The 120,128-nt window shown below is 41.0% G+C and overlaps 4 protein-coding genes across 8 annotated transcripts; 1 reads left to right on the top strand and 3 right to left on the bottom strand.

The window, feature by feature from the left end:
* Nucleotides 1-22,200: 22,200 nt before the first annotated feature.
* On the bottom strand, nt 22,201-29,454 carry Psma4 (proteasome subunit alpha 4). 2 transcript variants are annotated; one of them, XM_006511198.4, is made up of 10 exons: nt 29,332-29,454; nt 28,807-28,891; nt 28,127-28,153; nt 27,852-27,894; nt 27,394-27,556; nt 25,495-25,572; nt 25,266-25,354; nt 23,848-23,978; nt 23,301-23,424; nt 22,201-22,600 (listed from the first exon to the last, which is right to left on the bottom strand). In XM_006511198.4, the coding sequence occupies exons 3-10, from the start codon at nt 28,127-28,129 to the stop codon at nt 22,446-22,448; spliced, it is 786 nt and encodes a 261-aa protein (XP_006511261.1). In that variant the 5' UTR covers nt 28,130-28,153; nt 28,807-28,891; nt 29,332-29,454; the 3' UTR covers nt 22,201-22,445. The 2 variants fall into 2 exon arrangements, with proteins under 2 accessions (XP_006511261.1, NP_036096.1); NM_011966.3 differs by lacking the exon at nt 28,807-28,891 and having other exon boundaries at nt 22,205-22,600; nt 29,332-29,376.
* AY074887 (cDNA sequence AY074887) lies at nt 29,281-29,991 on the top strand. Its single transcript, NM_145229.2, has one exon. The coding sequence runs from the start codon at nt 29,396-29,398 to the stop codon at nt 29,792-29,794; it is 399 nt and encodes a 132-aa protein (NP_660264.1). The 5' UTR covers nt 29,281-29,395; the 3' UTR covers nt 29,795-29,991.
* A 319-nt stretch (nt 29,992-30,310) lies between these two features.
* On the bottom strand, nt 30,311-62,945 carry Hykk (hydroxylysine kinase 1). The gene is made up of 5 exons (NM_177351.4): nt 62,377-62,945; nt 59,411-59,761; nt 57,901-58,040; nt 42,913-43,096; nt 30,311-34,169 (listed from the first exon to the last, which is right to left on the bottom strand). The coding sequence occupies exons 2-5, from the start codon at nt 59,754-59,756 to the stop codon at nt 33,709-33,711; spliced, it is 1,131 nt and encodes a 376-aa protein (NP_796325.2). The 5' UTR covers nt 59,757-59,761; nt 62,377-62,945; the 3' UTR covers nt 30,311-33,708.
* Nucleotides 62,946-67,700: 4,755 nt separating this feature from the next.
* On the bottom strand, nt 67,701-117,577 carry Ireb2 (iron responsive element binding protein 2). 4 transcript variants are annotated; one of them, NM_022655.3, is made up of 22 exons: nt 116,339-116,480; nt 114,839-114,928; nt 98,717-98,882; nt 97,779-97,916; nt 96,120-96,338; nt 94,291-94,360; nt 93,562-93,745; nt 92,828-92,967; nt 89,061-89,232; nt 87,663-87,760; nt 84,740-84,856; nt 83,636-83,795; nt 82,613-82,748; nt 80,763-80,847; nt 80,129-80,285; nt 79,663-79,787; nt 76,240-76,344; nt 75,998-76,140; nt 73,519-73,666; nt 73,312-73,434; nt 71,308-71,493; nt 67,701-70,604 (listed from the first exon to the last, which is right to left on the bottom strand). In NM_022655.3, the coding sequence occupies exons 1-22, from the start codon at nt 116,355-116,357 to the stop codon at nt 70,494-70,496; spliced, it is 2,892 nt and encodes a 963-aa protein (NP_073146.2). In that variant the 5' UTR covers nt 116,358-116,480; the 3' UTR covers nt 67,701-70,493. The 4 variants fall into 4 exon arrangements, with proteins under 4 accessions (NP_073146.2, XP_017168988.1, XP_017168989.1 ...); XM_017313499.1 differs by lacking the exons at nt 96,120-96,338; nt 114,839-114,928; nt 116,339-116,480 and having other exon boundaries at nt 67,705-70,604; nt 98,717-98,826; XM_017313500.1 differs by lacking the exons at nt 67,701-70,604; nt 71,308-71,493; nt 73,312-73,434; nt 73,519-73,666 and having other exon boundaries at nt 76,008-76,140; nt 76,223-76,344; nt 116,339-116,534.
* Between the last annotated feature and the right edge of the window lie 2,551 nt (nt 117,578-120,128).

Raw genomic sequence — 120,128 nt, 5'->3', positions numbered from 1 at the left:
TTAATGGTTGTTAGCTCAGCCACCGTGAGCATAATTAGAACTTGGACTGCTCCGGAGTGTTAATCTACAGTCACAAGAGGACAGTTACCTACATCATCTCTGCAACACCATTGCCAGTTAAGCCAAAGGCGTGGCCTGGGATGTCTTGGGCACTTTCCAACCCAGGTAAATCATCTCAGTACACAATGCGTCCCTCTTGGATGCTTTCCCCTCTAGGATAATGTGCTAATCTTTCACATTTGCCAGCTGTGTGTCCGTCCCTAAATCCTTGGCAGGCATCTCCACATTGCTAGGACACACTAACTGACCAATCAACAATGAAGGCTGTTGAGCAGCCACTGCCAAAATTCTCCTGACATAGCATCTACCCACTAAATGTCTAACACTGAGCTAAAGGAACTATCATGCAGTTCGTTTTTTGTCTTGTATTGCTTTTGCTTTGATTTATGTTTATATCTGTGTGCCAGTATTTGTCTGTGCATAGGGGACCCAGAAGAGGCCAGGGTTGGGACCTTTGGAGCTGCAGTTACAGGTAGCTGTGAGCTGGGAATGGGCTTTAGTGCTTGGAATTGAACTGTAGTCCTCCAGAAGAACAGAAGTATTCTTAAGACCTGAGCTTGGAGCCCAGAGCCCTTGTAAAAAGCTGCATATGGCTGCATAAGCCCTCCTAGAACTGTGTGGGGTTGAGTCAGGAGAACTGCTGAGGCTCTCTGGCCTCTGGCCCTAACTCTAAGTTCAGCAAGAGACTCTATCTCAAAGGTAACACAGCAGGACACCTGATATCCTTCTTTGGCCTCCTAACTCTCAAGCATTTGAATACATACTCACGTGCATATACCCACGCTCCAGAAAAGAAATAAAATAGAATTTAATAGTAATCTTACTGACCTGGCTACATATGTGAGATGTAATATGTATTTTAAATATACAAGTTAATTTATTCTCCAGCAGCAACACTAGGAAAGTACTTATATTGCCCCCATTTTGTCTTAACTTCCCCCTCCATCCCCTTGTGTGCTCCTCCCTTTCAGAAGCCCGTTGGCTTCAGTAATCTTTTCCTTCTTCCTATGTAGACCTACATGCTGGGCAAAGCAGTGCAAGACTGTAACCTCAGCACTCAGGAGAGGCTGAGGCAAAGGCATCATGAGTTCCACACAAGCTTATGTTGCACAAGGAGACACACACACACACACACACACACACACACACACACACACACCAGATCAATAGATCCAGTCTTATACTCAGATGTTGGTTGTACCTCTAGGCTCTGGTGAGCCTGGCAATGAACTTGAAACCATTAACATTAAACATCACTTACTATATCCCAAAGTATTCCTTCCTGTTAAACTTCCCATCACTATTGAACAAATTATTCACACTCGGAATCTGGAAACCACCCCTGGCCCCCATCCTACCCCCGCCCCCAGCTCACTTACTGAGTTCTTCTCATCCTTAAGTGCAGATGGCAGCACGAGGAACATCTGAGAAACTGAATCTTACATTCTTTCTGTGACTTTTTCAAAAAGTGCCATTGCCTTCGGTAATTCTGTACCACCACCTCACCTGTTCTTAGGTCTAGCCACACTGGCTCCTTCACTCTCCAGAGCAAGCAATCTGGTCCTATCAGGGGACTTTCACACATGCCCATTAACTCTATCTGGACCTTTCTTCCCTTCACTCTTCCTGTTCCCTGCTTTGCCTACCTCCTAGTGCAGTTTCAGCCCTGGCATTATCTGCCACTCCTTGAAAGACAAGGCAACCTCGTCAGTCTTCATCATGATCCCATTTCCCATCCTTCACTACTGTGTGAGTCAGGCTGCCATCCTTGGGGGTGGGGAGGAAAAGAAAGAAAGGAAGGAAGGAAGGAAGGAAGGAAGGAGGGAGGGAGGGAGGGAGGGAGGGAGGGAGGGAGGGAGAGAGAGAGAGAGAGAGAGAGAGAGAGAGAGAGAGAGAGAGAGAGAGAAAGGTGTCTTAGTGAGGGTTTTACTGCTGTGAACAGACACCATGACCAAGACAACTCTTATAAGGACAACATTTAATTGAGGCTGGCTTACAGGTTCAGAGGTTCAGTCCATTATCATCAAGGCAGGAGCATGACAGGGTCTAGGCAGACATGGCACTAGAGGAACTGAGAGGTCTACATCTTGATCTGAAGTTAACCAGAAGACTGTCTCCCATGTGGCTAGGAGGAGGGTCTCAAAGCCCACCCCCACAGTGACTGCAATAAGGCAATACCTCCTAATAGTGCCAGTCCCTGGGCCAAGCATATTCAAACCACCACAGAAGGAAAGCCAGCTTTGGCTCAAGGATCTCAAAGGCTTTTATCTTGGTCATTTGGCCTCGATGCTTCAGGTCTGTGGCAGAGTAGCACACCATGATCGGAGCAGATAGTGGGAGAAAGCTGCTGAGCTCATGGTGACTGCAAGCAAACAGAAAGAGAGGAAGGGGCCAGGATCCCAAAAGAAATGCCCTCAATTGCTTAGTTCCTTTAATTAGGCTACCTGCCCCTCCCCCCCCCCAAAGTTCCATACCTCCCAAGAACACCATCAGGTAGAGATCAAGATGTCAACATAAGAGTCTTTGATGGACATTTAGGATCCAAACCCTAGCAATCTTGTTTGTTACAATTTGTAATTCTCTCTAGAAGCGGAGAGTCTGATTTCCCCTGATTTCTCCTGATAGGCAGCAGCTGTGCCTGGCTTATTCCCTTGTATATTGAGCACATGCTAGATGCTCCAAATGTTTATTCGATGAATAAATGAATGCTAATTTGTTAATTCACTATTCAGAGCTGGTGAACTAGAATGTAGTAGCAATTCTGATCCAGGTGACCTGACTTCCAAAGCTTTACAGTTTTGTTAAACGTATAGCTCTCCCCTTAAGTCCTGTTAGCATAGTCCTTTAACATAGTCCCTTAAACCATGCTCCATGGGAAGGAAAGTTTGAAGAGTATTCAGTACAGCACCCAAAGGCTCAATAGATAGTAGCTATAATTATTTATGTGACAATTATTTTCAGACATGTTTTATACTTACCAAACCCCTAAGCAAAGGGAATTTGGTACTTTGGAGTTAACACATGGCATGTGAAAAGAGAATTAAGAGGCTTAAAAAATTAATACAACAAGACAAAAATAAACATTGTCATCTGCTGCTGGTATGACCTAAGGAGTTGTCTTTTCTATTGATGCTGCTGTTGGCTTCTCCTCCCAGGAACCGGGTCATCTGAGCTAAATTCAGAGCTGAGCAGTGTTCTCAAACCTTCCATTCATTGCTTTCATTACAGCTTGGTGATAAATTTTGCTGTGAGCCTTTAAAATGAAAGCCAAGCTGAAAAGTTAATTAAAGATAAAAATGGATTCTGTCAACTTTATTGCTGAAAGTAAATGAGTTGTCACAGATTAGAGGAAGGAAATCAAGAACTGATAGGATATTAAACTTCAACCCCTCAAAACAGATGCTGTAAGAAGCGAAGGTCCCTTTCAAGGGTTATTACGATCAAAATACAAGATTGCAAACATAGATTCATGTAGAGCGCTTGGTTATTCTATATTTATGCTTGGTACATGTGTGTGTTCACACAGCACATATGGAATTCAGAGGACAACTTAGGGAAGTCAGTCCTCTCTTTCCAATACATGGGTCCCAGGGATCAAACTTATACTTTTATTAGATTGCAATAGCTGTATTCATGTTTAACTAAACACGATCTATACATATGTAATATATTCATATAATAAATATACATTTAAATTAAGTAACTTCATTTAAATATACATTTACATATAAACCATACATGAAACTAAGCTATCCTAATAGAATAATCACATAGTGCAACATGCCAGAGATTTGACTGCTAGTAGAAGAACAACAGTTAACAAGCAAATTATAATTCACTTATAAAATAGAAAATTATAATGTATCCAGAACAAACATCAGCTCTTATTTAAAATGAAGACACTGGGGTAGGGGGATGGTGAAGTGGGTAAAGTATCTACTGTGTAAGTTTGAGGAACTGAGTTCAGATTTCCTGCACCCACAGAAGATGCTGTGCTGGGCGGATAGGGACAGGCAGATCTCTGGGGCTTACTAGACAGTTTAACCAAAATGTAGAGCTTGAGACCGTGAGAGACTATATCTCAAAAAAGAGACTGGAGAGAGATGGAGGAAAGCCTCCTGATTGGAATCTCTGCTCCCATTGTATAGTGAGCATACCTGCACACAGATGGTTACACACATATCACACACACACACACACACACTGAGTAAAGATATTATTCCCACATTAGGAGGGTACAATGTAATATTCCAATCTCCCCAAAGTGTTAAAATCCTTTACATTGGAAGTGATAAATCATGTTATGAAAGATTTTTTTTTCTTTAAGACAAATCTGGATTTCTGGAGATAAAGTCACTCAGCAGATCTGCAATCACAGGTATGCACTGCTTAACCACAGAGACTTCACAGAAACGGGCTGCCAGGTGATTTCCTTACTGTGTGAACACCATGGAGTGTCCTTTCACAAACAAAGGCAGCCATGACACCATTAAGAGATATCTTCTTGAGAAATTAATCTGCCATACATGGAGTCCCTTGTTAACTAGGACATTGCTTTATTCAGGGCAGGAATTGTTTACTATACAAGAGCTCAACACTTACGATTAGTAAAGATAATTTATTATGAATTAAAAGCTATGATTCTCCATCAATAATACTATTACAAACTTAAACAAAGATATTAAGCCATTGTTATCATCTGTATAAGATGCAATTGCAAACATTCAATCCTGTGCAAAAGATAGAATTTAGATATTCTTTCCAAATGTAAACCCTATCCACTCCATCTTTCTCTTCTAGATAGGGTATTTATCTATGGTTACTCCTACATACATGAAAAGTGAATCAAAAGTAGCTATTCTACCACAGGTGTGGCCACAGATGTTCTGAGTGTCTGCAGTTGCTCGCCAGAACCGCCATTTCAGAATGTCACTCATTGAACCAGGCATGGTAATGCATGCCCGTAATCATAACACATGGTAGGCAAGAGGATCAGGAGCTCAACGTCATCCACAGATGCTTTAAGGCTAGCCTGGGCTACATGAGACCCTGTCCACAATAAAAGACAACCTACAAGATGGCTCAGTGGGTAAGAGCACAAGCCTGGAAGCCTGAGTTTGACCCCTGGAGCCACACCCACATGGAAGCAGAAGGAGAGATCTGCCTCCACAACACTCTGCTCTAACCTCCGCAGGCACATTAGCACAGCAACCTCCCAACACTAGTAAATATAACAATAATAAATAAAAATTGTAAGCGAATTTACTTGAGTGCCAGTTTACTTGTCATCAGACTATCTCCACATTGATGTAGGTGTTTATTTGCTTGTTGTTTTAATATTTATGTTTGTTATGTGTATGTAGGAGTGTGGGTTCTCTCTTCTCTTCTCTTCTCTTCTCTTCTCTTCTCTTCTCTTTTCTTCTCTCTCTCCTCCCTCCCTCCCTCCAACTTGTTTTGAGCTGAGTCTCTTCTTTCTGCTCTGCTGCCTGATTCTCCTGCTTCCATCTCCTGTTTGCATAGGAGTTGTTGGATTTTGGTTGTATACCACCGAAACAGGCTTTTTGTGTGAGCTTGGGGGCTTGGACTCAGCATGTGGTTGGCCCTTTATTTTGCTAATCTATCTCCCTGTCCCTAAAATCTGATCTTCAAAAGGCCACAGAATCCATTTGCATATGTCATGAGCAAACTATCTGTATCAGTTAATGTCCAAGTTTGCTCTTCAGACAAAGGGCAACTGCAGGAAAGATTCTGTTAGGTCCAGAATGACCAGGGAAGCATGGCTGCATGCAGCCCCAGGGCAGCAAGACCCTGTCCTCTGATCTTTGCTGCCTCCCGTTTCAGCAGATCAGGAGACAGAGAGATGAATGTTGGCCCTCATCTGGCTCTCTCCTTTTCTCCATTTTTTTTTTTTTTTTTTTTTTTTTTTTTTTTTGGTTCTGGCTTCCAGTCCCTGGAATGGTGCCAGCCACATTCAGGGTGAGTCTTCCCTCCGAAGTTACCGAAGTTAAACTTTCTGGAAATGCTCTCACAGATGTTCTCAGAGATGTCTCCCAGGAGACTATAAGTCTGGGCAGGCTGATAATGAAGAGTTAACATCACACCATGCGCTGATACTTCCAGGAAAGTCAAAATACAACACCACCCAAAGGTTTGCTTCCTCAACAAGCTCTGAACCCTTTCCTCTCATCCACTTTTCTAATTGATTTAGCCAGGGTTCCCTTCCTCATCCAGCTTCATTTCCTGTTGAATGGTAATTAACATCAGAAAGCAAAAGCTCCCTCGGAAGGTTAGCGTAAGGAATGGCATTAATCATGCCGGAGAATTGATTATCTTTAATCTGATTCAGCCACCTGATCCAAGGATCTTAAAATTGAAAATCATTTGGTTCCTAGTCCCACAGCTGCCTCTTGAAGACAGGCTCTTTTCTTGGTCTTCTAATAACAAACCCAATTAATTTGAGGTATTTGCCATTATTTTTGGAAAACTAAAAATTTCTTGAAGTCACTTATATGGAGAAAGCTAATTTAATTTTTGCTTTTATTTGGTCTTCTCTGTTGGCGAAGCAGGGTCAAAATCACTTCACACACACAGAGACAATTTATTTCTATCTGTTTATATATCTACCCACCTAGCTATCTTTCCAATACTCTGTGGGATAATAGATTGGAAAATATAGATCTTTCTTGGAGTATTAGGGACTCTGAAGCTATTGCTTTGCTGTCAGACTTGAGTCTGAATCTTCATTCTCTCACTCTCTAGCTGCTCACTCACTCAATAAACATTGGAGGATAAACTGTATGACAAATTCTACGGAGGACACAAACACAAAACAGAGATTACAATAAAAAAATGCCTTTCTGACAAGGCTAGAGCTGGAGATGGAGGAATTGCTGGCATACAGAATCCAGATGGAGCGAAGGAAGAAACTTGATATGAGGGAGGCATAGGGAGGAATCCTGTGATACATGATTGCAGGTTCCAGTCGGAATGAACTCTAGTCTGAGGACAACTGTGAACAGGGAATGGTTGAGGTTTAAATGGAAGACTGTATAATTTGGAGGCTGGTCCTTGGTACGTATCTTGTTCCTGTAACAAAATATCTGATCAAAGCAACTCAGGGAAGGAAGGACATAAGGAAGAAATGAAGGAAGCCACGGTAAGCAGCAGTAGTGTGAGGCCCCCTAGTTACGTTGGGCCCACAGTCCTGAAGCATTTTCCTCTGCATTCAGTCCAGAACCCAAGCCAATGTAATGGTACGACCACATTTACACTGGGTTTTCCTACCTCAATTAAGCTATTAATCCCCTATGGACATTACCCAAGATTTGTTTCCATAGTGACTCTAAAGCCCATCAAGATGACAAGATAAATCATCACACCCTTTTTAAGTGAAATACAACAATACAAATACAAAACTTCTTGTGAAATTGGATACTTATGTAAGATAAAAAGAACCCAACAAATCAGGAAACCTTAGTATGCTGGTTTTGTTTTATTTTTATAAAGACAGGGTCTCACCATGTAGCCGTGGCTGTTCTGGAACTCATTATATAGACCAGGCTAGCCTTGAACTCAGAGATTTGACAGCATCTATTTCCAAAATGCTAATATTAAAGGTGTGTGCCACCATGCCCAGCAAAGAAAAAAAAAATAGAGACTTTTAAAATACTGACAAACATCATAATATCCAGGAAATTAGGGTTTGACTAATGGCCTGAAACACCATATCGTTCTTGTCCCTACATTTCTTGGCATCGATAAGAATAGAATCCTTGGCTTATAATTTTGCCCACCTGCCACAGACTAGGTTCCAACTCCATTCATGTCCAGCTTTGTTCTCTTTCACCATTTGTAAATGTCCAGTGATAGGGCCCAGAGATGGTGTGCTTGTGGTAACATAGCTTTCTATATATATACTTATGGTTGCGTGTTTAGTATGTGTGCACAGCTTCCTTTTAATGTGTGTGTGTACATGTATGTGTGTGTGTGCATGTGAGCACATGTGTAGCAGTCAGAGAACAGCTTTGTAGAATCTCTTCTCTTCTTCTAGCTTTACGCCAGTTCCATGGACCCCGGTCATCAGGCTTGTCTGACAATTGCTTTTGTCCACTGAGCTGTTTAGCTGCTTCCAAGACACAAGATCAGTCCTTGCATCTTCTTGATATGGTCACTAAGAGTTTGAGGGAGGTTGGTGTCTTGGGAGCCAACCTTACATGGAGATGGGTAATAACCTTACCATGAAATCAGCTCTGAATAAATATAACATTTCACCATGGCCACTCCAGGGTTTTCCTAATGAAGAACTTTCCTAAAGAAGTGTATAGATAGTGCACTTATTAATTATAGTTAAAACATTTATTGTGGTGGGGGGCTGAAGAAATGATGGATCAGTGGATGACTTCATAATGCTCTTGAAGAAAACCAAAGTTTAGTTCCCAGCACCATTGTTGGGTGGTTCACAGCTGCCTATAACTCCAGTAGATCTGACTCCCTCTTCTGGACTCCACAGGCATCTGAACTCTCATAATCACATACTCTCATATACCCCTAGATATAAAATTAAAAATAAAATTAAATCGCTGAGCAGTAGTGGCGCACTCTGGAGGCAGAGGCAGGTGGATCACTCTGAGTTCGAGGGCAGCCTGGTCTACAGAGTTAGATTCAGGGAATCCAAGGCTACAAAAAGGCTTTAAACCCTAAGGGAATAAATAAACAAGCATCTAAAAGAAGATTTTATTTTATTTTTAAGAGCTAAGGGCTCACTCTCTTGTCCAGGTTGGTCATGGATTTCTGGGCTCAAGAGAACCTCCAGCTTTATAGTTTGGACTGGCATTCATCACCACACTAGGCTCAAAGGACTTCCAAAAATTTCATGACAAGCACGTGAGCAAGGAATACACTTAGTATTCTCAGAGTGATCCACCTGCCTCTACCTCCAGAGTGCGCCACTACTGCTCAGAGATTTAATTTTATTTTTAATTTTATATCTAGGGGGTATATGAGAGTATGTGATTATGAGAGTTCAGATGCCTGTGGAGTCCAGAAGAGGGAGTCAGATCTACTGGAGTTAGAGGCAGCTGTGAACCACCCAACAATGGTGCTGGGAACTAAACTTTGGTTTTCTTCAAGAGCATTATGAAGTCATCCACTGATCCATCATTTCTTCAGCCCCCCACCACAATAAATGTTTTAACTATAATTAATATGTGCACTATCCATACACTTCTTTAGGAAAGTTCTTCATTAGGAAGACCCTGGAGTGGCCATGGTGAAATGTTATATTTATTCAGAGCTGATTTCATGGTGAGGTTATTACCATGAACTTAGTGTTCTTTCCAGGCTGTGGAAAAGGCTGAGTTTGAAGCTTTGGCTTCGTTATCACAGTAAATGTGAGCAGTTTACTAATGGAAAGCCAGTGTAGCAGTTAAGACATATTTCTATGTTCTGCTTTATGTTTTAAGACCGTTGTTCTAGCAGTTAAAGCATGGGGTGTAGAATAAGTATGACACTGAGGGACAACAGTGATAGCTCACACTAAAACAGTGTCCCAGGAGCTGCAAGACTCGGCATAAGTCACTCAAGTCTTTCTGGTCTTTGGTTTTTTTTTGTTTTGTTTTTCTCAACTGCGTAGTAGAACTGTATGCACACACTGTGTGCTCAGCAGGCTGTCAGTAGCTGAACACCGGAATTTTAATTCCTCGTTTCCAAGCCCGTGTGAGAATGAGCACTAAGGGTTTTGAAATGATTGACACATGCTGTTTCCTCAGCAAACATGACACATGGCAGCTTGCTGTGTGGAGAAATGGGGCTCCCAAAAGAAGCAAAGAAAGAGCAGGAAGTGTAGCCGGCGTTTGCTACTTCCTTCTCTCTCTCTCTCTCTCTCTCTCTCTCTCTCTCTCTCTTCTTTTTCCCCTCTCCACCCCTTTTCTCCCACCCTTTCAATCCCCTAACACTAGATAGGTGAGAAAAAGGGATAGAAAGGAAAGGAGGTGACGTTATCATTAGACTGCTTCCTACTGATTAGGGCCATAGAGTTCCTTGATCTTTGCAGTCAGGATATCTAGTTTCTTCTTTTTCTTTCTTCTTTGCCCACAACTATTTAACAAACTGCAATCAATAGCAACCAACCAACAACCCACCCACCCACCAACAGCCCTTTCCCCCCCCCCCCCACATCAACTAACCAATAAAACCTTACCTCACCTCTCCAGGCCCTAGCATTTATATACCCTCTGAAGAGTTCCCACAATTCTAAACGTTACACAACTGCAACAACTATCAGCAGCTGACAAAATCACACTCCGACCAGAGCACTAGGCAAATCATAGACAGCTGCTGTGGACAATCTGAAACAGCCCCATATCCCACACCTGGGATTAGGATGAAAACATATCTTATAATAGTCCTGTGTTTTTTAAAGAGACCAAAACTCCAAATTTGTCACTACAAGTAAGTCCTTTAAATTCACCTTCACAACTAACTTTAAGGTCAGGTATCATGGCACACACACACACACACACACACACACACACACACACACACACACACATCTTTAACCCTAGCACTCTAGAGGCAGAGTTCAAGGCTACTTTGGTCTACATAATGAGTTCCAGGCCAGCCAGGGTTACATAGTAAAACACTGCCTGTCTCAAAAAAAAAAGAACTGTATTTTAAATGGTTTGTCACAATTAGCTGAAGGTTACCAGTATACTTATTTGGCATGGAAAGAAACTGGGTCACTGGAATAAATTAACAGTGGGTATCGTTAGGCAAGATGTCATCTGTGACTCAAATTTTACTTGTTTGTGTATTCTCTAAAACAATCATGTCTGTGGTTGACATCAGAAAAAAAGTAATTCTATTCTTCAAGCCTTAGGAGACATATTTCCTTGAATTCTCCCAGCTCTCTGACTCTGCAATTTTCAGAGAATATCATTACATAAGGTTCTGCCACTTAACTACACCTCCAGCTATGCAAGGTTCTTAGGTGTAGAATCAAAGACTTGGCTTCTCCAGGTGCCATGTATACAGGAACTTGGAGAAAGGAAAGGATTCCTCCTTCCAGTGTGAAAAGAAGTGAGAACCCCTTCCAGATCTGAGAACTACTTCAGAAACTGACAAAAATCTTAGACACTCAAATTACCACCCGTTCCCCAAGTTTATTGGGCTATGTTAGAAACAATTGAGGAACACAAACTCAGTTTATAAACTATAAGCCTAATATGAATGTAGGGTAGATTTATAAAAGAACAAGACAGACTGGACATAGTGATGCACACCTTTAATACCAGCACTTGGGAGACAAGGCCAGCCTGGTCTACATAATGAGTTCCAAGACAGCCAGGGCCATATAGAAAGAAGAGACTCTGTTTCAAACAAACAAGCAAACACTTTAGGATGGGCTTGTGAGATGGTGTAGTGGTGAAGATGCCTTTACTGGGCCTGATGACCTGAGTCAAGTCTCTGGGATTCACATGGCAGGAGAAGAGTGTCCCACAAGTTGTCCTCTGAGCTCCACATGTTCACTGTGACACATGCACATGTGCCAAACACTTGCAACATAAATTAAAATGTAATGAAAATATTATTAGTATTAATACATGATAGGCATTTTCTCTCCCTTGGTGACAGATATGGGGCAGATTCGACCAGATTAAAAGTAGATAAAGGTGGGGCTGGAGAGATGGCTCAGTAGTTAAGAGCACTGATTGTTCTTCCAGAGGTGCTGAGTTCAATTTCCAGCAACCACATGGTAACTCATAACCATCTGTAATGGGATTCGATGCACTCTTCTGGTGTGTCTGAAGACAACAATAAAGGCAGGTTTATTAGGAGGCAGCTCTTGCGTGGGTTCACCAATCTCACAGTGAAGGTCAGTGGAGTCACACATCCAGGCTAAAGAAGGGGGTTTTATAGAGCTTGGATGAGGAGTGATGACGTGCCAGCTAGGAGCTGGGATGGTGCCCATACATGGTCCAAAACTGAACCCCTGCACAGGCACTCTTGAGTGGGTTGTGGGAAACGGGGAGACAAGGAGTGATAACATGTTAGCATGGAGTTTTCTGAGGGGGGTGAAAAATTCTCTGTCTGGGAGAGGTTGGGGAAAGGAGGGCAGACAGGGTTTGCCAGCTGGTGCAGGGGATGAGCAGGGCAGGGTGTGACTCCCAGGAATACCGAGATGTGACTCCAAGGAATATTCTCCTAAAAAAATAAAATACATGTCTACATGAAAACTTGGACGTGACTCCATTTATATGAACTATCTGGAACAGGCACATTTGTAGAGACACACAGTAGGTTAGCATTTGCTCTGAGTGGGCAGGGGCTTGGATGTTGGCTACAATGTTTCTTTCTGCAGTGAGAAAAGCATTCTGCAGTTGACTATGGCAAAAGTGATTGAGATGTGCACTTTTAAAAGTCAGGATTTCCTGTATCCAATGGCCTTGAACTCATTATATGATGCAAAGTAACCAAGAGCTTCTGGTTTCTCCCTCTCTACCTCCCGAATGCTGGAATTACAGTTGTGTGCATTACTCTCTGTGCTATTCAGTGCTGGGATCAAACCCAGCCTTTTGTTCTCGCTTAGCAAACCACCTGAGCTATATTCCCTAGCCAAAGTGTACAGTTAGATATGTTTTACATTTGTCCATTTGTATGCACGTGCATACACCGCATTTGGAGGTCAGAATAGAACTTGTGAATATCAGTTCTCTGCTTCCACTACGCAGGACCCAGGGGTTAAGCAGGTGGTCAGGTCAGGCTTGAGAGCAAATGTCTTTACACACTGAGTCACTTCACCAGTTCATAACATATAATTCAAAATATACGATTATAACCAGATGTGGTGGGGAACACCTTTAATCCTAGCACCTGGGAAGCAAAGGCAGGTGGATCTCTGTGAGCTGTAAGCCTATCTGATCTATATAGTGAGTTTCAGAACCAGGGATATATATAGAGATTCCCTCTCTCAACACATACACACACACACACACACACACACACACACACACACACACACACACACACACACACACGCGTTTTTTGCAGAGGACCTGGATTCATCAGCAACCATATGGTGACTCACAATCCATTGTAATTCCAGTTCCAAGGGATCCAACACCTTCTTCTGACCTCCTAGGGCACCAGGCACACACATGATCCTTATACATACAAGCAGGCAAAGTATCAATAAAATAAATCATAAACAAAAATGTGATTGTCACATATGTATATGCAAGCAACTCCAATTAAACCATGTGTCTTAGGGTTTATTGTTGTGAATAGACAGCATGATCAAGGCAACTCTTACAATGGATAGCATCTAATTGGGGCTGGCTTACAGGTTCTGAGGTTCAGCCCATTATCATCATATGTGGCAACATCAAGACAGATATGGCACTGGAGGAGCTGAGAGTTCTACATCTTCATCCAAAGGAAGCCTGTCTTCCAGGCAGCTAGGAGGAGGCCCACCCCAAAAGTGACACACTTCCTCCAACAAGACCACACCTACTGCAAAAGGCCACACCTAGTGCAAAAGGCCACACCTCCTAATAGTGCCACTCTCTGGGCCAAGTATATTCAAACCACCACACCGAGTCTTAGTTTCTTTTCTATTGCTGTTAGAATATTGTAACTAAAGCAGCTCATAAAAGAAAGCATTTAGTTGGACTTATGTTTTCACAGTGTTAGAGTCCATGATGACAGAGCAAAGTCATGGCAGCAGGAACAGCTGAGCGCTCACATCTTGATCTGCAAGCTGTAGTCAAGAGAGCACACTTGAAGGAGCAAGTCTTTTGAAACCTCAAACCCACTCACTCTCAGTGACATACCTCCTAAAGACCACACCTTCTACTCTTTCCCAAGACATTCCTTCAACTATTCAAACACATGAGCCTATGAGCTGTTTTCATTCAAACCATCCTGTTACATACCCTGGTCCCCACAGGCTCATGCCCATATCATAATGCAAAATGCACTTAGCTCAACTTCAAAAGTACTTATATTCTGTCATAGTCTCAAGCTTTTTAAAGTCCAAAGTCTATTCTGAGACTCAAGGCAACCTCTTAACTGTAAATCACTGTAAAATTAATGGCAGATGACATACTGACAACATACTGGCATAGAACATATATTACCATTCCAAAAGGGGAGAATTGGGACATAGTGAGGAAATGCTGGACCAAATTAAGAGCAAAACCCAGCAAGGCAAACTCCAAAGATGCAGTTCCATATCTGATGTCAAAGAGCGTACATGCCTCTTTCCCTCTGGCTTTGCTCCAGCAATATACTTCCCTCTTCTGGGCTGGTTCAACTCTGTGCAGCTCTCCTTGGTAGGCATCTCACAGCTCTGGCATCTCCAATATCCTGGGGTCTCCAAAGCAATCCAGCTCCACTCAATGGCCTCTCAGAGCCTCTTGACCGTACCATACATTGCTTGGTGGCCTCAGCATCTCTCCTTAACTAAGAAGGAAGACTCCACAACCCCTTCACTCATGTATCCTGCATAACTCCAAAGCCACAGGGCTGACATTGCTAAGTTTGGCTACCAACTTTGGATGAATCTTGACGCTCTTAAATCACATCTGTAGCAGCTTTGATTTGCCTTTACTTTTTAGGAGCTGGAAATTCCTTACACCTTTCATGAATTGGAAGCTTAGCTGGGTGGGGTCTTGCCCTGAGGACATCCCAGTCTCAGTCCACTGTGGATCTGGCCACTCCTTGATCTCCTTATCTTTTGCAGCATAAACCTTGACTCCAATAGCAAGTTTTCCTGGTGTTCTTTAACTTCAATTGCACGTTGTGTATTTATTTTTGCCCCACTTGCTCTCTTTCATTGTAGACATGCATAAGAGTGATCACTAATAACCACACAACAGAGTCAATATTAGTCTGTATTGAAAACCCCTCTGCCAAAGAAATTAGTCTATTACTTTTCAATCTGCCTCAGGCAGATTCTTAGGGTAAGGAAAGAAACTACCCACATTCCTTGTTAAAATACCACAAGAATGAACTCTAGCCCAATTGCTATTATTGTTCCTGCCTTAGGGTTTTACTGCTGTGAACAGACACCATGACCAAGGCAACTCTTATAAGGACAATATTTAATTGGGGCTGCTTACAGGTTCAGAGGTTCAGTCTATTATCATCAAAACGGGAGCATGACAGCATCCAGGCAGGCATAGTGTAGGAGGAGCTGAGAGTTCCACATCTTCACCTGAATGTTGCTAGTGGAAGACTGACTTCCAGGCAGCTAGGATGAGGGTCTTAAAGCCCATGCCCACAGTAACACACCTATTCCACCAAGGCCACACCTTCAAATAGTGTCACTGCCTGGGCCAAGCATATTCAAACCATGACAGTTGCCCTCTGAAACTTCTCTTGAACTGGGCCCCCACAGTCCACATTGCTCTCGGCAACACTGTCTTCCAAGCTCCTATTAGGATGGCCCATTGAGCTCCGCTTAACGTTGAACTGCTTTCCTAGTCCAAAGTTCCAACGTCTTCCATGCTCCTCCAAAAAGCCAGAATGGTCAGGCTGTGAAGCAATAGCCCAGTCCCTGGTAGCAGCTTCTGTCATAGTTACTAATCTGTTGCGGTGAAGACACTACGACCAAAGCAGCTTAAGAAGTATTTAATTTGAGTCTTATGGTTTCAGAGGGTTAGAGTCCATGACAGAGCAAAGGCATGGTGCCAGGAACAGCTAAGTGCTCACATCTCGCTCTGCAAGCATGAGGCATAGAGAGCACACTAGCAATGGAGCAACTCTGTTAAACCTCAAAGCCCACCCCCAATGACACACCTCTTCCAACAAGTCCACACCTCCTAATCCTTCCCAAACAATGCCACCAATTGAGGACCAAGTATTCAAACATATGAGCCTATGTGGAGTCTGGGGGGGGGGGGGCATTCTCATTCAAACCACCACAAACCGAGTGTGTCATTCACACAAAAGACACATGAAAGTAGAAAGAGGACTTCTTAGGGGAAAGACAGCATCAGGGGAAGAGGGAAAAGAGGGCAATGATGTGAAAAGGAGTAAAATTCATTATATACACATGTGCCAGCTGATCTTAGGTCAACTTGGTACAAGCTGAAGTCATCTGAGATGAGGGGACCTCAATTAAGAAAATGCCTCCATTAGGTCAGACTGTAGGCAAAACTGTAGGGCATTTTCTTAATTTGTGAGTGATAGGAGAGGCCCAGCCCACTATGGGTGGTGCCATCCCTGGGCTGGTGGTCCTGGATTCTATAAGGAACAAGGTTGAGCAAGACAGGAAGAACAAGCCAGTGAGCAGCACACTGCCATGGCTTCTCCATCAGCTCCTGCCTCCAAGTTCCTGCCCTGTTTCAGTTCCTGTCCTGACTTCCTTTGATGATGAACAGGAATATGGAAGTGCAAGTCAAATAAACCCTTTCCTCCCTAGCTTGCTCTTTTTGTCATGAGTTTCACTACAGCAATAGAAACCCTAAGACTACATGTATGAAACTGTCAAAAGACAATTTTTTAAATTAATTATTTTTATTTCATACACATTGGTATTTTGCCTGCATGTCTGTGTGAGCGTGTTGAATCCCCTAAAACTGAAGTTAGAAACAGCTGTGATCTGCCATGTAGACACTGGGAATCCAATCCAGGTCCTCTGGAAGAGCAGCCAATGATCTTAACTACTGAGCCATCTCCCCAGGCACCAATATAGATAGGTAGGTAGGTAGGTAGATAGATAGATAGATGATAGATAGATAGATAGATAGATAGATAGATAGATAGATAGATAGATAGATAGAAAGATAGATAAAATCTTCGAATGATTGACAGTTTTGCTTACACAAGCAAACAAAAACCACTTCGGTACATCAACATATAAAATTAAAATGCAGGCTGAGTTGTATCATGGGTGTTCCATACTTTTTGGCTAATATCCACTTATCAGGAGATACCATGCATGCCCCTTTGAGTCTAGGTTACCTTGCTCAGGATGATATTTCTAATTTGGCTGCAAATTTCATGATGTCCTCATTCTTAATAGCTGAATAGTATTCCATTTTGTAAATGAACTGTATTTTCTGTATCCATTCTTCAGCTGAGGAACATCTGTGTTGTTTCCAGCTTCTGGCTATTATGAATAAGGCTGCTATGAACATAGTGGAGCCCGTGTCCTTGTGGTATGGTGGAGCATCTTTTGGGTATATGCCCAGGAGTGGTATAGCTGGGTTTTCAGGTAGAACTATTTCTAATTTTCTGAGGAACCTCCAGATTGATTTCCAGAGTGGTTGTACTAATTTGCAATCCCACTAGCAGTAGAAGAGTCTTCCTCTTTCTCCACATCCTCATCAGTGTGTCATCACCTGAGTTTTCGATCTTAGCCATTCTGATTGGTATAAAGTGAAATCTCAGGATCTTTTTGATTTGAGTTTCCCTAATGACCAAGGATGTTAAACAATTCTTTAAGTGCTTCTTGGCCACTCAAGATTCCTCTGTTGAGAATTCTCTGTTTAGCTCTGTATCCCATTTTTTAATTGGGTTTGGTTTTTTTGAAGTCTAACTTCTTGAGTTCTTTATATATTTTTGTATATTAGCTCTCTATTGGAAGTAGGGTTAGTGGAGGACTTTTCCCAATCTGTAGGTTGTCATTTTGTCCTACTGACAGTGTCCTTTGCCTTACAGAAGCTTTTCTGTTTCATGAGGTCCTATTTGTCAGTTGTTGATCTTAGAGCCTGAACCAATGTTATGTTCAGGAAAATTTCCCCTGTGCCAATGTGTTTGAGGCTATCTCCCATGATACAATTCACAGACCATATGAAGTTTAACAAGAAGAAAGGCCTAAGTGAGGATGCTTCAATCCCACTTAGAAGAGGGAACAAAATAATCATGGGAGACAGAGGGAGGGAGGGAGGAACCTGGGTGGGAGAGTGGGGGGACAGAATCAGGTATGGGGGGATGATAGGAGAGAAGCCTAGAGGGCCAAGAGAATGAATGGAAATATGCAGCGACAGAGAGTAGGAGGCAGGGGGAACCTCTAGAAAGTCCCAGAGACCTGGGATGTGAGATGCTCCCAGGACTCAGTGGGGATAATCTTAGCTGAAATGCCTAACCATGGGGAGAAGGAACCTGAAGAGACCATCTCCAGTAGATAGATAGGGCACCCCCAGTAAAGGGATGGGGCCATCCACCTACCTTCAAAATTTTGACCCAGAATTGTTTCTGTCTAAAGGAAATGCAGGGACAAAAATGGAGCAGAGACTGAAGGAAAGGACATCCAGTGGGTGGGGAGAGAGAGAGATTGGAAAGAAAATTTGAAAACTCCCCTTGGTCTGGAGAGATGATGGCCGAGTGGTTAAGACCGATTGTTGCTCTTGCAGAGGACCCAGGTTTTGTTCCCAGCACCCACATGGGTGGCTTATAGCCCACAGTTCCAGGAGATCCTGGTTTCCATGACCACAGCACACAAGTGGTTCATATACATACATTCAGGCACGTATCCACGTAAAATAATATATAAATATTAAAAGAAAAAACTCACACTGAGGAAAAAGTAAGCCATTAAACATGTACATTTCCAGTTAACTTTTGGTAATGGGGTATACGTGGATGAGTAATAGGCCGGCAGTTCTATTACGAGTTCTTCAGTCTCGGGAATCTCTCTCTCTCTCTCTCCCTCCCTTCCTCCCTCCCTCCCTCCCTCCCTCCCTCCCTCCCGCTCTCTCTCCATCTTTCTCTCTTTCTCTTCTGCTAAAACAAATGCTCTGGAACTTTCAAAGTGCTAGACTGTGGAGGTTCCAGAGACTCATTTCCGATTAAGAAAAACACCCGATGAAAGCGTGCACAGGAGCACATAATTTGCCACCACACTACTATTTTTAAAAGCATGATCTGAAGCTCTCGAAAGTGAAAGAAAAACTTTTGATTTTAAAGTTTGACTCAGAAATGTAAGCCAGAGCTCTCTTAATTGTTCCTGTCAGAGGTTGCAAAGGTGGGGGTGCCCTGTGAGAACCATCTAGTTCTGCCCAGATGAGAGAATTCAATGACTGCTATTGGTGAAGGGTGCCTGTTAGGATAAGGGCAGCTAAGGCTACAATTGGGATGCATCAGGCAACATCCTAGAACCAGAAAGCCCTGCGACAGGGATAAAAATATGCCACAGAGCAGCTGAAAGAACGTTGGATTCTAGGCTAGCTGATCCCAAAGCAGGATAAAGCGACTGGCCATTACAGGGTAGCCGTGGCTGCCCCCACAACCTTTAACCTCCCAGTGTAAAGGCCGAAAGTATGCTAGTTCCTAGTGTGGTAGTGAGGTACCCGGGGTTCTCTTATCTGCTAGTCTCTGAGGTGTCCTTGCTCTGGGGTGTGAAAGGGACTGTCAGGACATGGAAAACCTACTAGCTCTACTAACCTAAGTGGAAAAGGGTTTTTCAGAATTTTGCACAGCATATCAAGAAGGGACATTGTTTATCCATGTATCAGTGTTTATTACCTTGAATGTGCCAGTTCCTGTATTGGAACTAGGTTGCAGCTACTGAAAGAGAACAAAGTCCTTTCTCTGGAACCGTCGTCCAGGAGATGGACAGAATGACAGCCAGTGAGGCGTGTTATGGAGAAAATCAGCAGGGCAAGGAGCCTAGAGAGCGCACAGCAGATTGTTCTTCTATAGGAGCCAAATGAGAAAACATTCAATCAAAAGAGAGACAGATACCCAGGAGAAGGGCACTTCTGAGGCAGAGAAACTGGCAAGTATATGAACGAGAGATGAGGGATTGATGGGTCCAAGGATGGCTAGATGGTGAAGAGGGGGCACAGGTAGAAAAGGCAGCTGAAAGCCGGAGTATAGGGTGCTGCCCTAGGCTAGTGTGAAGAACTGGACTTTACAGAGGCAGGTGCCTATGGAGAAAGAAAATCAGTCCAGGGCCACTGATGTCCAAGTGAGAGATCTTGGTATAACCATCCAGACCAGTCCTGATCCCTACAGGGGTAACTGGCTAGCCTCTGGGCATAAGCTGGAGATATGGCAAGGTAATATATGGATTCACTTCTCTACTCATGTTACTATTGAGTGTAACAAGACTGAAACAGGATCATTTAAGGATGTATAGTCAATTCTAGTAAGATTCGGGGCTTGTCTACCCACAACCATGTACTTGTGATGCCAGAATTATTACTCAATGTGTGATGGCTAGTTTACGTCAACTTGACACAAGATAATCATTTGAAAGGGGGAAACCCCAATAGAGAAGAGAAAATGCTACCATAAGATCAGGCTGTAGGAAGCCTGTTGGGCATTTTCGTAGTGATTGACATGGGAGGGACTAACCTATTGAGGGTGGTGGTGCCCTGGACCGGTGTGGCCCTGGGTTCTGTAAGAGAATCAGGCTGAGAAAAGCACGGAGAACAAGCCTGTAAGCAGCACTCCTCCATGGCCTCTGCAGCATCAGCTCCTGCCTCTGAGTTCCTGCCCTAATTTCCCTCAGTGATGGACTGTTACCTGAAAGTGTAAGCTGAAGTAAGCAAACCCTTTCCTCCACAAGCTGCTTTCGGTCACGGTATCTTATCATCAAAATAGAAAGCTAAGACAGTGCTTTCTTTCACTGTTCTCCGCTTGTTGAGTGCTCTGAGGCTTATCTTCCTAGGTAAGGGCTAGCAAGGTGACCCTTGACCTTCTTGAGCCAGCTCTCATTCTGAGCATACCACCTATCTTGCATCTTCGTTTTCATGCACAAGTGCTGTTGCTGAATTTCAGTTGGAAAAAAAAATGATCTTCAGGCATAGTGTTTGCTAGTCACTATTCCTAAGCATAGGAAAGCTATGATGTGTCTTGAGAAAGAAATGTACCCCTAATGCCGTTGGTTGGAGCTGCTACAACTGTGTACACTGCACACACCTGCTGTTATCTCAGGACTTAAAAACTGAAGCAGGATTGTGAGCTCCAGGCTAGCCTGGGCTACACAGAAAAGCTCTTAGAAAACAAAACAAGCAACAAAGGATGTCTTTTTAAGCAGAAACATGCATAAAACAGGTATGAACAGATGAACACACTATATATATTTGATTTTTGCTAAAAGGCCCCAAAGTGAGAATAAGCTGTATAAAACAACACAGCAAATATTTCAGATAAGTCACTAAGACCACTCGGAGGCTTGACAGACATCAGCTAAAGAAACTGGCTCTTATCCCTCTACCATGGAATAAAAGCCACACCAATGTCTGGGTCCCCTGCCAAATACTGAGCTAATGGTATGGACCTAGCTTTGAGCCCAAGTTTGAAAAGCTGTCAGGTGACTCTAATGTGTAAAACTTACCTCTAAAACTTTAGCAAGCATAAGAATCCCAATCTACAGCTTGTTAAAGCAGGGTGGGGATACATCTTTATGCCCAAGATGCTCAGTCCAGCGCCCTGGGGTGGAGGTGGGTGTCAGATCATGAACAACAGGTAAGGCTGGGCTTCAACTGCAGACAGTAGGTCTGGGGTGTGATGCCCCGGCTTCTATTCCTCTAATGACTGATGGTGGTCCACAAACCACATTCTAACAACTGCACTCCATTACTTCTGTCAAGTCACAGAACCCCAAGCAGACAGGTTGAGCACTAGGGCTCCCTTCAGCCTCACTGGAGTTGCCCTTCCAACTTCTCCTCCAGTATGATCTTCTATGAAGCTGCAGCTCCTAACTGTGGGTAGCCCCAGTCTCGGGACTCAGCATTCTTCACACACACACACACACACACACACACACACACACACACACACACACACACACACAGTGCACGCACACCCCCAATTCTGTGAAATTGGGGTATTTCAAGTATAAGCCACAGCATATATACCTCACAAGAAGGCAGCAATGGTCACCCTAGCAACCCTGGTACCTTTTGTTCACTGCTATTTAACTATTTATGTTGACTGCTATTTAACTATTTATGTCTGTGTGTGTGTGTGTGTGTGTGTGTGTACATACAACTGCAGATGCCAGGGGCACTGCCACCCCTAGGAGACCAAGCTGTGGCTGTGACCCACCCAATATGGGCACTGGAAACTGAACTCAGACAGATCCTCTGTAAGAGCAGTGCACTCTTAATTACTGAGCCACTTCTCCAGCCCCAGCCGTGGCATCTTCTCAACAATTGTTGCCACAGAGAAAGTATCCTTTCACCATAACCAATCTTTCCAAGTTTTATTCCAAAAATTATGTGTTGAGATTAAGATGTTTATAAAGATGTCCATCATTACAATAAAGCATCCAACTGGACAGACATGGACCCAATTCAGTATGTAATGTCCTATTTCCCCGATGGCCAAGGTAAGGAAGATAATACAAGAAAACACTTCCGGGGTGGAAGGCCAGGACAGCTCCTAAGTGAATTGGTGCCTCTAAGGAGTTATAAAATCCGTGATTCTGTCTATTTATCCTTTTCTCTCTGTTCTTTTTCTTTCTTCTCCCGCTCAGCCTTAGCTTCTTCCTCTTCATGTTTTTTGATCAACTGTTCCACTTCCTTTTGCTTGAGGACTCTGATCACCGTCTTCCCACTCTCTCTTGTTAGTGTGGCGATTTCCACTAAAACACAAACATACATTTGTATCAGAGGCAGGACTCAGCGCATGTCACCATGGCTTATGCTGTTCTCTCTCCCTGAGTCTTGCTCTCCTATGTTTTATACTTTATGATGTACCCACATTTTTATGGGAACACAACACCTTTGATCTTGTGATGCCCTGATGTTTACCTAGAGGTCTTTTCTTCACCCAACAGCCTTCTTAGCAAACATTTATGTCTCTCTGATATCTGGCTGGCAGTTGTTACCCACACAAGTTAACCAGAAGAACAAGACAGAATCCTAAACAAAGCAACACTTCTTTATGGACTTTTCTCATTTCTTTTTTTAAAAAAAAATGACCTAAAAAGCAGCTTCCATCAGGCATGGTGGTACACACCCGGGATCCCAGTATCTGGGAGGAACAAGCAGGGGAAGGGCAATGCTAGTTTGAGGCCAGCTTTGGTCTAACACTGAGTTCAAGGCCAGCTGCGGACACAGGATCTCCAAACCAGGAGTTACAGTCAGGCTCAAGTCCTTAAGCCTGCCCTATATTGCAGAACTGTGGCTTTTCAGTTCATCAAGACTCATCTTACTCAAGACATGGGGTCCTTAGTGTCCCCTAAGTGGCAGCTTCAATGAACTAAAACACATTAAAAACCTAAGGCTGTGGCTATTCAATAAAATCCTCAGTTTAGACAAAGCAGGAGGACACAGGATTACCTTTTTCAGCTGACAGTTTACTAACATCCATTGTCTTATTTAGCACCTTAACAGCCAGAGCAAGCGCTGACTTCAGAGTCATTTCGCCTTCTTTGTAGTCTTGTTTCAACATTGACACAGCCGCCTGAAAACAAAACATCAACAGAGTTTCCTTCCAATCTGCGCATGGTGGGGAGGGCACAGGATGGTTAGAAGAACTAAGGCCTGAATTCATGCTGACACTGAAGAAGTATAGCCCACTGCTGACAGCAGGGGAAGGCGGCATGAACAGGGCAGGGACAGGACCTTTAAATGAGGCCCTGGCCTCAAGAGACTTGTCTTTAAGAGTTCTACTACTTATAAGGGAAAACTAGCCCTTAGCTACAGATAGCTTCAACAAACTATCAAGATGTAGCACTACAAACAGGCATTCCCTTCACACTGAAGAAGTTATGAAGCTGTTAAATCCTATGGTAGATACTCTAACACACACACACACACATCACTATTTAACATTACTGTCCTCTTAGCCTTTCACTACATTTTACAGTGGCACGAAAATACTCACAGCACTGTTGTTCCCAATGCATGTGGCTTTCCATCCCCCATAGTTTCCACTTGGGTCACTCTGATAGAGCTGAAAGCCATAGTGCTTATCCCAGCCAATATACAGCAAAGAAACACCAAAGGGACGTTTGCCTTTAACAAAGAAAAAGAATCAATAATTTCAATTTTAAACCCAACAATCTCAATTTAGAGCTGTCAGTGGACGTGGCCCAAGCCTCTGAGAAGTGAAGCACGCATAACTGGTTTGTATTCTGGCCACCACAGATAAGCTCAGTCACAAATGCCAACTCTGTCTCTAGGAGCTGGGCTGAGGCTGGGGTGGATATGTGGATACAGAAGGCCAGTGCTGAGCTTCATTAATATGGAAGAAGAGTCTGTTTCCAGGCTTGAGTATCTGTGGATGAAGCTGCCAACTGACACGTGGAAGCAGATTTGCCCCTGAAGCAGGCACGATCTGCACCCAGTGTGCAGGAGGCTGTGGCGGGACTGCAGGGAGCACCAGAGGAGTTCAGGCTAAACTGTGAATGTTACAAACAAGTGTGGAGAGTAAGAGACTTCAGGGTGCTCCGCTCACGGGACATCCAGAGCACTCCTCCAACACCCAAGGATCATGGAAGAAGAAGAAGGGACAGAGAGACTGGAAGAGCCAGAGGTGCTGCTGGGTGACAAGGAAAGTGTTATCCAAATACAACTGAGCCGCCATGCACATGAGCTCACAGCAGCTGTGACAACATCCACAAGAACAGCGGCAGACCAACTCTCAGCCCCGAGGGGAGGGCGCATGAGGCCCCTCCTCCAGCTCAGAGTGTCCAGCAACTGGGGGCTGCTGGGAGGGGAAGGCAGTTTCTTTATGGGTGTGACCCTTGGTAATGTGACAGTGCTCTAGGGAACCTGAACTGAAGGAGTTAAAAGGGGACAGGGGAAGGGAGGGAAAGAACAGGAAGCTGAGTGGGCTGAGAGGTGGGGGACAGATAGGGAAGGAAATGGTGGGTGAATATTATCAAAATTCATTGCAGGAAATTTGCAAAAAACAAAAATATTTTTAAAACAATGTGTTTTAAAGCTAGGTGGTGGTGGCACATGCCCTTAAGCCCAGCACTTGAGATGCAGAGGCAGGTGGATCTCTGTAAGTTTGAGGTCAGCCTGGGGTATAGAGCAAGTTCCAAGACAGCCAGGGCTACACAAAGAAACCCTGTCTTGATAAAGAAAGAAAGGAAGGAAGAAAGAAAGAGAGAGAGAGAGAGAGAGAAAGAGAGAGAGAGAGAGAGAGAAAGAAAATGTTTAAAAAATCTAAAACCAAAATAAATCCAACAACAAAAACAACCTTAACAAACCTTAAAGCAGAACAAAACAAAGTAAAAAGTTTATTCTTCATAAAATGTTTTCAGTTTTCAGAAAATTTCCAAAAAAATTCAGTACCTCCAAACTGTGTGTACGCCTGTTTGATATCACACAGTGCTGTAACCAACTGCTCACAGGGAATTGGCTCCTGATACTGTAATAAGTACCTAAAGTAAAGAGATTGACATATTAAACAGGCTTCTCTAAAATATATACAATGCAAGAAGATGCTCTCTGTAGAGAATATATATGAAAGAAAAAGCTTTCCTTGGAGACATGCTGAGTGCTACACGATTTCCGTCCTTACCGTTGAGCAATGAGCCTTAGCTCGTTAGTCAGAACGTTAGCATCAGATGTTATGCCTGCCACGCTGCAAGCCATGTCCCTAGAAGGAGAAAAAAAAGTCACTATAAGAAGGGAAGATGCTTGTCAGAGAATTTCTAAGTGATATAAAACACCTAGATCTATTAGGGATTCAACAGCTTTGCGATGAAAATAGCATCTTCTTAGGAGATGTTTACCTAGTGTCATTCAGCATAAATGATAAACAAATGCAGCCTGAACTAAAACAGATGTATTGATTACTGCTCTCTGGAAACAGCAAGAGAAGGAACACCAAGTACAGAAGCCAGACCACTCCCACACGTTAGGGTCTAACTTGCCATGCCTGGCCTGACAGGTGTAGGGGTGAGGGTGGTAAGTTCAAAAATTGCCTAGGCACGTACCCGCTTTCTGCCTGTTCCCCAAAGCCTTCCCTGGCTCTCTAGAGTGTAGATATCTGCACTGACTATGCCTAAACAAGCCAATAAGTCGCTGGGTAGAGACTAATGTGACTAGGGAAGACGGTACTATGTGAGGGGAGTACCAAAGGCCCATGCAGGAAGTGCACTTCTGAGGGCTAATGAACACAGAACCCAACTGCCTTCTAAATACCTACACTTTTACTCCCAGACAGAAGTGGATCCCCTCTTTAATCAGAGAAGCCTCAATTTACAATGGATGCTATAGTGCAGACTCATAGCTTCCCATAACACAGGAAATAAATGAGAGTGTGAGACAGTCCTAAGGATGTCACTCAGACCAACCACTCCCTCTCTAAGGTCTGTGAACGTTGTGGGAAAGGGGCTGCCAACTACTTAAGAGAGGAGACAGAGTAAGGGCAGCAAAGCACGTTCTCTAGATCTGACAAGTGAAGTCACAAGCTTACAACTAGTTTGGGCGCGGACAAGACCAGCCCTGTCAATAATTAGCCAAGAGTAGCTCATAGGACCCTACCCCTTATATAGGATCTATTGGTTACTGGTAGATTCTGGGCAAGACTCACTGTTCTCGGCTATATGTACACACTGCTGAGCCCACCAGACTCCAGCAAGCAGCTCTCACACAGATGGCCCTGGTAATGCCAGTGAATCAAAACAGACAGACATAAATATTTGTGGGGAGAAGGGTGGGAGATGGGAAGGTAAGAATAGGTTGTGAGAGTGGTCAGTGTGCTTGGTAAACACATCCAAAGCTGTAATACATAAACAAATAATTAACTAGGCCCCAGTGCCAAGTCTTCAGCCGGCCTACCACTGATGGCAAAGTCTCTATATAGCACAGCCAGTCTTCCACCAACAACCAAATCCCACAGCCAGCTCCAAGTACTCAAACTGGACAGAATCAGACTGCACCCTGTGGCTGAACTGTGTCAGACCTCCACGAGCCTTGTTCTTTGGTAAAGAGTCAGGATAACTGTACAGAATTCCTGCGTGCCATTCTGAAGGGCATCCTGAGGCCCTGCTTTACACGGTGGCACTGTGTTAGTTTATTTCACTATTTTGTTTCATTTGATTCCCATAACCACTCTGATCCTCAAGAAGTTAGATAATAGGTGTAGCACCTTGTATCCATGGACTTTAGATTTTAAACCAAACCTGTGTGGCCAGAAAATACATACATACTTTTATCACTGCACAGTGCTATTTTGCACCAAGTGTTTATCTTTGCATTTCAAGTGAATTATACACATAATGAACTGAGATATAATGGGCTGCAAGGAGATGTCAAGCAAAATAAAGCAAATACACAGATTTTTACAAGAAAAATAATAAAACTGCTCATTTCAGTTCTATCACTTCACATAGAAGATCCCTCCTTAAATATGCAAATCCTGAGTACGCTGTCAAGTGCAATAGTTCAAGCTCTTCCCCATGATCGCACTTACTCATTAAGTTTATAAATTTTCTCAGAAAAGAAGACTTCATCAAGAAGCTTGTGGATGTTGCGCCTCTCCGCTGCAAGCAAAACTCCATCATTGGCTAAAATCCCCAAACAGGTGCCTGCATGTCCAATGGCTTCCATGGCATACTCCACTTGGTATAAGCGACCTACAAAACAGTGAGACACCACGGTTCCTCTCGCTCTTGCACCACTCATCTGAGAGAAATCAGCAATGACACAGGTAGGCTGGCATCAACAGCCCTGCATTTACTCGCCCACAATGCATGGCGTAATGAACCTGGTGACAAGTTATCTCCAAGAACCAAAGGAATGAAGTCAACTCCAAAATGTGTGTAGCTAAACGTCACACTAGACCCCAACACTAAAAATATACTACTTAAAGCAACAACCACAACAAAATGCCCCAACCTTCTTTGGAGCAGGTTAAATCTTCTAATTTACCTTCTGGAGAAAATATTGTGGTCCTGGAGTCATATCTTCGAGACTGCAAAGGAAAAACAGAGATGATGCCTGTTCACTGACATACGCCAACTTCCGGATGTCCATGCATTGGATACAATGACACCCTGGTGCTGAGTTCAGTGGAAAGAAGACGGAAGACCCCATTCAACTCCCTCTACCCCTTTGGTTTCATTTTCTTCCATGTCAGGCTGTGAGCTTCAAACAAGCCATAATGTTCCCAGGCAAAAGTTAAAGGAAACGTGTCATGAACTCACCATGGTTTCTGAACTTTATGTTGATTCCTGTGAAAAGAAAACAGGATCATTAATAACAAAACCCCCACAATTTTAAGAAGTGTCTTCCACTGTTAATACCACTTGATCCACACCATCACTCAGCTAACATGAACTGCACCACCACTGGGACCTATACAGATGCTGGGCCACCACAATAAAGGTAAACCATGGTGTCCTGAAAAGCTCAGAATCTAGCAGCCAGGTATGACAGACAAAGATTATAAAGCAACATGGAAGAGACATTCAGGGTGGGGAGGGAAAGCAGAATCGACAGCAAGTAAGATTTTAGGAAACCAATACAGATAATGAGAGTAAATTAGAGGTGGGAGAGGCAAAGGTAAGTTGAAAAGCCTCAAGTCAAAGAAAAAGAATTGTGAAGGGGTGAAGGAAGGGCATTCCAAGTAGAGCAGGCTGAGAAAGGTTAACAAAGTGGATAATTCACATGGTCCTAAATTTGGGGGTGTAGGGGTTAGGTGGTAAACCTGGTCCTTATTTCCGTTTCTTCGAAAGACAGCAATGGAAACTCTGCCTTAGTAGAAAAATGGCAGTTCAATTCCTATGTTGCCAAATGGGATATAAGGAAGGCATCGTGGCTGGAAAGCTAAGCAGACATTTGAAGGGTCTGCGCGCCCAGATGTTAGAAAACACCTTTATCTTACTTAAGACCGCTTCACCGACGGGCTGGATTCAAGGACCACGGGAAGTGACATTTTAGAAGAGTCGTCAGGCCTAAGGAGAGTTAACCTGCCAGGAGTCGGTTCCAACATGTAGGAGAAACAGAAAGGTGGCCCTGAGCACAGCAGCCAGGAGGCCACGGCGGGTTTCGGATTCGACTGTGAACACAGCTACCTCCACGCCTGGCGCCGGCGCTACAAGACTTGGACTTTCCCCCGCAGCGCCACTTTCCCGAATTGACTCTCTGGGCCGCAGCCGCCCCCACCCCTCGCACCGGCCCGGAGGGTCTCAGAGCCCAGGCGAGCCGTCAAGGCCCCGCGGGGATACCCGACGGCGGCCGGCGGGGACCAGTCCCTGGCAGGCCGGTCACCGAGGAGGCGGGTGCAAAGTCATCGTGCCCACGGCTCCTCGGTGGCGGCCGCGGGCCTGGGCCGTGGTCTCCACGCAGATGGCCCCCGCCCGGGAGACAGACACCTCGACTCCGCGGCCCCTAAAGGACTGAGCCTCACCAGAGGAAGACGGTGAGGGTGCAGATCAGCGCCTCTTTACTCAGCTGGAGAAGAACCAACCCGGATGGCCAAGCATCCGCGGCGAATATGGCTCCCGCGCGTGCGCAGGACTGCGAGGGGGCGGGGCGGGGCGGGAGGACGCGGAAGTTCTCCCAGTGCTGGGGCGGGCTCAGTCTGCCCACGTGGACTGTGCAGAAGCACAACCTCGGCTTTGGCTGCGGTCTGTATTAGAGGAGGACTGGAGGGAGGAGGGAAGCGTCTATACCGTGGAGAGTGGAACCAGATTCCTCCTACGCTTTGCACTCCACTTTCGTTTTCTCTTCTGTACCATTCTAATGGAGGCCAGAGTAGCAACTGTATAGACAAATCAAATCGTTTACTCTTCCAGTCTTGCCCCTTAACAGTTTTTCCTTTGTTCTTCCTCTTAGCCTCATTTTCTCCTTTCTCAGATCCAACTCTTTAATTGGGATAACTTTTGTTCTAAGTTTAAGACTTCTCTTCGCCGGGCAGTGGTGGTGCACGCCTTTAATCCCTGCACTTGGGAGGCTGAGGCAGGCGGATTTCTGAGTTCGAGGCCAGCATGGTCTACAGAGTGAGTTCCAGGACAGCCAGGGGTACACAGAGAAACCCTGTCTCGGACAAAAGAAAAAAAAAAAAAAAAAAAAAAAAAAAAAAAAAAAAACGAAAAAAAGACTTCTCTTCATCCATTTCTCCTTTCCAATCTTACCTAGTTTTTGTGCCTATGTTGGGGGTTGAAGAGCTAGTGGGTTGACTATGTACAGGGCCTTTGTCTTCTGTGTAGGCAAAACGGTTGGATCTGGGTTTCTTAAAGGGGGAAGCTTAGAAATTTAGTTGCATGTAGACGGGACCTGGCCTGTACTCAGGACCTGGTTTGCCCTGTAAATTCCAAGCCAGCCAGGGATATATAGTGAGACTGTTTTAAAAATGAGAGAGAGAGAGAAAAAAAGACCAAAAGGTAAAATATCCATACAATGCAGCATATATTTAATTTCAAACAGAAATTAGCAATATTTGCAATAGGAATTTAGTGGAGAATCTCTCTTAGCAAGAACAATCAAGAGAAACTTGCAGAGTTCCATTGTATAACAGGATAAACACTGATTTGGAATGAGACCCAAGTTCCAGCCCATTTTTCTGGTCCTGATTGGCCAAGTTAAATAAAAACCTCAAATATGAGTATCCTAAGTGTTTCACATGTGAATGATCTCATGTACTGCCCCCATGTGTGTGGGTGTGGGTGTGGGTGTGTAAAAACAAGGAAGGAAAGGCAGCAGGATGGGATTTTGTAGTGATTAGGAACAGGGGTAACAGCCCAAAGACCTAATTCAAGATCTAAGCCTGAGCTCCCTTCTAAAGCAATAAATCAGCTTTTCAAGGCTCTATTTCTTTATTTAAAAATGGAGATTAATCATCAGAATATCTTTGTGATTCTGTTCTGGATTAAATGAGGTAGTGCATGTAAAATAACATTCAATAATCATTGTAGTATAGTATATTCTACTGAAAAACTAATGAAGCAGGAAAGACAAAACCGCTCCAGATTTGTTAACCTAAAATCCTGATTTGTGAAAGCAGCAGGGCTCGATGGCTGACTGTGAGAAGGGCAAGCAGCGTGCCACACCAATATTTTGAGTGTGCGTAACCTGAAATATGATCCATTATTTAGTAACTATTTATTATGCCTCTACTATGTGCCAGAGTCTATGCTAAGAGGCTGCCATAGCCTCTTAAAAAACCCTCACAATTGACTCTCTAAGTACAAACATTATCTTGCTCTAAAAAAAGAAAAGAAAAGAAACGAGAAAGGAAAAGAAAAGGGAGACATGGAGAAGTTAAAAATAAATTGTATAAGTAAATTCAGAGAAATACCTAGTTTGGGAAGTTTAGACAGGTAGATAGGCAGGCAAACATCAGACAAGAGTTATAGTATCAAAGCCTACTCACATAGACGGATAACTACTAACAAGATGTTTAAATAAATGACTAGGGGTCTAGACCTGAGTCATCTTTAGAAAGCATGTGGTTAAACAAAAGAATGCAGTGAGTGGTCTATGCATGCCTACAGTCCCAGCTACTGGGTTGCATGGGCAGGATTATCATGTGAGTCCAGGATAACCATGCGACAGCTTGATTCCAGTATGGACAACACAGTGGAATCCAGTCTCAAAACAGAAAAGAAAAAAAAAAAAATCCCACCCTACAAGAATAAGTAAATAGCCACTTAGACTAGAGAGACATGAAAAGGAGCCAGTAAAGGAAATACTGAGATAAAACTTAAGCCAAGTATGCAATGCAATGATCTGCATTTTTACAGAATCTTATAAAAAGGCAATCATTAGTTATAGAGAACAAAGAACATGTGGGGCCAAACAGAATGGTGTATCACTATAGTCTCTGCATTGGGAGGCTGAACAGGAGGATCTTGGGAGCCACGATGTTTAAGACCAGCCTGAAGAGCATAGTAAGCCCTAACTGCTGAGGCGCCTTGCTGGTGTCCTGGATAATGGCCTTGCCTGGATGCCTACATGTGCTTCAATGCACTTGTGTCTGGAGTTCTGGTTGCAGCTACTCTCCCAAACAAGTTTTTCTCAGGACTCCCTCTTGTGTTTTCCCCGAGGGCTTCACCATATCTTTCTTCTTGCATGCATTCATTTTGTAAATGTGTCCAAAGACTTTTCTGTGGGGAAGGCACTATCAGAGGGACAAGAAGAGACACCCAGATGTAAGTTTTTCATGGCTGTGCCATGTCAATTTACAGGATAGATAACTGTACAACCATCAGCAGGTAAGAGTGAAATGCCACAAAAAAGATAGAATGCCTCACTTCTAGAGAGGTGAGATTAAGAGTCTACAGAATTTGTGATGTGTAAGCTATGTATTTAAGTTTCTCATGGTCTGTGTCATGGTAACTTACAAGATAGATGACTGTACAACAATATGCAGGTAATAGTAAAATGCCAAAAAAAAAAAAGACAGAAAGACCTCACTACCTCACTTCTTGACAGGTGAGATTAAGGAAGAATTCATAGAGTTAGCGATGTATAGGTTAGGTATTTAAAATATGTGGATTATTCAAAATATGTGAATATGTGTGCGGTGGTAGATGCCTTTAATTCCAGCATTTGAGAGGCAGAGGCAATTGGATCTCTATGAATTTGAGAGTTCCAGGGCAGCCAAGAAACCCTGCCTCAAAAACAAACAAACAAACAAACAAAATTAATATAGCTGTACATATGCATTCTTTTCAAAGTTTAAAAATCATTGATCTAAGGACGAGAATCGATCTTCGGAGACTGAAGACAAGTCATGTATCATCATGTGTGTTTCTTGTAAAAGGCAAGCATGACCTGCACAGAGACATGCTTACTTGGGTGGTACTTGTGTGGATTTCCTTGTTTCTGTAGTGCTGAGGTTGAACCCGGGCTTTGCATACTAGGCAAGGGTTCATCATGTAGACTTTCTTAAGAGTAAAAGATGGTCCAAAGATCGCTGTAAAAATTAGATCTTCCTTCACCAATTCCTATTTAGAATGGCTCTGTTTTGTTTTTTTGTTTTGTTTTTCGAGACACGGTTTCTTTGTATAGCCCTGGCTGTCCTGGAACTCACTCTGTAGACCAGGCTGGCCTCGAACTCAGAAATCCGCCTGCCTCTGCCTCTCAAGCGCTGGGATTAAAGGCGTGCGCCACCACTGCCCTGTGAGAATGGATCTGTTTTACCATTTCAGTTTTAACTCTGCACAAAAATCCTTCATAAATTTGTTCTAGGCCAACTGGGTTTTAATTAACACAAGCTTTTCTAAGGTCACTTGTAACGGCTTGTGTTCTCATGCTAATTATGTTACCAAAAATACCTGTTTGCAGTGTCCCACATTTAGGACTAAAGGAAGCCTGTCCCCAGTTAGTTTTTGACTTGTCAATAAAATTACCAGCGGCCAATGACTGGGCAGAGACAGAGGTGGGACTTTTAGGATTCCTGGGAAGAGACAGAGAGAGTAGGAAGAGAAGATTTTGCCACAAGAGGGGCATAGGACCACGCCAGAAAGATACAGAAGGGAAAGACCGCCGACATGTAGGTGCAGGGGGAAAGCTGCCCAGGAGGGCTGCCCAGCCAGGTCCAGGGCACAAAGATAATATATAGATTTTAGTAAGTAATAACTCAGGAATATTGAAGTGGAGTGTGCGTTAACCAAGTGGAGTTAGGGAGTGGCCCGGCAATTGACCTGCTTAGGGCATATTAAAAATAAGGTTGTGCGTGTGTGTCTTTCACTCGGGAATCCAGAACATTGTGGGTGCATAGCGCCGAGCGCATGTGCACCACCGGGGAGTTTTGAGCGATTTAATTTTTTTACCGCGGCAGTCACATGGATATCTCAGATTCATAGGACTTGGCAGTTTCAAACCAGATTTCTTCAACGGCTTTCTGGCCCATGTCGAACAGCTGCTGTAAATGCTTCCATCCGGTTTTGGCTGTAATCATGAGGTACTCTTTGTTCTCTGGGTACAGCTGGCAGGAGTATGCAGCCATGACGAGAGACTGGCTAAAACGACTGCATACAAGTAAAAACAAAGCCTGCCTCTCTACAGCCGTCAGGGGGATCACACTTTCAAACCCTGCGAGGATGTGACCTCCTACTTGTATAGGGTTTGTGCTTTCAATCATCATGTACATGATAACGATTGCCACTTCAAACACATAGTAGCCATAGCTCATGTCACCGAAGTCTAAAATCCCAGACACTTGATGCACACCTTCTCCAGAGGCTGACTTGCTGAGGTCTACTAAAATGTTATGGTCATTAAGATCACCATGATTAATACCTGAAATCAGAAAGATCATGTAAAAAGTTATTTAAAATGCTAACTCATTCTCTTTCTATCTTTCTTTTAAAAGCACAGCCATCTAAATAATTTGATGAACAAGCAGAGATAAAAGAACAAACTATTTTCTGAAAATAAAGCCATTTTCTCTGGGGGGAGACACAGGGTCTTATGTGCATGGCTTCTCTTATAGAGGTAGATAGCTGTTTTCCACAAAAAGCACTTCGGACGGTAGCTGGTGAACAGAGGCTCCAATAATGGACATCCAGTAATGGCAGCGTATAAAACAAACAGAAACAATAAGAATCAAAGCAGTAGGAGTAATTTAAGATCACCTCCCTCCTTGAGCAGAAAAAAGAGCCAAGCCAAAACTGACCCCCACAGTTTCTAGTTTAAAGGCAATAGAACTGACTGCTACAGGGTACAAGATTTCTTATTGTGGAAATGAAACGTTCTGCAACTGGAAATGCAACATTTGCACAGCCATGTAAGAGCATGGAATTATACAAATGAATGGATTGTATCTTCTGTGAATCATATCCCAATAAAGGTGTAAGGAAAGACAAATGGGATGTTTTATCTTCAATATTTAAAAGGCTAACAACATATTGTTTGACAAACAACAAAAATCTCAAAAAACATTTTTCCTTTGCTTTTTGAAACATGTTCTTGCTCTGTATCCCAGCTGGCCTCAAATTCACTGTCTTCCAAGTACTGGGATTGTATTTCATTGTCCCTCAAAATAGGTTTTTATAAAGTCTTCAGACAAACAGCATCTCTTCTCAAACAAACTTTAAATTTGAATATCATGGAAAAAAAGGAATTGGGCATGGTGCATATGCAGGGGTGGATGAGTTCTCTATGAGCTTGAGGCCAGCCCAGTTTATAAAGTGAATTCCAGGCCAGCCAAGGTTACAGAGTGAGACTCTTAACATACACGTGTCCTGCTCGGGGACACACACACACACACACACACACACACACACACACACACAAAAGGATGAAGGAAAACTGAGGAAAACATTTTGGAACAATAATGAGTACAGATCATCACAAATCAAGACATATGCATAATTAATTTTATGTTTGCAGTCCAAATAAAGGCAAAGAATAAAAATCACAAAAATTCATGAATTAAGCACCTATTTCAAGAAGCTTTTAAAAAGCAAACAGAAAACATTTGAAAAAAATAGATATGAGTAATTTAAGATAAGATAAAGAGGGTCTTGAAAAGGTGTTTCCCCAAAGGATGAGCCCGAGAAGCCAGTGGGAAAACATAAGAGGTGCTACTGATCTCCAAACAGAGCAAAAGGACACATATCACTAAAGACCTGATCAGTATGAAAATATGAGTAAAGACAGCTGGAGAGGTGTCTCAGGGCAAGGACACTTGGCTGCTCTTCCAGTGACCCGGCTTCAGTCCCAGCAACCACAAGGTGGCTCACAACTTGTTATAACTCCAGTTCCAGAGGATCCACTACCTTCTTCTAGTCTCTGGCACTACATGAATGGGGTACACAGACATATGTGTAAATAAAACACTCATACATACAAAGTAAAAAAAAAAATTCAAAGAGTAAGTAATAAAAATGATAAAAACAAGTTTTAACATGTATGTTAAGAACTTACAGTTGGGGCTGGAGAGATGGCTCAGTGGTTAAGAGCACTGAATGCTCTTCCAGAGATTCTGAGTCCAATTCCCAGCAACCACATAGTGGCTCACAACCATCTGTGATGAGGTCTGATGCCCTCTTCTGGTGTGTCTGAAGACAGCTATAGTGTACCCATATACATAAAATAAATAAATAAATCTTTTTTAAAAGGAACTTTTTTTGTTTGTTTGTTTGTTTGTTTGTTTGTTTTTGAGACAGGGTTTCTCTGTGTAGCCCTGGCTGTCCTGGAACTCACTTTGTAGACCAGGCTGGCCTTGCCTGCCTTTGCCTCCCAAGTGCTGGGATTAAAGGCGTACGCCACCACCACCCGGCAAAAAAAAAGAAAGAAATTTTAAGTACAAAATTTTAGATAAATTAGATAAATTTCTATAAAATACAATCCATTAAATATGGCAAAAATCTAAATAGTCCTATATATTAAAAAAACTAAACTGCTAATTTAAATAATTTCTGGGGCCTTTTGTTTGAGACAGGGACTCATGTGCTAATCTGGTCTTGAACTATGTACCTGAAGATAAGCCCAAACTTCTGATCCTTCTGTTTGTATCCCCAAGTGCTGGGATTACAGCTGGGTGCCATCATGCTCAGTTTGCTAATTTTAATATCTTCCCTGAAGACAAATACAGTACTAAATTACCTCAGTGGAAAATTCAAAAAAGAAACTATTGTCCTGAAGCTGGGCAGTGGTGGCACACACCTTTAATCTAATCCCAGCACTTGGGAGGCAGAGGCAGGTGGATATGTGAGTTCAAGGGCAGCCTGGTCTACAGAGTGAGTTCCAGGACAGCCAGGGATATACAGAGAAGCCCTGTCTTGAAAAACAAACAAACAAACAAACAAACAAACAAAAACAAACAAAGTATTGTCGTACTTCTAAAATATAAATTTATTTGGTGAATTTCTGTCTGAGTGTGTGTATGCCACACATGAGTAGATGAATACAGAGGCCAGAAGAGGACCATGGCTCTCCTACAGCTCAGGTAAAAAGGGGTTGTGAGCCAGCTAACATGGGTGCTAAGAACTGAACTCAGGTTCACTGGCAGAGCAACAAATGCTCCGAAGAGCTGAGCCATCTTGCCAGCCCCACTCTAATCTCTCAATCACTGAGAAAATAGAAGAACTTCCTAAATGATCTTACAAGTCTAAGCCCATACAAGGCTATTATAAAGGGAAAGCTGTAAGGAAATGGTACTTAGGAATGTAGATGGAAGCCATAATAAAACATTAGTAAACTGATGAAAAAGAGAGGAAAAAACAATACAATGACCACATTGGGTTTAAATTAAGAATGCAATGTTGATTTAAGGTTAAATACAACCAATATAATTTGACATATCTATAGATTTAGGGAGAAAGCAGCATGCATTTTTATATGACTTTTTTTTAATTCCTTTTTTTTTTTTAGATTTATTTATTTATTTATTTATTTATTTATTTATTTATTATATGTAAGTACACTGTAGCTGTCTTCAGACGCACCAGAAGAGGGCATCAGATCTCATTACCGGTGGTTGTGAGCCACCATGTGGTTGCTGGGATTTGAACTTCGGACCTTCAGAAGAGCAGTCAGGTGCTCTTACCCACTGGGCCATCTCACCAGCCCTTTATATGACTTCTTAATGAATACAGGAATACAGGGAAGCTTCCCTAACCTTATAAAAGATGTTAACAACACTAGCAACAGGGCTGGAGAAATGGCTCAGTGGTTAAGAGCACTGACTCCTCTTCCAGAGGTTCTGAGTTCAATTCCCTGAGGACCTGATGCCCTCTTCTGGTGTGTCTAAAGACAGTGATGTACTCACATAAATAAATAAATCTTTAAAACAAACAAAAAATAACAACAAGGTTTAAATATGTTATTAAAAAAAATAACAACAAACTAAAGCAATCACCACAGTTAACAGGTTTTTGTTTGGCTGGGTTTTTTGCTTGTTGTTGTTTTTTAAATTTTGTTTTGTTTTTTGAGACATGGTCTCTTTTGTAATCCTGGGTGTTCTGGAGCTGATTATGTAGACAAAGCTGGCCTCTGCCTCCCAAGTGCTGGGATTAAAGGCATGTGCCACCATGCCTGGCTATTATCACAGTCACTAGTTAAACATTGGCGGTTGGCAAGAAGGCTCAGTGGGTAAAAGTGCTTGCAGTACAAGCCTGATGTCCTGAGTTCTGGCTCCAGAACTCACAAGTGGAAGGACAGACTGAACGCTCAAGAGTTGTCCTTTGGCCTCCACGCAACATACCCCAGCTCATGCATGTCTGCAAACACACGCATAAACATGTGTGCACATACACAATAAATTAAAAAATTCAACATTCAAAGAGTTTTCTGCAGTAAAAATGCAAGTTTACATAATGAGCTAAAACAAATAAAAGGGCTGTCTCACTTGGCCTGGTTTTACATACTTGTAACCCAGAGTTTGGTAGGCTAAAACAAGAGGAATGTGGGTTTGAAACCAGGCTGGTCTATATAGAAAGACTGAACCTGAGTGGGGAAAAAATTCTTCCTTTATAGAACATTTTAGATGATATTGTTGTACACCTATAAGTATCTTGGGATAAATTATTTAAATGATGTGCTTAATATCGAGAGCTTGAGATCGATCAATGGGTTAAAAGCACTTCCTGCTCTTGCATAGTACCTGAGTTTTGTTTGCAGCACCCACAAAGGGTGTGCATTCCAGCTACAGGAGATCTGATACCATCTTATGGCCTCCATGCGTACCTGCATGTGGCATAGACACACACACACACACACACACACACAGACACACACAATTAAATAAAAGTATGGCTGTCCTGAGAGCACAGCATGAAGGTCTGTGTGCCCACAGGTCTTCAGAGAAACCAGAATAAGCATGCAAGATTTTCTTTGCAATGAGAAAAATGTAAAACCTGCTGTTTCATTCAGAAAGTAGAAGTGAAGTGGGAACTGGAAGTGATTAATTGCCTGGTTAATTAATACCTCTTTAAAGACATTTAAAAAACTCAGTGTCTATATGTTTGTCTATCTACATATCTTTATTCCTAAAATGTAACCGAAGACATTGGCTTTGTTCATGAATTAGACTAGTTTTATAAATATAAATATATATCATAATCATTTTCTTCAAATTTATCTACAATTCAATTGAAATCCAAAGTACCAATAAACTTTTTTAAACATATGATTTGGTGATTCTAAAAAGCAAAAATAAAAAGGAAAAAAAAAGAGTACTTAAGATTCTTGTTTGTCTGGGTGATGGTGGTGGTGCATGCCTTTAATCCAACCATTCAGGAGGCAGAGGCAAGCAGATCTCTGTGAGTTCTAGACCAGCCTGGTCTACCAGGCAAGTTCAAGGGCAGCCAGGCCTTTTTTGTTGTTGTTAGTTTTTGTTGCTTTGGGTTTTTTGTTTTTGTTTTGTTTTCAGACAGGATTTCTCTATATAGTACTGGCTGCCCTAGAACTAGCTCTGTAGACCAGGCTGGTCTCTAACCCAAAGATCTGTCTGCCTCTGCCTCCACACTCAACAGTTAAAAAACTCTTACATAAAAGAACAAGAAGGTGAGAAGATCTATTCTATTCTATTCAAAAACTAAAACTGAAGAAATTAAGATTGTGTAGTAATATTTAGGTCACTCACAAGTTCTAATTAGGAATATGCTGGTTTATACTATTTATTTTTTAAAGGAATGGTATGACCATGTGGCATTTTTTGGTTATTGACATGTGAACATAAATGATTGTTACTTCAAAATAGAAGCTTTAAAACCAGTGCAAAGGTACCTGCATATCCATGTTTATTACTGAACTATTCACAATAGTTAGAAAATGGGACCACCCTAGATGTCTATTAACAGATAAATGGATAAAGAAAATGTGGTACACATTCATAAAGAAATTTTATTTGTTCATAAAAAAGTAATCATGATATTTGTTAGGAAATGGATTCATTTAAGATCATTATGTTAAAGTGAAATAACCAGATGCAGAAAGACAAATATTGCATGCTTTCGCTAATATGTGGAGTCTAGACTTAATGTGTTGGTGTGTACTTGTTGTAGGGCATGAATCTAGGAGGAAGCCCAGGAGAGAGAAGAGGTCATAAGAAAGAGGGTTTGTGAAAGGTGGATTATGAGAGATGAAGGGGATCAGGGAGACTGGAGCAAAGACACAAACTAAATTGATATATTATTGTATAGTTGTGGAGATGGACAACAAAATCAGAATAGTAAGATAATCCAAATCATGTTTAATTAATAACAGGTAATACTGCAAAGCTTAGAAGAGGAGAAGGTATCTGCAATTCACGATGGTGAGGAAAATGGCCAGTTATAAGACAAATTCATATTGTATATAAACCCCAATGGATTATAGGTATAATGTAGAAAGCAAAAAAAAAAAAAAGTAAAATATAAGATGACTAAATATGTTTCTGACCATATATTGGAGAACTCATATCCTTCTCCACCAAAACTGAAATATTTGAAACCATTAAAATTGGCCACAGAATGGGAGAAACATTTGCACATATATAACTATTATACAAAGAACTCATCTGGAGTATGTTTAGAATTTTCATCAATCAGCCAATGAGGAAGAAAAACAGGCAAAGACTTGAATAGGCACTTCACAAGAAAGTGACACACACACACACACACACACACACACACTCACACACAGCTTTCAGTGGTGGGACTGGGATACCAACCTTTTCAACCTACAATGTGGGCTGGGGCAATGGAGGCACAAAGCTTGTGGGAGTGGCCAAGAAGTGACTGAGAATTTGAGGCCCATGCCATGAGAAGGAGCCCATGCCTGACAGTGCCTGGATGACCAGGAATCAGAACCAGGACAGCCCAAAGACCAGGGATAGAAAGAAACATGACTCTCATCAACAACAAAAAATTTCTAATGATGTTCTGCTGTATTTATAGATCAGTGCCTAGTCCAATTATGATCAGAGAGGCTGCCTCTAGCCTCTGATGTGTGTGTGTGTGTGTGTGTGTGTGTGTGTGTGTGTGTATGTATGTAAATAGAGAAATATATTTTAAAATTACAATGAGAATAAAATAAGATTGGAAAATTAAATAAAAATAAGATTGGAAAAAGTATAAGCATCCACCTAAGGCAATGGTGAGGTCCTGGCCTGTGCTACCTCCAAGAGCCACGTCTGAGTCCATGACCCTGCAGCAGTGGTGTCCTATGACCAAAGACCAGACAGGCATCTCTGCTGCCTAGGGCCATGTTGGTACCTCTCAACTGGGCATCATGGGAGAGCTAGTCCTGAAGGTGGCCCCTCATCATCAACAGTACTCTGGAGAATAGCCACCACCACCATGTCCTGAACCTCTCTAGCTACAGTAGAGCTAGCCCTGGTTTTGGTAATTGTAGGTGAGTTGGCCCTGAGGTCATGAGAGTGGGAAAGGTGGTCCTTTGAGAGTAGGAGAGCTGGCCCTGCCCCTCACTGGCTGCAGCACTTGGGAGAGCAGACCTTGCACCCTATCTAAGCATCACACTGGAGCTGACGGGGAGGGGGTGGGGGGATATCAGGCAAGCTAGCTTCAAGGGAGTGAGTGTGGGAAAGGTGGCTGGTCCTGTCACTTGTCTGCCATGCAGTGGCATGGACAAGAAAGAGATGCTCCCCACCTAAAGCATGTGGGAGAGTTGGCCCTGTGGCTATGAGAAAGGCAGAGTTGGCCCTTCCCCTTATCAGCTGCAGCGTTCAGGATAGCAGGCCCTGCACCTTACCTGGGCAGCACAGTAGAGCTGGCCCTGGTTGCAGAGGTGGGTTGTGGGTGATCCAGTCCCAAGGGTATAAGAATAAGAGAGCTAGCTCTGCCCCTTGTCTGCTGTGGCATTGGGTAAGTTGGTTTGGGCAATGCTGGAGAGCTTGCCCTGGTGATGTGGGTGGTGGAAGAGTTAGAAGGCTGACCAGCTCAGCTACCACCCAGGTCCATATCTAGGACTTTGAATTGGTCCACCCCAATATCTACCAGTTGATGAACTACTGGAACATGTGAAGGGGTTGATCCTATAATCCCAAAGAAACAGCTTCCCCATGACACAGGGCAACAAGAGGATATCCTTGAAAAGTCCCAGTGAGAATCCAGTACTGATGGTATAGCAGAAGGAAACACCAGTGACTCACTGCAATGAACATTTATAATCAAAGAAGTGTGGACAAAAGGATATGCTGTGGGACACACTTGTGACACACTAAAGCTTTCACAGTGAGATTTTTTTTTTCTTTTGGATGGGGGAGATTGCAAGGGCAGAGAGCAGGTAAAATTGGGGAGATGAATGGTATTGTGGAGCATGATGGGAAATTCGCAAAGAAGCAATAAGAAGTTCAATAATAAAGAAAAGAAAAATGTAAGCATCACAAAGTCCAGATGGACTGGGCGTGGTGGCGCACGCCCTTAATCCCAGCACTTGGGAGGCAGAGACAGGTGGATTTCTGAGTTCGAGGCCAGCCTGGTCTACAAAGTGAGTTCCAGGACAGCCAGGGTTATACAGAGAAACCCTGTCTTGAAAAAAACCAAAAAGAAAAAAACAAACAAACAAAAAACAAAGTTCAGATGGTAACTCAGGGAGAGCGTCTACATGCTGGTGATAGTAGTATGAACTATACAACCTCTTTTGGAAGCTGGCATTATTTGGTCAAGTTGAGATTGATGCAGGAGGGTTTCTGCCAATTCAAGACCAGCCTGGACTATACAGACCTAACAACAATAAAAGTTAACTTCAAATACAGCAAACGTAAGAATAGTAAAGACAAGCCGGGCGGTGGTGGCGCAAGCCTTTAATCCCAGCACTCGGGAGGCAGAGGCAGGCAGATTTCTGAGTTCGAGGCCAGCCTTGTCTACAAAGTGAGTTCCAGGACAGCCAGGGCTACACAGAGAAACCCTGACTCAAAAAAAAAAAAAAAAAAAAAGAATAGTAAAGACATGATTCTTGTAAAAGTGATAGGAACAGAGGAGAACATCTTATAATGTCAGAAAGCTAAGCAGTACCTCCAGGTTTTCCTGACACTATGAAATTTGCCAATTTAAAGATTAAGAAACACACATACGTTGATTGGGAAAATACTCACATTCTCGAAAATGACTTAATTTGGTCATTACTTCTTCCTTGAACATCCGAATGACCTGTTCAACAATCTCCCGGTTTCGACTTTGGCTCAGGGCACCCATGTATTTCTCTAGAAGAGGAACATTTTTCAGATTCCAGATGAAGTTCTCCCGATGAAAAAGACTTAACTTTGGATGATGGAATTCCTAAAGGAAAAGCAGAAAACCAGGATAAAATGTAGCTTAGGCAGTGCTTGCTTAGCATGGACAGTGCCCTATGCTTGATCCCTGCTATGGCAGCATATGCCTGTAATGCCAGCATTTGAGAGGTGGATATAGGTAAATTAGAGGTTCAAAGTCATCCTTGGCTAAATAGTGAGTCTGGGCCTACCTAAAAAACAATGTTACACACACACAGGCACACACACACACAGGCACACACACACCTAAAAAACAATGTTACACACACACAGGCACACACACACCTAAAAAACAATGTTACACACACACAAACATATGCAAGAAAATTTACATATATTACATATATAAGAATTATCATTTGACCTCTACACTTCCATACTTGCACTGTGACATACACCATAACACACACACATACACACACACACACACACACACACACACACACACAGAGAGAGAGAGAGAGAGAGAGAGAGAGAGAGAGAGAGAGAGAGAGAATGAGAATATATTCTTCATACATTTTCACCAGTGCATCTGGTCTGAGGCTTGTCTCTTCTCACTTGGTCCCATTCTGGCCTCCCTAGAGTCCAAGAAGCCTCAATGCCTTGTCGTGAGCCATTTCTCTCCCAGGATGCCCTTTTCCACAGTGATGCTAGACTCTCATTTCCACTCAGCGAAAAAGCCTCTACACATGCCTTATACATTTTCAACCCCCTCTCCAATATCTCACAGCCCTCTCTAAGGAAAGGTACTCATAGGAAGTAAGTATTCATCCCCCCCCCCCCCAGAGATGGCTCTTCCCCTCACTGAGGTAAAAGCTGCCTCTGCACTGGTATCTATGCCACCAGTCCAACTGTGACCCTCTAGGGACATCTGCAACAGGGTATGTATTTCTTCTCTGGGAATCCCCAGGCCTTGAAGCTGCTTTGAACACAGCACACCTCACAAGACTATTTTCAGTCTCCTCCCCTTCTAGTGTGTTAAGTAGAGAGTAAGCACTGACCCACCTGAGCCATGGCTCTGGGGATGGACTGCGATTCAGAGATCATAGTAGAGGGAACTTTCTTATTTCATGCTGTTCAATGGTACTCAAAGTTTTTAAAAATCATATTATATATGTGTACATGTATACACATATACATATAAGCATATACACATATACATGTAAGTTTTATTTTTATTTGATATATATGGGAGTTGGAGGGTATAAGATGCATATTTATGTGAGTGCATGTGTTTATGGATATATATGTATCTATGTGCTTATATGTAGAGGCCACTGGTCAACTTCATGACCATGTCATTCCTCAGGACCCATCCACTTTGTTTTTTAAGATAAAGACTGTCATTTGTCTGGAGTGAGCCAATTAGGCTAAGCCAAAGTTCCCCAAATCCTCCAGTCTCTTCCTCTACAGCCCCAGGATTCTAAGCCTGTGCCTGGTATTTTTATGTGAGTTCTGGGGAGATGACTCAAGTCTTCATGATTCTGCATCAAGTGTGAAGTACCACTTCACTCCTGAACTGTTTCTAGTCTCTACTTTTATTAACTTTAATGGTCTGTAGGGGTGTGTGTGTGTGTGTGCGTGTGTGTGTGTGTGTCTTACATTGATGTGTGCATGAGAAGATGTGAAGGCAGGTGTCCACAGAGACTACAGGCAGTTGTGAACCACCCATATAGGTACTGGAAATTGAACTTGGGTCCCCTAGAAGAACAGTATATCCCCATTAAGGCTTAAGAACTTAGTAAATGGGGCTGGAGAGATGGCTCAGTGGTTAGGAGCACTGACTGCTCTTCTAGAGATCCTGAGTTCAATTCCCAACAACCACGTGGTGGCTCACAACCATCTGTAATGGGAATCTGAAATCCTCTAAAGGTGTGTCTGAAGACAGCGACAGTGTACTCACATACATGAAATAGATAGATAAATCTTAAATAAATAAATAAATAAATAAATAAATAAAAAACTTAGTAAACATTGAGCCATCTCTCCAGGTATTTTTAAAGTAAATATAACAAAGTCAGGTGTATGCTTTTAATCCCAGCACTTGGGAGGCAGAGGCAGGAGGATTTTTGTGTGTTCAAGGACAGCCTGATTTACATAGTAAGTTCAAGGACAGCCAGAGTATGGCCTTGTCTCAAAAAAATCTGCATAAATATAACACTCTTGTTGGGTTTCCAGTTACAGTCTACTCAGATAAGGTTTAGGGTTAGCAGCTACAGTGCTGGCAATGCTGTCCCCCACACCCACAGAATGGCATCTCAGCTCCCAGGGCACCAGTAGAAAGAACACTGGACTGAGTCACACACAGCTCCAACTCCCTCTTCTACTGAAAGACAGGCCATGAACATCTCAGACCTTGGTTTCTCTATCAGGAACATGAAGACATCCGTCACTCATGAACTAAGAGGACATACAGCCCTCACCCATGTTGGTGCTCCATCAATGTTCTGCTTTGAGTTTGTTTGTTTGTTTGTTTGTTTGTTCTGTGGTGCAGAGGATTGAACCCAGGGCCTTCCACATGTGAGGCAAGCAATCTATCTCTGAGTTATGTTCTCAGTCCAAGAGTGTGTTTGAATAGGAATTCTGCACCTTATCGTCCTGATTTTGCTGGCCTTTATTTCCTTTTGGCTCCTTGCAAATAATGGAATTGATGGCAGTTTAACCAGTGGTATTTGGTTCAATCACTTAAGAATGCCTTAGTTCTGGTCTCTGTGATGTCAGAACGCCTAGGCCTGGAAGCTGATGGAATTTTCAGTGCTTAACTGTATCCTCAGCGGTTTGCTCACAGCCTCTAGCACAAGGGCAGAACTGCAACAGCACTTTCCCAGTACTATAGACATTGCGACCCAGAGAACAAACAAAAGCAAGAAATAACATTTTGCTCATATAAAGAAGACAAAAGAATTAGTGGAACAGAGCAGAGAATCTATAAAGAATCCTTAAAAACAGTACCAGGGCTGGAGAGATGGCTCAGTGGTTAAGAGCACTGACTGCTCTTCCAGAGGTCCTGAGTTCAATTCCCAGCAACCACATGGTAGCTCACAACCATCTTTAATGGGATCTGATGCCCTCTTCTTGTGTGTCTGAAATCAGCTGCAGTGTACCTATATAATAAAATAAATCTAAAACAAAAAACAAACAAAAAAAATCCCACAGTACCAAATAGTGGTCAATAAGGACACCATAAAGACACCATGGAAAAGGGTAAAGTTCTTTAATGTAGTTCTGGGGAAACTGGATTTCAACATAAAAAACAATGATATTGGAGATGTTTCTTACCTCAGATACAAAAATCAACCCCCAAAAGACCCAAATGCCATGATCAGAAGTCATAAAACCCCTTGACAATTGCATTGTCAATGATTTCTTGCCTGTCACACCCAATGCAAAAAAAAAAAAAAAAAAAAAAAAACCAGATGAGAGTATATCAAATTGAAAGCTCCTGCACAGAAAACAATGGCACTGGGTCTGGGGGCATGGCTCAGTGAGGTGATACAGGCCTGGACATAGGAGTAAGCCCTGGGGCTTGCTGGCCAGCCACTGAAGACAATTGGAAAGTCTCAGGCTCAGAGAATACCGTGGAGGGCTAGTGAGATGGCTTACCAGGAAAAGACTTTTGTCAAGCCTGATGACTTGAGTGTAATGCCCAGAACTAGTATAGCAGAAGGAGTAAACTGACTCCTGTAAGTTGTTCTTACCTCAGATTTCCACACATACACTGTGGCATGCAAGGACACACACATAATTGCATGGACACACATAGGAGAGATAGATAGATAGACAGATAGATATGAACATTTTTAAATAATAAAAAAGATGGAGAGCAATCAAGGAAGACACTGGTGTCAATCTCTGGCCTTGACATGCACATGCACACATGTCAATGCACACAACATGTACATACATGAACACATTCATACACAAACTCAACAATTTAATCCCAACTGATAGTTTGGGAAGACAATGTGGAGAAATCGCTGGTATGCAAATGTATAAAGAACGAGCAAACCCAATAGCAAGGAAAACAATATAGCTCAGTTTAAAAATGAGCAAAAGACTAAAACTGAGACTTTTCCAAAGATAACACAAAAATATCCAACGGGTACACAGAAGCATGGTCACCTACATCACCCACCAGGGAAATACACAGTGGAAGCACCGTGAGATATCACTTCGCACCTGTGAAGACAGATGCTGTCAGTAATATGAGTAAACTAGCTTCGGGAAGGTATGGAGAAAGAGGACCTGTGTATACTGTTGACAAGAATGTACAGCCGCTATAAAACACAGCATGGAAAATTACTATAAATAAATTATAACCAGAACTACTATGTGACCCTTTAGTTCAGCCTTTTAGGGGCACTTACCTAAGTGGAAGGAAAATATCTGTACTATTATGTTCATTGTAATTAGTCACTAGGTTAAAAGAAAAGAGGGGTGTGTAGGCCAAAGGTTTCACTGTAGCAAATATTTAACAAAAGGCAAATTATTTACAGTCTCTGAAGAGAAATGAGAGTAGCAAAGTAGTAAATATTTAAAACTAACAAGATGAATGATCTAACAGCATGAATACCCCTAAAAGTCCTCTGTCACACTTTTGGTAAATGGGTACAGGAGAAGTTATCAAGGATTAACTGAGTGTCACAGGAAGAGGGGAAGAGGGAACAGTGTGCTCCACCGTCGCAGCTGCTTTACTGTGTATGCATATGTATCTTATAACATGTTGTATACTTTAAATATATCACAATACATTGATTTTTTTATAAATAGTAAAGGAGAAAAATATAAGAGGCACTTATTTTAAAAGTGTATTTAGAAGACATTATGAGGGTATTACACAGACAATCTAGATATAATACAGAGGACTGTAATCACTACAAAGGTTTTTCTGAATAAAATTAATATATGGAAAAAAATCTCCTAAAAGTACACGTATACCAGGTGTACTTTTACTATACATGTAGTCTCAGCACTCAGGAGACAGAGGCAGGAGGACTGTCCTAAGTTTAAAGACAACCCAGTCTTCATAGAGAGTTCCAGGTCAGTCAGAGCTATAAAGCAAGACCCTGCCTCAGGGGCTGGAGAGATGGCTTGGTGGTTAAGAGCACTTGATGCTCTTGTAGAAGAGGGATTCCCAGCATCCAAACCTATTCACAAGCATTCCTAACTCTAGTGCCAGGGGATCTAGCGCCCTCTTTTGGCCTCCTTGGGCACCCAGCACATGCAACACACTTTCCTAGATGCAGGCAAAACATGAATAAATCTTTTCTAGAAATACCCTGTCATAAACCAATAAAAATAAAACAATTACTCAAATTAAAAGTATATTGATATTCTAAATGGGTAGTGTGTGTGTGTGTGTGTGTGTGTGTGTGTGTGTGTGTGTGCGTGTGTGCATATGCATGTTCATGTGTGCATGTATATACCTGGAGGCCAGAGATCAACACTGGGCATCTTCATCAGTTACTCTTCTCTTTATTTTAATTTTTATTTATTTATATTTGTACGTGTGAAAACACGTGTATTGATGTATGTGTGTGTATGTATGTATTCATGAATATGATAGTCAGAGGAGAACTTGTGGGAGTCAATCCTTTTCTTCCACCACGTGGGTCTCAAGCTTGGTGGCAAGAGTCTTCGCTGCTTAACCATTTTCCAGACCCTCCATGTTATTTTTCTGAGATGAGGTCACTCACTGAGCCTGAAGCTTGCCGATTTGGCTAGACCGGCTGGCCAGGAAGCCCCAGGAGTCTCCCGCCTCTGCCTCTCCGGGGCTGGGAGACACTCTGCCATTCTTTTATGTGAGTATTGAAATCCAAATTCATGTTTTTGTGTTTGTGAAAAAAATAACTTTGCAGAGCCATAAACACACTTTTTAATGAAGATCCACAAAAGAATTAGAAAAAGTTCTGACTGAAATGCTTGACATGTTCATCACCCACAGCTATATGCAATACAACTTTTTAAATAGGTGAACAGAGTGCAGTAGAAAGTTCATAAGCATTTATTGAACATCATTTCCAGAGGATGAGAGTACTTGTAACTTCTGATTTTTCTTTGTATTTTTTTTTTAGTTTTTCTTAAATAATGAATAAGTAAAGGGTTTTTAATTAACCAGAAAAAATAGGTTATTACTATTTGGGAGAACAGGGTAAATTAATACTGGGTAGATGGTCACATGGCCTTGACATCTGGCCAAGAGGTGTAACCGACTTGGTTTGCCCAGTTATAAAAGTTAAAATACTGAAGACTATTCAAGTCACTGACATTAAGTAATGAAGACAGACAAGTAAAATGGGTTTGTCCCCACTCACTACCTTGACAGAGGATTCAGTGCAGAGGGAAGACTTGGGAAGAGCCCACTGAGTTCAATGAGTTGAAGAGATAGAGCTGAGAGTCCAGGAAGACCAAGGCGTCTACAGTTTGTAGGACAGACTCCCAGAGATCAGAGCTGCAGAGAGAACACCAAGCCCTCCTTGAGAATTTGATGCATTGGTGTGCACCACACGTGTTAAGTCTGAGGGAAGGAGCATCTGAAAGGGCTGAAAGGGATTGGATTGGGCGCATATGCAAGGCTGGGAACAGTGTCTGTGGCTACTGACCACCCTGGGAAACCTAAGTTTATAGGAGATTGGGCAGAGAACTCAGAGGGGTTTTGCACTACATAATTCTTAAAGTAAACCTAGCTCTGGCCCCACTTATAAGAGGTTAAAAGCAAGACCCAAAAGAGTCAAATGGCTTCCAATCACCCTAACTGCATGTACTGAAAGGACGTTCAGTGAATATCAAGTACAAGAAACACATAGGAGCTAGACATAGGCACACATACCCCAATGGGGAAAAAAGTAAAGTGGCCTACGTGTGTCAACTAAATGGCAAAGCCTCTCCGTTTCTTTGGTTTTTTTTTTTTTTTTTTTTTTTTTTTTGGTTTTTTTGTTTTTGTTTTTGTTTTTTTTGAGTTAGGGTGGTAGAACATAGCTAAAGCTGGGCTTGAATTTTCATCACTCCTCCTGCCTTAGCCTCTTAAGTGCTGGGACTACAGATATATACCACAATGCTTGGTAAACATTGTCAGATTACATAACAAAGAAACGAAAACAAGACCCTAAAAATTCTTCCCATAAGAAACACTTCAGGCATAACAACTCTGCCACATAACACAGCATTCTGTTTTCTCTTCACTGATTTCTAGAAGACTCCAAATAAGTTTGAGATTGAAAGAATTGGCCGCATCTCCTTCTCCTCTCACTCAGTGCTTATTTAATTGCTTCCTGCTTCAGACGAGACTGCTTCACAACAAGCCTAGGTTAGAACTGCACTTGGCTCACTCCTTCCCTGGTTACCAACTTAACACTGAAACAATCACCAAATATAGTCGCATTGCCTTCTAAACCTTGAAACTTTAAAATGTGTTTGTTTGTTTGTTTGTTGTGAGACAGAGCCTAGCTATATAGTCCTGACCCAGAATTCCCTATGTAGACCAGAATGGCTTTGAATTTATGGAAATTTTCTTGCTTCTGCCTCCCAAGGGCTGGGAGTTTAAACATTTCCCTGACTCAAGCCCTTCCTTAATCTGTTTTTACTAGCTATTGATTATCTGACTACTGAATTAGCTTCCGAGATGTTCCACACCTCTCTGGACCCCAGAGTGCTATCATTAGTAGGTTCTGCATAGTAAGAAAACCTTCCCTCCGGGACACCTACTGCCTGAGAGATACGGTTCAGACTCCTTAGCTTTTGAAGAGGGTGGGTCTTACAATGTGATCTAGGCTGGCGCAAACGGATGAGACTCTTGTATCAGTCTCCCAAGTGTTTGGGACAAACCAACTCTTTACTGTCATAGAATGTGTATCTTATAATCTGACTCCACCTTAAATTTTTAATTTTATCTCCTGCCTGCCTCATTTATAGTTCATATATATAGCAGCCACAATGAACTATCCAGAGGTTCTAGAATATTCATCATACTTCATGTGCTCTTTCCTTCACCTGGAATGTCCTTCCTCCTTTTCTTTTTTTTTTTCTTTTCTTTTCCATTTTTTATTAGGTATTTAGCTCATTTACATTTCCAATGCTATACCAAAAGTCCCCCATAGCCACCCACCCCCACTCCCCTACCCACCCACTCCCCCTTTTTGGCCCTGGCGTTCCCCTGTACTGGGGCATATAAAGTTTGTGTGTCCAATGGGCCTCTCTTTCCAGTGATGGCCGACTAGGCCATCTTTTGATACATATGCAGCTAGAGTCAAGAGCTCCGGGGTACTGGTTAGTTCATAATGTTGTTCCACCTATAGGGTTGCAGATCCCTTTAGCTCCTTGGCTACTTTCTCTAGCTCCTCCATTGGGAGCCCTGTGATCCATCCATTAGCTGACTGTGAGCATCCACTTCTGTGTTTGCTAGGCCCCGGCATAGTCTCACAAGAGACAGCTACATCTGGGTCCTTTCGATAAAATCTTGCTAGTGTATGCAATGGTGTCAGCGTTTGGATGCTGATTATGGGGTGGATCCCTGGATATGGCAGTCTCTACATGGTCCATCCTTTCATCTCAGCTCCAAACTTTGTCACTGTAACTCCTTCCAAGGGTGTTTTGTTCCCACTTCTAAGGAGGGGCATAGTGTCCACACTTCAGTCTTCATTTTTCTTGAGTTTCATGTGTTTAGGAAATTGTATCTTATATCTTGGGTATCCTAGGTTTTGGGCTAATATCCACTTATCAGTGAGTACATATTGTGTGAGTTCCTTTGTGAATGTGTTACCTCACTCAGGATGATGCCCTCCAGGTCCATCCATTTGGCTAGGAATTTCATAAATTCATTCTTTTTAATAGCTGAGTAGTACTCCATTGTGTAGATGTACCACATTTTCTGTATCCATTCCTCTGTTGAGGGGCATCTGGGTTCTTTCCAGCTTCTGGCTATTATAAATAAGGCTGCTATGAACATAGTGGAGCATGTGTCCTTCTTACCAGTTGGGGCATCTTCAGGATATATGCCCAGGAGAGGTATTGCTGGATCCTCCGGTAGTACTATGTTCAATTTTCTGAGGAATCGCCAGACTGATTTCCAGAGTGGTTGTACGAGCCTGCAATCCCACCAACAATGGAGGAGCGTTCCTCTTTCTCCACATCCACGCCAGCATCTGCTGTCACCTGAATTTTTGATCTTAGCCATTCTGACTGGTGTGAAGTGGAATCTCAGGGTTGTTTTGATTTGCATTTCCCTGATGATTAAGGATGTTGAACATTTTTTCAGGTGCTTCTCTGCCATTCGGTATTCCTCAGGTGAGAATTCTTTGTTCAGTTCTGAGCCCCATTTTTTAATGGAGTTATTTGATTTTCTGAAGTCCACCTTCTTGAGTTCTTTATATATGTTGGATATTAGTCCCCTATCTGATTTAGGATAGGTAAAGATCCTTTCCCAATCTGTTGGTGGTCTTTTTGTCTTATTGACGGTGTCTTTTGCCTTGCAGAAACTTTGGAGTTTCATTAGGTCCCATTTGTCAATTCTCAATCTTACAGCACAAGCCATTGCTGTTCTGTTCAGGAATTTTTCCCCTGTGCCCATATCTTCAAGGCTTTTCCCCACTTTCTCCTCTATAAGTTACAGTGTCTCTGGTTTTATGTGAAGTTCCTTGATCCACTTAGATTTGACCTTAGTACAAGGAGATAAGTATGGATCGATTCACATTCTTCTACATGATAACAACCAGTTGTGCCAGCACCAATTGTTGAAAATGCTGTCTTTCTTCCACTGGATGGTTTTAGCTCCCTTGTCGAAGATCAAGTGACCATAGGTGTGTGGGTTCATTTCTGGGTCTTCAATTCTATTCCATTGGTCTACTTGTCTGTCTCTATACCAGTACCATGCAGTTTTTATCACAATTGCTCTGTAGTAAAGCTTTAGGTCAGGCATGGTGATTCCACCAGAGGTTCTTTTATCCTTGAGAAGAGTTTTTGCTATCCTAGGTTTTTTGTTATTCCAGATGAATTTGCAAATTGCTCCTTCTAATTCGTTGAAGAATTGAGTTGGAATTTTGATGGGGATTGCATTGAATCTGTAGATTGCTTTTGGCAAGATAGCCATTTTTACAATGTTGATCCTGCCAATCCATGAGCATGGGAGATCTTTCCATCTTCTGAGATCTTCTTTAATTTCTTTCTTCAGAGACTTGAAGTTTTTATCATACAGATCTTTCACTTCCTTAGTTAGAGTCACGCCGAGATATTTTATATTATTTGTGACTATTGAGAAGGGTGTTGTTTCCCTAATTTCTTTCTCAGCCTGTTTATTCTTTGTGTAGAGAAAGGCCATTGACTTGTTTGAGTTAATTTTATATCCAGCTACTTCACCGAAGCTGTTTATCAGGTTTAGGAGTTCTCTGGTGGAATTTTTAGGGTCACTTATATATACTATCATATCATCTGCAAAAAGTGATATTTTGACTTCCTCTTTTCCAATTTGTATCCCCTTGATCTCCTTTTGTTGTCGAATTGCTCTGGCTAATACTTCAAGTACTATGTTGAAAAGGTAGGGAGAAAGTGGGCAGCCTTGTCTAGTCCTTGATTTTAGTGGGATTGCTTCCAGCTTCTCTCCATTTACTTTGATGTTGGCTACTGGTTTGCTGTAGATTGCTTTTATCATGTTTAGGTATGGGCCTTGAATTCCTGATCTTTCCAGAACTTTTATCATGAATGGGTGTTGGATCTTGTCAAATGCTTTTTCTGCATCTAACGTGATGATCATGTGGTTTTTGTCTTTGAGTTTGTTTATATAATGAATTACATTGATGGATTTTCGTATATTAAACCATCCCTGCATCCCTGGAATAAAACCTACTTGGTCAGGATGGATGATTGCTTTAATGTGTTCTTGGATTCGGTTAGCGAGAATTTTATTGAGGATTTTTGCATCGATATTCATAAGAGAAATTGGTCTGAAGTTCTCTATCTTTGTTGGATCTTTCTGTGGTTTAGGTATCAGAGTAATAGTGGCTTCATAAAATGAGTTGGGTAGAGTACCTTCTACTTCTATCTTGTGAAAAAGTTTGTGCAGAACTGGAATTAGATCTTCTTTGAAGGTCTGATAGAACTCTGCACTAAACCCGTCTGGTCCTGGGCTTTTTTTGGCTGGGAGACTATTAATAACTGCTTCTATTTCTTTAGGGGATATGGGACTGTTTAGAAGGTCAACTTGATCCTGATTCAACTTTGGTACCTGGTATCTGTCCAGAAATTTGTCCATTTCGTCCAGGTTTTCCAGTTTTGTTGAGTATAGCCTTTTGTAGAAGGATCTGATGGTGTTTTGGATTTCTTCAGGATCTGTTGTTATGTCTCCCTTTTCAGTACTGATTTTGTTAATTAGGATTTTGTCCCTGTGCCCTCTAGTGAGTCTAGCTAAGGGTTTATCTATCTTGTTGATTTTCTCAAAGAACCAACTCCTCGTTTGGTTAATTCTTTGAATAGTTCTTCTTGTTTCCACTTGGTTGATTTCACCCCTGAGTTTGATTATTTCCTGCCGTCTACTCCTCTTGGGTGAATTTGCTTCCTTTTTTTCTAGAGCTTTTAGATGTGTTGTCAAGCTGCTAGTATGTGCTCTCTCCCGTTTCTTCTTGGAGGCACTCAGAGCTATGAGTTTCCCTCTTAGAAATGCTTTCATTGTGTCCCAAAGGTTTGGGTACGTTGTGGCTTCATTTTCATTAAACTCTAAAAAGTCTTTAATTTCTTTCTTTATTCCTTCCTTGACCAAGGTATCATTGAGAAGAGTGTTGTTCAGTTTCCATGTGAATGTTGGCTTTCTGTTATTTATTTTGTTATTGAAGATCAGCCTTAGTGCATGGTGATCTGATAGGATACATGGGACAATTTCAATATTTTTGAATCTGTTGAGGCCTGTTTTGTGACCTATTATGTGGTCAATTTTGGAGAAGGTACCATGAGGTGCTGAGAAGAAGGTATATCCTTTTGTTTTAGGATAAAATGTTCTGTAGATATCTGTCAGATCCATTTGTTTCATCACTTCTGTTAGTTTCAGTGTGTCCCTGTTTAGTTTCTGTTTCCATGATCTGTCCATTGGTGAAAGTGGTGTGTTGAAGTCTCCCACTATTATTGTGTGAGGTGCAATGTGTGCTTTGAGCTTTACTAAAGTTTCTTTAATGAATGTGGCTGCCCTTGTATTTGGAGCATAGATATTCAGGATTGAGAGTTCCTCTTGGAGGATTTTACCTTTGATGAGTATGAAGTGCCCCTCCTTGTCTTTTTTGATGACTTTGGGTTGGAAGTCAATCTTATCAGATATAGGATGGCTACTCCAGCTTGTTTCTTCATACCATTTGCTTGGAAAATTGTTTTCCAGCCTTTCATTCTGAGGTAGTGTCTATCTTTTTCTCTGAGATGTGTTTCCTGTAAGCAGCAAAATGTTGGGTCTTGTTTGTGTAGCCAGTGTGTTAGTCTATGTCTTTTTATTGGGGAGTTGAGACCATTGATGTTAAGAGATATTAAGGAAAAGTAATTGTTGCTTCCTGTTATTTTTGTTGTTAAAGTTGGCATTCTGTTCTTGTGGCTGTCTTCTTTTAGGTTTGTTGAGGGATTACCTTCTTGTTTTTTCTAGGGCGTTGTTCCCGTTCTTGTATTGGTTTTTTTCTGTTACTATCCTTTGAAGGGCTGGATTCGTGGAGAGATAATGTGTGAATTTGGTTTTGTCGTGGAATACTTTGGTTTCTCCATCTATGGTAATTGAGAGTTTGGCTGGGTATAGTAGCCTGGGCTGGAATTTGTGTTCTCTTAGTGTCTGTATAACATCTGTCCAGGCTCTTCTGGCTTTCATAGTCTCTGGTGAAAAATCTGGTGTAATTCTGATAGGCTTGCCTTTATATGTTACTTGACCTTTTTCCCTTACTGCTTTTAGTATTCTATCTTTATTTAGTGCATTTGTTGTTCTGATTATTATGTGTCGGGAGGAATTTCTTTTCTGGTCCAGTCTATTTGGAGTTCTGTAGGCTTCTTGTATGTTCATAGGCATCTCTTTCTTTAGATTTGGGAAGTTTTCTTCAATAATTTTGTTGAAGATGTTTGCTGGTCCTTTGAGTTGAAAATCTTCATTCTCATCCACTCCTATTATCCGTAGGTTTGGTCTTCTCATTGTGTCCTGGATTTCCTGGATGTTTTGAGTTAGGATCCTTTTGCGTTTTGTATTTTCTTTGATTGTTGTGCCGATGTTCTCTATGGAATCTTCTGCACCTGAGATTCTCTCTTCCATCTCTTGTATTCTGTTGCTGATGCTCAAATCTATGGTTCCAGATTTCTTTCCTAGGGTTTCTATCTCCAGTGTTGCCTCACTTTGAGCTTTCTTTATTGTGTCTACTTCCCTTTTTAGGTCTAGTATGGTTTTGTTCATTTCCATCACCTGTTTGTATGTTTTTTCCTCTTTTTCTGTAAGGACTTCTACCTGTTTGATTGTGTTTTCCTGTTTTTCTTTAAGGACTTGTAACTCTTTAGCAGTGTTCTCCTGTATTTCTTTAAGTGAGTTATTAAAGTCCTTCTTGATGTCCTCTACCATCATCATGAGCTATGCTTTTAAATCTAGGTCTAGGTTTTCGGGTGTGTTGGGGTGCCCTGGACTGGGCGAAGTGGGAGTGCTGGGTTCTGATGATGGTGAGTGGTCTTGGTTCCTGTTAGTAAGATTCCTACGTTTACCTTTCGCCATCTGGTAATCTCTGGAGTTAGTAGTTATAGTTGACTCTGTTTAGAGATTGTTCTTCTGGTGATTCTGTTACTGTCTATCAGCAGACCTGGGAGACAGATTCTCTCCTCTGAGTTTCAGTGCTCAGAGCACTCTCTGCTGGCAAGCTCTCTTACAGGGAAGGTGCGCAGATATCTTGTGTTTGGACCTCCTCCTGGCCGAAGAAGAAGGCCCAAAACAGGACCTTTCTCAGAAGCTGTGTTGCTTTGGCAGTTCCCAGAAGCTGTCAGCTTCTGTGGTGCAGACTCTCACCTGTGCAGACTAAATTCCTAAGTTCCGCGGAGTCCCGGAACCAAGATGGCGACCGCTGCTGCTGAGGCTGAGGCCGCCTCCCGAGCCAGGCGGACACCTGTCCTCTGGTCCAGACGGTGGCCGGCTGTCTGCAGCCCGCAAACGGTGCTGCCTCAGCGGCTCTGTGCTTCCGCCTGTCACAGAAGCTGTCCGGTTCTCTGGCACACCCTCTCACCTGTTCAGACTAATTTCCTAAGTTGGCTTCCTCCTTTTCTTTCTGACCCATGCAATACTAACTTTAGAATCAGCTTGGCGTTACTTTTTAAAAATTGAAAGTCTCCCAATGTGTTCACTGCACAGTGCTAGACATCAAGGGTAAAAGAGGAATAAATACTTTGGGAAGGCAGCATAGTTGGTAGTATGCTTATCTAGCATGTACGAAGCCCAATCCGCAGCACCATATGAACTAGAGGAGGTAGTGAGTGCCTATAATTCAGTACTCAGGAAGTAGAAGCAGGAGGACCAGAAGTTCAAAGTCATCTTTGGCTACCCAGTGAGTTTGAAGCTCCCCCATAGTGTAGGAGACTCTGTCTAAAAGACAATGAATAAACAGAGCATACTGTTTTTGAGAGTCTCATTGCTGCCAGGAGTGGTAGTGCATGCCTTTAATCCCAGCACTTTCAAGGTAGAGGCAGGAAGATATCTGCGAATTCGACATTAGTCTGGTATACATCACCAATTCCAAACCAGCCAGGGCTTTAGTGAGACTCTGTCTCAAAACAAACAAAAACAAAAAAAGATAAACAAACAAAATCCCTTACAAACAAGACCCCAGATCTTACCTCTAGGGCTTTATCCAATTGGGCAGCCAGCCTTCCTATTTCATATAATTGCTGGTGGCTGATGGCAACCTCAGCTATTGGTCTTCCTGGGAGGTAAGTGAGCATTCTTACCAAGTAGCTTTTGACTCCAGATCCACTGTCTAGATGGAAGGGATGATACATCCTGTCAATCATTCTTGAAAAGACAATGAGAGCCGGGCGTGGTGGCGCATGCCTTTAATCCCAGCACTCGGGAGGCAGAGGCAGGCAGATTTCTGAGTTCGAGGTCAGCCTGGTCTACAAAGTGAGCTCCAGGACAGCCAGGGCTATACAGAGAAACCCTGTCTCAAAAAAAAAAAAAAAAAAAAACCAAAAAACCAAAAAACAAAAAGAAAAGACAATGAGAACTTGCAGCCTTGCATACACGTGCTGTGTCCGAGGTCACATGCATAGTAATGACAAACTGGCGTTTTAAATGCTTGATTGCTAGTTTCATGTTCTTTCTATTTCTACTACAAACACAGCAGCCAGTCTAATAAATACAAATACATTCTTGAGGCTGGAGAAGTGAATTTGCCGAGTGCTTGCCTAGCTCGTGCAAGGGCCTGGGTTCAATTCCTAACAACACATATAATCTTTTTGTGTTAAATAAGAATAGAACATGTCCTCCTGGTGTTCACAGGTCCCTTAGTTATTATGTATCAGGACATTTAGAAACATAAAATTTACAGTAGGAATCTTAGAATACCCAAGATACAATTTGCAAAACACAAGAAAATCAAGAAGAAGGAAGACCAAAGCTTGGATACTTCATTCCTCCTTAGAATAGGGAACAAAATACCCATGGAAGGAGTTACAGAGACAAAGATGGGAGCTGAAACGAAAGGATGGACCATCCAAAGACTGCCCCACCCAGGAATCCATCCCATAATCAGCCACCAAATGCAGATACTATTGCATATGCCAGCAAGATTTTGCTGAAAGGACCCTGATATAGCTGTCTCTTGTGAGGCTATGCCAGTGCCTGGCAAATACAGTAGTGGATGCTCATTGTCATCTATTGGCTGGAACACAGGGTCCTCAATGGAGGAGCTAGAGAAAGTACCCAAGGAGCTGTAGGGGTCTGCAACCCTATAGGTGGAACACCAATATGAAGTAACTAGTACCTCCAGAGCTCATGTCTCTAGCTGCATATGTAGCAGAAGATGACCTAGCCGGCCATCATTGGGAAGAGAGGCCCCTTGGTCTTGCAAACTTTATATGCCCCAGTACAGGGGAACGCCAGGGCAGGAAGTGGGAGTGGGTGGGTAGGGGAGCAGGGCGGGGGGAGGGTATAGGGGACTTTCAGGATAGCATTTGAAATGTAAATGAAGAAAATATCTAATAAAAATTTGAAAAAATTTTTACAGTAGATCTCAACTAAAACCATGTTCAAACTATATCTCCACTTTGAGTTATGAACTTGTTTTAGACACTGCGCTTCTACCTGTAGCCAAAATATAGTAATATGAATGTATAGGAAATCTCTTACCAATGGATATGAGAGAGATGGTGTTGTCCCCTTTAGTTCGGCATACGGAGGCTGTTGGGAATCCAGCTGCTCTCAGGAACATGATGACATGGTTCTGCATTTCAATCAGCTCTGGAGTTTGGCTAGACTCCGTATTGCTTATTTTGAGGACATATTCAACTGGGTCATCTGTAGTCTCTTTGCCTCTTGCAATGTGAACACGAAAGTTTTGGTCCTCATAGCTAGGGAGTGGCTGGATCTTGGAAACTTTGAACCCAAATACCGATTCTACCAGTGCAGAGGCTTGTGCCTCAGTAAAAACGGGCTTGGCAGAAGCCTGTGACTGCCAGCCAGCTCCACTTGACATTATGTCTAGGGGAAAAAATAAGAGCCAGGCATATTACAATGACAGTTGTTTGAATGATTATTCTCAGACAGACCATATTTTCCTATATTGAGTCTATGCTTCTTGATTTTTATTTATAAAGTTTAAATGATCAATTAGTGAATAAGGTGAAGAAGCAGATGACCTGGAGCTGGAGAGGTAGATCTGCAGTTAAGAGCACTTGCTGCTCTTGTAGAAGGCCTGAATTTGGTCCCCAGCTTTCACATTGTGTGGCTTACATCGCCTGTAACTCCAGTTCCAGGGGACTCCTCTGTGCCCTTCCCCCAGCCTTGAGCGGGCCAAATAGATCTTAAGTGTTTGCCACAGTTGGACCTCGACCCAGGAGGAGTCTTCTGCCTTGCCCTTGCCGCACCTGCAATTTCCTACAGGAGCAGACTGCCCAGTGAGTTGCTTTGCAACATTCAGCTGAAACAAAGGATGGGGTCTGTGGGCTTTCCCTATATAAATGCATTCTCAAAATTAAACTTTGAGCCTTGAGCAGAAACTTTGTTTTGGCTTCATCCTTCTCTTGCACCCCATTCCTTTCATTTCCATCCCCCCTTGCAGGTAACCCAGTTAATCTATGACCGCTGGACAGCTACACTCTGTGCTACATCTGCAGTTACATGTGCACCATACCCGCACAGAGACATTTAAAAATTAAAATAACCTTTAAAAAATTGATGTTCTGTCAGGGGATAATGGTCCATGCCATTATAATCCCAGCACCTGGAAGGCAGAGGCTGGGAGACTATTTCAAATTCCAGGGCAGCTTGGTCTACCTAGCAAGTTCTAGGCTGGCCAGGCAATATAGAGAGACCTGGTATCAAATAAAACAAACAAAATAGAAGTAGATATGTTAGATGAATAAAAATCCTGGGCCATAAGTTATTTATAAATTTCCCTCACAACTTGAAGGTACAGTTCTATGGACAAACGCGGGTCAGAGAAGCACTTTGTTATATTATCTAATCCAATCTTTTCTCTCGTCTGCCAACTTTACAGAGAAACATAGGTCCAAAGACATTAAGAGATGTGTCCAAAACTAATATTCAGTTCCACTGAGACCTCAGCTCTGAGGGCTTGGAAGATGGCACACTTCGGATGGTGGCCAATGTGTAAGTATGGAAACTGGAGTTTGGAACTATAGCAACCACGGGAATGCCAGGCTTAGCGGCACATGCCTACAATTCCGAGTTGTATTCTTTTATGTTTGTTTTCGGTTTTTGAGTAGCATGGGCTGGACTTAAACGTATTAGATAGCCTTCAATTTCTGATCCTCCTGCCTCTACCTCCCATGTACCACCATGCTTGGCTTATTTGGCGCTAGGGATCAAACTCGGGACCTCGCGCATGTTAGGCAAGGTCTCTACGAAGTAAAACATGTGCCCAACCAAGCTGTTGTATTCTTGACAAACACTTCTCATGTTTACCTTCTGACCACAGTATTTGCTTTCAGAAGCCAATTAAGCCCTTCAGGTGTTGACACTAAACTTATGATCACAAAGACTAAACAGGGCTTCAAAAGAATCTTTGCACCTGAAACTTCTGGAAACTGATACATCCTGTTACACTGCTTTTGGCTCTAAGACTTTACAAGGAATTTTAAACATTCCTTCTGAATATATTTATAGAATAAGGCTAGTGCTCAGGATGTAATGTGAACTGAAACCCTAACTCCAAGATGAAATCCTCTCAGGTCTGAAAGAATTTAAGGGTATTAAAAACAACAGTGAGCTTGATAGGGATTTGACAGGGAGCTGGGTGTGGTAGCTCACATCTGCTATCCTGCCAATCCAGAGACAGGACAATAAGATTGCTGCTAGTTGAAGGTCAGTCCAGACTACCTATTGAGTTCCAAGCTAGCCCCGGCTACTGTGAGAGACTTTGTCTCAAAAAGAAAAAGCTATTAAAATTGAAGACTGTTGAAGGCAATTGGTGAAGGCCAATCTCCAGAAAACATCCCCATGTCCTTAAAGGGGGCTTGTTAATTATCTCTTTGAAGAGTCCTATTTGTTAAAGCAAAGTCCTGTTTACAAAGTACTGTTGGCAGGTCTGGTCACAGGACAACCTGGTACCAAACAGTTACTGAGCTGTGAAAAGTCCTAGCACCAGCTGGGCAGCCAACCTCCGTAACTTTAGCCACACTGCCTCTAAAAGAGTTCAACGAAGAATTTTGAGCCTTTTTGCTGAATATAGAAAGAACTCCACAACCTGAAAAAAAAGGACACACATTGAAACATGCTACTGAAAGCAAATACACATAAAGAAAAAACTTAAAAAATAAAAATAGAACAACAGAGACATCCATTTTCATCAAATGCGCCCCATGTGTGGAGAGAGTGGAGAGCGAATCGAAATCTATATAGATGTTAGTATACTTCTTGTCAACAATATTTAGAGCCGGAAACAAACAAACAAACAAACAAACAAAAACAACCTCAAACAGTAAGGACTTCTAAGCAGGAGGTTTGCACCAGACTCCATAATTTTTCGCTGCATGAGAGGGGAATGGAGAGGGAGTGGATCTTACACTCTGCACTTGGTGAAAAGTACACAAGAATAAAATAATAATAATACATAAACTAGTCTTTCCTCTCACCTTCTCCTAAAGTGTTACAAAGTCTTTGTGACTTCTGCCTTAGCACTTTCTCCACGTCTGTCTTCGACGACCCCTCTGCTGTGAGCTTCCAGGCTTGGGAAGCAGGCAGTGATGTTCCCTGCACTTATTTCGTGAGTTGCCTCCACTCACAGCTCACGGGCTGCAGGAACTCTACACTCCAAGGGCGATTGGAAGCAAGACTCACTTCCAGGGGGTCTTGCTGAGGAGCGAAAGACGCCGATGGGAGGGAGGTGGCCCACAACCCGTTCCCGGCCTGTCTCAGGTCCAGAGGAGCCTTAGGATGGCTTCCACCCCCAAACCATGCAGGCCCGCGGAGGGTGGGACCCTCAAAACTGCGCACTGAAATCTCAGCAGGGCTGGGGCTGGGCAGTGACCTGCCGCGTCAGCACGCAGTGAGTTTGAGGAGCGCAAGGGTTGCAGGAGCCCGCCGCCGCTTCTCGGGGATGTCCCCTCAGAGAGACCCTTGACTCGCTTCAGTCTCTTCCACCTCCTCTCACGCACAGCGACCGGACGTCCTGAGGCCGATTGCTCTCTCCCCTCAGTCAGCTAGTGGTTGCGGTGCAGGAGGTGGGGCCGGACCCGCCGCCGCTGCGAGCCCCGCCTTCCTATTGGCTCCTCCCACATCCCTCCGCCCAGTCAGTACACACTACTGACAGTTCTGGCCCAACCCTCTCCATCCCACCAATAGAGTTCAGAGATCTGGCTTCTGATTGGCTGTCTGGAATCCGACAACCTTGTCAATCTCGGCTCTCTAGTCAAAACTCGTTTCTGATTGGCTCTCAAGTAGCCAATTAGTAGGCCTTGGGGTTTGAGTGGTATCTGTCAATTCTCACCAGGTTGGCTTAGTCCTGGCAGCGACTTGGAGCACAAGTCTGTCAGCAAGCTGCCAGGAGAGATAGCATCTTGCCTTTCTTTCCTCACTCCATCCAGCTCTTTCTAGAAGAGAGTATCCTGAAGGCCATCTTCATAGAGGTTGACTAGAGGTTCATTCTCCCCAGAAAGGAATCCTGGTTCTGAAACTACAAGGATCGGTCCCTCTCTGTGAGGAAATGGGGCTCGCTGTCTTTGTACTAGCATGTCCCAATCTGAAAAGGCTTCATTTATTAAACAGACCTACACTGTCTGTGCTGGCGGGAACTGAAGTCTAAAGGGCATAGACCCTTACTTAACCAGACCGTGCTTACCAACTCCCAGTTCAGGATCTAGGCGGTAGCACCAGTTTTTAAGCGGGGTAACGAAGTACAATAGAGAGAGAGAGAGAAAGAAAGCAGCATCCTCAGGCAGCTTGTAGGGTCTCAAAGCCCATGCCAACAGCGACTCGTTTCCTCCAAGGCCACACCCACTCCAGAAAGGCCACACCTCCAAATAGTGCCACTCCCTGGGTCAAGCATATTCAAACCACCACACTAAGCCACATAGCTGGATGCCTTCCTCCAGCTAAGCAGGACCTTTTTGATAGACCAGAGCACTCCCTGCTGGAAGAGTCCTGTACACCTGTCACTCAGGTTTGCAATTTGCTCTCCTTATGTTATGGTGCTGTATGCATATCTCACTTGTTTTTTCTTGTTCTGGCATACTCATGGGTGCTATCGTTACTCTGATGATGATGATGAATGATTGTTGTTGTTGTTGTTTCCGAGACAGGGTTTCTCTGTATAGCCGTGGCTGTCCTGGAACTCACTTTGTAGACCAGGCTGGACTCGAACTCAGAAATCTGCCTGCCTCTGCCTCCCAAGTGCTGGGATTATTAACTCGGATAGTCTCTCCAATCCCCGTCAACACCTATCGTAATGAGAAATTTCCTTTGCCCCCTTTAGAAATATGTTTATCTGTTTTTCTTTTTCTTTGTGTGGGATGGGGGAAGGTGGGGAGGTTCGAGACAGAATTTCTCTGTGTAGCCCTGGCTGTCCAGGAACTCCATCTGAAGCCCAGGCCAGCCTTGAACACCTGCTTCTGCCTCTGGAGTGCTGGGATTGAAGGCATGCCTCACCATTGCCTAGCACATTTCTTTTCTAATCTTCAAATAGGGACGACCTTTCTGCACTTTCTGATGTTGGCGACTGTGACTTGAGTCTCCTGTAACCATGTTTGCTTTCTGAGGCCTCTCTGCAGTGTCTGAATTCGCTACACCTTCTCTCACTTTCCTACTGCTACTGATCCGTTTTCTTTCTCCTCACGGCCTGGGGAAAAAAAGATGAGAATGAGGATTGAATGCTGAAATTGTGAAAACTGAAGGCACAGGACAACAGACGTCACAATTGCCTTCTTTGGTTTGTACCTGCTTCCATTTCCCTGTACATTCTGCTTGCATGTGTGTGCCCACACATGTATGTGCACACACACTGGTGAAGAGGATTTTCCATCTTTTCCAGTACCTGATCTGTGCTTTTCCCCTTGAGACAGGGCCTCTCATTTGGAGTTAATTTTTTCAGTTGGGTTGGCAGTGAGAAAGCTCCAGTGATCCTTCTGTCCCTGACTCAGCACTGGGGTGGCAGAAATGTACACAGAAATTAATTTGGCTGTTTTTTTCATGGGTTCTTTGGATCTGAACTCAGGTCTTTATGTCTGGGCAGCAAGTACTCTTACCCACTGAGCCATTTCCTCAGACATCCCTGGACACTTTTTGGAACTATATTGCACAGTATAGTGATGGGTGTGTAATGCTAGCACTTAAGAGGTTGAAGCAGAGCAGGGCAGTGGTGGCGCATAACTTTAATCCCAGCACTCGGGTTGAAGCAGAGCAGGGCAGTGGTGGCGCATAACTTTAATCCCAGCACTCGGGAGGCAGAGGCAGAGGCAGAGGCAGAGGCAGAGGCAGAGGCAGAGGCAGAGGCAGAGGCAGAGGCAGAGGCAGAGGCAGAGGCAGAGGCAGAGAGGCAGAGAGGCAGAGGCAGGCAGATTTTTGAGTTTGAGGCCAGCCTGGTCTACAGAGTGAGTTCCAGGACAGCCAGGGATACTCAGAGAAACCCTGTCTCAAAAAAACCAAAAAAAAAAAAAAAAAAAAAAGAGGTTGAAGCAGGATTCTGAGTACATAAGGAAACCCTATCACAAAGGAGAGAAAACAAAAGGCTTTCTGCAACTTGCTATTTTTACTTTAAGTAGACATGTTCCCACTTATCTTCCTACATAAACTTTATACAGGTTAAGTTTTAGGTCTAGACTGTCTGATGTAGACCAGGCTGGACTCATCATCCTATCACCACCTTCAAGTGCTGAGATATGTGTACAACACCTTGCCCAGCTTGTGTACTTCAAATTCTTTAGGATGAACTGTTCTTTGAAGGTTCCTAACGTGTGGTGCCAAACCATTTTTCCCTCTCAACGTTGGATATATATATATATATAAAATGTGAAACAAAAACAATTTGCAGAGATTAAATACACGATCCTGTATTGAGTAGAGCTCAGTGTCAGAGCTCAGTATATACTAACTCCTTGTTCAACCTCAACATAAAATGTGTTCTAGAAAATGTGATCTTGTAGTTTTAAAAAACTATTAAAAATATTTTTGTGTAAGCATGTGTGCATGGGGAGGAACACATGCCACATCATACCTATGTGGTCAGAGACAGCTTTGTGGAGTGAGTTCTTTCCCTGGCCTTTACAGGGCTCTGGAGATAGAAGTTCTATGGCCAGGCTTGTCAAGCAAGCACCCTTTACCCACTGAGCCATCTCACTGGCCCAATCTTAGTTTTGTATTTCCTGTATTGATGTTCAAAGCTTAGTGGCAATACAATGGATAGAATCCAGCTGCTGTATGAGCAGACAATGATAACTGTAAATATCTGCTTTTTAAGTAGTGACCTACATTTCAAGTACTGATGCTGCTGATGGGACATGTTCTGTGAAATGTATCCTTTGGCAATCTCATTGTGCAAATGTCAATGCAAGGAACCAGATATATGTGATGTTACTGACTGAAATGTTTTGTGGGCTGACCATATCATGAACCTCATCTAGCAGTTGTAAGACTAATCCCAACAACTTTCATTACAATAGTTAAGACTAGCCGTAACTTAAAATTAGGAAGCAAAACTGGTACCAAATGATAAATGTACCAAGGCAGCTGTTGGTATGAAGTCTGGACATCTAATCTATCAGGGTGTACCTATGTTACTATTTGCTTTTGTGATATTTTCCTAGAATCTGTGACCTTTTTAGCCTTTGGATGCCAAGTTTTAACAAACTTTAATCACTTAAGTTGCTATTAGTAGTAGAAAAGGGGCTTTTTTTCTTAATAGTAGAAAAGGTGGGGTTTTTTTTGCAACACAGGGATTTGAATATAAGGCCTTGAGCCTGCTCGACATGTAACCTATCAACACCTAACCCTTGGACTATCCTTTCCAATCCTAGGAGCTGGCCATATTTACAAAACTTACTTTAGGAGAGCAAGCGAGCTGTGGTCCTAGCTCCAGGTTGTACATGAATTGAAAAAGCAATCAATGAAATTGCAGCGGAGGAGTGAATCACACCATTAGCAGGACCTATAGTGTGCAGGTTCCAGAACTATCCTGCACCACTATCCTACACCAAGGTCATCTCCTCCTGTAATACACAATTCTTATCACTGAGCTCTCCAATTCTGTCCTAAATGTTAACAATGACCATAACAAAAAGCATAGGGTATGAAGGTGATAACCCATTTCTAGTAGGTCCAATTTATATAGCAAATATGTATTTAAACATGTCACACAAAGAACAGACAGATTAGGGAGAAAGAGAATCAGTGAGTATAAGCTACAAACAGAAGATTTCAGTTTGGGGGAAAAAAATTGAGACAAGGTGTTTACCATAGTAGGCTTGGCTTTAGTTCAGACTGGCTTTCAACTCAGCCAATCCTGCCTCAGCCTCAGCCTCCTAAGCACAGAAATTATAGGTATGCAACACTAAGCCTGGTGAAATCCAGGTTTAAACATTCAAGCTTCGGCATCAGAACGGATCACTGGGTAGGATACTCTGTCACTTTAATGTTAACTTGCCTGACTTGTGTTTGTACAGAAGATCCTGGTTTAGGTCAGATTACTCTTTCCTACTAAACTGACTCTATAACTTGATTATCCATTGTGATACTCCCAGAATTAAATTCATTTACTGTTTAAGTGGACACTAACCATATTTCAGACTTTTATTCTCATTAATCTTAGCATAGAAAGGAACTTAGAGATATAGTGGTGAGATTAACCATCCTGGCTGTTATATTGGGAATGAACAAAATCTGAACATTATAGAATATATTTGATGAGAGATTTCTGGATCCCATTTAAGTTATGCTTTATTCTGAGTGACTATAAAACACAACGAGTCAAATGTGATAATACAATTTTCTTTATTAAAAATAATTTACAGCATCAATAACATATACACAATTTCATAACTGAACTTTACCTCCAATATATTTCTATACAATACTTAACATTATTGAACTTAAAACTGTTATGCTATTTTGTTGGCTTTAAATAACAATGATTTGTAGTTACTTAAGAGATATATAAGGTTTTACAGTCACATATTATGCATAAAATTGATAAAACAAACAAATCAGCACAGTCACCTTGAAAGGGAAAATAACCCACTGGAAAAAAGCCAAAGTTCATTTCCTTCCCCGTTTTTTACTCCCCAAATCAAATACAGTATCATTGTCCAGTACCTTAGCATCTTCTCTCTAGACTCAAAGGTAAAAAGGCTCTGAAAAATGTCAGTTTTTCTCATCATGTCACTTACCATGGAGAAGAGGAAGGAACACTACATTGTTACCAGATAAGCAAATAACTGCTTCTGGCTGAGTTACAGCTTTTAGTACAATCCCTGTGAAAATCCAAGCAGTGTGGTGAAAAGATGCTGTGCCTCTCATCCAAGTATTAACAGAGGTACCTGCCATCTTGGGAACCTTAAAGGAATAACTAACAATGGCAGTTCAGTGGCCGGAGGCCTTTCCTTTCCTTCATTTGTATGAGCAGCACAACTAAGGCACACAACAGCATGGAGCACAACGTTCTTCAGAGATTAAAATGCTGCTGTTGGTAACTGTGCTACATTCAGAATACTGATTTGCTTTTTTTGTGTTCACTTTCTTTCTCCAAATATTGGTAATTTTTAGAAAATAAAAACTGTCAACAAAGAAAGTAACACAATAAAAACAGGTGCCACATTTTTGCATTATTTGGCTGGAGGCAGAATCACAAGATACACACATTGGGACATGTGTTTAATTTCCTTCCCACATTTAAAACCATGCTGATCAAGAGTTTAGTTCACTGTTTCTGGGTGAGAGATTAAGAGAACCTTCACTTTGTTCCTGGAATGCACTTTCTATACCATTACTGTACTGGAAATGTTTGATTAATAATATTTGATTCATAGCGAGTTTACCATTTTTCAGACATTTATGTCCAGACTTGTAGCTCACACTATAGACGGAGTATGCCTTCAAAATATGACAGATTATTTTCCATATATACATCTGGAATTAGCATTTTTTTCAAAGCATGTACCAGTATTTTAATACTCAACTTGTGAATTCTCCATTCCTGATTCAGGCTTCCACAGATTAACACACCTACACAGACAGACACATGGTATCTACCAGAACACAGTATGGTTTCAAAGTAGCAAAGAAAACATTAACTAAAGAGACTAGTTTTGTCAAACTCTAATCCAACTAAGTACATATTTGAAAAATATTCTCAAAAGACTGTACGACTGATCATGTGTGAAGTTCTCAAGTGTTCTTCACTCACTGGTTTGGTAGTCCTTAAGTTTAGCATAAAAGAAGTACTTTTCATTTTGTGCAGTGCATAAGAACAGATCAGATTTAAAAAAAAAATTTTTTTAAAAACCACTACACTTAACTTTTTGCTGCTAAGTTTAACTTAATTTAAAAAAAGAGATATAGGGCTTTCTAAAATTCTTTTCCAACCTTTTAAATTGATGTTAAACATGGACTAAGCATGTGATGTGGTGTAACAGATACAGATGCAACTGCAAACACATGACAGACATGCAAACAGCCGTGACCACCAAGTATCTTTTCTTTATGGTCAATTTTGATTAAAAAAACAAATTATAATGAAATTAACAGTGATGTAGCCCAGATAAAATAAAGACCCAAATAGCAAGAAATCAACTTAAAGGACTGTAAAACTAAAACCCAAAAAACCCTTAAGGGTGCATATCTATAACTTTGGATGGATAATTTATAAATCTAAAGGAAAGCTAGAGTTTGATTCAAATTGTTCCAGCATTCATAAAAGGAGTGTGGAATGTCAGCTTGGTGACACCTAATTGAGGTTACAGGAGTTACAGTATCACGTAAAATGAGCAAAATCTAGTTCAATTAATACACCAGTATTTGGGCTTGCCAGAAGGTCATAGTGAGTGGCAAATTACTAAAAAAATTACAGGGCTGTACCATAGGAAATATATTTTACTAATACATGATACCACATGATCAGCTATATTTTGCAGTCGTTTATCTTCAGACATGGAGTGCATTCTGGCTGGACTGGTCAGAGACTGTGATCTGGGGCAGGTTCTATGCCTTGCAGACATACTGAGACTAAGGCTAAACCTGACTTACTTTACAAACTGGGAATGCCAACTGTGTCCAATTCAATTCTGGAAAGAAAAACACTTTTAAAAAAATTCATTTATAAATCAGGTACCCATTCCCACAATCTTAGGGTCTAGTCTGGATTCTTCTATTTCAACTTGCTATTCTTAAACCAACAAACAGTAGTCCAGTTTTAAAGGTGCAAAACAAAACAAACAGCTTTAGAACGGCTATTCATATGAATCTTCAACACAAGTTCAAATTCTGTCTTTATTTACAAAATGTTCTCATAAAATATACCCCTCATACTTACAGGTCTCTTCCACAACACACTTCACACGTTGATTTTAGCAATGTTAATAGCACCATTCGTGTATTATTTAAAATCAAGATTTCATTTTAGTCACTACATTGATTCATTATCATTTACATCCATGGACGAGATAAGTATACTGAAGTTATCTGCAGTTCCATGGCAATGATTCCTGGGTCCAGCACAGAAGGCTTTGAAGTTACGAGTCATGAAAGATACCACGGTGAGTAGATACTATAAGAATTTTCGAGCCACAAAGTTTAATAAGCCTCCATGTTTGTACAAAGTTATCTCCACGTCATTTGCAAATGATGCAATCACGCTGAACTCTTTTCCAGTGCTTGTCTTAAAGAAACAAAAAGATCTCCTGTGAGTCAGAGCTTAAAGTGTTGTTTGGTTAAGACTGTTGGTATTCAATCACTAACTACCTGATTTCTTGTCACATTTTCCTGATTCTAATTTCCCAAATTTTGATTGTGCAATACACTTCTACTATTTGAAAACTTGAGACCCCCCCCCCCAATGAGATAAGTAGAAAAACAGAAAACCAGCTATTTTGATCTCTAATACTAAACAGCAACTATCAGCCCTGTAAGTCTACACCATGGCTTAGATTATGCTTCCCCGAGGAGGCCACCACTCACTACTTACACTCACAATACAGTAAGTATCTGTTACATACAATGTCTAGTGCTCTTTCTTTTGTTCCCTTAGTTATAAAATCTTACTCCAACCTTGAGTGCTGAACTTTTGTTTTTCTTTGGAATTGATTATTGCCTGGGCCATATTCTGATCAAGACAGAAAGAGCTAAAAACCTGGCACATGTACATAGAGCCTCAATTCTCTGCCAGGCATCTTTTTTATAAAGATTAGTTTCCTCTACTGTCCTCAGACAACATGGGTGTATTAATAACACCAACTAACAGGGAAGAGCTACAGCTTACAGGTGCTGACATTAGCATGCAATTAGAAACAATTCTTATACAACTTCCAAAACCCGAGTATAGAGTATGTAATGACATATTTGGGGATCTTTGAGTTAGTTACCTTTATATTTAATGTAATTCCAGGAAAGAGTTCTTCAGGAAATGATAAAGAAAATACTTCTCTGCCAGAGAGGCCCAAGGAATCTGCATTTTCTCCTGGGAGGAATTCAAGTGGTGCTATACCAATTCCAATCAAATGATCTTTGTGTATTTTTTCATAGCTCTCAGCCAAAACAGCTTTTACACCCTGTAATGCATGTACATTTTATTTCCTTTCAACACTTTGAGCTTTTTTTAATATTATTATTATTATTATTATTATTATTATTATTACTAGGATCTTCATTTGTAGCCTAAACTGGCTTCAATCATAGCCATCTTCCTGCTCTCTGGCCCCAGGGTGCTGAGTTTACAGGGTATACCACCATATCAGCCTTATAGTGAGTATTTTAAAGGAAAAAAATATCTACTTTGGGCTTTGTATAGTTGTTTTTGATGGAATATCCCATTACTAAGATTTGAGTTGTATAAGGGATCCACAGGAACCTTTTATACATTGCTCTTTAATAAGAGGCCACACGCCTTTAATCCCAGCATTCGGGAGGCAAAGGCAGGTGAAGTTGGAGGCCAGCCTGGTCTAGAACAAGTTCCAGGACAGCCAGGGTTACACAGAGAAACCCTGATCAAAAACCAACAACAAAAAGTAATAATAAAAAAAAGATAACTCACTAGGCAGACTGATAACTAGAAGTAAGAGACAGTGCTATCAGCATGAAGTCAATTTACAAACAGAACTGAGGTTTGGAGCTGAGACCTCGAGCTCTAGCCCTACTTTGGCAAATGTTTATTCTCTAAAGAAAATGAGCTAAAGCAATGGTTCTCCACCGGTGGCTGTGACCCTTTTGAGGGCTCAACGTCCCTTTCACAGGGGTTGCCTAAAACCGTCAAAAAACATAGATACATACATTATGATTCATAACAGCAGCAAAATTACACTTCAAAAATAATTTTATGGCTCAGGGTCTCCATAACAGTATTAGGAAGGCTACAAGCCCCTGAACTAGAGCTTCCAGACCTGGTTTCTCCACTTAAAAAAAAAAAAAAAAAGCCTCAAAAGCATTTTAGGACACTTCCCCCTCTTAATCATACATTCTTCATCTTCTTTCTTCCTCCAAAATCCGCACAAATGTACTATATACTTGTTCAAATACTTTATGTTTACCCTGTACACTCTCTCTGTCTCTCTCTCTCTCTCTATATATATATACACATACTTATGTGTGTGTGTATATATATACATATATGTATATATACATATATAACTTGTTTTGTCATTCTTGTTGTTTGAGACAGGGTCTCTACATAGCCCCGACTGCCCTCGAACTGACTTTGTAAACTAGACTATCCTCAAACTCATAGAGATCCTCTTGCCTCCACCTCCAGAGTACTGAGAGTGAAGATGTGCTGCACACCTAGCTCCAGAATAACATGTTTAAAAACCACTCAATCATCTTTCACTCAAGTGCAAACCCCTACTGAGCAGGAAGGTCATAAACTGAGGCACACTGGGACGTTGGAGAATACAGATGACACGAGACAGGGATAACAGATGACCTGAGAAACCAGACTAAACAGGGATGGAGCCAACCTGTGTCTCCTGTTATTGTCCTTGAAGAAACTCAATAGCCTCAGAGAAAATACAAATAGGTTTCTTATTTGGTCAAAGTGTGTGAAATTGGGCTGAGTCTCTTGACAGAACTTAAGTGAAAAGGAGGCATTGGTATACATGAAAGTTAGTTTAAGGCGGACTTTCTATCTTCACTGCGTCCATACAGACTTCCATACAGACTTTGTAAAAACAAAACAAAACAAAACAAAATAACCTGAGGTTTAACCAAATTCAGAGTAGCAAAATAAAAGTAGAAATTTAAAATATCATCTAAGATCAATGGAAACAAAACTCATAAATGTGTGATCCAAATAAGCCAAATAAACTTTGATACGATGTTACTGACAACAAAAATTAAAAATTAAGATTAATAATATAAAATTTAAGAATCCATACCAGCAAATAGGGTCCCTTGGCAGCCCAATCTCTTGAATTTCCTGAACCATATTTTTTTCCTGCTAAAATTATCAGTGGGATACCTTCTTTCTGGTACAGTTCTGCAGCTTCAAATACATCGAGCTGTACATTAAACAGACAGAAAACACTTAATACAGAAGCTGATCCAGTGAGCAGTGGCCAAGGCACTCTTCTATATATCCTTACCGTTTGTCCCGATGGAAAATGAATTGTTTTGGGAGCTGGCTTCCCAATAAACTTATTAAAAAGCTTGATGTTTGCAAATGTGCCTCTTGTCATCACAGCATCATTACCTCTTCGAGCTCCATAAGAGTTGAACTCTCGGGGAGTAAGGCTATAAAAAGTTAAGAAAGACAGTTTTCATGCCAAGTACAAAATGGTAACATTACTGAGTTGTAAAACCTGTTCAAGGCTGTTGTCTATTCCTGAAACTTTAGCTGATCTCAAGCTAGTACAGCAGGTAGAGAATACAACGACTATACATGCGTTTATCGAGTTTATGACTCATCTATAAACACACAGTTTCTTAGCTAATCAGCCTCAACAATCTGAGGTAAATCTCAGATCTCATTTTTCTTTTTAAAAGGCAAAGAAGGACTTAGGTATATAGTCAAGGCTGGTCTCAAACTTACTATCCTGTAAACAGCTACCACACTGAGAAGTTTTAGAGGCCAGAAATTATTTATAAATATATCTTAACAATCAACAACTGATTTTTATCAGCTCCATTTGATCTTTTTTTTTTTTTTTTTTTTGATTTTTCGAGACAGGGTTCCTGTCCTGGCTGACCTGGCACTCACTTTGTAGATCAGGCTGGCCTCGAACTCAGAAATCTGCCTGCCTCAGCCTCCCAAATGCTGGGATTAAAGACGTGCACCACCACTGCCCAGCACCATTTGATCTTTTATACAGAAGCATCAATACTTTGAATGTGTTGTATACTAAAAAAAACTTTTTACTTCAGGATAGAATGATAGAGACCAGTGGTTTTCAACCTTCCTAAAATTCCATGACTGTTTAATACCGTTCTTCATGTTCTGGTGAGCCCCCAACCATAAAATTATTTTTTTGCTACTTTATATAACTGTGATATTGCTACTGTTGTGAATCATAAAGAAAATATCTGATATGTAACCACTGTGAAAGGGTTGTTCAAACCCAAAAGGGCTCATGATCCACAGGTTGAGAAACACTAGTATAGCTAGACTCTGGATGTCCATATTTTCAGAAAATTCTAAAGTGATGAAACTACTAGATTAAAAGAAATAATACAAAACTATATATTTAAAAGAAGCGGTAACTGATTTTTTCTGTGGAGGATAATTACTATTATGACCAGAATGGAAATGATAGCTAAAAAGATATTAGGAGATAACACCAGCAAGATGGCTCAGCAGGTCAAGGCACTTGCTGCCAAGCCTGCCAGCAAACCTGACAACAGGAGTATGGATTCCCAGGGTACATGCAGAGAACTGACTTGAATGTTTACACACACACACATACAAAATAAAAATGCAGTAAAGGGGCTAGAGATGACTCAGTGGTTAAGAGTACTGACTGCTCTTTCAGAGGTCCTGAGTTCAATTCCCAGCAACCACATGGTAGCTCACACCATCTGTAATGGGATCTGATGCCCTCTCCTGGTGGGTCTGACTGAAGAGAGCAACAGTATATTCACATACATCAAAAAAATTAATTAATTAATTAATTAATTGAGACTATTCTTTTAAAAATGCAGTAAAAAGTATTAGGAGGAAACTCTGTAATAAAAACTACAGTATGATTGTGTCAAGTGAAACTTCATAGCTTCAATTATTATAACGCATTTCAATGAAAACTCTTGATATTTGATTGGGCAAGCAGCAAATAATGTCCAAAAGTTAATCAACAAATAAACTTCCTGATACCAAAACAGTTCTTTAGTGAGAACAACTCCATAGTTTATTTCTGACATAAAAATGAAAAAATGCCTTTCTAGTTTTAAATTTCTATCTCCTAGGCTCTGTAGTTTAAGCGGCTTGTTATTCTTGCAGGGAACCTGAATTCAGCTTATAGAGACCATGTCAGGTAGCTCACAACTCCAGTTCCAAGGGGTTCAATATCCTTTTCCTGTCTCCATGGGCAGCACACACATGGTGCACACACAACAAGCACAGGTGCATACACACATACACAGGTAAAACATCTTTAAAATAATTTACCTCCTATATATTCAGGCTATTCAAATTTGATCCTTTCAGTCTCCTTTGATATTGATACATATGAATCCTAGCCTCACTGACACATACTTTATACCGCAGGAAGCACACATTTGCTACAATTTAATGGTGGGAAGCTAGTTAGAACCAAATGGTCAGGCTCCATTTGGTGTGTCAAACTAAGATTGATTAGTGCTTCTAATCAGTTATTTCTTTAGATTATAAAGGCTTCATTTACCTGTTAGTTTGAATAAAGTAAGTTAAAAATAGTGACATTCCTAATTCCTAACATTATAAAGAAAGGGGTCACAAGGTACTACTTAGTTCTTGCTAAAGACAAACGTGTGAACAAGGAGATCCCTAAGATAGCATGTATTTACTGTGTATAGGACTATGACCAGAAGAAAAGCCTCTTAATCAAAGAAAGAGAAGGAAAGTAACACCCAGAGACATGGACACACACATACCCTCTGTTTGTCAAATACTTAGCAGCAGCACTACTCCTAGCAATACTTCCAGCGGGTGATATATGATCTGTAGTGACAGAGTCTCCCAAATACAACAGGACATGGGCATTCTCAATAGGCTGGGATGCAGCTGGCTCTTTGGTCTAAAAAGACAAAATTGAAAAGACTGAACTCTCTCTCCCCACTCCTTTTTTTAAGATTGTAGCCATCTTTAAAAGATCAAACAGTACACTGGTACTTACAAGCTTATCAAAAAATGAAGGGCATCTGATGTAAGTAGACTTCACATCCCATGGAAACAGCACGGAGTCTGGAGCTTCTAACGAATTCCACCGTTTATTTCCCATCTGCAAATACGGTTTCAAGAATGGACCAAAAGAACAACTCGGAAAATGAGACTTTAAAAATATCCACAGTAATAAATAATACTTAGGTAAGAGTAAAAGGGAAAAAAAAAAAAGAGCCATATCCACCTGAAAAATCATGACTATTTTTTTAACAGAATAGACTTGCTTTAAAACTTTCAACCCACCACATTTTTAGGAGCAATTAATTTTAAGTGTTAAGTTTCTATACAAACAATTTTAAAGATGTCATAGAGCCATTCTCCCCTCCAACTAAGTAACTCACAAAGACATGTATGTATGTATATGTACACTCACACAGCACAATGATAGATGTGTAAGGTATGTCATCAATCTTCTAGAATATCATAAAGAAACATGGTGTTTTTAAAATTTATTTGTCCCATATCACCACCTGTTAGTCTTGTCTTTAAATAGAATTTAAATAGCAACAACCCCCCATTTCTCATCAGTCTCCACTACTATCTCAATGGTCTAGTCTACCAACTCCTTTGACTATTAGACATGAACTTTCTGGTTCTATCTTTCTTATCTAACTCTCTCCTTTCAAAATAGTGGATTAGAGAGACTATTCAGAGGTTAAGGGCACTGGCTGCTCTTTTAGAGGAGCCAAGTTCAATTTCAAGTACCCACCTGCCAGGTCCTAACCATCTGTAACTCCAGCTCCAGGAGTTCTGAGTCCCATCTTCTAGCCTTTGCAAGCACCAGGCACACATATAGTATAGGATCATACGCAAAGGCAAGTACTCATGCATATAAAAAGTAAAACTAAATGTCATCTTTCAACCATCTTGTGTAAAACAGAAATGTGAGCAAGACACAGTGGTCTACTCGAGCGTCTAGGAAGCTAAGACAGGTAACTGGAGTTATTGCTCGTCTGAGCTACAAAAAGAGGCTGCCTTCAAAACAAAACAAACCCATCTAACATGCTTTCCAAAATTTGAACAACTAATCCTTATCCTAATTTCCTTTTCTCTATATACATTTAGCATAATATGCTTTTACCTAATCATTTTCTTCTTTCTTTTCTTTTCTTTTTTTTTTTTTTTTGAGACAGAATCTTGCTATGTAGTTTTAGCTGGCCCATAACTAACTCCCTAGGCAACCAGGATGGACTCTAACTCATAGTGATCTGCCTGCTCCTGGTCTCTTCGATACTGTGATTAAAGATGTCCATCACTACACCCAGCATTCTTTTCAAAAAAGAGTCTCGTACTGTAGTTCAGATTGTCCTGAAACCAACACATGATGTCGCCTAAGCCAGCCTTGAACTTGTGATTATCTTACTGCCTCGGCTTCCCAAGTGCTGGGATCACAGGAATCTGCAAAGCTGGCTAATTACTTTTTTACATACAGTTCACTGTCTTTCTGTGATAGAATGCTTTTTGTTCCATTAGTAGTTGTTACACAGGCAGTTTTTGAATACTCCAGTTTATATACCACTTTGAACATAAAACAAGTGTTGTTTGCTCTTACTTATTTTAATTTTGAACTATATGAATAGGAATGACAAATATTTCAGTAACTCAATTAGAATATTCTAGGTCTTTCTCCTTATAACTAGAAATTCCAGATATAAAATAAAATTAAAAACTATGAATTCACCAGAGATATTTGCAGAATTACAGAAAAAAAAAAGTAGTTGATTTATAGAACCAGCATGGATGTCCATCAACAGGATGAAGAAAATCTTGTGTTAACAGTGTGGTTTTACTCAGGAATTTATTCAGCTATTTTTGTTGGAAAATAGATGGGCTGGTAATCATCATGTTAATAAGCCAGGCTCAGAAACATAAATATCAGATGCTCTCTCTTACTTGGAGAATCTAGATTCAAATATAATAGTAGAAAGAGGACAAGGGGGGAAGGGGAATAAGGGATAATATGAAAGTAAAAATAAAGATAAATATCGCACATGTAGAATCTAGATTTGTGTGTGTGTGTGTGTGTGTGTGTGTGTGTGTGTGAGAGAGAGAGAGAGAGAGAGAGAGAGAGAGAGAGAGAGAGAGAGAGGGGGGGGGGGGGGAGAGAGAGAAAGGGGGAGAGGGAGAGCATGTTAGACAAACTGACATTTTTAAGAAAATAAAGCTAGAAAAAAGCTGTGCCTTTAATCCAAGCACCTGGGAGGCAGAGGCAGGCAGGTTTCTGAGTTCAAGGCCAGCCTGGTCTACAAAGTGAGTTCCAGAACAGCCAGGTCTACACAGAGAAACCCTGTCTCCAAAAACCAAAAAGCCAAAAACCAAGAAAATAAAACTAGAGACCATTATGTTAAAATAAGTCAGATTCAGAAGTACAGATATTGTATTTTCTTCTCTTATGTGGAATCTAGATTTCAAAATAAAACATATATGCCAAATGCATGACATTCTGGCTGAGAAGCTCACCGGACAGAAGAGAGTTATATTGCCCATATTTAAAGTTATATATAAAAGAGAAGGCAGAACTATGAGTAGGCAGAAGGATTAATGGGTACAAATCACTTGACACAGTGTTTCTGAGTTTGAGCCCCCAGAAGTCATGTAAGCAGGATATAAGGTTGCAAATCAGTCTTATGGATAAAACAGGAGGTAGAGACAAGAGAATCCTTCGAGGTTTGTCTATCAGCTAGGCTAGCAGAGGCAGTGGCAAGACAAGATCTTTTCTCCAATATGGTGAAAGATAAGGACTAATACCTGAGGCTATTATCTGACATCCACACATGCCATGGTATACACAGGCCCACATTCATACACAGAAACACACACATCATTCACATACAAAGATTTGTAAATGTCTGCAGGAACATACACACATGTGACTATAGAAGGGATACTGTTTGGGAAAAGGAGGAGACCAGCAGGAAATAGTGGGGACAGGAGAGAGCAAGAGCAATAAAGGAGTACAGAGAACAAACATGAAAATGTCATCAAGAACACCTCCGCCCCGCCCCCCCCAAGGGTCTCACTGTGTGGCCGAGGCTTTTGTCTTGAGTGATGGGATTAAAGGCCTATACCACCACCAATGTTTTTAACAGGTTTTACACACACACACACACACACACACACACACACACACACACAGAGGCTTTAAAAAAAAAAAAAACTCAGCCATAAAAATTATATACTCAAAATTAAAATTTTTATTCTGTCTAGAAAGCAAGACACATGGATCATGCCTGAAACCCCAGAACTGAGGACTGGATTGCTGAGTTCATAGGACAGCGTGGGCTACAAGGAGTGAGGTCTCAGTCAGTATGAGCTATGTGAGACCTTGCTTCAAATTAAAGAACAAACTAAAAACAAAGCCCCACAAGACTCTTACCTCTACTTTCTCTTTTAGTGTTTTAAACATTGACAATATAACATGTTCTTCCTCCATCTGATGAACTTCTTCTCGACTAGGCCAAATGTCATGCAGGTAAATTTCCTTGCCCGTAGAGTCAGTACCTGATCAAAATTGTAACATGGTATTCAGTACACATATTACAACAACCACCACCAAAAACCAACACCTCAAAGCATTTCTATCTTTTCAAAGAAAAGTCACAGAAATCAAGTAACTGATTTAACAATGGGGTGTGTTTCAGGTTTAAATATTGCAAATCAATTACATATACATATTACATTCTTCATATCAACAGACACTAAGAGCAGAAAAATAGATGTTTTAAGAAAGTAAACAAGTATTGCATGTTTTCTTTCATATCAAGAGTATGGTTTTAACAACTTCTGGAGACAGTGCACATAAGTATGCATATAAACATACAGATAATATATAGAAAACACACCTAAAGGCTCTGTCTGGAAGTCTATATTCACTGTGCCTGCTATGGCATAAGCCACCACTAAGGGCGGAGAGGCGAGATAATTGGCACGGACACAATCACAGAGACGGCCTTCGAAATGTTTGTTTCCAGATAAAACTCCACAGGTAACCAAATCACCCTAAGGGGGGAAAACAAATATACTTGATTCAAGAGCTTATATATACTCACACAATTATAAAATTTGTCTCAACTAATTTTAGGTGAGATCCAGACAACAACAACAAAAATTTTTACTAAGTTTTAATTTTAAGTATAGAACTACAATTCTTATACTTTAATAGTTCCTTATATTACTAAGGAATTAGTTTTAAAATATACAAGTAATTCTTTGCATTATTTTAAGATCCACAAGTTACGTTTCCTGAGAGTTTCCAGTATAAATATCAATATACACACTGTTTATAATTTACTAACATGATATAGCTGAAACAAGCTGGGGCAACTCTCAAAGAGGCTCACAATTGCATTCATAAGTGTGTCTGAGTTTTTAAACTAGCATCTATTAATCAACTCTGATGCTTAAGTAAATATTGAAGCATCCTTATTAAAAATAAACAATAAAAATGCACTTAGATGTGCTAATCTACATTTTTACCTGTTTTACTGCATTCAAAACTGCTTCTGATAAAGGTGCTGTATTTCCTACACATGTTGAACATCCATAGCCAACTATGTCAAACCTGCATTTAAAAAGTGAAGCATGACTGGACAGTATGTAAAGAAAGGACAAGTCTTCTCTCTGCATTTCCCTTCTAGATGGTTGTGAGCATCTTCTCTCTTTATTTCCCTTATCACAGTAAGATTGCTTGCTTCGTAAGAATTAACCATCAACACATGAATCTCACAGTTTTAAACATTAAAGTCTCACTGGTAGCATGTTCTTTGAACTGATTATAAATCTCAGAAGAGGCCACATAGCCACACTATCTGTACTAGATCAAAAGAACTTTAACAGTATCAGAAAGCTCCTCTGCTCTAACTAGAACTAATAAAACCCCTTTTAAAAAAATCATGTGTCCAGGTGGATTTCTGAGTTCGAGGCCAGCCTGGTCTACAGAGTGAGTTCCAGGATAGCCAGGGCTACACAGAGAAACACTGTCTCAAAAAACCAAAATCAACAACAACAAACAAACAAAAAATCATGTGTTTCCACTCGAAAGGCATATTTCAAACTATAAAACATAAGGATGACCTCACTATAACAGTCATCAAAGGTCCCAATTTACTAGTGGAAATAAATTATTCAACTCTGAATAAACTACACCTAACAAGAATCCCTGACAGTAATTCCAAAGTAAGATTACAAACATAAGCCTCTAAATTACTTTAGCTGCTGCTCTAAAAGCAAAATTAAAAAAAAAAAAATCTAAAATTTATGAGGCCTTAAAAAAGGATAATTTATGTAAAAATATTATTTTCTAAAATTATACTGTTATCACTTAAATATGAAAGAAATTTAGAAGTTGTTTCTCTTAAGCTTCATAGATAAATTAACCTCACATTGCAGACCCAATAACTTTGCAAAACCTAAATCAAGACAATCTGTTCAATTCCCCCCACTGCTCCCCAATACAAGATTTCCCTGTAGCCCTGTCTGACCTCGAACTACCTCTGTACACTAGGCTGGTCACACATTCAGATATCCCCCTGCCTCGGTCTCCCAAGTGCTGGGATTAAAGATGTGTTCAATTAAATTAATCCAACTTGTATTATTCCTTTACTCTTTTCTGAACTGAACATGACTCATGAGAATTAGATTTTCCTCACCCCACTCTTAACAGTAACAGCCCTGTCCTGAGGGCTACAGACCATGTGCTTGACCTCCAAGTGCCTCTGCTATTCCCAACCACCACCTGCTTCTTAGGCACCAGACTATGTGGATGGCAAGGGAACAAGTGAAGGGCTCTGGCATGCCCGAGCACGGCAAGCATGGCGCTGACAGGTTTTTTCTTTCATCTTTCCTTCTCCCCTTGCTAAAATAAACACCATTAAACTGTATTGCTAAAGCTTGTTCCCAAGGTTGATTCCCTTATTTGTCACTGACTCATTCCTGAGATTTAAACACCAAGATCCAACAATCAAAATTCATTATCTGGCTATCAAGATTCACCAACTCATCCGAGCACAGATTTCCCCCTTTTCTCCTTAAAAATCCACTCCTGCAAAAAAAACAAAACAAACAAACAAAAAAACCAAAACACTTGCTTGCTTCTTGCTGCTGTGCTGTCTGACTTTGTACCCTCCCCTATCTGCTAGCCCCTCTGGGTATAAAATTTCCTTTTTGCTGAGAACTTGGTGTCTGGGTGTGTCTTTTACCAACTCTGAGGGGGCCATCCACCCTTTTAAGTGGTATTTTTCCTTTTTTACCTCTCTTTGATTCCTAACAAATATATTTATTAACTGCTGAATACCAGTCTAGGTATAAATAACAGAAGTGTCACTCACCCTAGCTTGCTAAGATAGGGTAGCACTCCACTTGAACTGAGGTAATGTGTAACCATCCCACTGCCTGGAGACAAACTTGTTCGTATATAAGGTTTAACTCGTAGACCAATTTCAACAGCCTTTTTAGCCAGAAGACCTGTAAAATCAACAAACAATGACTATGACAACGTACCCTTCACATTAGAATAAAAACCAAGAAAAGGGTGTTTAATATCGTCAACTACAATTTATAATAAAAAGCTAAAAAAAAGTTTTAAGATTTATGTTTTAGTGTCTATGAGTGCTGTATCTGTATGTACACCTGCATGCCAGAAGAGGGCATCAGATCCCAGTGTAGATGGTTGTGAGCAGCAGATATGGTTGCTGGGAGTTGAACTTCGGACCTCTGGAAGAACAACCAGTGCCCTTAACTTCTGAGCCATCTCTCAGGCCCATAAAACCTTAATATCATTACTGTGTGCATTTTACTCTACCTATTCAGTTCACTGAAGACAAATTGAAATTTTTAGTAAAGTAGCATCATGCTGCAGGGTAAGGAGGGTAAGGCTAACACCACAGCATCACACAAACAGGGAAAAAAAGAACATTCATATAGAACTGCTACTGATGGAATCAATGCCATAATCATAGTAAACAAAGAGCAATTTAACATTGGTAATGCTGTCACCCGGTACACAAACTGATGGTACGTGTCAGTAATTCTCCCCTTGCACAGTATACTGTGATTGTAAACTGGTGGGAAAAAATCCCAAGCAATACCTGCTGAGTAGTGTTACTTTTAAATTTACTGAAGAGACAGAAACAATTTAAAATTAATAGGTATGTAAATTATAGGGTTTTTTCAAAAGCTACCTTCTGTGTTAAAAAAAAACCACTACAAATTAAAAGCTTAACAACTTAATTAAAAATTTCAGTGTCTCGATATAAAACACAAACACAGATACATTATCTAAGAATGAGAAATATACCAGGAAAGCAAACAGTAACTTACATGAGAGAATACAGTTATAAATACCAACCTACCTGCAGCAAGCATCACAGATGGATTGCAATTATTGGTACAACTGATAACTGCAGCAATGACCACGGATCCATGGGACAGCTTATACTCACTTCCATCATAACGAACAGAGACAGTGTCACTTTGTTTTTCTGCTGCAACTTGGAAGCCTTTAAATCCAACCTATAAATTTGTATGCAAATATTACAGACTTGGTAGGACTAGTAGGAAACACAACTTGGACATCAAAGTTCTACTGTGACACATAAGGTCCACACCATTCAGAAGGTCCAATTCATCTTAAACAAGATTTGAATATTTACAGGAGAAGTCTAGTGGTGTTCATAAACAATACTTTTTTATATATTGATTACAGCCAACCACCCAGAATCCAGTCCCAACTCAGACATTTCCTAGTTATTCCTGTTCACAGGAATTTTCAAAAACACGATAGAAACTCCTCCTATTCTAAAGATCTGCCCCAATGATTCAAGTGTGTGAGTGCAGAAGAGGTAAATAAGGTTTACACTGAGTTCATTAGTGCTAACGTTGCCTGGCAAGTGTACAGCAATTTATCAGAGACCACCTTACTTCTGAACATGTTTAGTATTTTCCAAATAAAAAGTAAGGAAACTATAAAAGTAAGGATTGGCAGGCAAAGCCAACTCTACTGTTTCCTAACAGACCAAAGTGACAAAACTACAGCCATGACTTTAAAGGCAAAATCAGAAACCCCAGAGCCAAAGTTATTTTGTTTGTGTTGGTTTTTTTTTTTTCAAATTCAATGAAAATAATTACGCAGTGCAATGGTTTCTTCCTAGTAAGAAGTCTGTAGTAATGATGCCCAGTAAAACATTCTTCAGTGATATAAACGAGTTCTGTTCTATCACGCACCTGATTAGCACTTGAAAGGAAACCACTGTGACTGAGAAACCTCACTTTATTAACTTCTGATTACTTTAAATAGATATAATCCAAACTCTGACCCTCTTGAGGCTGCTAGCATACACCATAGCATATGAAGAAAAAAAGAAAAGAGCAGTAGACTGAATTTAGAAATCAATCCCAAACTCTGAGGCTCTTAACTACTTAGCACATAGCATAACAGTAACAATAAAATAACTTACCTTTTCATTTAAGCAAGCCTGAAAATCACTTTTCATATCTGTTACAGCAACCCTATCCTGAGGCCTTTTTGGACCACTGACAGATGCAACTATTGAATTCAGATTAATCTGTATCACCTAAGAAAACAAGAATGGAGGAAAAGGAGATCAGAATTTCCAAGAATAAATACAAAAGCAAACATTACTTTGTAAGCAGAACGAGTACATCTATTTTAACACAACTTATAAAAACTATGGCTTTTCCTATGTTTTTCTCTACAAATATAAATACTATCAAAAGGGCTGAGGATATAGCTTAGTTGCTAGAGGGCTTGCCTAGCATGCAAGAGGCCTTGGGTTCTACCCTGAGCATCACACAAAATCAGAATTGATAGTATATTGCTTGTAATCCAAATACCTCAAAAGCAGAGACAGGATGTTTATTAGTTCAAAGACATCTTCAACTATATAGTGAGCCAGTCTAGGCTATATAATATATAAGGCTGCCCTAAATAACAACAAAACCAAAACCACTGTCACAACAGAAGCCTGCACAAGAACTCTGCTCATCATCAGCTCACTGCTCTGAGTTCTAATCCCAGCCATGCCTCACTCTCAGATCACGAAGTGAATGGTTAGTAAACATTCTCCCCTGTCACCTCATATGTGATGCCTGGTCAACAGAGCATGCTAAGGGAATATAACAAAGAAAGGTTTTCATTCTCTGTGTGGCTTAAGAGGATCTTACTGGCTAGTTTCCTATGAGATGGCTTTTATTTCTTGGTTAATAAGTCATTATTTTTGTTAAAATCTCAGTTTCCAATTAGTTATTTATTTTTCCAAATATTAGTATTTCCTTTGTGTATCTTATGTGGTTAGGCACAGCAAATTTAATCATTCTTCATTATAGTCTCATCACAGCCATGATTATTCTAAAGGACCCTACTATATTTAATAGGTTCAACTGATCCTAGTCTTTGACCTAAATAAACACTGAAGACATTTTTTTTAAAGATTTAGTTTTATTTTATATGTATGACTATTTGTCAGCATGCACATGTTTGTATACATGTGAACACGTGTCTGGTAGCTGTGGAGGCTGTAGAGGGTTGTCAGATCTGCTGGCACTGGAGTTACAGATGATTAGGAGACATATGGTTGCTGGAAACCCACCCAGGTCCTCTGAGAAAAGCAGCAAACGCTTTATCCACTAAATCATCTCTCTAGCCTCAATTAGTTTCTTTTGAAATCAATGTCTTGATGGATTTTAGCTTTATTTCCAAGTATTGTCAGTTTACAAGGTTAAAGAGGGTTTTAAAAACAAAAAACCATAGTTTTTTACACCCTAGGCAGCCCAGGTTGGCCTTGAACTATGTAGCCCAAACTGGCTTTGATTTACAATCCTGCTATAGCTTCCAGAGTCCTGGGATTCCAAGTATGAACGACTATCCTGGGCACAGCTAGGACTTACTTGTGTGAGGTATAGTCTTCTATTGTGTTGCTGACCTTAAACTTACAATGTAAAGCTGAGGATGGAGCGGCACTTCTGATTCTCCTGTCTCCTCCTCACTGCAGGTGTGGGTGACCGAGTACTGGAGACTGAACCCAGGGCTTCCTACATGATAAGTACTCTACCAACTGAGACATAACCCCAGCCTCTGGCTAGGGTTTTCTAGTAAGTAAGCAATTCAATTTTACTCTACCAGTCTTTCCCCCCACCCCAAAATCGTGGACAATAGAAGCCAAAGGGAAAAGAAAATGGAAAGAGTTAAAAGATTGTTTTCCAGAATCCTTAAAATTTGGTTTCTATGTCTTTTATTCTGGCTTTCAAGACTCTTCTAAAAACGCCAGCTATGGTGGCTTATATCTATAATCCCAACATTCAAGAGACTGAGGAAGCAGGACAGCTTCAAATCTGAGACCCTACTACGAATAACCTTTTGAATGCACTCTCTCATATTCTGTTCCTTCCCTCTCTCTCTCTCTCTGCCATCTTTTCTGTCTCTATCGCAGTTCTACAAACTAGAAACATAACATCAAAACAAAGCTTCCTACACGGAAATCATTGTGTTCTAGCCTAGGGGAAACACAAACACATAAATGTTCAAATCAGATTATGTGAGATAGAAACAAGCTAAGAAAAACAAAACTGGGTGGGGAAAAAAAATACCTGCCCGGGGCGGGGAGCATAGCAAAACCATAATACCAAATTGATATCAACTTTCCTGAATGTGAATTCTACCTATAGCATCAAAACTATCCAATAGAAAAAGAGTTGTAAAATAATTTGAACATTAAGACCATATAACAATAGAATGATGCAAAATAATCATAAACCAGAAGCAGAAATCATAAAAATTACAATTTGTGGAGCAGTGAGAACAGTACAGCGCTCATCCTAAACCAGACAAAATTAGAGTTGATATTAAATACCTAAAAAGCTAGACCAGGAGATGGAGAGATGGCTCGGGTGGTTAAGAGGCTACATTGCTCTGTTATAGGATCCAAATTCTGTTCCCAAACCCACATTAACTCTAACTCCAGGGGACCTGATGTTCTCTCCTGGCCCCTGTGGGCACCTGTACACATGTATGTGTGTATATATATATATATATATATATATATATATACATACCTGCTCTCATAATTAAATATAAATCAAAATGGTAGATTTTACAAAATGTTGCAAATTTTACTACAACTAGAATCCATCTAAATGTCATTATAAAATCAAAATAATGGGTCAGAAATGGACCATCTGATTAACAGCTATCACTCATTAAGCACTTAGTACATTGCTGGAATGTTCTACAAATTTGCATTTAATCTAAGAAGTCTGTGGGGCACACTGCCCAAAGATACCTAGCTAGTAAACACTTATAAACAGGACTATGCACAAGCACTTATCCTTCTACTCACTCCTAGGTGAGTCACTTGCATATACCTGAGAATATTCAGGTTCTGAAGAATTCTCATCATTTCGAAACAATTTCACAGCTTTAAGGTATTTTTCCATTGACTCAAGTTTGGTTTTGTCAAAACCTAAAAAAGAGGAACAGCAAAATGAAATGTAGTAGAATTCTGAGATCTTGATGAGAGGGATGTGGAACTGCAGTTGAGCTAAGTCCACTCACTCACACACCCTTGACTCACACTTGTCTCTTGCCCTGCTTAACCTCGCCAGTCTCCACTGAGCAGTCCAGACTGCACGTGGAAACCACATGGACACACCACACCGGCTTATACGAGTGGCTGTGTCAACAGCCCCAGTCCACAGCAGATATTCATGTGAGCTGTCTTCAGAATTCCAGACCCTAGTTTGTGAACTGTGCAGCTGGGCCCTAGACACAAAGCAGCAACAAGCTCTTCCTGCTGTGCCCTGTCTGAAATCACTGACCCACTGAAACCACGAGGCAATAAATGATTATTGCCGTGTTTGTTCCTGATTGGTCAGGATCCTGTGGCATATAGTATGTGCTCTACCAGAGCTAAGCAGCCCTACTACTGTTTTATAAACCACTACATTTTAGGCTAGTTTGTTATAGTGTTAAAAATAATCACCAGCTATCTTAACTCATATTAGTATGTAAGTAATGAGGTGAAACAGACCTAGGGTTCAATAAAGACAGTTTAACCCAAACAAGGGTTAGGAGAGAAATGCTCATAAAGAAAGACACACCCGAGAGCATGAGGGCTGGCTTCTCAAAATAGTATTGTTTTTGTGCATTTTATGGAAGGAAAACACATCTTTTCAGGGGCATCATATAATCTGTCTATTAAAAGCTGTTCCATTTATTCACTCATAATAATATGCCCACAAACTGAAGAACACAGATTCTCTCTCTCAAAATGTATCTTTCACTTATTTCTAAAGTGGCTCAACAGTGGTTTCTTCATAATGGAAAGGAGACTTACTATTCAGACAATAGTGGTTTTATGAAATACCAAGTATCATTTTGAAGGTGGCTTCTATAGTGATCAGGGTGATCAAAGATCCTAGCCAATCAAGCTACACAAGGATCTTGAACCTGCAACCCAAACTGCTTCTCACTCAAAAATCTCTTGTCTGCTTGCAACTCTACTAAGGATAGGTGAGAGGACTGGTCTGTGTAAGGAAAGGGTAACATGAATATCAGTAGTTTGAATAATTTCTTTAACATGTTGTCAGTGGATCACAAGGGACTGTTTCAAGGAGTTTTTTTTTAGGGACATAAATTAAGATTAGAGTCACTGTTTCAAAATTAACAGTTTGATAAATATCCAATAGCATATATGACATAGTTTATTATAAAGGACTATCACACAGCTACAGTAGAAATACAATCATTTTATATTCTCTTACCTGTATGTTCTAAATGTCGTAGTGTCACATTGTCAACAGGGAAAAAGCTGAGGATAGCACCATATTCTGGACACATGTTTGCTATGGTAGTTCTATCGACAATAGATAATTGTGAAACTCCACTTCCAAAGAACTCAACAAACTTTCCAGCCACGCCTACTTGCCTGAGGTGCTTTTAGAGATATGCAAAAACAACACAGCAGAAGCAATGGCAAAATTAGCATGGATTTCTAGAAAAGCAAGTCAGATTTTTTTCTATAAAGTTAAATTTTTAACCAATACTAATGATAAGGTCTTTTATTGTATGAAACAAATTCATTCTAGTTTTACTGGTATTTTAAGAAGAGGAGTAAAAAGAGGAGGAGGAGGAAGAGAAGGAGGAGAAGAGAGCATGGTGGCTCTAACCATTAATCCTAGCATCTGAGAGGCAGAGACAGGCGGATCTTTACAACAGCCAGAGCTGTGGTAAAAATGAGACGCTGTGATAACAACAAAATAAACACCTGAATGCTCAAAAAAACCCAAACCTCTTATTAACGTCTCTGAAACCAGAGAATATATCTTCAATTCCTCAGAATGCTCACATAGCTGGGAGCCCTTTTTCTTCCTAACAGCACATAAAAGAACTGTGTTCTAACTACTGTTGGCATCCTATAGTTTAAGAAATAATATGAGAAAAACTATATAATGATCTTAAAAGTATATGCTGCTGTACAAAACTCTCCTAATTATTAGTATTAGCTTAAATATTTATAGCAACATTATTCTAGGTAAATTCATTTTGGTCAGATTTAACACATGGTTTAAAGTGAATTTCTCCAAAAATCACTCATTCCTACCAAGTAACTGAAACAACTTCTCATCTTTAGGGTTATTTTATTACTTATTTTTACTTTACATGTATTGATGTTTTTGTTTGCATGTGTATTTATGCACCACAGTCCTGCTCATTGACTGTAAAAGCCAGACGAGGGTGTTAAATCTCCTGGAATAGGACTCCAGGCCCCTGATCTTAGTTTTCAAGGATAAAAAGAAAAATAGGGGGCCTGAAGAGATGGCTCAGTGGCTCTTAAGGGTATATACTCCTCTTCCAGAGTACCCGAGTTTGGCTCCCAGCACCCATGTTAGGTGGTTCACGTTGGCCTTTTCAACTCCAAAGGGGCCTGAGACCCTTTACTGGACAGTATGGGCACCTTTTTCATGACTACAAAGGCACACATAGATACAGAGATATACATAATTAAAATAATAATGTGAAAAAAAGCCGGGCGTGGTGGCTCACACCTTTAATCCTAGCACTCGGGAGGCAGAGGCAGGCGGATTTCTGAGTTCGAGGCCAGCCTGGTCTACAAAGTGAGTTCCAGGACAGCCAGGGCTATAAAGAGAAACCCTGTCTCGAAAAACCAAAAAAAAAAAAAAAAAAAAGTGAAAAAAATCTTGAAAAAGAAAAATAGATTAGGCCAAATGTTGTCTTCATCAAATTAATGAAGTGTCACAATATATTTTTGGGAAAATAACATGGTTAATCCTATAAAGACCATAAAAAGAACAGGACCTCAACAGAGAAAAATATATCCAATAAATATACATAATGGATAAAAATTGTCTCACGATAAGCTGCTAACCACACAAATAATACTGTTAAATAAAAACAGCCAGAAAAATCTGAAAGTAGTGTGTTTTTAGGATGTCGAAAGAACTAATTTCTTTAAAATCAAAATAGCACATATTTCTTCCTCTAGGAGTAAATTGTGCATTTCTCAATTTAATGTTGTGACCTTTAACCAAAACTTCCCAGAAGCGACCCACATTGGAATTGTGAGTGAAACACGTTTCAGTGCAAGTATTTCTTTAAAATGGCACTTAAATTTTGTGAAAAATAGAAAAATAAGGAATACAATGCTACAACTTATTATTCACTATATTGAACACATGAAGCCAGTGTTTTTTCCCCAAGTTCCAAGAAAGCTCAAAATAATGTTAAAGCTAACAGTGGAAAAGTCTGACACTATCAAATTTCTACTATTCATATATTTTAAAGCATTATCTAGTAATGGTTTTTAAAGAGACTTTCTTTAAAGAAAAAATTGGGGAGGAGGGTCAGATGGTCCAGGGTGTCCAAATATAAGTCATGGTATACGTGCACACATACAAAAAAAATTAAATATATAATAAAAAGCCCTTTTAAAACTGGAGGGAGGGCCGGGCATAGTGGCGCACGCCTTTAGTCCCAGCACTTGGGAGGCAGAGGCAAGCGAATTTCTGAGTTCGAGGCCAGCCTGGTCTACAGAGTGAGTTCCAGGACAGCCAGGACTACAGAGAAACTCTGTTTTGAAAAACCAAAAAAAAAAAAAAAAACCAACAACACTGGAGGGAGGACTGGACTGGAGAGAAGGCTTAAGAGTTAAGAGCACTGACTGCTCTTCCAGAGGTCCTGAGTTCAAATCCCAGCAACCACATACATGATGGTTCACAACCATCTGTAACAGGATCTGATGCCCTCCTTTGGTGTCTGATGATAGCTACAGTGTACTCATATATGTAAAATAAATCAACCAACCAATCACCTTAAAAAAAAAAAGAAGAAGAAAAACCTGGGGGTGGGGACTGAAGAAAAAGCAGTTGGTAAAATAGTACAAGTTCTTGAGTACAGGGCCTCAGCTTGATGCCCAGAACCCTAGTTCAAAGAGTCAAGCACAGCAGCATATCCTGTGATCCAGTGCTGGGAAGCCAGACAGGGAGATCCCTAGCTAGCAGAGCCTACTTGAAGAGGTTCAGACCCAGGCTCAGGCCAGTGAGAAATTCTGTCTCAAAACAAAGTCATCAATAGAACAGGCCCTCTACCAGCACTTACACGCATGAACGTAGATACACACATACAAATGCACATAACAAAATTCTTTTCTGGAGGATGGCCTCTTATCTCATGATCTTCCTGTCTCAGCCTCTTGAGTGCTAGGAGTATAAACATGCCACTACACCTGGCTTCTTAATTAAATACAATAAATGTAACATTTTGTTGTTGTTTTGCAGGACAGGATTTCTCTATGTAGTCCTAACTGTCCTGAAACTTGTTATATAGAACAGGCCAGTCAGCCTCCAATTCACAGAGATCTGCCTCCTGTGTGATGAGATTAAAGGAATGTGCCACCACCCCCAGTGTAAATATAACATTCTTTTATTTTTTGAGACAGGGTTTCTCTGTGTAGCCTTGTTGCCCTAGAATTGGCTGTGTAGACCAAGCTGGTATCAAGCTCACAAAGATCTACCTGCCTGTGTCCCGAGTGCTGGGAATAAAGGTGCACACCACCACTCTCCTCCTCCCCACTCGGCTTAAGTGAAACATTTAAAACCCACCACATCAAGTTATTTACTGAGGCAGTAATACCTGTTAAGGGCATGGACTCCTGGGTCAGAAGCCCGAGTCTATTACTTAGCATTTAGCTCTATGCTCCTCTGATAAACAATTATGCTATCTTATTTTCGATTAAAATAATTACAATAGTAACTACTTCATAAGCTTGTAATGAGGTCTTCTGATAAATGTGTTGACAGGTTGCAAGTACACAATGATTTTTTTTGTTCTTCCAAGTATATATTATATGCTACATTTGTTATATTTACTATGGTAACTTTATGATACAGGCAATATGAGAACTAAGGATGGAGGCATAAATCCCAATCCCAAAAATCTCTTGTGGGGCTGCTCCACTTACATAAGAGATGTTCACTAAGTAAGTCATGGAACAACTATAATTTGAGCTTACCTTTGTAATGCCAAGGACAATATCTATGGATGTAACAAAAGCATTGGATGACCCAGTTAGCTCACATCCAACCACCTCTGGTAAAGTAAGAGTAACTGGCAGGCCAAGCATAACTGCCTCTGTCTCAATGCCACCAACTCCTGTTAAGAAGGACAAGTGTATCAGCACAATTTAAATCAGCCACGTACCTTCAAAAATCTCCTATGCTTCTTGAGCGTGATGTACAAAGCATCTTACAAGGAACATACTTTCACTGTGGACCTTGAACCTAAACCTTTTTAAAAGAATGACTCCACTTACATAATTAAGAAAACAAGTATTTTAACCTTCTATTAAATGCAATCAGCATTTTCTGAGTATGCTATGCACTGTTCGATGAGTAACAAACACCAAGATGTGAATACAGTCCAGTTCATATCTATCTTAGCTTAATAAATGGAATCCAAGAAAGAAGGGAAAACAATCCAATAGTTATAATACTCTATAAAAAACATTAGAATGGAGCACACCAGTCATCATCAACATTCCTCGGACCTCACCATCATCACTGCGGAAACTGCCTGGAGTGGTGCTGTCAGGACACTGAGCACATTTTTTGTTATCAATCACCTTTACTATATAATTTACAAACTATTAAAATAAATCTGTTTTTTTGTTGCTTCAAAAAGGCTCTCTGTCCCTTGATTATGTTTTTGGTATCTTTTCCTAAAAAGAAACAAAATATACTTACTTACCCCACCCAAGAATCCCCAATCCGTTCACCATGGTTATATGAGAATCTGTGCCAACTACACTGTCTGGGAAGAGCAGGTCCGTTTCTTCAAAAACTACTCTTGATAAATATTCTAAGTTCACTTGATGAGCCATTCCAGTTCCAGGCGGGATGACTGCCACATTCTTAAAAGCTCCTGAGCTCCACTGTATTTTGTTTGGATTGAAGAGACACAGTGTTATTAGTGCACTGTGTAACTCTGTATTCATAATCAAGATACAAATAAACATTGACACTAAAACGTTAGCCAACTGCTCAATCTGACCAACTCCAAGTTTATAATAAGTACTAAAAGTGCAGATATTGAGCCTATGCATTCTCATGAACATTAAAGCCAAATTAAGCTGGGCATAGATGTATACCTATAATCCCAGCAGTTAGGAAGATGGAGACAGAATAAATTAGTTCAAGGCCTTTCTCAGCTATTTATCAAGCTCTAGGACAGGTACTATGCTCTAAAATTCAAGGAAAGCCAAGGAACAAGACTACCCATGGCTCACGTAAAATACAGCCATTGATTTCATTACTTTTTATTATTATTGCTTAAATATGCCAAATATGAGGTTTCCAATTATATGGTACAAGAAAGTCCCATGACTATAAAGCTTTTCCTAATGACAAATCTCAATCTAAAAACTTTACAGTCAGTATTTTATAGATGTTAATCAAGAATTCCCGAAATCATTTATACCTTGAAAAACTGAAGCCTCTCTCGATTTCTGCCAAATTCTACTTCTTGATTTTTTAACACTGTCTCAGGTCTAAAAGGATGAAAAGCTGGTATTAAATACTTTTATTATTAAAAAAAATCATTGCCTTGTATCTAAGTCTTCACTGTCAACATTAAAATATAAATGTCTGTAAGAATTTCTCAGGTTATTTTTCTTTCAGAATGACTTTCTTTCTCATCTAGAAAGCTCTTTCTACCTTACGCAGCACATAAGATAGATACAGAACTACTACTTTACTGAGTTAGCACCACACGAGTGCTCAGACTGCTGTGGGCAGGAAACGGGACAGTGAGCTTTATCAGTAAACGTGTGCACTCTCTCACCCCTTTGGTTCTTGTGCCACTTAAAATGAAGGGAATGAGCATCACGACATATGAACATTGCCTTATAGTGTAAAGAGACCTTTCACAAAGTCTTTTTATTCAACTCACTGAAATCAAGAAACCTCTGCTTCATGTTTAAGTAGATTATGTGGGCTATAAATACAGCTCACAGGAATGTATGACTTAAAACTGCCTAAGTTTACTTCAACTAACAGCTTGTGACTTCTCTAGGGTTACATTTGTATGTAACCTGGGTTCTAAAAATTGTAATTGTTTGTGAACTTTTTAAAAAGCAGAGCTTATTTTAATAACTGACAGCCAAGTAAATTTTACAGCCAAAACATAGTCTAGAGGTTTTATTCCGTCCTTTGGGAACAGTATTCTAAAGTCACTTCTATGAGTTCTTAGCACTTGGTGCTACAAAAGGTCTTTGTGTGTTAGATTATAACATGATTTCAAATTAGACAGTTGTCAGGGGCCAAATGGTAAACTTCCAACTATCTAACTCTTCCATTTCTTCTTCAAATTTACAATTAATACTTTAATGATGCATTTACAAACAAAAATAATCAGGAAAATGGTTATTAAGAATAAGAAGTTATTTCATAAAACTGTTGGAACTGTACAGCAAAACTGTAAGGGCATAGGTTATCACTATAACCTAAAGTTTTATAGAAATACTAAGCAAAGGATTTAAAAATACAACTTCAAAGATCCAATTCAAAGACGACAAAATTACTGTATCACCTGGCATTTATCATGCATATGTATAAATACTTTTCTTAGCAACTTAAAACTTTAAATGTTTTAATACTTCTTAAACCAAAAGTATATTTGTTTACATGTTTTTATTTAACTTTTATGTGTATGTGCATGAATATAAGCCTGAGCACCACATGCATGCAGGAGCCTGCAGAGGAAATTGTTGTAAGCTGCCATGAATTCTAGGAATCAAACCCCAATCCTCTACAAGAGGAAGAAGTTCTCTTAACGATTAACCCGGGGGGCTGGTGAGATGCACATGACTATTCTTCAAAGGTCCTGAGTTCAAATCCCAGCAACCACATGGTGACTCACAACCATCCGTAACGAGATCTGACTCCCTCTTCTGGAGTGTCTGAAGACAGCTACAGTGTACTTACATATAATAAATAAATCTTAAAAAAGAAACAAACAAAAAAAAACTATTAAACCATCTCTCCAGCTCTGTTTACTAAAATTTTTTTAAAAGCTAATAACTGAGTAAGAGAGCACAACTTAGCAACTTTATAGAATGCAAGAATGGTGGTACACATTTTTTGTGATAATACCTGGAAGGCTGAGGCAGGAAGATTATATCTAGCATTATAGAAAGCATTATTAGAAATGTAGTTGTGAAAGCAATACAACAGTAATCAGGAGAAATGTGATTTTCTTAACTGAAAAATAACCTGGCACTAAAACTATTAACAGAAACAATGTCATACTCAGGCACTGGTTGCAAATGAAAAGGACACAAGACAGGTGTATTCTCAATCTGTGAAGAAAATGTTCCTGAGTTCCGGCTTAGCTCTCCAGAATCACACGATCCCCGGCAGGTAGTCTGGCCTCGACATGGAAGCTTCTTAGACTGCACTTTAAGTGGAGAGAGCTTTCCTGCTTTCTGTAGGTCACCACCTCCAGGATTTGGTGCATTCTGTATTGCACTATTATTTCAAAAAGGAAACAAAGTAATAATTTACAAGTAACAAGAACTTTAACTTAAAAAAATTCACATCACCAAGACTATCTGGGGCGGGCGGTGGTGGCCTTTAATCCCAGCACTTGGGAGGCAGAGGCAGGCGGATTTCTGAGTTCAAGGCCAGACTGGTCTTCAGAGTGAGTTCCAGGACAGCCAGGACTGTACAGAGAAACCCTGACTCAAAAAAAAAAAAAAACAACCCCCCCCCAAACAAACAAACAAACAAACAAACAAAAAAAAAAGATTAAATAGATCTGGAAGTGAAAGATGTTCAAATCACATAAAGTGGCAGCCGCCTGTAATCCCAGTGCTTGAAAGGCACGAGGACTGACAGGAACAAGGCTAACCTTGGCCACACAGTGAGATACTGTCTCAACTCTCTCAGCCATCCCAAATTAAAGTAGTTTTTATTCAGGAGGGTTAAAACATAATCCTAAATCTCCCATGCAATAACACACCTCTCTGCCACTCCAGATAAGGTAAGGAGAGGAAGAGTAGATATGAATTTCTTTTAATCTGACATGCAAAAGAAGGAAAGATGAGTTTGATTAAGTATTTTAAGTTTTTGAGACAGAATCTCACTATGTAGGCTTGGCTGGCCTGAACTCCTTATGTAGAGCCTTGAACTTAGATCCACCCTGTCTCTGCTTCCTGAGTGCTGTGATTAAAGCCACACCTGGCATAATCATTTTATATGCTCTATACCAACGTGAAAAACTCTGAGAAAGTACACTATACTTTTTTCCCACATAACTTAAAGAACACAAATATTTTTAATACATGGTATTGACTCTCTCAAGAGTTAGGATAAATTCCAGTATCATTCCACTACTGTAAAAAGAAACATGGCAGAGACCAGACAGCTGCTCTAGTATATCCTTTGTCAGTGGAAGGAGAGCAAAGCTTTAGCAGACTCAGCATTTCCAGTAAGTATTTAGAGACAAAGCGTTAGATTTGTTCTAAAAGGTAAGTAACTTAAAAGCCAAAATGAAGCTGGCTGTGATGGTGCATGCCTGTAATCCGAGCACCTGGGAGGAAGAGGTAGTTTATAAATAGGGTTCAAGACCAATCACAGCTAAATAGCAATATCCTGACTCAAAAACTGAGAGAGAGAGAGAGAGAGAGAGAACTTAATTCAGATATTCATTCCAAAAGGCAAGTTATAAGCCTACTTCTATCAAACCTGGTAACAGAAATACACAAATATGAAAAGGAACTTTAAACTCAAAGTACAGAAAATTATACCAATCCACGAGTTCCTCTGGGTTTTCTTTAAAGTGCTAGTCAGTTCTAAGCACAATGGGCTTTACTCTGGGCCAGAACTGCTATTCCCTACCTCCACACTACCCACTTCACTACCAGTTAACTAGTGCTACTGTCTTCACACATGTCTGTATTGCAGTACCATTTACTGAAGTCAATCTGTAAAGAGTGGTCCACTGTGAGATCTGTCGGACAGGCAGGGTGGACTTTCTTAGGATCACCTCCAAGAGTTTTCACTGCCTCCCTCATAGCAGCAAAATCCACCATTGCCGGTATTCCACTGAAAGATAAACAACAGACAAATTATGGGTCTAATACTCACTAGTTATCATTTTTTTTAAAATCTCTTTTGTTTGTGTTTATTTTTAATTATTTTGATAATGATATAAATTTAGATGTATCCCCAGTCTAGTAAGAATTAACACTGAATATTATCTGAGAACTTCAGTGCTCAGGAGTAGAACTGCCAAAAACAACAGAAGAGATGACTTTTGGAGGTATAAATGAACAACAGAATTGGCTGTGTGATTCCTTCCTCGTCCCCTACAGTCCTTGCAGTATCTCAAAAGGCTATTCAAAATAGCCTTTACCATTTTACATTCATCCATCCGTGTGTGTGTGTGTGTGTGTGTGTGTGTGTGTGTGTGTGTGTGTAAACAAACATGTACCAAATGGCTTCAATAGTCTTCATACCACGGATACAAGGCAAACAGGACACGTTACTGATTACAGAACAGTAATGTATGTATTAAGCAGCAACATATGGGAGTTACCACATATTAGTGATCAGTGGCACAGAAGCTAGACTTGTATAACTCTGAGTGATAACAGGGTACTCTCTTCCAACATTTATTGTAAAATTCACACTTCGAATAAATATCCCATAAACAGGCAGAACAAGAAGGGTCAGTCTTTCAGGATACTGTAAAGAATTTGGATTTTATTCTGTGATAGAAGGCGATATATGTGGAGGAATTAATAATAACTTTAGATTTTTAACCACATCATTCCATACTGGGGTTTCACACGTGGGAACAAGGCCATCACATTAGAGACTGTCAATACAATGCTGTCACTCACGTGAAATCTTGAAGAACAACACGGGCAGGGAAAAAGGGCACTTCAACATTGCTCTGTTTGGTTTTCCAGTCCAAAATGTTCATAACATCTTCCTTTTTCATTAAAAAGCCATCACAATTTCGTACAGCAGCTTCCAATAGGACCCGTATTGAGTAAGGCAGAATATCTGATTCAAGATAAAATATTACCGTAAACAAGAAGTCATGTCTACACACTGTAAAAAGTACAACAGTAAAAATACATATTGAAAAGCATGGAGTAGAAATTAAATACAATAATGAAGACAACCCTATTGTCCCAGTTAGTCTCAATTGTGAATTTGACACAGCCTGGGGTCATCAGCTGAGTTATTGCCTAGATCAGAGTAGCCCATATTGGGGATTGTCTGATTATCAACTGGTATAGGAAGATTTAGCCCACTGTGGACAGTCAGTCTTGGGTTGGACAAGAAAGTAAGCCAGAGTGTATACTAGACAGCTTTTCTTCAAGCTCCTGCTTGAGTTCCCATCCTAAAATATGGGCTGTGACCTGGAATTGTAAGATGAAATAAACCCTTTCCTTCCCTTAGTTACTTTCAGGCATGGCAGTTGTCAAAGCAACAGAATAAGATTAGAACACCTGTTACACCTTAAAATGCAGGCACCACTCAGAGTGACCTGGAAGGAGGGTGAAGCCCTCTCATCCTGTCAGTCATGACTCCAGTGACACACCTCCTCCAGCAATGCTGTACCACTTCCCTAAACAGGGGTAAAACTGGGAACCAAGTGTTCAAGTACCTGAGCTTATGGGAGACACTACTCACTCAAATACCACCACACACAGGAAATAAATAGATACTTTTTTTTTCTCTCATTGCAATGTTGGACCAGGCATGGTGGCACTTTTTTTTTTTATCCCGGTACTTGGGAGGCAGAGGCAGGCCTCCGTGAGGCCAGCCTGGTCTACAGAGTGAGCTCCAAGGCAGCCTGGGCTACAGAGAGAAACCCTGCCTTGAAAACACAAAAACAAAAAACAAACAAAACAAAAACACAATGTTTATAAATCCACAAGAGCCATAAGGAAGGAGCCAAATGCACATAATTTTGAACAGTGTGAAGTGAATATAGAAGTCTGGCTATGGTCTAGGCAGACCAAGCACCTGAAGCTTTCTTAGTGGATACAGTAGAAGCTGGACAACTATGTAGCATAGCTTCAAAATTCCAAGTCAAAATTATCTTCAGTCCTGAAATTTATATACATTCATTTTATTCCCTTGGTGTCTTCCTTATTTAAGTAGTTTGTGAAAGACATGTTCTATAAAACAAATATAAACAAAAATATAAAAACTAGAAAGTAGCATCCAACAGAGGTGGAAGGGTAAAGAGGCTCAGGGCACTAGCTGATAGAGCCAGTGTAACCAGTTGTCAACAGGAGCAAAGATGAAGTCTAGATGCAGGGCTGCTAAGAAAAGGGGTGTAGGGAAAATGACAGATTATTTGATTATCCAATCAGGATCATAGACCTTCTGGAGACCAGACATACTGATTATGGGTAAGGACAAAGGAAACTTAGGAAACTGAAAAAGGAAATCATTAATTCCAGGCAAAAGAAAAAAGAAAAAACCCACCTCCATTCAGACCCCTTTGTTCTTCCATCCTATCTAAAAACACCAACCCTGATGCTAAGTTATCTCCAAGTTGAAACACTACCTCCTTGAAGGGAACGGAAGCTTGAAAGAACTAGGAAGCTTATGAGACTCTCACCAAGCTTGATCTATTGGTTGAAGAGACATGCAATGAAAGCAAAGGAGGTTGAGCCTGAGGCACACCTGGTGAAGGTTCCAAGATGGCTAGCTTTCTCTACATGTTATGGGAAGAGTATGCCTCTTTGATAAATATGGTCTGAAAAAGGTACAGGGATAACCTCAAATGGATGATCAATGACAAAATATATTGCAGTCCCTGAAAATAGCTCATATTGAGATGGGATCAAAAGCTGATTGTTGCAGGAGTTATATTATGGGGCCTTTCTGCCCTGAAAGAACTTGACCATTTACTATTTTAACTAGAACTTTAGAAAAAAACCAAACAGATATTCTTCACATTAGCCAGACTTGACTGGAGGATAGAAAAATGGAAGAAACAAATAGAAGATGAGATGGATGGCATGGCATTTCTTATAGCTGGCAAGAAGCATAAGAGAAGTAGAATACAATTAAGATCTATGCTACAAAGAACCCTTTCTGGATCCAAAGACTTGGAACCCATGGGGAGAACCAATCTGAGAATGGGTTGGAAGAGAATGAGACAGAAATAATAGAAGATAGCCCTTCGGTCTGACTGACCGTTACTGGAGAGGAAGGAAAAGCCATGATTCAATGTGCAGAAAGTGGCCTTACTAGTGGCCCAGTGAAAGAAACTATGATAACCAGGGAATAATAGCCTTATGAACTGCCTTGGATTAAGAAAGACTTTTTAGGAGCTGGAGAGATGGTTCAGTGGTTAAGAAAGACTTTTTAAGCAAATGAAAGAATTGCTCACAGCTTGGCTTGTAAGGCTGTGGGACATGGATGTGGGTGGCAACGTAAATGCCACAGAGGCAAAGAAGCTGAGTAATAAAACTACTCATCTCTTCTTAAAACAAAAGCTGCACAACCTGAGGTTCTAATAGAAATGTGGTGGTTTGAACAGGTTTGGCCTCCACAGACTCATGTGCATGAATGCCTGGCCCACAGGGAGTAGCACTATTAGGAAGTATGGCTTTGTTGGAGGAGGTGTGGCCTTGTTGAAATAAGTGTGTCCCGGCAGGGGCGGGCTTGAGCACAGGGTCTCCTATGCTACGTTCAGATCAAGATATAAAACTCTCAGTTCCTTTTCCAGCACCATGTCTGCTGCCCCATTTCCCATATTTAGTCTATGATAATGTACTAAACCTCTTAAACTGTAAGCCAGCCCCAATTAAATGTTTTCGTTTTACAAAACTGCCACGGTCATGGTGTCTCTCCACAGCAATAAAACCCAAACTAAGACAATAAGGAAAATCAGTCCCTAGTGGATCTAATATAAACCATGAAAGGTTTCTACACTGTGATAGGTCATTCTCATGCACAACAGTTCCTGAAAGCAATAAAGAAAGAACAGCCATTACTAAAGAAACTGGACTTCTGAGTGACAGTGTACGATGTTCAGCTCTCTGGGCCTGATAAAATTGTGCACAGAGAGTTAGGAAAATGAAGTTTCAGTGCCTTTGCTGAGCTCTATAATAAGATGTAGTCGTGAGGAAATAGAAGAGTCTCTAGGGGACCTTGAATGACTTAGAACAACATACAAATTGGGTTTATAAAGTGCTAAAGCAATGAAGGGGTGATAAAAGGATAAAGCAGATAAAGGGGCCTCTCTAGGCCCAGCTTTAAACAGAGCTGGTATTCCTAGAGGAAAAACTAACAAGCCCAACAGTGCTTGTGAGCCTCTGGATGACTTTAAAACCAGAGCAACAATTCATCAAGAGGTAGGGGTATACATGAAAAGACAAAGTTCATCTCAAGAGTGGGTAGTTATGGGCTGGAGAGATGGCTCAGTGGTTAAAAGCACCAACTGCTCTTCCAGAGGTCCTGAGTTTAATTCCCAGCAACCACATGGTGGCTCACAACCATCTGTAATGGGATCTGATGCCCTCTCCTGGTGTGTCTGAAGAGAGCAATGGTATACTCATACATAAATAAATCTTTAAAAAGAAAAAAGAGTGGGTAGTTATTCTCCCTATATCCTGAGCATACTTAAATTATATAAGTTGACTGTATATGTATAGTATATTGGGGAAGGGAGACTGCTTGAGGATTCAACTGTAGCAGAAAGACTAAGCTCCACTCTCCCTTTCCCTGGGCAAGATGAACAGCAAAACCCATATCATCTAGTTCATGAGGTTGCATATTCATATATGTAATATATACATTAAGATTACATATGTATATTATACACACACACACATATATTTAAATTTACATAATGCTAAGCATCTTACAGTTTTGGAAAAGCATTGGAAAGAACAGTAAATCAGCAGCTAGAGTTTGAAAAAAAACCCTATGTGGACTGGAGGGAGGGTGGGGGGAAGGGGGAGGATTGGGAGAATGTCCAGAAACCATTATTATTTACAAATATGCCAAGGGCAAGTTACCGTATCCCTATAAGCTGCTGGTCAGGCAGGCCCAAGCCATAAAAGCTATTACCACCGCTACTGGTTCCATGTGAGAAATGAATAAAATGGTCACTGACATACCTGCTTGGGTATGGACCTGACCACTGTACAATGAACATACCACTAGTAAATAGTGGCACTGACTGTCACTGATTTCTAATTTGATTCCATAAGCAAAGGCCTATGTTTGGTCTGTAAGCCAGGACCTGTGGCTACAGAGGCCATATGCCCTGGTGGGAAGGCTGTGGCTACTGTTTTAAAAACAGACGTTAATGTGCCTGTAAACTGCCTCCTAGACATTTGTATTTACTACTTCTGTTAGTTATAGAGGGCGTTCTTTTAAATTTTTTTGCAGTGGGTGGTGGTTACTATAGAGACTCAACTAGTCAAACTGCCAAGAGCAAGTGACTATTCCTATAGCATATTGGCCCAATGCTAAGCTATACATAGGAGAAAATAAGACATCCACATTACACCCTTCATCTCTACCCAAGATCAGGAAATACTGCTACAAAGGGACTAGAAAGAATGTAAGAGCAGGAGGAAGAGATAAAAATATTATGTAGCTGTATCCTTCATATTGAATAAAACATTCTCTCCTGGAAAGAGGTTCAGAGGCTCAGGAAGGGAACTAAACTTACAGAAGTCACAAGACCCTTCCTATAAACAGTAAACAATTGCTAGAAGAGAGGAGACTCTTCTAGAGCAGCTTTTATGAGCATCCCATGTCCCTGTAAGTAACTCAAATAACCCCCTGGTTCACCAAACGTGACTGGAGTGGAACTGTCTCTGTGGTCTGTTTTGCAGTACCCTACCTGGAGTGAAGAAGCATTTGTTCAAGTTTCCCCAAGAAAAGTCACGTAACACTTAGCTTTTCAGCATTTTCAGTTGATCTGTATCACTTCTCTAATTCAAGAAATGCTAATTTAAACAAAATAATTAAATTGAGACATATTTTCCATATCTTATATTCTTTACCCTTTCCAAGTGAGCAATTAATATTTTTTAGTAAATGTGGCAGGTTTTACAATTAGCATCATAAATGAGTTTTGGTACAGTTACATAAACTAGCTTTCCTCATGCCCATTTAGTGTTAATCCTTATACCTTCCTCTCCAACCCCAGGACCCCTACAAGTATTTCTCTTCATCTTTTCTAGACAGATGGAATAATACAAAAACATCTTTTCTGTCTGCCTTTCTTTTCATTGAACTTTCTTTTAGAGTTCATTCCTACAATATTATGTATCTTTAACAGTTAATTTTCTTTTATTAAATTATATTACACAACAAATTGTGCTTTAGTTGAGGATATTTAAGTCATACAAATTTTAGCTCTGTGAACACTTCCTAATATTAGCACTTTGATTTTTTTTCTTGGGTAGAGATAAGAATACTATGTACAGGGTTTGGCAGTTAAGAGTACTGAGTTCAACTCCTAGCACCCAGTCTGTAACTCATGACCATTTGTGACTCCAACTCCAGGGGATCCAACACCCTTCTCTGGCCTTCACAGGCACCAGGCATAGACATACATGTAGGCAAAATACCTAAAATAAGATTAAAAACATAAATGCTTTTTAAAAAGAATACCGTGTATATACAATAGTTAGATCATATGATAAGTTTATGCTTAACCATTTGTTCATTCATTTACTAGTGCTAAGGAGGGATGAAACCTGGCACTTATATGTGCTAAGCAAACATGCTACCACTGAGCTACATTCCCAAACCCCTAGCTTTTTAAGAAACAGTCCACTAGCTTCCAACTGGTGGTATTCTTTTATATTCCCACAAGTAATGAATGCAGTTCCTATATCTCTGTATTTTCCCTAAAACTCATTTTCGTTTTTGACATCATACCTAGTTAAGAGTTCTAATAGCCTCTCAGCAAGTCAACAAGGTTAACAATTTCCTCCTGGAAACAACTCTATTTCTTCAGACACACAACAGCTTAGCTCTCTGCAATTTTCTCCCTACCATGTCATTTAAAGACAATTTTCTATGCCTTCTAAATGATTTGCCAAAAGGCACTAGTTTTCTTTGTTTCAAGCTATGCTCCTGAAGATGGCTTAAGAGACTGGCCTTGAAAGACCCTTTATAGCAGTGGTTCTCAACCTGTAGGTCATGAGCCCTTTAGCAAACCTCTATCTCTAAAAATACTTACAATTCATAATAGTAACAAAATTATAGTTATGAAGTAGCTAAAATAATTTTATGGTCGGGTCACCACAACATGAGAAGCTGTATTAAAGGGTTATGACATTAGGAAAATTGAGAACCACTGCTTTAGAGCAAAGAGTAGATATGCTTACTGCCCATTTTAAAGACTCAGGTTTCAGGGCTGGAGAGATGACTCAGCGGTTAAGAGCACTGACTGATCTTCCAGAGGTCCCGAGTTCAATTCTCAGCAATCACATGGTAGCTCACAGCCAGCTGTAATGAGATCCGATGCCCTCTTCTGGTGTGTCTGAAGACAACTACAGTGTACTCATATACATAAAATAAATTAAAACAATCTTTTAAAATATTATTTAAAAAGAAATATTCAGGTTCCATAAGATCTGTTTCTACAACCAGCCTGTATGCAGGTTTTATGCAGCTCTACTTGACATCAAAATGTTAGGAAACCAATGTAGATGTAATCAACTTTTATTTTTAAAGATGTATTCATTTATTGTGAGTACACTGTTGCTGTCTTCAGATACACCAGAAGAGGGCGTCAGATCCCATTACAAACAGTTGTGAGCCATCATGTGGTTGCTGGGAATTGAACTCAGGACCTCTGGAAGAGCAGTCAATGCTCTTAACTGCTGAGCCATCTCTCCAGCCCTGTAATCAACTTCTTAACCAATCTTTAAATTTAGCAGTTCTTATTGAGACATGTCTCACTCATTAGTGCTTTCCCTAGAGGTCTTAGCTGCTCCCGTGGCTTCGATCACACCTAACTATCCACCTTACACACACACACTCCTGTGTGGAGATCTAACCCATTTGACTCCACCAATAATACAAAAATATTTTCTGCAGACTAGACTGGTCTTCTAAGCTTCAGAACTACACCCTTAGTTGCCTCCTGAAAACCCACTCTTAAGTTCCCACTCAAGTGATTTACACTATGCAATGGCTCCTTACTGCTACCTCTGCTTTATCACATCTATATCAACACAGTATCACAGCTGGGCCTGGGCACAATTTGTAAACCCAGCTACTCAGGAGGCTGAGGCAAGAGCACAAGTTTAAGGCCTGTCAGGCTAGAGTTGAGTTCAAGGCCAGTGTGGTCAATTTATTGAGATCCTAACTCAGAATAAAAACTGAAGGATGGGCAGAGAAGTAAAGGTTCAGTGTGTGACTGCCTAGCATGCTCAAGGTCTCAGGTTCAATTCCCACTACAAGGAGTTTTAAAAAGAAGCATTGTTCTTTTCGTTTTGGTTTTCAAGACGAGGTTTCTCTGGGTAACAGCCCCTGACTGTCCTAGAACTCTATTTATAGACCAGGATTTGTAGACCAACTCACAGAGACTCACCTGTTTCTCTGCCTCCTGAATGCTAAGACCAACAGCATGGACCACCATGTCCAGATGAAGCAGTGTTCTTGTCACATCTTTCTGTCTATTACCAGAGTCCAAACTCTTAACCTTTATGCCTGATCTACACTAGTGCTTTCTAAATGTGATCTTAGGACTCCTGAGATTCTGAAATCCTTTCAAAAAACCTGAGGTTAACTAAGACACTGTTTTGGTTTTTTCCTTGTTAGCATTTTGACCTTTTTGGTGATTTTTTTTTTAATTTATTGCTGGGGGAGGGGAGGGAATATATGTGCCCATTATGATCATGGAGGCAGAGACGGAACCTGCAGGAGCTGGTTCTCTCCTGTACCATGGAGAACCTAGGGGTCAAACTTGGGTCATTAGGCTTGGCAGCAGGTAGTTTAACTGAGGCATTTTACGTGCCTGATCCCCCACCCCCAGATGGCTTAAAACCAACAGTGAAGCTAGCCTTAACAGTTCATGCCTATCACACCAACACTTAAGAAACTGAAGAATTTCCTTGAGTTCAAAGCTAGCCTGAACTAGAGACCCACCCACCCCATCTCAAAACAGTAATAGAACAAAACTCAAAACCGAGTGCCTGATGACTCAAGGCAGTGGCACCAAATGACTTATCAATGACTTATCACTCAAAAGACCAGTAAGGATGTCATTGAAGCTGAGTGTTGATTTCTTAAAATTTAACAGCCGAAATCTTTCTAATTCTGTGAGACAAAGTACATATACAGCCTCACTGCTTAACATCAAAGTGCAGTGCCTGTGACAGATGCAAAGCTGTAAGGAATCATGCTACTTGTAATTAAAAAATAACTTAAGAAAAAGTACAGTAATTGCTTGAAGAAAAACACCAGTGATATATTAGAGTTGCAAGTTAAATGAAGTAGCCACTTTTTTTTTCCCCAAGAAGTTTTCACTTGAACCAACTCACAAACCATGGCAATACAAATGTGGGCATTCAGCAAACATTTCTCAAAAACAGAGTAAGTGCCAGGCATAATGGCACACGCCTTTAGTTCTAGCACTTGGGAGGCAGGGGCAGGCAGAGCTTGAGTTTAAGGCCAGCCTGGTCTATACATATAGTGAGTCTCAGGACAAGTCAGAGCTACACATTGAGACCCTATTTTAAAAACAACAGAATGAAATAAGCATAACTACTAATCATCTAGTGCTACACTGTCTGGTCACTACAGCTATTCATTTTGAGATGTTATAGTTAAAGTGAATCATGCCTATTGTGGTATTCTGGTAAGAATGGGCCCCCCAGGCTCATATATTTGATTGCTTAGTCACTAGGTAGTGGTATTATTTGCAAGGATTAGAAGGATTAGGAGTATGGCCTCATTGAAGAAACTGTCACTGAGGGTGAGATTTAAGATTACAAAAGCCCATGCCAAACCTTGTCAGTCAGTCTGTCTGTCTCCCCAGCTCCCTACAGATCAGGACATATAACTCTCAGCAACATATATCTGCCTGCATGCAGCCATGCTCCCTGCCATGATAATGGCCTAAACCTCTGAAACTGTAAGCAAGCCCACAATTAAATGGTTTCTTTTATAACAGTTGCTTTAGTTCTGGTGTCTCTTTATAGCAATAGAACACTAAGACAAAGATCTTCAGAATATATTTTAGAACAACAAAAACATAGTTGTCAATTTCACATGATCTTCTTCTTTTTTTTTTTTTTTGGTTTTTTGAGACAGGCTTTCTCTGTATAGCCCTGGCTGTCCTGGAGCTCACTTTGTAGACCAGGCTGGCCTCTGCCTCTCGAGTGCTGGGATCAAAGGCGTGCGCCACCACGCCCGGCTCACATGGTCTTCTTGAAATGGGAAGTGGTACCTCTCAGTACCACTGAAGAGCTTCAATATGGTACCAGCTCCTAGACTAAGACATCACTACTAAGAAAGCCTCTTGTTCCCTTGCTAGAGGCTAGACTCTACCTGAAGTCTTCCTGGAGACATTACATGCTAAGTCCTATTTTTTTCTCTCCAAATCTCTACATGGCCCATGAACTCTGAAAGGACTCTTGTCTGTACCGCACCAGCTCTCCTAAAGCACATCCATGTTGGCATAATGTTTTTGTACACTGTGTAAAGATTATCCTTGTATTATTCAAATGCTGATTTCTGACCCAGCAGAGATCTGATTACAGACTAGATTTTTTATTAAGCACCTTCTGCCTTTGTTTTGTAAACAGTGTTCTCCATCACCTTCTGATTGGTTGAAAGAAAAAGCCTATGGCCTATAGCAAAAGGCAGAATAAATAGTAAGGGGGGAATTCTGGAGAAAGAAACTCTGAGAAGGAGTCAGATGAGGGAAGACTCAGCCAGCTGGACATGAAGGAAGAAGCAGGCTGGGAAGGAAGGAGAGGTAACTAACTAGCCATATGGAAGAACTTAGATTAGTATAAATGAAATAATTGAGTTAAGAGCTATAGCAAACAATTAAGGCCAAAAGCTTCAAAATAAATACAGTCTCTGTGTCATTATTAGGGAACTGGGGCAGGCATAGAAAGGTCCCTGGCTATATATCCACATCACTGACTACTGACTTGCTTATGTTCTCTACAGTTTACCACAGGGATTCTCAACCATCCTAATACTGAAACCCTTTCCTCATGTTGTGGTGACTCTCAAACACAAAATCATTTCATTGCTACTTCATAACTGTAATTTTGATTCTGTTATAAACCATAATGTACAGTATCTGTGTTTTCTGATACTCTTAGGCATCCCTTGTTAAAGAGCCATTCAACCCCAAAGGGGTCAACCACCAGTTAAGAACTGTTGGTCTAGTACCTACAAACTTGCGTCAGCTGGCTCAAACCAGTAAACTTCTGAAAACTGAATACACAGAACCGTTATCTTCTTTAGACAGTTCTGAGTCTCTTCCAAGTTGGGCATTTTTTCTTAATCCTAGATCTCCATCTAGTTTTCTGGTTTCTTTAATTAAAGTTACCATAGTTAATAATTAAAAAAAAAAAAAGAATCCTCCTTTGGTATGCTTTCTACCACTTGATTGGACCCAGGCTGTTCTATCATACAAAAGCCCTTACAGTACCTTTCTCACATATTTCCCATAGAAAACTGAGCTTTCTTTAGCACAGTGATGCTATCTTGGCTATCTCTCATTTGCTAGAAATATGAGTACTTAATAAATGTAAGGTGGATGAATGAGACAGATCAGACTTTGATTCTCAATGGGAATTTCTACAATTCTATGAATCTGTAAAACTAATCCTCTACAGATATTGGTAATTTAAGCTGAGAAAGTATGTTAATTTGTCCACTTCTGAAATAAACTCAGGAAACATAAATATCCTGTGTGAGCAATAACTTAGGTCTGCTATCATATATGAGTGGAAGTTAATGAAAGACAAACCCAGATTCCCAAGATAAGGGCAAGGCTAAAAAAATGGCTGCAACAAGACTAGGCAATTCAGGGTTGAGGATATGGCTCAGCTGTAGCTGACAGAATGCTTGCTTAGCATGCATAAATTTTGGGCTTGCTCTCCAGAACCACATAAATAGCATGCCTATAATCCCAGCACTCAGGAAGTGAAGGCAGGAAGATCAAAAGTTCTAAATAAGGAGTTCAAGGCCAGCCTGGGCTGAGTAGAATCATCCTAGGAAGGATTAAAAACAACAAAAACAAAACAAAAACCTGAGCTAGGAACTGAGGTTTCTTATTTGGGATTTGGAGCTATTTACAAAGTAAGCAGACATCGATGGTTTGTCTTCAATCAAGTGATTTGAGTAGAGGGGATAGAACCATGCAGTCTCTGGGAGGAAAAACAAAGAATACCATCAGTACTGGCTCACTCCCTATTTCCTTAAGAGACAACCAGAGTTCATTAGCCTCGGAGATGTATACCAACACAATAAATTCTACTTTGGCTGAGCTAGTAAGTGCCACTTTTTTATAATCTAAGAGTGTAATCAGCAACAGAAAATGAAAAGCAAAACTAAAGTCAACTCTTGAACATAATGTACCAAGTTAAATGAAGAACTGTACCAGGTATCTACAGACTGACATTAGGTAATCTTTACAAACATATGTACTGTGCATACTCTAGGTAAATGGTTGCTACCCAACCCACAATCCTTTCCCAGGGCCCAAGGAAAATGCAAGATTTGAGAATACACACCCTTCCAGCAGGATAACTGGATCAGCAGAGGAAAATTGACAAATCCAGTTAAAGCAACAGGTGAAAAAGTCACCAAGAAATACCTTAGCTAGATGGTAAGCCATTTACAATGCACAAAGAACAGTCCAGTGGTCATACTGGGAATTATTCAAAGTCAGTACAGGGAGTTATACAGATAAAAGCTCAGGTAGACAGTAAAAAACAAGACCAGGCAGCCTTCAAATTGCAAACAGCCTCTGGCTCTGACTGGTTTTGATAAGACTATACTTTTCCTCTTCTATCTTTGCATATCTGGAAAACATAGTATCATTTTCTATCAAAGTATTTGTTCTTCATAGTCCATGGTAGAGACTGGGACAGCATATACTAAGAGCATGAAAATAAAAGTGTGTGTGATGAAGGTGGAAGGAACTGCACAACTTCAACATAACAATACTATGTATCAATAGCTTGAATTAAAAGAGTGTGTGTGTGTGTGTGTGTGTGTGTATTAGAAGTCAGGGATGTAGACCAATTGAGGCCCTGCAGGGGGTAGGAATAAAGGAAATATAGCAGAGAAAGCTAGTAACAACTTTATTATTTAACTGTTAAAGGTTGTAGCAAAGTACACCCAGCCCTTTCTACTGGAACTCACACTCTCTGACTCAGAAACCAAGCAGATTCAGATAGCAGGAATACTTGTATTAAATGACATGGAAAGATGTGCATAATATATTAGGTGAAAAAAGGTCACAGAGCAATACACACTGTAAAAATATTCATGCTTTACATATGTCTATAAAAATGTGTCTTTCACTAGGCACAGACAGGAGGATCTCTTGTGAGTTCAAGGCCAGTTTGGTCTACAGAGAGTTCCAGGATAACTAGGGCTCTATTAGACACACACACACACACACACACACACACACACACACACAAAACACTGTCTCAAAAACTAAAACAAAACAAAAAATGATTTTCTATTTTATCTGTGAAGAAGGATGGATCTTGTTTGAAATTCTTATAAACCACAAAATACTCTACTAAAATGTTAAGTATAGATTCCTTTCAGAGAACGCAATGTAGGAGTTGGTTTTCATTTTGTTTTGTTTTGTGTTCCTAGTGTTGGGAATCCAATCCAGGGCTTTGTGCATGCTCTACTCTACCACTGAGCTATATCCTCACCCCATGCTATTTAGAGACAGAATCTATGTAGTTCAGGTTGATCTGGAACCCATGACCTCTTGACACTGACCAACAGACATGTGCTACCATGCCTGGCTAACAAGGTAAGTATGAATATAGTGCTGGCTATATCTATTTACTATAGTTAAGAAAGTAAGTAGTCAGGAAGGAAAAAAGAAAAGATAATGAGATGACCTAAAGGCATGAGGCTTCATACTAGTTAAAAAATGGACACTCTACACTAGCCCGTCTCTCCACCCTCTTCCCCATTGCTAACCACTTCACTCATGATTTTACACTGCTGCTCTCTGTGATTACCTGAGGTTAACTGCCACCCACATAACCTCTGTTCAATGGCAATTCAACTGCTTCAGAAAGCAGACTCTATTACAAGCAACGGAGACTATTCTCTGCCTTGGGAATATGTGTATTTTTAAACTCAGAGAAGACAATTACAAAGATCTCTTAAGTTTCTAGTCAGTATACTAAAAGGTACCAAAGAGGCAACTCAGAACTTTCCAAGAGGGAAATCATATCAGATCAAAATATAGTCAATGTCTCAGGAGTGTCCACTTCTCTACCCTGAATATAAATTGGAGAAGCAAAAGATACAATGGACAGAGGCAGGCTCATCTGTGATTGAGGCTACTGTGGTCTACATAGTTAGTTATAAGAGAGCTATATGGAGAAAAACCCTGTTCTCAAAAATAAATAATTTTTAAAATATTTTTAAAAATAAGATAAACTGGCACTAGAAAGGGGGAAGGGGAACAGTAGTTAATTGCTCAATTCCCTAATTCTATGTTTATAGGTCATCTTCAAGCATATTTCCATAAAGTATTCATAGAAATTATTTATTTTCAAGTACAAAAAACATCCCTATATATGTTCCTTACTAATCATTCAAATTTGTGTTAAAAAAAACTTTTACATGAAGATGTAATTTAGTTGGTAAAGTGCTTGCTTAGCAGGCAAGAGTCCTGGGCCCCCCAGCACTACCTAAATCTCATGGTGCAACACACACTCCTGTAATCTCAGTACTTGGGAAATGGAGGCAGGAAAATCAGAACTTTGAGGCCAGCCTGGGCTACATAGTGCGTTCCAGAATAGGCTGGGCTACATATGACTATCTAAAAAACAAAATAAATCAAACCCCAAAATCCCTTGAGGCTAGAGTAGTGGCTTAAATGAGAACGGTTCCCAATAGACTCATATAGTTTAATACTTGGTCCCTTGTCAGTGGAATTGTTTGGGAAGAACTAATAGTTGTAGCCTTGTTGGAGGTGGTATGTCACTAAGGACAGGCTTCCAAGTTTCAAAAGTCCCACTGCCCTTTTCTGAATTATGGTTGCCTCTTAAGGTAAGAGCTTCTCTGTTACAGCACCAACACTATTCATGTCTGACAGCATGCTGCTAAGCTCCCTGATAATGGTTATGGAGACTAAACCTCTGAAACTGTAAGCCTCAAATCAACTTTTTCTATAAGTTGTCTTGGTCATGGTATCTTATCATAGCAACAGAAAAGTAACTAGAATCAGGCTTTGTTTTGAAGAAAAGAGTGTATGAAAAACCTATTGTGTGTGAGAATAATATATATGTGTGTATGAATGATATGACTGTCTGTGCATGTGTGTACTCAAGTTCAATGTTAGGTTGTTTTCAATATTGCTCTCCACCCTAAGAGAAGCAGGGTCCCTCACCTAGAGAGCATTGCTGTTTTGGCTAGAATGGCTGGGCAGATGGCAAATGAGGATCGGTCCTGCCCGAGTCTGCTTGTGGAGAGCTGGCAGATACATGACTATGCTGAGCTTTGTATGTGAGTGCTGCAGGTCTGAACTCAAGTCCTCACGCTATGGGGCAAGCGTTTTGCCTACTAAACCAATGCCCCCTCCCTTTTTTGGTAAACAATCTTCTAGAACCAATACAAAATCATCATCACTTATGGGATAAAATAAATAATAGACATAAAATATTAAAAAATACCCATACTCTCTTATCAGTACAAATTACTGCAACAGAAAGAATGCTACTGTTGCCATTCTAGGGAATAGTTATTTTTATTTTTAAAGAGCAATATAGTTCTAAGAAAAAAAATACCTACATTGTCTCAAAATGCATATAGATACATATAATACATGAAGAGTATTTAAATTCATAAAAATCTGCAGTATTTATAAAGGAGCAATAAAACAGGACTAAAGAAAATCTCTCTCCAAACTGTAGAAGGCTGGCCATGAATTTTTTTCATAAAAGCTTACACCAGCAACCATTCTTCCAAACAGGTTTTCTATTCTTTGGTCTTGTTAGAAAAATTGCTCAACTGTCAACTAAATCAAAAGCTGTGCTTAGTGGGACCTTCTTCCCACTGCAGCACTGAGACAGAAATGACAGTTCAAGGCCACCCTGGGCCACTTAGGAGACCATGTCTCAAAACAAAAGACAACTGAAAATCAAAGTTAAGACTCCATCCATCCAATGGCCAGGTTAAGCACGTTCATTTTTCTGAGAATGCGATGAAAGGTTTGACCCCGATGAGGAATGTGAAAACGTTTACCAAAGTGTCAGAGAATCAAGCCTAGCAGTGAAGAACAATTTGAACCAGTGGGCTCAGTTGATGATTCTATTTAAAGATGATAAATATTTTTAAAGAATAATCAGAGGCTCTAAGCAGTAGCGGTCCCTGCCTTTGATCTTAGCACTTGGAAGGCAATAACAGATAGATCTTTGAGTATGAGACCAGCCTGGTCTACAGAGTGGATGACAGGACAGTCACATTCTACAGAGAAACCCTGTCCTGAAAAAAACAAAAACAAAACAATAACCAGAGGCACTGACCATTGAAAAAGTTAACACACACATTCAGTCACTATAGATTATGATGTTCTCTTTTAAAAATAAGATTAGCTTCTGGGGGGAGGGGAGGAGAGGCAGCATCTAATTAACTAAAAGTTTAAAGAAGAAATCGAGGTATGGTTTCTATTGTTCTCAACCAAAAGTCCCAAAGGAAGTTTTATAAAATGTCTTCTGCTCACCTTGACCAATGCACTGTAACTACTAGAAACTAAGCCCACGAAAAACGTAAAGCAACATTACCATACTTGGTGCCGCCAAGTTTAGGTACATTGAAGAACTTCTTCTGTGAATTGCCATTTAATGTTTCAATAAGGTACTCAAAGGTGTATCCTGGAGAAGAAAAAGAACAAATGCCTTTCATTAAATACATTCCATCAAATACATTAAGTACATTAACTACAGTTACCAAGAACCTTATTCAAAGAGAAAACACCCAAACTTTTGCTCAGCAGAACTCTGTGTGTGATGGAAAGCTGATGGGAATATTGCACATTTGCATTACCCTGCGGGGCAGCTACGAGGGCCACCTTGAACCATGGAGGCAGTGATGGAGGTGCTGACTGTCCCATACCACAGACACAAGACTCGTCTCCACGGGACTGCAAGGGGACAATTCTAAACCTCGACTCTTGTCAAACAGAAACTAGTGAGACAGACAGCTTTCTACCTTGCCTGTTGACACAGGGTGTTGTCACTGTATCCCAGAGTGGACTTAACCTCACTGGGCAACCCAGGAGAGCCTGCAAGTAGAGGCAATAATCGCCCATTCTGTCTCCTGAATGCTGGGATTACAGCATTACCCACCCAATGGCTTTTCAATCTTAGAAATGTTAAATGTCTGCAAAGAGACCATAAGAATGGTTTAAATGATGTACAAGCATTCAGAAATCGTGCCCTGAACATGCTTAAGTACAGAGATAATGCTTTGACAAAACCATTGTTAGAGGTTCAAAAGGCAATTAAAAATCCAACAACAGAACACTAAAGATGATTTTTAAAGTGACCATCAAAATATCTAGGTAAACTGGCACATTAGATTCTACTAAGAGATATACCCTTAATGGTTATGCACTAATTGAATATGCCCCCACTCTCAGTGTTGTGAGAAAGGGTGAGGTAGATAAAAATTCATTATGCGGCCTCATTACTTGGATGGGTGAGACCCTTAAACATTGCTCTAAGATCTTCTTCCAAAACCAGAAAAGACAAGCACAGTCCATTCAGAAAGAACAGTGTTTTTCTTTTGTGGAGGGAGGTGGATGGGGGAGGAGACTGCAACAAATGATCTGGGAACCGGCTAACGTTCAGCCTCGACAGCCCCTCCACTTCCAGGAGCAAAGAAAGGGAGATCCCAGGATGCTGGGTAGAAGGATCAGCCAGCAGAGTGAAAGCCAAACAAGGGAGCCAGGTCTTCCGACACTCAATGCTCACAAAAGGGGGGCGGGCAGAGAAAGACGTGGGCTTGTCCCTGCCCCAGCAGTTCCTCCTGGGGGCCTGGAGGCTGCAGCCAACAAGCAGCGGGCCCCGGCCAGGGGCGGAATTAGCGCTCCGCTGAAGAGCGGGACGCGCGGGCGGGGACGCCCGGCCTTCGCGGCCTCCGCCCCGAGGGGAGAGAACGACCAAGCCCTGAGGGCCCGACCGCCCCCCCGGGTGACCGTAAGCAGAGCACAGCGAGGGCCACGGATGTACAGCAGCGCACGCCACCAGCCGCCAACGCTAAGGCGGCGGCCGGGAACTGACCTGCACTTGGGGAGTCCATCGCCGGAGACCATATTATCCCTGCGGGGAGGGGGCCAGCGGGGGAAGGAGGGGGAGGCCAGGCCGGGAAGAGAGGGAGGAAGACGGGCGGACGGGCAGGGGAAAGGAGGAAGGAAGCAGTCTCGCGCAGGCACCGCGAGAGCCGCAGAGCTGGCCCGGGGTCCGCGCTCGCGGGATTTGCCGGCTAACTCTCGCGAGATCCTCGGACCGGCGAAACAAAGAAAGAGCGGGGCGGAGCCAGCGGGTAGGCGGGTCTCTGCGCAGCCTCTGTTGTTCTCCAGAGCTGGAGGTGGGGGGGCGGAACCCTGGGAGGTTAGTAACTTTGACAACGGGACGCCATAGGTTCCGTTACTTTCTTGTGGGCCCAAAAGTATACCGTGAGGTTTTGAGGTCCCGCGATGTCTGCAGGACTGTCTTGTAGGAAAGAGCCAGGATTGGGACTCAAGTTCTCCCTGCATGGTAAAGCCTTGTGTTAAGCCGTGATGTAATGAGGCGCCCACTCGTGCATTCTCAAGAGAACAAGGCCGGGTTAATGGGACACATAGGCAATCGACTAATTGAATGAATTAAAATGTCCATACTTTCCTATAACTTCAACCTTTCTCTTCCCAGGAGCAGTTAAACGTGATGGTGTCCTAAGTTTCTCTCTGGCCCCGCCAGGGAGAGTCCTTATGTCTTCCCTGTCTTGTCTTTTGGTTAGCGGACTCTTTGGAGTTGTCTGGTTTGCCCTTTTCTTCCCCACTCCTATCCCTTCTCAGACTGGTTTCCACTTCCAAAAATGCCTGTGATAAAGGTAGGCATAACTATTTGCTAATACCCCAGCTCTTGCTTTAACTGTTTGTTTAGTATGTTTGCTAAGACAAACTGTATTAGCTTCCATAATTCCAAAACTATTCTGTACTTCCTGGCCTCCAAGCCTGCTTCATCCCAGTCTCCTCTACCAGGGCCTTTCTCTGCCCAGCTATTAAGTGTACTGTCATTAACTCTATCTCGTGACATGAGCTTTGCACCAGATTTCATTTCCTCTGGCTCATTCATCTGTCTATTGGCTCCAGCTATCCGTTCATAAGCTGATGCTCTCTAGCCTACCTACAACTCAAACCCATCTCCTAAGCTTAGAGGAATATATCCTAACGCTTGTTACCACAGGCATCTCCTATGCAAAACCACCACCACAACCACTGCCACCCAAGCCAGTGACTGAGTCCTTATGTGTCTGTCACCTACACCAGCGAATGCCACCGCCTAAGCACATACCAGCACGCTATCCTTGGCTCCTCTCTTCCATTACTGTTTAGAAGTCCACTTGATCCACTGGCTTCCTGACCTTAACAACTGTGACAGTCTTCTCAGAAAGTCTCAAGGGCATGACTATTCTCGAAATCATCTCCATGAAACTGAAACAAACTAGGAAGGACACAGTAACCAAACTCACATACCAAGAAACTGAGTCTGGATTTGCGATGCATTCAGATGGAAGCAAGAGCTCACGTATAACTTCATTGTTCACGAGGCTGAACTGAATAGTTCTGCTTCTCTTGAAACAACACTCCTGTACACCGTTGGCTAACCCTTACTCACTCTTTCAAGACTTGGGCTTTTCTTTTTATGTTTTAAAGATTTATTTATATGTGTATCTCAATGTTAGTGTATGTCATGTGTGTGCAGGTGCCCAAGGAGGCCAGAAGAGGGTGTTGAATCATCCTAATTACCAACCTATCTCTCAAATCTCATGGTTTTCACTAGTTTGAGCTTTTGAAAATTCGTTTGTTGTGGTTCTGGGGGTTGAACTGAAGTCTTCTACAAGAGCACAAATGGCCTTAATTGCTAAGCAATCTCTCCATCCCCCCAGGACAGTCTCTCATACAACCACACTACAACAGTTAAATTCAAGAAATTTAGCACTAGCTGGGCGTGGTGGTACATGCCTTTAATCCCAGCACTCAGGAGGCAGAGGCAGGTGGATTTCTGAGTTTGAGGACAGCCTGGTTTACAAAGTGAGTTCCAGGACAGCCAGGGCTATACAGAAAAACCCTGTCTCAAAAAAAAAAAAAAAAAAAAAAGAAGAAGAAAGAAAGAAAGAAAGAAAGAAAGAAAGAAAGAAGGAAATTTAGCACTGGTACAGTACCATTAATATTTACACTTTATGCATTTGAAGAATCAGCCCTATTAATATTCTATAATCAAACATTGACATCATTTACAACCAAATTTTAAAATGTTGCCAATTGTTTCAATTGTTTACCTTGTTTTATTTATTTGTTTTGAGATGGTCTTGCTGTGTAGCTCTGGCTGATTCCACATTCACCAGACAACCCCAAAGGGACACTAGGCTGCCCACGCGTGACAAACGTGGCTCTGGCAGGGCCTGCCCTTCTCCTTCATTCCCTCTGCCTTGTAAAACTGTTAGATTACACTCCTAAAGCTGGCAATCAAGGTCTGTTCCCTTATTTAGCTACTTCTTCCTCCTGAGGCTGACAACAAAGGTCCAGCTATTAAAAGATTGAAGTCCAGCAATCAACAGCCCCCTTTGGCCCACCTAATTAACACGCACAATTAAATTTAAAACCTCACCCTAACCCAGGGTTTCCCTTTTCCCTTTATAAACTGTCATATGCCTAGGAGGCTTGTCTGTCTGCTCTCCATCCAGAGGCAGTCCCCTGCTCCCCTCCCCCACAGACATGCTCCTTTCCCCCTTTGTCCTGCTCCCTTTCTCCCCTCCCTGTTCCCTTCCCCTTCTCCCTGTCCTTTATCTCCAGTCTTTGTCCCCTATCCTGTCCTCTGTCCCTCCTTTTTGCTGAGAACTTGGTCTTGGGTGTCTCGAGCTGACTCAGAGGGGAAAAAAGCCCAAAGTATCTTCAAACTTATAGCAGTTCTCCTGCCTCAACCTCCCAAGTACTGGTGTTACAGCCATGTGCTACCACGCCTAGATAATATTGTTTTTCTAGAAACTTTTTCCCACTAAAATCCAATCCTGTCTAGTCTGTACTTAGGATAGTCTCTTAGCTGCTTATTTTCCTTGGTGCTGTTGGTATCTGTCAAAGCACATAGTTGTTTTTGCAAAATGTTCATTAATTGGAACTTGCCTCATTGTTTCTTCATGCTAAGGTTCATCAGGTGAGTCCAACCTTTAGATATTGCATCACAGCGCTCACTTCAAAGTTCATGAAAACTTATGCAACCAAGTTTTAAAAAAGTATTTACTTACAATGTTGACGCTCTATAATGGCAAAGGCTATAAACTGCCATCACCACATGAGCCACTGGAATGACTCGTACTGACCGTGTCTCAATGGTGTCGCCTGTGGCTTTAGGTGCATATGAAGGCGGGCACAGGGTAGGTAAGCACGAGGTTACTGCTTATAATAACATTGAAGGCAACCTCAATGCCTGCCAAAGGAGCACGGGTAAAAAGTACAGAATACTCACATAAAGATATGCTACGAGATGCTAAAAGTGACCTCAAGTCATATATATTAACTTACAGGTGAAAATTACATAGTGTCATTTGTTTTTTAATCATTTATTTTTTAACAATTTCGTACGTGTATGTAATGCATACTTCCCTTATCCCCCTCCTACTTCCTCTGAAATCATTGTTTTTGCTACCCATGTTGTGTCATAGAAACCCCGGGAAACTTATACTAATGCCTTCTTTGATTAGCCAGATTATAGCAGAGACAGTATAATTAAGAAACCTGGTGGTGGCACATGTCTTTAATCCCAACACTTGGGAGGCAAAGGCGGGCAGATTTCTGAATTCGAGGTCAGC

The sequence above is a fragment of the Mus musculus genome, chromosome 9, assembly GCF_000001635.26.
Source record: "Mus musculus strain C57BL/6J chromosome 9, GRCm38.p6 C57BL/6J".
Lineage (NCBI taxonomy): Eukaryota > Metazoa > Chordata > Mammalia > Rodentia > Muridae > Mus > Mus musculus.
Note: the sequence above shows the minus strand (reverse complement) of the source record. Positions and strands in the feature narration are given on the sequence as shown.

Excerpts from the sequence above, each read along its gene's own strand:
- Psma4 (XM_006511198.4), bottom strand. Across the intron at positions 27,557-27,851 it reads CACAATATTTTCTCCAGAAG|GTCGCTTATACCAAGTGGAG; the intron begins GTAAATTAGAAG and ends ACTGTTTTGTAG. Across the intron at positions 25,573-27,393 it reads AAAATTTATAAACTTAATGA|GGACATGGCTTGCAGCGTGG; the intron begins GTAAGTGCGATC and ends TTCTCCTTCTAG.
- AY074887 (NM_145229.2), top strand. The coding sequence starts at position 29,396 with ATGGCCAAGCATCCGCGGCGAATATGGCTCCCGCGCGTGCGCAGGACT.
- Hykk (NM_177351.4), bottom strand. The coding sequence starts at position 59,756 with ATGTCAAGTGGAGCTGGCTGGCAGTCACAGGCTTCTGCCAAGCCCGTT. Across the intron at positions 58,041-59,410 it reads CATCTCTCTCATATCCATTG|ACAGTGGATCTGGAGTCAAA; the intron begins GTAAGAGATTTC and ends CCTTCCATCTAG. Across the intron at positions 43,097-57,900 it reads AATTGGATAAAGCCCTAGAG|GAATTCCATCATCCAAAGTT; the intron begins GTAAGATCTGGG and ends CTTTTCCTTTAG.
- Ireb2 (NM_022655.3), bottom strand. Across the intron at positions 76,141-76,239 it reads CTTCATTTTTTGATAAGCTT|ACCAAAGAGCCAGCTGCATC; the intron begins GTAAGTACCAGT and ends TTGTCTTTTTAG. Across the intron at positions 70,605-71,307 it reads GAATTACATTAAATATAAAG|ACAAGCACTGGAAAAGAGTT; the intron begins GTAACTAACTCA and ends TGTTTCTTTAAG.